The following is a 144,179-nucleotide window of genomic DNA, read 5'->3' as shown; positions in this document are numbered from 1 at the left end:
AGTGGCAACCGTACAATGCATCGTAGCGCAACCATAAAGAACAGTAGTGACGTTTAATTTTGCCGAAAAATTGTTTGAGATGTAGGAAAGAAGAGGAATAGGAGTAAAATCAAATATGTATCGTTTACAACAAACTATTAGAATAATCGTTTTGATATTAATGTCATGTATAAAATCAGCATTTAAAGTCTTTTCGATGATTATCGTTGACACTAAAATTATTTTATTATGGATTAATGCTTTAACGTTAATTTAATGAATTACTTCGATATTAATGAATTAATCCGGGACACCAAGATTAAACAATTTTACAACTGAAACTGAAAGAAAAAAACTTAATTGATTATCGGTCATCGGTGAAATTATTATGCTATAAATTACATTGACAGATTTTTATAAATAGTAAACTACAATGGTATAACGAGGTTTTAAATATAGTCGTGACAAAACCAGAAGATCTACGAACATCTACCGAGTCCCACTTATTATATTTCGGGCAACAATTCGGACCACATGAAAGCTTATATCCCTACCTCTGCTATATTTCATCCTCTTGTCTAAACTTCCTACAAACTATGAAAATAGTTTTAAAAGTGTTACGCTTGAAATTGGTCATTACCAAAAAAGCCCAAGAGCGTTGCCATTTGGGGTATAAATTTTAGTTTGTAAGCAGCGTATACCAACCGTCATCATCCGTCACCTCGGTCAGCTTATTCTACCTGTTCGCTAGCTTCCACGATCGTATTAGCTGGATTTCGCACTTTGACCGCTCGTCGGGCTGGCTCGGCTCCGACCACGATAGAGATATATATCAAGTGTGCAGCACGCGGTCAAGGCTCGCAGCTACCCCCGGTGAGGTCTTCATCGGCTACCGCGACATTGAGGAATATTCCCCTCTGCACCTATCCCGTGGTCTTCTTGAGGAATAACCTCATCGTACGGCGAGTCGGAGCCGATGCTAATCACTGGAGCGCGCGGTACTGCTCGCCACGGCAACCAAAGTTACATTATCCGCGTGAAAAATAAAAGGAGCCCTGGCTACTCTCGCCGCTTCATTAGCATACGCTCTCTCTGCAGGCCTTTTCGTACGTATGGTACGCTCGTCATTAGCCCGAGACGCGATTAATAATTGCCCAGGACGGTTAACAGTCGATGCTTATTTCTTTATCGTGCGTGTACGCGTCTCTCTTCGCCCATCTCTTGCTCGGTTATACGCGCGAGCGATCGCGACTGTGTTGTCCGTTAGAACCGCGAATAATCGCCGGTAATTAGACCGTGGAATCGAGGCATCTTTATCACCCACGACCGTCAGAGGGATTATCCCGGTCGTTTAACGTCCCGCTTCTCTTTTTGTTGCGGCTACATTTTCATTACGGCTGACATTATATTTCACTCGCTCGAACGGGCCGCGTAATTCCAATTGAGATGGATCGAGATACAGCGCGATGTAAGCGCGATTTTCCAACGTGATTGATGCGATTAAACGTTTCTCGGAAAGACAAGTTACTGGAATCGAGTTGTTAGAAACAGCCTGATACAATGTGGGGAGACTCGAGGGAGGGAAGATGGAATTGTCGATGCGAACGACGAAGGATAATTAATAAATTCGCGCTTTTCATCCGTTTGACTGAAAACCATGCGAACGTGGTATTACGTCAGACAGTTTATCGGCGATCAAGGCAAACGAATCGCGAGGACTATCGACTACTACGCGTCGTGATCTGTCGAGCTCGCGCGTATTCGATCATCGCGGAAACCATATTATTATTAAGCTTCTCGATAGGATACACCGTGTCGACGAGGTAGCGCTTTTGAAAAGGTGTCAGGTTTCTCAATTATCTGTTGCGTAACTCTTAATTACGATGCTGCTCGACGTCCGATAATTCGTTACAATGTATGCTCTCGTGGCCAAGATGCAATCCTACCACTTGGATACACGTGAACACACTCGTATATCGATTCGACGAATTTCGTACGAGCCTCCGTGTACCATCCTTGAAGCGTTACAAGGCCATCGATGCCTAGGTGCCATTATTCAAGCGGCCGTGATTCGCAAAATAAACTATAGCCGGATATGGTTGACTCGTTTAATGGAAGAAGAAGGAGAAGGAAAAGAAAGAAAAGAAGGGATAAAAAAAAGAGATGACGTATGGATTCGTCGTCGAACGGACGACCATCGAATCTTTTTGATATTCCTGAAAAGCGAAACGCGCGTGTTGCGAAACCGTACACAGTTGTATACGTAGTTGATGCGATTAGTTCGAAGCGAGGATACATAAATTATCCGGATTAACAGGCAATTTATTAAAATTCACGCGCATATTTTATATGTATCATCCGTGATCCTCATAATGACTGCCAGAGGGAACAGGTATGTCGTGATATAATATCGTGGTCCGCGAGAAGATCCATTTGCTTAAACCGTTAGCAAGATAGGCGCGGCAAGCGCCTTTATAAGCACGCCTCATCTCGCCTTTCTCTCCTATGGGAAATGGCGTTTTAATTATTACCCGACGCATTAACCCTCGCTAACCCATCGCTACGCACCTGCATACAAGCGCGCGCCATGTTGCGTAGGTGTGCGCGATTTCGCTATAAAGATACATCTCTCGTGCAAGAATTCGTCAATTTTTTCGCCGATTCTATCGAGTTTTCGTCTTTCTGGCACAGATATAGAGGATCTCCTCTTTCTTTCTAAGGTATGTTCCCATATACACATATTTTTCATATGTATCTTTTTCAAATGTATGGCGTAACAATCAGACTGTATACGGACAAGAGGGTTTTAAAGGAGTAACGCTTTATGAAATTTTTAGTTTCTGATCTATGCTTACCATGAGACGTTAACAAATTGAGAATTTTTCAATGAAGGTTAACGAATTTCTTTTGTTACTAAGTAAGGAAGAAATTTTTATAGGAAATTCAAAAGTAGAAAAATATATAAATGTAACGAGAAGGTACTCTGATAGCTGTAAACGGTATTTATATATCTAACATAACACGATGAAAATTTCACATTTTCAAAGAAAGCAAAACGCGTCGAACTTTAGAAACGTTTCCAAACTCTTGCCACGCGTCGTAAGACGAACGAGCCAACTCCGAAGTAAAACGCTTTGCAAGCAACTGTCCGGTTTCCTGTCGGCAATTACACGATCATTGAATCCACTAACCGTCGACTATGTTAAGCAGGTCGCCAATAAACGCCCACGCTTGCACGCGCCAACGATCGACGACGCCTTCCAAATCATCGTTCTATTCCCGAGCTTGCCATGTAGCGATCTCGTATAGTATAATCATTTAAAGCAGTACGAGAAAACAAGTAGCGAATTTAGATTTGCCTCGGTATCATTTATTAGGGGATTCCCATTTGCAAATTGGACAATCGTTCTTGGTTCGAGATATCCCACGGCTTTGGCTAGGTAGCTAGAAGGCGCGGTTGAAATGGCAGCGGTTGAATGGAGAGCTCCGGACATGCGCTCGTTCGTCCCGAAAGAAGTCGCGGAGAACACGGTGGTCCGCGCCGATGCGAATGCAAATGAGCCAGGTCGGTCCATATAGCGGGCGCGCATAGTCGGTCACATTAATCAGCCAGGGCCTCACCGACCAAATCACTCGCTTTTTAACCCTCCCTCTGGCCTATCCTGTAGCTTATATACGTCCACTTGGTTCCACGGATCGGAGTGTCGCAAATATTATCGCGAACCCAAGATTCTGTACGACCGGTTCTCCGGCTGTCCCTTCTCCTCGAGATAATGGCAACGAGGCTTAAAACGAACCACACCGACTCGCCACGCCGCTATGCGGTTGTTCGGCTGTCCACCGAAATACTTTGTCTTCCGTCCCCGGCCAGTTTTGTAACTATTTGTTTCGCCTTTCGTTCTCGAATTCTTCCTTCCAGCCTACCGAGATTCCACCGTGAAGAGGATACTCGAGCAAGATGCTCGAGGAATAAAGGCACGAGCCTTCTTCAGGCTCTCTCTTTCCTCGATTTCCAAACGTATAACGGATGCACCGTAGTCGTTCTCGATCGTCTACCGTGTGATTTTCGACGATGTATCGGCGATCTTCCGCTCGTGTGTAGTTTCTGAATTTCGGCGAGTCTCGCGTGCACCAATTACACAGCTAAATTATCGGCCGAATTGGAGGAGCCTGGTTAAAGAGGATTTCCAGGATTTCTGCTGGTATCGGGCCAGTTTGCCGCTCCACGATCGTTCCACGGCGCTTAAACCGTGCACACGTACACGTACACGTATACACGCATACACGGACGAATTGCCACGAGCAGGTTGTACTTACAGAACCGTATTCGGCGCCACTTAAGCGCCGACAAACTTATCCGTAACTACTTCACCGGATCGGCTCCCTCTTGAACTTCTCTTCTGGTGGATACAGGCCGAACGCGGAGCAACGTATCGAGAGCAAACGGCTCTTCCGGAAGTCTTATATGGTAGGCGAAGTTAAGTACGGAGTTGGAACGGAGTTGGGAATAACTCGGAGGGAATGGGCCTACGAATGAGTATCGAGCAGCCCGGAGTCGCCACGGTGGAAATCAGGGGAAAGGAAAATGATGCTTTAACAAAGCTATAACGTAGGTAAAGAAAGGGTTATAGACTCGCAAGTGGCCACTTAAGCCAAGGTAAATGAAAGCTTCCCCACCTAACGGTCCGTTCGAGCTTCCGATTGTTAAATCGAAAAATCCAAGCCGATGATTCGTATCCTAACTATCTGTATACTGGGTGTTCCCTTTCGCTAGGAACGTATCGAACGGATAGGAGAAATTGAACTTTAATCGATGGAAATTGGAGACAGTTTAATTCTTGTTAAGAAAAGATTGTAAATGCAAGTGCCTATTACGTTTCTAAATTATTTTTAACTTTCCCTACGTTATTTTCTACGATGCTACTCGTACAAGTTACTCGTAGAGGAACGAGGATTACATCCTGAAGATGTACACACCGACGCAATCCCGTTCCCGAGAGTCCTTAGCTCGCGAGGAGTATTTCCCATTCGAGACAAGGTATCGCACGTATTTCTTCACACAGTGTCCCTTTCCTAAAGAATCCGTAGCATCGTCCCATTATTCCCATTCGCTTTACCGCGAAACAAAGCGCACCTTTCCCCCTTAATAGTCGCAGATCTGATTGCGAGTACCACGAGCTCGTTTCTCTGCGAGTGTTTGCTGCAAACGATTATTCCAAAAAAGTCCCTTCCGATTACGCGCACTTAATAGGCTCGGACTTGCACGGTAATTGCCAGGTTAACTGATTTTTAATGACGGGTCTGTCGATTGCTACCGCGACCACGCGCGCTTCTTGTTCTTCTTTATGCCTCGCCTCTTTCTCCTTCTTCCTCGTCCCCCTCCTGTTTCTTTTTTTCTCCATCTTCTCTTCTCCCCCTTTCGTTTTAACGTGATCCTCCCTTACGAACTCTACGATATTCCTCCTCTCGTTCGGACCTCCTCTCATTCTGTATTCCCTTCCGACGTTTCAGTTTTTTCGACTACATTTGGTCGAAACGATCGTTACCATGCCCGCAACCAGTCGCGTATCGTTTATTAAAGCGCGTTATGAGTTTTTAATACCACCACCGTCAGAAAAATCAAGACCGACCGTGTTATTATTATACCTATTTCACGTTCCTCGACTTATTTCGATACTCCTCGATCGTTTCAGTTTCTCTTATAGGAAGTGAGCATCGAATGGTCATCGTAAACATGGTCGATTGCTTTTCCTTTCTCAATCGTATCGTGTGCTTCGCTTGGCTTAACCCTAACACCGATCAACGTTAATCGTTCCATCGTAATACGAGTCGCTCAGAAGCCGTGCTGATCAATTTTATAAATTAACATCGACAGAAAAATTACAATTATCTATGCCGTCTTCTAGCGATAAATAACTTTACGAAGATAAGATCTCTTCTTTCGGACGTCGAATACCATCGTATACGCGAATAATCTGAAATTAATAAGTTTATAAGAAACGGAGTCGATCGACTTTGTTATACCCGTATGTTGTATCATAATCTAAAAACAAATGCATGCCATTTTTCCGAAGTAAATCTCGCAGTTAATAAATTTAATCGATATTAGCATTTTTTTCTGTCAAGACGTTTCAACACGTCATTTGCCGTAACGGATGATTAGCTACGAGCGTTAACTCGTTAGGTATCTAGGATATAGTATATGCATTTGCCATTTCTCAAACTTTTAACGCGAGACCCCGCGATTTACAATCCGACGAGGCTGTTCGCGATCGTGGAGAAAGAGCCGGATCTATAAACGCGCGTTGCCGGCGACTCGAGAGACCCCGAGTGGCCCCCGCAGGACTAAACTATCGGCAAAATATCGCTCTTCTATATCTTTAACAAGTTCCCTGCCCGTAATCACCGTTCCGGCATTGCTTCTACGTCAATAAATACAGAGTGCCGAACGACACGACGCCGGTTACGTAATCGTTATTGCAACGTCGATGTCCGTGACTGGTCTTTAAATTATTAAAACATCCTCCACCAACATCGTGTAGACGACATAGCATAACATTTATCACCGCGCCGCTGTTATTCAGTGGTGCTAATGTATTAACGTTTATTTCCAATTCAAGGATTCGAGAGTACGTAAAGACCGCGGCAGGGAATAGTTCGGCTCTAATAACTTTCGTTAATGTATTTCGAATTTTTGGAATCAAGGCTTCCGGGGCTTCGAAGGAATTTGGCTAAACCAGCTACTAAATCACCGTGATAATTCTTCAAATAATTCGAAACGCGCAAAGAAATCGGAATGGAACTAGTCGACGAAATCGATACGCTAGTGGTATCGTCGGTTGTAAATACAGAGATTCAGGGACAACATTCGCAATTTCGTATAAAACGCAATTGCATCTTTTCAAAATTTTCAAGTTTTAACGTTAAGATAATCGATCGATACTCACCTTGTAAAATTATATAATTTCATCGATTTCCTCTACTTTTTTTATTTTATGCAGTTAATAACATTCGGCGAGTAGGCGACTCAACTAACTATCCTAACTAACCATCGAACGATGCTTCCTCCGAGCGAAAACCAAACGATATCAAAGTTGTATAATGCAATTATTATTACGTAGCATCCTCTGGACTTTTTTAATCGCCGTGGGCGTTCTTGGTAGGAAGTCGAGTAGATCCGTGACTTTTCAGACCGTGAGTTCATACAATACCTTCGGCCGTGACGGTCACCTAGTTCTGCTGTTTTTTACGTTCATACAGAACGCGAAATCATCGTACAAGTTAGTTATTAGAGGACGAGTCTTACGTTGCTGCTCGATGATTGCGGTCTACATTCATTACGTTCGTTCGTTTATGTCGTTCATTGTTTCGAGGATACGTAACACGGAGGGCAATTAGTAGGCGAGGATAATAGTAATCGGCAGCTGGAATTCTTTATTAAGGTAATTTGTACGGCGTTAGATGAGTATCGGATAATAGTTTATTGTTTAACGTGCTTCTTACGAGTTGAGTTACGTTCATTAACCGAGTAAACTCATTTATTTTGGATAAGAGTAGATAAGCTGCACGACTAATAGTAGTTTATGTTGGATTTTGAGGTTCGCTTTCGAACGCATGTTGCTCAAAATATAACGTACAGCAGTGCACACGTTTGAAAGAAAAAGAAGTCGGCCATTGTTCTGCAACGAATAAACGTAAAACTGTGCGATTAATTAATTCCAATCGAATTTACAACCGCGATTCTAACAATTATACCACGTTAGGTTCGTGTTCCAACAATTTAAACGAAAACAGAGAATTTTCTGTTACTTATCAAATTTCGTTTTCTATTTGGTCGTTCACCTATCGCTCTCTGCACGTGTTATAACTTGTTATTAACCTTCGTCCTTTCACATCGATCCATAGTGGGTGGATGCATAGACATATGTACATCGCAGTCTATAATAAATTTAGAATAGCCTTGAATTACTTTTATCAACCGCGTGTATCGTAAGGAAAATCAAACTACGATGTTTGGAACATCGTATTTTATCGAAGTTCTTGCTAAAAATTAGCGAGCATTCCGTGATTTATGAAGAAGAGTGTACAAATGTACGTAGAATCGTATGCAAGTTACCCAGTTTGCCGCAATCCGCTTCAGACAATGGACATCGACGACAACGTTACTAACCTCCTAGTTTATTACTCCACGCAAGACACCAGACTTTTACATCATCTTGAGAAACTCATTGATCTATCCAGCATCGAAATAAATACTTGCACGCGAAGCATCGTAAAAGCGACGACAACCGCTATCAGGGAACAAATTAAATTGCGAAATGTTCGATTCAGCGTGGTAGGAGAACAGACGGTTTCCGCGAGAAATAAATGATAGCCACGTCGCCATTTCTCATCGACACGCAAATCGTTCTACATATTCGCAACGTGCTCGAGGCGTGGATACGACAATGGTGCCGGAAATGATTCTTAATCTTTTTTCTCCCGTGCATCGTCATCCGCGGCGCGATCTTTTTGCGCGCGAGATTAAGAATCCTGGCTTTGAGCGAGCGGTGGATCGGTCGAACGGGGAAAAGGATGGGCTACGATGTAACGGAAATCACGCCTAATACGTTGACACCCATGCAAGTTATTACCTTAATGTAGCTCGTTGGCTGGGGTCCGTCCTGCCCCAATGGCCCATTCAGACGAACGCGAAGAAACCCGAAATCCGGTCGCCGGAATGAGCCATTGTGTTGCCACAAAATGCAGTGTCCTCACAAAGGAGTCGCTCGCTGCTACCGTGCGAATGTTGCGACATAACAATCGTTGCAACGATGCAAGCATGATGATGCAAAGCAGAACACCGAAAACAGTGAACACACGAGAGGACTCCCGATGAATTTCCATTCATACACCTTGTCTTAGATATGAAGGACAAAAATATGAAGGATTTGCTTGAACTGTATAGAAGAAAAAGGGTTCGCAAGAAGGTTCATGTTCGCTAATTGGAAAGTAGGTACACGCACGCTGCTTCTCGTGAGATTAGTCTGGTAGGGTTTGTCGCGTTTATGGCTACAAAGTGGAGAAGCTAAACTGGTTCTAGTCGCACGATAGCATTCCTTTTCTTCTTGCCACGCAAGGAATATGTAAGGCGAGTTACTCGTAAAAAGATTTTCAAGTTTCGACACTGTTGGCTACACCAGGGAAACAAGCACGATATATCAAAGCAACGGGGGTGTAACGAACAACGCACCGCGTCGCCAATAAAAACTTGCAAACGTGCACGAATCTTATTAATAAGCGCGTGATAACCGGCGGCGGTTAAAACTCGCGACGTTTACGAGAATATTCCCCGTGGCCCGTCTTCGTTAATGCATCAAAGTAGTGGGTCGTGGCCGAGGTAAGATCGGCACGAACGAAAGAGCAGCACGCGTTATTAACGTCAGTACACGGTCTGGCGAATAAAACGAATTTCGTACAGCGCGTACAGTACGTCAGAGGCTGCCGGTATGCAAATGGCGGACGGAAGAAGGCATAAAGCGGCCGAACGATAAAATAAATCGTTGGAGGCGCACGCGATTCGGTGCGCCACGCTATGCTGCGTGCCGCGGCGCTCGATATACATTTAAACGACATAGTAGTCGCACGATGGAACTTTATGGACGCTATTAAGCGGCACTGAGGCAACGGCCGGAGATGAGGGCCGATAAAGACGTTGTCAGGCAGCAACCCTCCCTTTTTCGGGACCTCGACGAAGCTTAAGCTCTGTTGGATGTATTCTCTCATCCTCGACTCTCCGTGGCTGACTCGACGCGGACGTTAGTCAGGATTAGAAGGGTTCCCTGGCTCCTTGGCCTGGTCTCGAAATTCGTTAACGCGAGGATGCGTTCAGAGTCTTGGTTGGACGAAGCGAGACGGAGGCTGAAGGAAAGGTAGCGAGATGAGATAGAGAGAGGGAAGGACAGATGGATCTTCGTTGGTGAAAAGGATACGATGCATTCCAGGAGATCGAAAGGAAGGCACGAGGAGAAATATTTAGGGCTCGTCGGTATAATCACGCCGTTCGAAGGTATATTTTATTGCCAGCTCAGCGCCGGTACCGTACAGTCACCATCGTGTGTGCCGCTTTCCGACAGGTGCGACTATGTATTCGGCCAGAACCCGCAAGGACGGGTAAAACGTGCGCGAGCTTTCGTTCCTTTCTTTCAGACTTTTTCAGTTTTTGCGTGTAATACGTAGGTACGATATAAATATATATGTTTTTCGGTGCTCGATGAGAGAGAACAGGCCTGTCGAAGATGCTACGTTTATGGAGAGTCCGTGACATCCCCGCTCGATGAAAAGAATATTACCAGACGTGCGTGTATCGCGCTGCGGCATCGGGCGTATAATTAAGACGGTCGGTCAACCAAAGATTAACGACGATGAAAGTATCCCTTTCAGGGACCCGGAAACATCGACAAAGCGAAACGAAGGCGATTTTCATTCGCTTCTGACTTGGCCGGCATGATATCCCTTTTAAAGACGTTGGTAATGATTATATCGATGTCTCGCGCGTTCACGTTCGGCTTACTTATTATTATTTCGAGTCTTACGGCTCGTTTTCCATTCGCTTGGCTACTTTTTTAAATATGCAGGCGCTGCCATCTTTGCATCGTGTTTAAATCTTTGTTTCTTCCATGATCAGAAAACAGACTCACGGTATCGCTACGATTCGCCGCTTTAAGTCGGCCCACCTTATTCGAAACGGACTACGCGTACGCGCCGTAACGATACTATTCGACTACGCAAGCTGTACACGACGAGAAAATTCATTAGCTGGTCGTATTTACGCACTCGTGTAAATCCTACTGTCTCTCGGATAGCGCACGGATATAATAGCGCACGGTAATCGGTATAAAATGGAAAAACAAACGAATCCATGGATCAAACGTGGTCGACTGGCGAACACACGGGATAACGGGCAATGAGGACAAGTGGCGAGGAATCTTGGCGCTGCTAGATGACCGGTTAAAGGTCTAGATCCTTGCGCGTAGACGCGAGAAAGGAACAGCAAGAGGAGAAACTAGTTTTCGTCCCCGTCTTTGTCCCTTTCGTTTCACGGCCACCCTCCTCGCTCATGTTTCGCGGCGCGCTCGCTTTCGACCGCAAAACTGGTCCCGGAGCTTTCTTGCCCGCTAATCGACTTAGGTAGGCAAGCATATCCCGTGAGTAATATCATCGCATTAACCCTGGCTCCGTCGGTTGCACGCATAAATAGAATCGTCTTTGGCCTGCGTGCGCGATCTCGCGAGGTCCCAAGAGGGTTAATATAAATGCGTGTGCGAGAGGTCAAGTCGCCCCCCTACCCCTTTACGCTAGATTGATACTTTACGCGATCTAGCCGCGGGAACATGTACGGTGGTCTGCGAAAATGGGCACGAAGATCGTTAGATGTGCGCGCGTGAGCGCGTTTACTCCGCGCCGGTGAGTAATTGATTTTAAAGTGCGCGACACTTTATGCTCGATTCACGAATTACACGCTATTCTCACTGTTCTGCCTCCTTGTGCACGCGATCGCCCCAGCAATGGAAGAGAATTATTGGTTGGATTAGGGGGGGACAGAACGTCGGTGGGTACTGGATGATGTTCTGTAGGAGTTGGAATTTGCGTGGATGACAAAACATCGAGAATCGAACGAATTCTATATATTTTATTTGATGAATCTTGCGCAGATTTTGGTTCCACTTGACAAGAATATGTATCGTATGTATTTAGTTCTAAAAGCAAATGACCGAGGAGCAAGTAGCAGAGTTGTGCAAATAGTTTTAATCATAAGAGAAAGTTCTATCGTTTGCCATTTTTATTACCGAATACGTATAAATGCATATAATTTCGCTAGCCGTCTTATAAATTTAACGTTTCTAACGTCTTATAATCCGACAGTTCGAAAAAAGCGCAAACGTCTCGTCTCATCATCTCCAATTCCATCGTGCTCGTTTTATGGTCCCCGGGGTCGCGGTTATTATTTAAGAGCGCCATTAAGAAGTTCAAGCTGGTCGCGACCGACTCGACCGTCCGCTTTCGAATAATTCCGCACGGGGCACGTCTCAATTAGGAATAGCACGCGGATCGATCCAACTTCCATCAGAGAGACCACCGCGACGACGTCGTTAGGAAATGTCTCCAAATTGGTCCAATTAGAGTTCCCGTTCGTGGCGTAACGAGCTCGAGTCGCGGTCAGATTGTGGGCAATTAGCCGTTCGATTCGTCCGGAGAGACGGCTTCGAGACACGGGAAAGGTGGAAAGAATGTTTGCCGGACGTTGAATGTTCCTTGGAACGTACCGAAATCATCTGGTTAATCAACGTTGCCGTAACCGGAGAAAGTATGGCAAAAAGAGTTCACAGCTACGATGCAACGAGACAGGAAACAACGAGACAGATTAGAGCGCAAGGCAAGGTTATTCGAGTCGGTATCTGTGTTTAAAAACAGACTATTTCGCTTTATCGCGGATTCTGTTCTATGGACAGCTTCGTTATTGGGATTATTTTGCGGACGATTCCGACACTTGGAAAATTATAGGAAGTAATTTTGCGAAAATTCGTAGTTCAATTTGTGACTACGTCTCCATCGCTGATTGTTTCGTGTTGTTGCAAAATAGTAAACGAGCTAGTTTGTGGATCACGCTAACAATAAAATGCTCGACAAATTACGGTAAATTCGAGCATTACGAGGCTTGGGCGACTTAAACAACCCTACGTTACTATATCCGGATTAGAAAGGCGATGGGATTTGCGAGGGAAATGGCAAAACTATTAGTCGATTTGGGATTCGGGTTGCGTTCGTTAAGTTGGCCGATTCGATCGTTTGTATCATCGTAGACCCGGTTTGCACCCATTTACTTGTATCGCGTGTTTCCTTGAGCCGGCCTTTTACGTAATCCTCCCACGCGGCGAACTGGCGCGGCACGGCGAGTGGAAAACGAGTTTCGAGCGGGGAATTAGCCCGACGGAGATGTGCCCGTTGCTCGTGTGTATCGCCTCATGTGTATCAGTCCGATGATTCATAGATTTCGAGGCGTGCTAAGGCTTTCCTGCCTGCCGTCCCACATATCCGCATCCACCACGTGCGGATGTAAAATTGCGCGCGGAGGAAAGAGTGTGGCAATCGTCTCGCGCGCGCCTTCGCGAGGATTACCGTGTGCGCCAGCCTTTGCAATAAACCGATTTTCCTACGAAATACGGGTATTCACGTTCTATTCGACAGGTTAATGCCAAAGTTCCTGGAACTCGAGCTCTTACGACGTCCTATGATGTATTTAATTGACCGTATACGTGGCCATTATTGATTTCGTTTCTATCGATTTCAAACTATCGATTTCAAAGAGGATAAGACCTACTTGCCACGACATTGCTACATACTCTCGTTGCATTAATTTATCGAAGATCGGTTCTAGAAGGATTCTGTAACTCACAAACTCTGAGAAACCATTCCGACCTAAAAGCGTATTCCAATGTAAACAGACCAGGTATGCAGCACCTTTTTCTCTTTTCACATCGTTCTAGAACTTGTAAATCCCCACACCGAGCGGAAACCTTTTATCTTCAGGGCACCAATAATTTCTAACGAGAAAGAAAGAAAGAAAAAAGGAAAAAAAGACAAGGAAATAAAAAGAAATACACGTCCGTTTTGAAAGAGGTAACTATTGTTCGATTAAAAAAAGACTTCAATGGAAGCGTCAATTAGTGATTCATCGCTATATCCCGATCCTGCGCTCTCAAGGAGCGAGATATCGATCTGCCCGACGATCGTCAAGATCGCCAAGCATTGGCCCGGTTTTCAAATCCACGGTACTATTACGTACCTAGCTACGTGCAACGGCGAAGACGACGTCGAAGCCGACCCCGAACGCGGAGGATCCTGAGACAATGGGCGGCCGATTGCGCAAGATCTCCTTCCGCTGTCGGGGCACCAGTGTGTTCTCCGTGCACGAGCCACAGTGTCGCAATTCTGGCAAAGGCAGGATGTCGACGAGGCTGCCTGGTGCACGGTTCTGTGCCCATGCCGATCCTGATTCCGTTTGGACATCCTTTTGGTCTCCTCCGCTCCCCCACCCGTCGTGAATTGCGTCGTTCTCCGTAAACTTCTATTCAAATCCTTGGCGACGCAGGTCCGTACAACTCTAGGTAATTAATCAGCAAGCTGCACGATCAGAAGTGAATTTCGTAACTGGGTTTCTGGGTTGTTCCCTTGGAAGAATTCTCCCCACCGATTGTTTTTTAATCGATGTTAGGATTCTTGTTGAATGTTAACGTTGCGATATATATTAAGTATGATGCAATGAAAAGTTACGGTACTAGACGTGGAAAAGTAAACTCCTCGTTGATCCTGTTTCTTCGATCTTTGTGTCATATTGTTGCTTTTATGTCGGCAATCGATGACCAGTTTAACGTTTCAAGATACACTTTGACGTGAAATTGAAGAAATTATGTACAAACTATCGAACAAGGGGGTTTTAGGCGAAAGAATCTTTTCGTAAATCTCAGCTAGACACCGTGTCATTGTTATACGCGTATTATCGTCCGTCGACGACAATCGTCGTCTTTCGAGAAATTGTCATATCCGTATTTAAATTTTCCACAAATGCATAAACATTCGCAGTCCCATAACAAATCATTTGCTAAACGCGTTACCACAGAAGTCGTGTACGGGCGCAATTCAGTCGTGACCGCGACACGTGTAAATCCCGACGAAGACGGTGTCCAAGTAAAATCGTAAATCCATTGGAATCAGAAGAAACGGCTGGCGTTGAATATTCGATGAGAGGGATGTTACGAGGCTCGCGTATATGTTTTTCGTCCTAGATACGGTTATAGTCACGGCATTGTGCGCGCGTTCCTCTTACTTACCTGGACCAACAATCGCGCGTCTCCGTCGCCCGGTTACCGGAAGCAAGACGGCAGAGACGTCAAGGGAGGGACATAAAGAGGCTGCGTTTCCGGCGACGGAATCGACAAGGACGAGTCGGGACCTCGCGCCAGATGCATCCTTCGCTGCACAAGCTAGCGGTTTCTTTTACGTGCTGCGACCGGCCGCTGGAAAACGGAACTTCGCGGCACGATGAACACGAGAGTACACTCGTGCGACCTGTCGTGACGATGCGCCGCTAACAATACGGATAATGCGGATTTTCGTAACGCAGCAGGAAAACGGGGTCGCGAAAGATAGATTGACTGACGAATACCTGCGGATTTCTTCCTTCCATAAGCGTGCAACCGTTCAACAACGGAAATACTCGTAAAAAAGACCGACCGATAAAGTATTGCGACGTGTCTTTGCCTACTGCAGCCTGATAACACGTCGATCGTGTACCGAATGTTAAAACTATTATTCCCCCCGTACAAAAGTCTTCTTATAGTCTTCTTATGGGAACGATCGAATATCGCGCAAAAACACAGTGACTCGCTAATAAACGCGAGTCTTAAAATTATTCATCCGAAACTCTGGAGCTCGTTAAAAACGTCACAAACGACGAAACAGTCGTAAATGCGAGCGACGTTCCCTCTTTCCTTCTGTCAGCTAAGGCGAGCGAAAGTTTTCTTTCCACCTATCGTTCGGAGGTGGTGTTTTTGACAAACCTGCTACGACTCGTGCACTCGTTCGGAGATCACGTTTTTCGTATTCATGTATGCGGCCACGCCCCGGTAGTAGTACAGCACCGGGTCTGCTTCTTGCCCCAGCGTCTGGTCTACTTCATTAGCGCGGACCAACCGAGCATATACGCTTACCAGGACTTTACATACCACATGAGCTAGACCGAACCACCTCCACATCGGCTGCGTGGCTTCGTTGAAACAATATTTCGTTCGTTGAAAGATCTACCTGGACCAAAGGTAATGAGTTAGCATTGGATTAGTAAAATGAATCGAATTATTCACCTACGTCTGACTTTTCGGGGTTCTGTCTCAGCGATTTTATCTCAAGGTGCAACTCCGATTGTCTTTTGTTTGAGATTATTACACGCGAATTGGTCGTATCTTCCGATGTTTTGACGTTGTTTCGTCATTTGTTAATACCGTGATTTGTAAGATTAATTAGAATGCGTTAGATTTGCCTATGGTGTGCTCAGATTCGGAGTTAGAACTGTCAAAGCGATTAATTCGTACGAGTGATCTGAAACTTGTAAAATTTCGTTATTACTATTAGATCAATTGCGTAAACGACAGAGAGAAACGCGATCAATTCTGTCACACTACGTGCACACTGTCGAATATCGGTATTAAAACAATACCTGATATAAGTCGAATGTTTCTTACTGCTTTTACATTTAAATTTTCTAATCTAGTTTTTCGATAAATGTGACAGAACGATTCGCGCGAGTTTCTGAAAATTATAATCACCACAACGGGACACATTTTCCACGGATATCAAACGGTCGAGTCGGTCAAAGCTCCAGCTTGGGGCGATGATTATTCAATTGAAAGGTGCATTATCCGTCAGTAAATTTTCTAAAACGGTTTCTCTTTCTCTGAAACGGTGGAGCATAAAATCCGCGGGAGCGTTTGAGACACCGCGTCGCGAAACGATACGTAAATCAAAGTACGAAAGGTTTACGAGAGGTCGCAGCCAGGCAACGCCGGTTTTACTCTTGTTAGCTGGCAAATCAGAGGCATCGGGACCTAGGGTCGACCGGCATAACCGCGTTTCACCGCAATTAAACCGCGGAGCACCTGCCGCGTGTTCCGTTTGCGTAAATGTAACAAAAAGATCTGTTCATTTGAAACGCGGTAATCGCGAGTTCTCCACGATCCTACGAGACTTTCCAAGGAATCCTGACGCGGTAGAACGTCGATTATCTCTGTAGCTTATTCGTTGGAACTTTATCGCGCAAGAAAGAGATCCAGGCATCTTGCATGTAGGCCAGTTAACGTACTTTTACGTTTACTACTTGTCATTTTATAAAATATGCGCTTTCTACCGCTATCAGATGGACTGGAGGGACAGCAAATTTCACTTTCCTTTATTTTTCGTACAAATTTTTGCAAAGAATCGTTATTATTGTTCCCTGAGTTACATATACTTCTATACTAAGCGACTTAGTTGCCAACCCAATAAATAAACACAGAACAGTAATTTCACAAGATCTCGTCGTGATCGAGGGAAAGTTTCATAAAATTGTTATCGTATCGGTGGTCCTTTCCATAATAAAAAGAGGTGTCTTCTCTTTTCGCTCAGAAGCCCGCAGGAATTCCGCTTCCAAATTGTTCGATTAACTTTTTTAAGCGTTCCATGACACGTCGTAATTCCCCGAGCGGACGGGCGATGTTATAAGTTGGTATGTTTCGCACGTGCCGGCCGTGATCGAGGATGAAGGGACGAGAAGAGGACTCGGTCCGGCGAATTATTCGTTTGCTCTTGAACGAGGACGAAGGGAGAAGGGAGAAGGGAGAAGGGAGAAGAAAGGAAGGAAGGAAGGAAGGGGGAGTTTCGAGATAGGGACACGGGATGCCGAGCATGCCGTCGTGTCGACCCGGAGATTAATGGTGCTTTAATAACGTTAATTGAAGCCCTTAGAAGAATCGATACGGCGCCGATCGGACCGGTATCGTTTCGAGATACCGATCGATCTTATGATAAATAGTCAGCGGCACTGCGGGCGACCGCTCCGACGCCTTCGCCCTCGAATGAGCACCGATCGGGAACCTTTTGCCCTTCCATTTCAACTCTTTCTTTTATTCCGCTGCCCCGGAGTGAGCTCTCGCTCTCCTATCCCTCTTTTCATACTAAGTATCATAAGCGTTCGCCTATAAAAAGGCAGGTCGCGCGAAGAGTACTCTCTTTGTATCCCCTTGTTTCCAATCTATACCCTTTCTTCCTATCCTCTTTATCGTGAATCAACCATTCATCGGAGGTGTTTGTTCCTCGTACAACATATTTTGAAATTGGTTGTACATGCTACTCAGGAACAAGCGAACTTACAGTAATGTTGAGGTTATTCGGTATATAAAGAAAGAAAAACACGTGGATAAAGTGTAAGATACAAAATATATATTTGATTTAATAGTGAAATACAGAAATACAATTTGAGCTGGTCCAGATCCGCACGCTAGCAGTGTTACTTTATAACTGAAAACCCCGAAGCCAACGTCGCCTGTCTACTATTTATGGTCTGCCTCCCTGCTATTCTTTTGTCTATATGCTGTCGATGGCTTCAGCGCTTGAGAAAGCTAAAAAGACCAGATGTGGAGTTTTCCTAGAAGTGGTGACCACTTCAACAAGTAAAAATTGTAAAACTACGGTTTTTTTTCTCAAGTCTCCATATCGAATGCACGTACTTTTGATTCGCAGATTTTTCTATCTGAACATTTGAAAAGGAATAAGAGTATTCTGAATATCTTTCGCAAAAGTGCAATACGTAGAATAGAATTATATTGGTTAACGCGAAAGTCACTTCCAAGAATTTTGTCACTAATAAGAAAGCGTTTCCATTGAGATTGTTCTTATCGGTTGACGATTATTTTTCATTCCACGAAGAATTAAATTTTCGCTAGAATCACGAGAAGCACGGAAATCGAAAAAAATACGCGGTATTCCGTAAGTGTCCGTATTTCGCGTGAGAATCGAAGACAACGACGAACGAAAAGGAAGGCTCGTGTCGGTTCGGCGCTCGACATTTGCGTGACAGACCGAAAAGTGGATTGCATAAATCATCGCGCTCGGTCGGGAGAGGAAAGTGGAGATTCGCCGTGACGGTGCGGGGCGATCGTCTCTAGCAGGATGGGTGCATTTAGCCGAGATACGAAACACCACGGCAGCCACAGTCACGGAACGAAACGAACGCGCGTAATCCTTTCTATCTTGATAAACGGGCCGCGGCTCGCGAGGAGGCAGCGCGATTCGGATTGGCAAAGTGTCAGCTCGCGACCATGACCTGCCAGCAATAAAGAAGTCAACAATAGACAATGGCGATCCCATGCTCCACATACGCAAAGCACGGTAGGCACGCGCTTGCACAGTCGGCGTAGCACGCAAAAGGCGAGGGAGCGAAGGTGATTACTCTGCGTGCTCGCCTGTGCGTGAGCAGTGCGTGTGCACGCGCGTGTGCTCTACGCTCGATTCTCTTAGGCTAGTTCCACACGGAGATACGCTATTGTTTAAGAGTATCAACGCACCTGTCTATTTTTAGCAAGACGTACGTTGATCGTAAAATCACGGATAAATCAGATTGCAAAGATTTATTCTTCACGACCATCGTTGTTTCTTGCGACGATACTTTAAGAGATATTTTAAACTATGCGATAATAACATTGACGTTCGTAATTATCATATCTCAGCGAATTATCGTGTTACTCGACAATCTCTTTATCATCGGTATGTACGTGGTAGTACATGCGGTGAATATGCAGCAATTTAAATTCGCAGCCTGGTGATTTTATCAGGCATTGTACATTTTTTACATAAGCACGAGAAAACAACGAAATATTTAATTCGCGCAACAGCATACAGTACGTCTGTCCGTTAGTTTCTCGCTTGTACAGTCCCCTTCTCGATTCTTTGACCAACGTAAGAAACGAATGACCAGAACCCTACCAAGTGGAGATATTTTATTCGTAAACACGTATCCCCGTGTGAAACTAGCTTTATCCGCTCTCGTCACTGGCGTCGTACCTCTGCACTCTCTTGACTAAAACCATTGTCGCTAATTGTCGTGGCGTAATCGTGCATTGTCCGCGGATTAATCGTCATGTGAAACGTCAGAGCGCGCGTTGCCATTGTTGCTCGACAGGCAGAACAGAGAGACGCCGTGCCACGGGGAGAGAACCATGGACTGGCAAGTTGGTTTTCGTTGCAAGTGTTACACGGCCTTTTACAATTCGGTGTGCGAAAGTAACACGGCTCGATAAACGGAATAGAGATGGTGGGTAGGTGGTAGGTAGGTAGATAGATGGACGTACGGATAGATAGGTGTTTCACGTAGGTAGACGCTCCTCCCTGTGTCGTATCGTCGCGGTATCCCAGTCACACGTGGTTATGTGTTGTGTGTCGGACTTCGTGATCCGAGCTTGAAATCAATTGTCAATGGGGCGGTAACCCGGGGCGAGAAAACTATTCGATCCGAGTTTCCATCGGCATCGATTGCCTTTTGTTCCGAGAATTGCGCTCTACGGGCGAGCTTCGTGCTCGAGATCGTTGTCGGCGTGAAAATTACAGCACGCGGCTGTTGCTGACGGATTGACAGTAGGCGCGCGATAACTGGTGCCGTGCTCTTTTTTGTCGCCGACGGGCAGCTACGCTCGTTACGTCTGTATCCTGGCTTAAGATAGAGTCAACTAGAGAGATCTTTTGTAATCGGTTGAATGCGTAATTAATCGCGCAACTTTCTACCCTTTGTTGCGCACGGTAAATCACTTTTGATAGTACTGTCGATGATACCCTTACGACGTTTTAAACGTCGATTTAAACGTGTTTCGTTATAACGATCAATTTTTTGTAGTCGTCTCTTTCATTCAACTCTGTTTCGTCAACGTTAACCAATATCGCGAAGCTTAGAAAACGCGTAATTTAGTGTGGACTGAAAAGGAAGCAGGAGCAACGGTGATCGGGTTTTCGGAGGGTCGTGAAAGGCACAGGCGGATATATCGGGCTGCCTCGTGCCACCCACGCGAGGGCTTTTCACGCCTCTGACACGACTAGTTCCTTTGCCGAGGCACCAAAAGCCGTCGTCGATGTTGGCCCTTTGGATATCTCGGCCGTGACAGATAACACAATGGCTCTAATACGGCGCACTGTGAAAAGGGTAAAGAGGTACCCACGACCACGGCGCCGATGAATGGTGGCCCCAAGAGAGAGGGGCTGCACCTATCTTATCGGATCTCCGAGTTGCACCGCATCGAGCAACTCTTTGACAGTGGTGCCCATTGTTCCATGTGGTTTCTTCGATCGTTCGCTTTCAGCCCGTGATCCGGACTTTTGCTCCGATCGCCTTCTGATCTTACCGTTTACCCTCGATCTCGTTGTCCGTTGCATTTAACGATGCTTTCTAGATTCTTCTACCCGTCTGTGAATCTTTTTTGCCATTTGCGAGAATTTTTTACAGTTTGGACAGCGAAACGTTACTCCGTTCTATTCGTATTCGAACAAGAAAAACGAGTAAATTATACGAATTATACGGAAGCCAAACCAATTAACTCCATCAAGATTGGCAGTTTGATTTTTAACGAATTAGTTTGCAAAGGGACAAATCGAGTCGACAGAATTCTTTTTTATTTTCCTAAGACGAATAATAAATTTATAAAATGTATATAAAAAAATATGTTGTAAAGAAAGTACCTTCAGCGAAAATATCGAGTGAAATGTTTTACTTCGAACGACGATTGAGATACGTAGAAAGGCCGTAAAAAATTTTTTTCAGAATCATGCGAAAACTCTGTAAATCTTATCGTAAATCAGCACCGTAACCTCCATAAAAAGCTATTCAAACTAAAGTGATGAATTTCGTTCGGGCTGGTTGAAACGAACCGCCGCACTTGACAGAAGAGGATCGTTGTTCCTGGCGTTGACTCAAGAAGAATGGACGTTCGATACACACACCCACGTCCCGATCTTTTTTTCCGGTGTTTCACCAGGAGGGGGTTTGTTCCCTGTGAAGGGCTCTTTCTTCGTCAATGGAGAAGAACTACACGGTTATACGTGTGCCACGACCGATACACGTGCATATTGAATACACATCGCGGCACCGCAGTGGATTAGAGATCTCCGGCCTCATTGTGCCTGTCTCGTTAATGGCTGCTCGATCGTTTCCATAAATACTCGGGTGGTCGTGGCAATTTTCTCGCGGCCAGCTAGTATCTCCGCTCGATATCGAACGGCGAGCGTAACGCCTTCGATTACAACTATAATAGAACGCCTCCTCGGCCGTGCATCATCGACGTTGAATGACTTAATAAAAGAATTTCGATTACGCCAGTCGAGATTCCAGCGGGCGTCGCGGGCGAACAAAGGGTCGGCCGACCTCCCACCCGAGGCTGCCCGACTCTCCGCTTTGCTGGCCGCTCTTGTCCGGAACTCTCTCCGGCTGAGGTGCGAGGAAAAGGCCTTTCCTGGCCAGCTAATGGCACGGATTTATGTGGGTTAGGGCGTCGACTCTCCCGTATGCAAGAAAATCTCACTTGCTTCAGCACGAGCACCGTGACTCATACGCGTCTGCCCACCTAATCCGGTGCTCGCTTGGCTCGGTTACTCGCGTCAAGGGAAAGGGGGCTGACAGAGGAGGAAGAAGCACAATGAAACGGGCGAGAACGACAAGTTGGACGCGAAACACAATGCGGGCGTGGGTCCTGGCAACGCGGCCAACGAGGCGAATCTCGTCGCAATTTTTTCCTTCTTTTCCCCTTCGTTCCATCCTGCTTTCTCCTCGGATTCTTTTCCCTGTCTGTCTTTGGTCCCGCGGCGTCTCCTACACTTTTCCTTTCGTTTTGCGCGTTGTGTCATTCCGACTCGTGTTTTCGCTGCGTCTTTGTCATGCCGATGTCGTAGATCGCGTCCGAGGATGTCGTCAAGTCCTTGCGCGAGGCATTCGTCTCTTTTTACCATTCTGTTCGTTTCTCTTCCTTCGTTTTATCCTTCTATCTTGCCAAAAGTCTTTTTTGCTCTGTCCGCCATTTGTTTCATAGGATCCCCTACGCTTTTCCTTTCTTTTCAAATATCGTGTATGTTCAACGCGCGTTTTCGTTGCATTTTCGCCGTATTGGTATCGCGGATCGAGTCTGAGGATGTTGACGAGCTCTTGCGCAAGGGTTTTGACCTAGCTAAGCGAGCGCGCGGAGACGCGCTTCGCGCCCTCGTTACGTCGCGTGCGGAAATCCCGCGCGGACCTTGAAACCATTTTCCAACCATCGAGATCGACCTGCCACCGCTCTCTCGCTGCTCGCCAGAGCGAAAACCAGCGCCATTCTTCAAAAAGGAGCACGGCCTTTTAGACGCGACCTCGGGCACGCTTTTCGACCACGCCATCATTTTCTATGTCTGTATTTTATACAAGTACCACAGAAATGTTTCGAAGAGGATCGATCGATTAGTTAGGCGTTTAAATAGTCTCGTGCCTTTTTACGACTTTTTACGGGTTTTGACTTTGAAGCGAATAATCGAGGTTAGCTTTGTTCGTAACAAATTTATCACGGCGATCATCTTTCCAGATATCGTGCTTAGTTCTTACTGGGTAATTGGAGCGTGGATTTTTACAAGGTCTGGGTTTAGGTAGCAATAGAATAACGGTGGACTAATTTTTTATGAGTAACGATAAAGTTGTTTCTCAAATAAAAACGTGAGTAATCTGAATTTTTACAAAGGAAGGCACAATGCGTACATCGTAACCTTCTCGACCGTAAAACGAGAAACGATATTACGCAAACGACGTTGGTTTTTTGAACGATTTTACCTTTTACAAAAGTAGAAGCACGTTTCAACTCGAACGACTTAACAAAGTTGATACGGTAAGACCTGGTTTATTTTTATAAGCGATCCGAGTATAATCCGAAAATTTGTATGATTGTACGGTAAAACAGACGTAACTCGTTGACAGTAGCAGCACGGATGAAGACGAAGGGAAGAGAAAATTAGTCAGGAAGCCGCGATAGCGTGTGATTTAACGGTATGCATCTGGTTCGATCGTTCCGCCCGTATTTATCGATATCGGCGTCGCGTTAATCGTCCTTATCGAATCGGGGCCGATGTGCAGCTTTACACATGGCCGCTGTTATACGCCGATCGTCGTGTTACAGCCGTGTAGAGCGAAGAATGCAGGTATACACAACTTGAGCACCGTCGAGGCCCGGTGATTTACGATTAGGTAGTCCAGAAATCGACAGTACATTGCCAATAAGAAGAAAATAAATGTTTGCAACAAGGCCTGGCGGGCACGATCTACGACTAAGTAAGCTGATACGCTCCCGTGAGCGAGTTCGATCCGGCAGGTTCTCGAAACACGACGTGACCTTCGTGGCTAAGATGTATCGAAGGGGTAACAGAAACTTATCCGATCGAGAGTGACGAGAAATTTTACCGCGGAGGCCTTATAACGTTGCTGGAATCAAATGCCAGCGCCGAATCCGCCATGTAAATTTACCGTGTCCGTCGATTAACGATAACATTAAGTCAAACATCGTAGAGCACGATGTACACGGACACGAGAGAAAGACAGGCCTGGCACGAAAAAAGAAGAAACCCCGAGCGTAGCAACGAGAAGACGTTCGAATACCTACTCGAACGTGACTGGGGGAATGGAACAAAAAATCTCGTTTCTTCCTTCCCTTTCCTTTTTCTTCTAATCCTTTTACTCTATTTCCCGGTTGTTTATGCCGATCGCAATAAAAGTGAAACTTCAAAGCGATCCCTTCGCAGGGTAAACACGAAACCCTAGGTTTCTATCTAATTCTTTTTTCTACTCATCGGGACATTCTGATTTTATGGCCCGATGGCGACCACCTGTTTCGGCATAAATGCTCCACGTTTATACGCAAGGGAAAGATGATCATCGTCCACTGTTCGAATGGTGTGCTTAGGATACATTTTCAGACGATCACAGGTGCCGACAGAGAAGGAATTGCTCCTTTTAGTCGTGTTAAACGCGTTCATCGGGTCGAGGTATTGATCCATCCGACGCTATCGGTATCAGCATCCTCGCAATTCGCTTTGAATGACTGACGTACGCGCTACGACGCTAATCGTGGTTTATTGGTCGTCATTTATAATTATCGCGTACCCTTTGGTAATTCGCTCAAATTTTACTGCTGGCAAACAACGATTCGAAACTACGCTTTCTCCGTGTTCGATTTTACGGATATGGACGTCGAACATACGATAGACATACGCTGCGAATGGGAAACAGTGTATTCCACGTGAGCCTTCGTAAGAAATTACGAAGGCAACACCTTCGAACAATGGCCGCCAGGCTTGCACCCACACGTTATTCGACATGACATCGTTGCCGTCACCCATAACTGTCTCCAGAGCTTCGTCATAAACTGTAACGAGCTACCGTGCACGCCGGCTATTTATGACCGCGTAAAACCAAAATTTTACGCTGTTCCCGCGTGTTACGCCTCTCGATCGTATGATCTTGTTAAAGAAGAGTCGATCCTTTTAGATGAAACGACCTTGCTCGACTCTGCGCTATATTTCTTCGCACATCCTCCTAACGCGTGTCCGTGTATCTGAATTTTGAATAAATTATAAGGCACTTCATTTCGAACTTTAAGGTGGACTATAGCAGCACGACGTTGAAATTTATATAAACCGAAACGAGAAAGTTTCTCAAGGTATATGGAATATGGAAACATTGTCAGAACATTATTAAATTATTCGTATGCGATACGAATTGATCGTAAAGCGTCTGGTCCGAATATATTGACGTAAATATTTAAAAAGATATAGTAAGCGACTGACGTTTCCATTCGGCAAGATTCTGTCTTTAGTATTATCAATTTAGTTGCGTACATTATCCAATTTTAATAAACTAAAATAGAATCAAGACACAGCTTTCGATATCGCGTCATTTACTTCACTCAAAAGGAAAGTTACTCGGCCTTGTAATCTTCGATAACCTCCGAAATAGATATCCTTTGGATCTCGTTGATCGTGCATCGTCTAGATCCAGACGATAAACTGAAAGATAGAACGTATCTGATATAATTTGTAATTCATAATTCGTTCATAAAACTCCTATACCAGATATAAAATAGAAATATTCTAGCTTGGATGCTATGAAAACAAAAAGACGTTGAAATTACAACAATTAAAGTCCAATTTATTCCTAAAATTGTGCCATTTTACAATCTCCGTTAACGCGCAAAGCCTCGAGGCTAATGTCCGTCATTTGCTTTGTGAATCTTTAAACTTCTATTCCGTCTGGATTCCGACAGCGACTCGCAAGCGTCGTCACGTAGGTTAAATCGGTTATCATACGGTAGTACTCGCGGTGGAATTTCGCGAGTGTGTGTATGCGTGTGTGTGTGCTCTGCTCGTGTGGGTTGTTTCGTGCGTGCGTCGATCGTGCATCAGCAGATGACACTTGCCGCCCTGGTCACGCACAAACTATATTCGTCTCACCGTCCACACAGGGGCATACGGAGTAAAGAGCGACCAGCGGTCGGCACGATGCGATGGTGTAACAGGGACGATCGTGTGCGATACACGCACACCGAATCCGCTCCGGCGAGGGTGAAGACACTTCAGGGTCAGACATCTGCGCATCGATATGAGGACCTCGTATACCGCTCGCACCGGCTCATACTTATGTTACGCTTAACTGGCAGCCACGGCTTCGCTACCGCTTCTTGGCACTCGGTTATGTCCGTGAGATTTTTTCCAATACACGGCTGCTCGTATTAATTGCTGGCAGGAAATGTTCAGAGGCTTCTATCTAGCCGACGCGACGTTCTCCTACGAGTCTCTGAGAAATCAAAACTCGTCAACTCCGGTTTTTATCGGTTTCGTGATCTCATCGCAAATACACGATTAATATGCGAGCTTCGAGAAACGAATGATTTACTTTGACGCGTCTATTCGTCGCGCAAGGATGACCCGGACAAGCTAGATTTAAACGACAGTGTTCGCTTCTTTCTCTTTTTCTTTTTTCCAATTTGTGAAACTGATTTATCGTTTTATTAATTTCGTTCTCAGTATGAAGAACTGAATTCGATCTACGAACATACAATTTGCCTTTATCGAGTCCGAATACCGAATGCAACGGGCGTGACTCGATACTGTAAACCAAGGGCTTGAGAAAACAGTGTCATAAGAGGTATTGCAAAATACCGCGTTCCAAATACCTATCTTAGTAATTTATTACACCTACCTAAAAATGTTCTCTTCGATTATCCTGCAGAGAACGCAGCTTATTAACAACGAAACACCATGCGCAAGTAACAAACTCCGCTATTTCATTATCCCTAACGAATATACAGAAATCCACTAAGGCATCCACCGTTCAATTCGATTTCACAACCGCGCTGTGTCACGGAACCGGTATTAGAAAACGGTAGAAAAGTATCGGTCACGAAAAAGTGTCCGATTTTTTTCGACCAAGCCGGAGTCACGGGAGCAACGCGACCGCGGGAGGAAATTGTGGAGGCAGACGCATTGTCATGTGCGAGTACTGCGCCGGGTATGCGAGCGCGATATGCAGGCTCGCATCGCGCGTCTAGAAACCCATAGTTAAGAGTTAGAAGCCCACACGGTAGCGAACATTGTTATTCAAATCAGGCATTGTCTCTCGGCCGGCAGATGCTAATTTTTCGGACCCCGCTTATTACACGCTCGACCGTTTCCAATGCGTTCGGATGTAGAGCGCTCTGCGAGCTTTACGAACCGTAAGCAACGTTCCATCGTGTTCGATACCGAGCTGATTTCACGATACACGCGACAACTTTGCCTTCTACGCCTTCGTTCTCGAGGTTCTTGTCGTTTTGTTTAATAACAGACTGCGAGAGCCTCTGCTCTCTATATACATTCGATAATTATTATGTCCGGCTCTTGATTGAAAACAAAGAAGCCGCACGTTATGAAGTTACAAGAAAACTTTCTCCTGCGCATGGATGTTACTGGCTCGCGGTTCGTTACACCGCTTGGTGAACTTGAAATCGATATTCGGTCCGCGTACGCCGCAATGGCGTTGTTTATCGTCGTTTCGCACGATCGCGTGCCGAATTTCTGAACGATCCTCGGGGCGAAATGATTCGACGATGATTCGTAAGGTTCACGAGGTTTCGTATTATACGATAGGATATTTCGCAGTTGTTCCATTTAATGGGTGAGTAGGAGTGAACCGAGCGCGTTCGAAAAGATGTTCTTCTGCAACGCATACTTTTACACGTAAATAGATAGTCTATTTAATCGAAAGTTCAATTATTACGCTACGTGTACTTCCATTTTCGTCGTCCATTAACGTAGTTGAGGTTAGTTATTTGAGTTCAACCGCGATATTACTATCCGTACTTTGTTCATACCAAATTTCGACTACGGTTTAAAAACTTCTCCAACGAAAAGATGAATCTCTTAAACGAGAAACTTTTCTACTGTAGGTAACCGATCAAAGCTACTGTCTTGCCGAATACGAGAAAATAGCACGCCTATCTCTCAATTAAGCTCTTGTTTCTCGAATTCTGCCAAACACCTTTGAGCTCTCAACTACCCCCAAAACTAGCAGGCAAATATCCCGACCGTGCTATCGATCGAATGCATGGTCGATCGTTCGGATTCGATCGGCAATCGAACGGTGGCGCCGATCGTGCTGGTACGTACGTGTCAAGCGTAACGCGCTTCGGCGCTGCGGGATATTTTCGAAGGCGAGCGATAGAGACATAAAGAAGGGACGTGCGACATCCTGCCCCGCGGGCGGGCATTGGCGAGGTATAAATCATCCGCGCGAGGGATTGCATTTCAATGCTTCGGGCTGGATAAGTACCGAGCGCGTAGAACGCTCGGCTCGACTCGCTCCGAGACCGCCGATAGTCGACTGACCGGACTAAGCTTTTATGCATCGTGCGCAACGACACTGCCACCGGCGTGTCGGAGGTGCGCATCCCTCGTTACAGATGCAGGGAACGCGTATCCGGCAAGCCTCCGTACCAGGACGACGACGAGGAGGGCCAGCTCTCGGAAACTCCAACCAACAGACCCCACCTATTCTCCTTTCTCTTTCTTTCCCTTTCTTTCCTTCTTCTTTCCTCGCCTCTCTTCACCCTCCCACAAGCACGTTTGTTCGGTTGACTCACCCGCCGATTCGCAGCCGAAGGGAATCGGCAAGCACGAAGCAGAGCGGCGCTCCGTTCGACGCGCACCTCGCTTTGCATCCAGACGATCGTTTCCTAGGCGCACCTGTCTACAGCTTGACCCACGTCTAGCTGTACTCGGCTTCGCCGATTTTCCCGATTCGTTCAACGGTAAAAAAGTGAACTGATCGGTCGATCGTGATACGATCGAGATAAGAGGCGCACCTGTTCCCTTTGTAATTTAGTATATCTGATTTTTTGGTCGAAGCGAACCTTCCTTTTGGGAAGGAAGATGCGTTTAAGCGGCGGAGACGCGCCAGCTACGATGGGGTGTGACGAATCAAGCTAGAGCATTAATATGCTAGAGCGTGTTTGTTTGTTCTGTGAGATTTTCATTGATCGTAGGTAGTAGAAATAAGAGTTGATCGAACTTGAAGCTTTAGAGATACCGTTATTTTTACGTAAATATTGAAGGAAGGTTTTCGATCGACATAGTGTACCAATAAAATAATTCAGACTATTAACGATTCTAGTTTCTGCATCACTGTTTCAATACGCAACGTTCAATTTCATCAACTTAAGGATTCGAAATATTTATTCCGACTCTTCGGTATTGGATTAAATTGTTGTATTTAATTATTTTCCACATACATTTACGGGAATTTATATTTTCAATAAGTGCATAAACGTCCGCAAGCTAATCACGAGAGATAAATTCGAAGATTATTCGAATTAATCGAAGCAGATGATAACGATCGAAAAATGAGGTATGTTTCGTGGCAGCGTCTGTCGAGCACGGCGGATGACGGCGCAAGGTGCGATTAAGTACCTGGTTCGTTGCCGTGATCCGCGCGCGTGGAACGGCCGATAAACGAGCGGCGTGGTTCGCGGCCAATGGCATAAATCTCGGTTCGCGCGGCACGTATGTGCGTGTGGTACGAGCCACGCACTGGGCGTGTCGCACGCAACGCCTGGCACGTGGATAGCTGGATACGCATCGACGACTCCTCTCGTGCTCGCATGAATCGTATGCGCTCGAGCGGCAATGTGCAACGCGCCGTTGCACGCGTTTACACGTATTTCGATGCCAGCGTTGCTTTCCATGAATCTGAAAAAAGGAAAATATAAAAAGACACATTCGAGAGACGTTGCAGTTAGTTTCAGGCAAATCGATGAACAACTGCTCTAGCTTTTTTTAATTGCCAGCATCAGGACAATTTTCCACGATCGAATCGGTATTATTAACGAAATTTTACAAGGCACAAATGACGAGTTAGTGGAAGTTTATGAATTACGATGGTATTAGCATAATAACAAAATCAATAAAATTTACCTGATATATCATTAGCACGATCCGATCCCTTCCATCGATCTTTATAATCTGGAATTTGTACCTGTTTGACGTTATTGACGTCATTAGTTTGTAATCTATCGTGGAAGAGGGACCTAGCGTAAAATTGCGTATCAAGAAGAAGCGTATCTGTATGTTGGAAGCTTTAAGACTATCTTAAGACTACGAATTTGTGATTCTTAAATTATACGATAAATTTCAATCTTAATTGAGCTTTAGAAATACGAATGGAAAGTTTATTCTAACGAAGCCGTGTTTAATCGCGCGTTTATATAAAAGACAAAGGCTTCGGCGAACAAAATATTTGACGTACATTTCCAACTGACTTGTGCTATTTTCATACATCGGTCGACAGATTCATTTATTATTCCGATAATTCTGTTCTCTCGAGTAAGAACACGCATTGTCTCTCTGTTAGAACACAGGTAGACGAACAAAGTAGGTTTTCTTTTTACTTGCTCGCGTGTACTGCTAAAATATATTCATGTATTATTCAGTGTATAGCCGCAGAACTGTTTCCAACTTTCAACACTTAACGCGAAACACAGCCGTTTCCCTCGTTTCCTACTCCAAAATGCTCTGTTCAACGGTCTTAAAATATGCTCATTGTGACACACGCTCGTCGCCGATTTTAGAGTTTCGCGGGCATAATGATCGAGAATTTCCTCCCGACAGTGTTCCTTTTCCGTTGGTTAATGGCGACGCCGGTTATCTTCATTGTCATGCGAGAACGGACGTGTTCCGCGTTAGCAGGTCTCATTGCACGCCAGAGATAATACATCGTAGGCACCTGTTTAAGAGTCGAGCGCATAGAAGCGTGTACGAAGGGTGCGTAATGCAGCTCTCCGTGCCACGGGACGTGACCAGACGCAGAGCGTCCTGTGTCGATGAAGAAGAGGCACTGGACTCGGATGAGTCAGTCTCTTAGAATGTACGGTGGCGTCGTGGCCGAACGTCGCACGGGAATACGAAACGACTCTACATGAAAAAAAGAGGGATGTGGCAAAAGAAACGTATAAGAACGCCGCTGCTCCATGCTTTTGATACAGGTTGCCCGCTTTTCCGCTCGATCCGTGCTAAAATTGCGCGTCTTATACGTTGGTTTGCTCGGAAGGTTCGAAAATTTCAACGGATTTTTTATCGAATTGACGTTTTAACAAGGGTTTTACTTTTCTTTTCAGGATCCAAATCCTCCAATCAGCGATCGCGCGTCTCCGAGTGTTGTAAGTATTTCATTTTTCATCCTTGATAACATTTCATCGAAATAAGAACAGGTGGAATTATGCTATGCAAAAATTAGTTAATATTCTCGAATCAGCTCGTACAAGCGCACGAAAGAATGAAAACTTTCACTGCGATCGGTTATCATCGTGATCGTTTCGCATGCGATTTTCCGGAAACATAATGCGGTCAACGATCGGCGAGCCGAGTCGTCATTACGATGAGACAATACCGGGCAAGCGAACCGTGATCACTCGTCGCTAAATTATTAGATGACCTACCTCTACCGCTGAACGTTTCTAGATTCCACTCGTCGTACACCATTTTATACGTGCCTAATCGAATCGATTTATCCGCCAGGCGTTAAAAATCCCAAGATACGAGGTAAGAGTTGATTAAACGTGCCCGGAAGAACGACCTGGCCTAACCTAATGCTAGTATGTTTGCCCTGGCGAGGCAATCTGCTTTGTAAAGAGGAGAGTTCCCGTAATTCGCGTCAGCTGCTTCTCGCCAGACCTCTCGCGAACCTCGCCGAGCGTGGGCCGATCTTTCTCTTTCTCTTTCGCGGTATAGGCATACGCGAAATATAAAAGTGAATTAGGATTACATCGGTTTCTCTCTATCCAGCTCGTGGTTCGTTTAATTCATTTAATTCACACGTGCCCAATAACGTGGGTTCAGGTGTCGAAGCCAACACGATCTTGATATCGCGATTCGTGCTCGTACCAATCGTTTTGGAACATTTACGGGTACACGTAAGACATTAGGTCGATCGACGCGTTCATTTCGTACTGTACATGAGCAGAGATTTTCCGTTATACAAGATTAGGTAGATAAGAAGGTATTCGTGTTGGTTGATGTACATTATAACTCAAATGTATCGAGATACTTGCTAATTTCTGACGAAATGTAATTTCATTGTAAAGTTATGGATAGGTCAAACTACGATGATTTTATTCTTCGTAATCGTCGTAATAAGCCATTAACGATTAAATTGATTTTTAAAGGCCAATGCCGAATGATAAAATTGATGTTTCTAGTCGTCAAACGCTAAGGAACGATTTTATTACTTGACAAGTATACGATATAATAAATAGCGACGGTACAGTATATAACGCGGTAAACAGCAAAGTTTGAATACCTAATTTCCATTTATAGTCTACCGATTCTATATGGCAGGACTTGTTTCGAAGAAGATTACCAGAGGATATGTGAGAATATACAGAGAAACAATTTCAGCAAAATAAATTAGGTGTCTGGAGAGGAATTTAAAGTTTCACCACCTCTTCTCGCGATATCCGTAGGAGGATCTGCCATTAACCAGGCAAAGACAGGCTGCAGACGGTTAATTAGGTCGAATGTGTAAATTTTTTCGGCTAGACGAAATTGGCTTCGAACCACGATCGACCGGTGTCGTAATACCTAAATGAATCCGCGCGAAAACGTATCGGCGTCGTAATAAATCCTGGCGTATCGATTATTTCAACGTGGGTATCACCGCTCCTATTATAGAGCGTCTATCTCACGTTTCGTAACATCGTTCGTGTGGAATGTGCTAATTAGTTCGAACGACGACCTCGCGCTCATGCGTCACTCTCGTGCAGAGATTTAATTGCACGACCATAGATACGGGGTTAAAAAAGATACAGCAGAACTCGCGTACATAGAATACAAAAGAAAAAGAAAGGAAGAAGAAAAGATACGTTATTCGTTAATTAACGAATGTATCGATCTTCGTTAGACCGGCCGAGCTGATAGCTCGATCTCGAACGTGTCGACCCTGGCACCTCAGCACGCACGAGGCTCGAGACGGCGGATTCGCATTTCGTAATCGACGTCTTGAACTTTTACGCGAAGACACACGATCGCCGGTCGCAGAAATGAAAATAAGGCAATAATACGTTCGTGATCGTCGTGCTGCACTTTCTCGCACCGTTCTGACTACGGATTCCTCCCCTCTTTCCTCTCTTTCGATCCTCTCTTTCGTTCTATTATCCATTCCTTTCGCTGGACGCTTCTTTTCCTTCTTTTTTTCCCCTCTTTCGTACTTTTTCTTTTTTCATCGACCTGATGTTGCAACGAAGACGTCAGAGGTTTCTCACCTGGCCAACGAAAGTTGATTAATCCCCGTCAACGGTGTGTTCGATTCATCGAATTTAACTCGGAGGGAATCGAGCGTGCCAGGCCTTTCCTAGGACGCACACTGCCACCGACGGTCGTCGAGCGAGGAACATAGGTGGCACTCAATTAAAGTCGTTCTCAAGCGGCTTTCGTGGCGATTGGATTAACAGGTGGATTGGGTTTCTAAATGGCTTCCTCCCACGGTTTGTTCGTGCCCTCTAAACGCGCGTTACTTCGTCCTTTCTTTTCATCCTCTTCTTTATCCTATTTCAAATTTGTATCCGCTTCTTTTCTCTCTTCGTTAGTGTCGCGCATCGAACGTACGTATAACGAGATATATGGATCGTCTCGCATACACAGGAGAGCGTGCAATTAACTGACCATGGAAATTCGACGTGGCTATCGCGGTGAAAATGAAATGTAAATACGGATGTGTCGCATTACGCTACCGGTCCGTGTATAATTGCCCACGATCCGAGTTTGAAGTCAATGAAATTCGCTATCACGCGGCGACTCGATGACGCGCATGTATATTCAGGACCGTTTATGCAAAGTAACGCCAATAAATATGCAACGATGTAAATGTCAGATATTTGTACCGCGTTTATGGCCGTGCCACGACGCTAGTTACATACGTGCCGCACGTTCGTTATATTTCCGATTTAAAGAAACGATTATTTTACGGCATACATATGTATCGGATTCAGGTTATCGACATCGATCTTTTTTTTCCCGATCTTTCCGACCTGTCGAGGTTATTAAAACGTCGTTAAAACCTTCGTTCGTATTTGCTTTTTCCTCGTCCATGTTACTAGGTACGTATCAGAAATGACTATTTCTGTTGTTTTTTATCGTCAGTTCTTCTATCAAGAATGAGTAGTTTGTTAAAAATTGTATAGATTATTTCTATTAGATACTTAAATAATTTTTTAAATAATTGTTCCAAAACTTAAACATGCATGCACGTAATAAAAAATACAAAGCGAATGGAAAATCGAATTTTCTTATAAAGTTAAAGTCGTATAAATTAATTACGCAGCGTGAAGTTCACGGAAAAAAGAAACAGATTTCTCGGCGAAGCGTCAGAGAACAACCTTTTTTTATTTCAACTCGTCCCAATTCTCTAAATGCTGCTCGTCAAAGAGATCCGTGTTCTCGCAGACAGGCATCTACGCCACCGTGCACGTAATGGAAATTCAAATTTATTCCCACTGCCATTTGCGCGGGACGGTTCATTAGCACGGTTCGCAGCGAACAGCGTGTCTTTAACTACCTGAACCGGCCAAGCGGCGGCGATAATTTAATTATTACGTTAGATTTGCTAATTCGTCTTGAGAGGGTGGCACCGGTTCGCGGGACCGCTTTTTCTTGGGGGTGGTTTAAGTAATGAGCAGCAAGCTCCTCCTTTCGCCGATAGAATTCACTCTCCCAGTCTTCCAACGACTTGCCAGCATTCCTCCTGTTGCCTCTTTCATCGTACTTTCTTCGTTTCACCTCATCGATGCTTCTCTCTCTCTCTCTTTCTCTCTCGTTTCTCTCCTTTTACGCGAGGGATTAACAATCTCCGATCAGAAGAAATTGATTGCCGCTTCTTCTCACCTGACACGCCCACATATATGTTTTTCTTCGTTTGCGCCGCGTTCCTCGATCTCCAAATCGGAACCATCAAATTAGCGAATCGTAAAGTTAAAATGGTATCGTCGTAATCGTCACTCAATGAATTCGAACGAGACACGTGTAAATAAACTATGTATTACTATAATATATCAGAGACGGTATCCGTTCAATTTAGGGATATTTACAGTAGTTGATTTATTTCGAGCGTTCTATCAATTTAATCGATCTACCCTTATCCCTATATCTCTATCGCCATACGAGAATAAGCGATTTTGTCCGATTTTTATAGGACGGTAATTTTAAAATTCACTATATCGTTCGATCGATTCCACGACCCAAATTATTTGATTCGTAGCCAAATTTGTGATCGTCGCTTAGCTTTCTCCATAATTTTAAAAATATCGCTTGCCGTAATAATAAAATATCGTGTATCTTAGCCGTTATACCTTCCCACAACAGTGGCACATTTCTTCAACCATATGTTTGGACCTTACATATTTTTTCCATTTTTAGCTATCTCGTATTGAAATATTCCTTTCCAACTGTAACACGATATAAAAGTAAAAAAATCAACATCACTAAAAATCGGAACTTATCATCCTTTCCTATGATCCTCGTAATTGTTCAATTTATAGATATTTAACGTACCATTTGTCACGTTCTATCGATCGAATTAAGCTACCCTGAATACGTTATTCGTTGGTTTCTCGAGCGATTACGTGCACGATTTTCCCCTCTGTCGAACGGTGAAATTGATCAAGTACTCGTATGTACGTTACACAGACGCATGTACGTACACAGGTGTACGTAGGCGCGAACAAAGCTGAAACGCGATGATCGGAAGGTATCGGCACAGGTATATCGTAACAGCCCGATATAAACCGTGGCGCGATTTCGAGCGTTCCGCGCGGAATATATATATCGTTATTTCATAATGGCCGCGGGTGGTGCGCTCGTCGCATATCATCAGGGCGAATTACGAAAGGAATTGGCCGACCTCGTGTGCCGCGGGAAGCAAACGTTCCGAAGCGATTGGTAACGACCTGGTTACCATTAGATTGGACGGCAGCCATGAGCCGCGAGGCGAAACGGAGGCCATTCTTGGCAAAAATTAATTATAACATAGACGGGCTGATTAATGACCGGATAAACATCGGCTTTCGGATCTCGGTTTCATGAATTATTCAGCCTGCATCCGACTTTGATAGTCCGTATGAGACGTTTAGAAACAGTAATTCGATGGCTTGTTACCCTAATTAGATAGACTTCTGATTGATAAGGGGTGAGATATTTTATCGATTGATTTTTATAGTTTCGGGAGATGTCGATTTATTGCAACGAGGTGTGAGAATCAAACGAGTGCCGTTTCGATTTTTAGAAATTATACGTTTTCTAGAGAACAGCTATACGAGTAATTTAGAGTAATTTAGAAAACAAAAGATAATGTATTTGATAAAGTTGCAAAGATTTACCAATGTCGTTACTATTATCTCTGGCTAGCGCTTTCCCAACTACGGACATCACTTTTCCCGCGACACAATTTACAATACCGAATCAAAGCAAATTGCCGTGCGTACCGGTCGGCCAGTTCGCATGCGTACAGCTTACAAATGCTCGACGATGGCTCCCAATTACGTAAAGTTATGACATCTGTGACACAATCCTATACATGCGTGTATGGAACGCCCTCCTTCCGTGACGGTCGTCGACGTCCACTGACGCACCTCGATCGAAGCTCTGTTTAACTCTTTTTCCTTTTTAAAATTCCATTTTAACGCTTGCACACATTCCTTCCATTCTTTTTATTTTTCTTTCTTTCAACCTCCGCCAATTTCGAGATTTTCTTCATTTTCCTCTTTCTCCTTTTTTTTCATCTTCTTACTTTCCTCTATTCTTCGAGATTGTACCATCTTTGAGATTTTTATTTGTTGCAATGAAATTATTTTGTAAAAGCTTATTAGAACTTTATTTGGTTGTTTATTTTGTATTTATTATACATATACATATTCGCCTATTCGGCTTAGGGCGCACTTCCTGCTTTGCAACTTTGTTTCACGAATCTCATTTGTTTTTTACTTTTTTACATTTAACGTTCTTCCACCAAAGTAATGCGCTGCTTCACTAACTCATTGCAACGCTAGTCGCAAATTTCGTTGCAAAATTTCATTCGTTGCAGAATCTCAATTATCGATATTTTTTCTCTGTTCTTTTTCTGGCATTTTTCGCAACTTCCCGAGTTTTCCAGGGCACAGCTAATTGCCACTGGCGACATTCGCTTTTTCTATTCGCGAATGCATCCGCGACCGCGTTACATCGTCACCATTCGCACACTTATTTGCGTGTCATCTCGTTCGGCGTATCCTCGGTCAGACGTATTGTTCTATTGTGTCCTCCTCCGTTTCGAATCTTTCGCTTGTCTCTGGAGAATTTTTTCGACATTCCTTAATTACAGTCATGGAGTTTTATTTCATGTAAATCGACACAAAGAAAGACGCGTAAGTGGTTATTAAAATAGATACCGCTTAATATACATTCGTGTCTGAGGAAATATCGTTGAAATAATTTTACTACACAAATCTCCTTTAACCAATAGGTTAATAATTAAATATAATTATGGTCCTTTACTTAACTTTATTCCATTCTTTATGCGTGAAAATGTGAAAAAATCGTTATTAATATGTGTAATTTTTCGTTTCAATCGTATATCAAAAGTTTTTCTAAAACGTTAAAGGTAGGAATCGAAAGGAACATCCGTAGGAATTAAAACGAGCTTGAGACGCAAAGAACTTGCGCGGCAGGATTAAGACGAGACATTTTTTAATTATGTATACCGAATTGTATGAAATAATCAAACTATCGAGATTACGCACATCTACAGGGATATTCAACAGTGTCGGTGCTTCTTCTTACGGTGCAATTTCAGCAAATGAAAATTACATTAGAAATTGATTCTACGAAAGGAAATTTATAAGAAAGTATTAGACGTCTTTTTCGCTTGCCCGTAATAAGTTGAGTCTTCTCCTTTCAATTGAATTTCACGTGATGATCTCTAATGCTTAGAAGGCGTCTCGATGCTACAAAGTCGATTAGAAAATCTAAGAAAAGCCGAACAAACTTTGTTCCGCTCTGCTGCGTCGGAAAGATCGCGCGATGCCGCTCTGACAGGCGTTAAAATCACTGGAGAGCGTGACGTTCGAATGCACCAGATGCGCATCGCGTGCACTGGGCGTTCATGATTGCAAATTGCGGGAAACATTCGAAAGCATCCGGGGCTGTCGCAGGCCGATGTTCCCTGATTTTTCTTGCACGATGTCGAACCACTCACGCGGAAACTGCTGTTCTTACTTAATCGCCAATTAGCTGTAAGTGTAACTCTGAGGTATTTGCGGTCTTTCGGTGTTTCGATCGACCTAGACTGCCGTAACATGATCGCTTACAAAGTTGATTAAAAGTGACTGACGTGTTTGGTCAGCTGACCTAGGAATTAGATTATTTCTACATTTAGGTATAAAATTTATTGGTTGTAGGTGTATACGTACAGAGTCTCGTTAAAACATTTGAATACATACAACGATCTTTTTTATAAATACGTTACGCGTTATGTACGTTAGATATGTTTGCAAAAGTGAAATTATACGTAAAATACGTACATACCCTGTAGCACTGTAAAAGACTTTCGATAGTCAATTATTCGATATATGAATAAGCTTCGTTATTTGGTTGGGCCTTTCTTATTAATTATATATTTAAAAGGCGATTACTAAATATACGTTTGCTGTAAATGTTTGTAATTTCTATATACAATCTCAGATTGGCTTGCAGTTTTACCAATGCGTATAACTAAGTCGTGTCTCGTTACGGCATTAATGAAGTTTAAAAAAAGTTTCGTATAATACATATAAATCTTGAGGAAATATTCGTGTGTTAAGCGTTCAAATACTTTCCATCTTTTTGCACTTTCCATTTTTCTTATAGCCTTAGTCAAACGTGGATATAATCGGATTATTTAATACATTTGCAAATATCGTATGATATAGATTTTGTTACATGGAATTCTATCAGGAAACATTGTCGCGTCGTTTAACTTTTCTCTCAAGATCTGCTGCTCTAATTTCACATCAATCTTAAACTCGAGAATTAAACGTAGAACGCTCTCGCTAGTCTCCTCCAATTATGCGAATGGTATTCCTAATTTCCGTGTTCAAATTTCGCACGTTTCCCCTGCCACATCATCTCACCGTAGCCCCGTTTTCGAGTTATTAATCGCCACGCTGAGAGAAATCAACGTTACAGCGGCACAATCTCGCAACGGATCCCGCAACCGACGTAATTGGATTCGAGCTTAATACATTTATAATGCAAAGTTATTAACCTAACTAACGTATGATCGCCGCAATTACGTGGTTGTGGGTTTTGCCGGCTTAACGAGCGATCTTGAGAAACCGTGTGCTGCCCTGACGAAAGCAGTCTAGTGGACCGGTCGACGACGCCGACCGAAAGAGGGATCGTCCGTTTCTTCCTTCGATCGTATCATCTTTACGCTATTTTCCGCTCGTTCGACAACCTATTTCTCTATCTCCATTCGTGGAATGTCAGCTACTCGTTTCGTAAAACGCCCGCACAAGTCCTACCATTCGAATTATCAGAGAATATGCAGGATCGTTAGATAGTCAAATGCAATGGATGTCGAAGTTTAACTCGAACCGATATATCAGTACGTATATTTGAATATACACCGGCTTACGAAAGTATTTCGGCACTTAGCATAGATATCGTATGTATTACATAAAACATTTTGATTAAGAAAACTTGGAAAGATTTGCAGAGTCGACGTGATAAAACGGTACACGTTTCGTCATTGAACGTGGTACACGTTACATTGTACTGTTGGTTAGGTTTCTAGAAAATCGTTAAAACGTAACAGCATCGTGCAAAATGTCAAGCAAGATTCGTACCCCGATAAAACATTATATGTATATCTCCGATCATTTTGCCAATCATTTCAAGTTACCAATATCGTTCGTCGACTTCGAGGCTCGAGGCTCGGTTCCCTACGAATAATAAAAACACATAAAATCGTAATTCCAACGTGTTCGTTCGTTCGATCCGTTCGAACAATGAGACATGTTAAATGGCGGAGATAAAAGAGAACCGATCGGTGAGAGGTAGACAAAGAATATGATTTCGTTTTCATATTCCGGGGGCGGGCGTGGCGACGAGCATGGCAATGAGCCTGGCCAGCCTTACGACCGGAAGCGAGGGAGGCACACGCGCATCCGGTGATGCGAGACGTCTACGCAAGATACGATCCTCTCCGCCTTCTTTCGCCGCGTGCGATCAAAGATTTCCCCTCAGATTCGAGCGGTTCGATCCGAACGATGACTCGCCGCGACGGTCTTACTCGTCGAGGGAATACAACGCGGTAAAAAGCGAAGGTAGAGCTCGTTTATCTTGTTTCATGGTCTCGAGCAAGCGTGAAAGTCATTTGCAGGTTCATCTTCCTTCGATGGTTGTTTCGTTGGTCGCCGTGTGCGAACGTTTCGTAATCGTGAATACGGTGTTCTCGTAGCTATATGCGACGTGAATTCCGTCGCTCTTTGTGGAATTCGTGGCTCATACGAAATTAAGATGCTTCAGAGCTGATATACGAGCCTCTCGAAAACCAAATCCATTTTTTCTAGTTTTTCGCTTCCGTTATCTGGATACACGATTATTCAATTTTTGTAGAAAGAAATGATTTATCGACGCTAGTTTATTCGCTGCTGGAAGCTGACACGAACAATTGTAAATTTCAATGTAAATTTCACGAGATAGTAGTTGTAACATCATAATTCCCACCAACCTTTTTATCCGTGATGGATACCGAGCGATTCGTGCTACTCTTGGGATATCCAAAAATGGATCAAATCCGTTCTATTTCCTAATTGCAAACACGCGATAGTACGACCACTGTGGTGGGGTTAAAGATGCTTGATCGGTAGCGAAATTCATCTCTATTAAAATACACTGCATATTAAAATTCGCTTGAATTATGTTCTTCTTGTTACAAGTTTCCTTCCAACTTGTAAGCTTTCCTTAAATCGCTTAAAGTGATTATAGGTATGTTAAAATATTCTTACTCAAAATTCTTACTCAAGCAAGAAACTCGGAAATTCCTTATACTTTCCTCGCAAAATTGCAACAAAGTTTACCATCGATTAGGCAAGGCTATTCCCTGGGAACGAAGAGACACGGTTGCAAGAATACCTTGCTAAACTTTTCTAATCAAAGTTCAAGCAACGGATGCACGTATCAAACGGGTTGCAACACGCGTCCTACAGTCGTTTCCCGACGGTGCAATTGTTATATTGTAGCAATAAGAATTGCATCGTTGTATCGCGGCACGCGATCGAAGTGGTCCCCTATTGGTGAGCCTAATTGCAAGAACCACGGTATTTTCTCCGTCGCTTACATAACGAAATCGACTCTGCCGCTGCATCCGGATCTCTTTCCACGTCGAACCGATGTGAATCACCCCCTCACGCGAGATCGATCCGTGCTTCACTCTCTTCTCGATCGGATCTTTGTTTAATTTCGAATTTGCACAAAATTTTTAGAAATTGCAGGAAGTTCGTAGCTTTTTTTTCTCCTTACATTTTCATGCGAGTATCTTGATCAATTTCCAACTACAAGATTTTCTTCTTCGCTCGTTCGACGTCGCAATAATTTCTAACGATCTAACCTAATCTGCTCGATTTTTCAAACAACGATATTTCTGTCTCTCCAAGGTTTATCAAGAATCGATTCGATACAAATATACGCGTCCAGTAAAACCTGTCCTTCTCCAAATTTTATTCACGCGAGAATTACCGCTCGAAAGGTCCGAAAAGCTAGTTCGAAAAGTCTGCCCTGTGAGCCCATCGGCATTAACAGTCGGTTCGTGGTGTCTGGAAAGGACCGCAGCTACCGTGTACGCATAAGATGTAAATGATGCCACGTACGAGCTACCAAGACGATTTGCACCGCGAGGTTCGGCATTAGGGGATGCGATAACGCAGTGACACTCTTTGAGACCCGCAACGATTTATCTGGGGGTTGTCGCGCGTCCATGCGACCGGGCATCGTGCATCACTCGCCGCTGAGGGACGCGTTGCAAGCGGATGCGCGACGGGGAGCACGGTTTCGAGTGATAGATCTCCTGGCCGAGGTGAAATATACCTACTTGGTGTAGCGTGTGCTTGGCACGCAGCGGATTATTCGCGAATCCTGGGAAGCATCCGTCACACGGGACCTGGAGTGAATTTCCTGACGACGACCTTTCGGGGAAACCGCAGAAATTTGTCGTAATTTCGTTCAGAGACGTTGCTTTATTTTTTAAACGTCTAATAGTGTAACTGTTTAGAACGGATATCTTTTAGTTTGATCGAAACTTAGGATACGCAGAACGTGCGAGGAATTTCGTAGTATTCAAAGGAGAAGTAACTTCGTCGAAGAGAATTTACTTCTGGCGTAATTCGTGGTACAGCTTGACGAATATTTTTAATTTGATTAAGATTTGAGAATTTGTGAGACAAGTTAAATTTGTTGGCAACAAGTTATTTCGAAATCGCCGAAGAATCATACACGTGTGATGGAATCGTTATTCCAATTCTTTGAACAAAGTGTATAAACTTTAACGTAGACGAAATGGTATATATCGTAGCAACGCGTGAAATTTCTCGATTCTCAGGAGCAACGGGAGTCGGTAGCACTGGCCGTTAAACCTTAACGATACGATAAAAGATGAAAGGTTTTTGACACAATAGAATACATAATAAACACGAGAAAGAAGTCAGCATTGGTGCGTCCTATTTGGCGAAAACACTCGAGACACAATCGGTTCCCTTCCAAAACTTCGTCCAACATGCTAATTGTTCGAAACAGCAACAGCTCACAAAACCTTACACAAATTCGCGGCAAAGAAAAGATGGTTTTGCCGGGGTCCGTCTCGACGAGAAGCGAAGGGGACTGTCGGCAATATATTTTCAACGCGGCCCGGAGAGTGAATATTTAAATTCGAGTATCGTTATGCGCTTCGTGGCGCCAGCCTCTCTAAACGGTGCTGGTGTTGTCTCGACGAGCGAGCAGTCTCTCACTCCGGAGAAAAAACAAAGGGTTCCCCGTGGCCACTCCACCTGTCACGGAGTCGAAAACGCAAGACCAGTGGCAGTGTCGCGTAACGATTCCTCGCCTCCGGTCTGCGCGTTCCTCTTTCCCTTTTTTCTCTCTTTTTCACCTCTTTCTCATTTTTCTTCTCTTTCTCGTTTCTTTGTTTTTTTTTTCGTCTCCTTTCGTTTTCTCGTCGCCGGTTGCCCACGTTCGACCGTTTTCTCGGCGCATTCAGCGGAAATATTAAAATGCCCCGACGAGTCGTGCGCACGACAATAAGTTCTGTCGGCGCTCCGGACGTGCCCTGGATACCGGGCGTTCGCTCTTAAACTACCATCCGCGTATACCGTTTCCCTCTTCGTTCGTTCCTCGCGCCTCCAGAGGGGGCCATCTCGCTCGACCATAATTCGTCGGGGTGTCCCCGGGGATTGAAATGCACGCGGTGCACATCCTGTCCGGGAAAATTCAAATGAGCCTTGGTATGCTCGAACTCTGTCCGCCCGCAACCGCTACGAAACCCTCCGAGAGAGATTTGGAAATCCGCTCGACCGCTTCTGACGGATGGATTGCGAGACACGCTCCGGGACCACGAAAAGAGATCCGAGTGATAAATATCCGTGCACGATGAGCAAGCAGGTTTTTTCGTGAGGAGGAACGTGGGACAGTTGGCTTGTGGAAACGTAGCGAAAGTCAGATTGCAGGAGTGGGGAGGGTTCGTTATTGATATTCCAGGGTGGAGTTTCGAAATGGTGTGGGAAACGGAAGTCCATCAGGCAGAGGATTCGATGGTTAACCTCTCTGTATTCGCCACGGAAATATTTCCCGATATAATTTTGTTCGTACCTTATTAACGACGTTACCGATTACATAGATAGTTCACGTGGCTATTTTTAATATCTAAAATGTGGCATGTTGGCTCGCGTAAAATACGAATTAATAATTCGCGATGTCTTAAGCAATCGATCGAAACACGAGACGATTGAAATATTTCGTGCTTCGACGAATAAATATGCAATTTTGTTCACGAGGATTTATTGATTTATGATCGTTGCAACGTTTACATCTTTAAATAACGAAATGTTTGAAAGAATCGAAAATGAACGAGTGTTTAAATACACTCGCGTGTCAGCTTCAGTGTCATGTTCGGTGCGTGCGCGCTCGTTGGCGCCTTTTGAGCGCACAACACCGAACCGATCCACCTGTGAAGCAAACTATGATTTTATCAGCTCTTTCGGTTCAAGTGGTCCGATAACTTCGATGTCTACGACGGAACAGCGAACGTTCGGACTTTGTTATCTTCTTTACCGTCGATTGACAAAGATCATTTGCGAATTCCCCCCTTAATCCGCATTGGCCTTGGTCAAACGACAGTTCTTCGATGGATTCTTAGTGCATCGGAAATCGGTGCATCAGGCTAACCATTTGATTCCGACGTCGCTCGTTAAGTAAAGCAACGAATCCAGAATGTTCGACGAAGTTAGCGGATCAATGGATTCCGTCGACTTGGAACCCTGACGAAGAAATAAGATTTTAGAGTTTGTTTCTTTATTTCGAACATTTCTAATTGAGGAGTTGAGATGGCAAACGTCGTGTACCCGAGAAGCTTGGAATCTCGATAGCGATATATTTCAGTTAATTTTGAAAGCTAAAGATTTTAAATATTTTTGACACAATTTTTACATCGTTTAGCACTGAACGTTATTTCAAATTTGCAAGGTTTATCGATTCGGAGAGAGAACAAACGGAAAGAAATACGCGATGTGTAGCCTTTTTGGTATATCGTACTTTCGTGTTTTAACCAGAAAAATTAAAATAAATTATTACAGCCCTTATCCTTTTTTCCTTTTACCTCATTTACCACTCCAATCCCTCAATTTTCTTCATTTTTAATAAAGGAAAGTTAAATACGACATCAGACTTACCGGTATGCTCGTCCGAATATCGTTAACGATTCGCCGAGCCCGTTCAGCGAAGTTCTGCACGCAATGAACCAACGAATTTGCTTCTTCGAGGTTTACCGGTTTCTTCTGATTAACTTCCACGTAGTTAAGTTCTTTCTTCGGGTTGGTTACTGTCTTCAAATTCGCTTCGTTCGGTTTCCTGGTTCGGTGCACTGTCGTCGGAGTTTGAAACGACACGCCTTTCGTTAATGCTTGGTCGGTTCTATACATGCGGCGAAATCTTATTAAAAAGTATATTTTTAATAAAAAATATTCGTTCGTTTAATATTTCCTTGTAATCCATACCTATTATTTTGCACATGTTGTCGTACGCAAACTGCCGCTAAGAGACAAAGTGCGTACATGGGATTCTTGATGTAGTGAAGAGGCATAATAGAGATCGCCTTACTATTTTCGACTTCGCTGGTAGAATCTACCGCGACCAAAGAATTTTGATAATTTACTTAGAATTTCGCGAAAGGCTTCGCGTGACCGGAATGTTGCCGTGCTGTTGGTTTGTTTGAAAAACGATTGCCACTCGCCTACCGATCGTTTTCTTTTTTAAGCTATTACGATTGCCGCTCGAAAACGGTTCACCGCCTACTTGTTCTAGTTTTACCTTTCAAACAAAATAAATCTTTGACAAGATTTTCTCGTTATTTTCATACAGAATTGCGTCTAATCTAGAACAGCGTTCGCGAAGCGTGCGAAAAATGCTTGACGTTTCGAAAGAGCCATGGACGATATTAAAACGATCGTTCGCGGAGGATTCGCGCTAATGACAAGCTGGAACAAACGGCACGTAACGAGGATTAGCGCGATTTTTAACGAGTTTCGAGATTACCGTGGCTTCGACCGTGGGGCGCAATTACGCATGACTACGTAAACGTTCGATTACTTGGTTTCGCGTTGGCTCGACGCGGCCTTTTCGCGCCTTTCACTTTCCCGCGCTTCAAACAGAAGTCGCAAGTTTAACTGCTTTTTTTGCTCGTCATCAGGATGAGCGACATTAACCTTAATTCCGATAATAATACGTGTAGACGTTTTAATTGTCACATCTGCTGAAGCGTGAACAGGGAAGTGTATAAGGCAGTTTCAGAGCTATATAAAATGAAACTAGAACTAGATACACAGTCAGCCACAAAAATAGCTGTATTCTTTGTAAGAAGCCATTTTTGTCAATGTAGAAGCTACAGGGTTTCACTCCGAAGCGACATTATGTGTATATCGCAGTCGTTGCACGATACAAAAGAGCAACGTAACGCAATATAGTTCAACAAAATACTATTAAAAAACCGACCCAGTTTTCCACGCGTTACGTCGTACTATGTGTATTCTTGTTTTTCTTTGTTTTACAATTTTTTCATCCGCTTTAGACAAAACGCGTTAACGATCTCAAATTTTCGATTGATATGCACTGTGCTCTTTCGTACCCTAATGTCAAGCACCTCCAGCGCTTGGATCTTAGTCGATTTAGAAATCGATCGACCAAGCTGAAACCGTGCGATCGTCGAAAATTCTCGGACACGTAAAATGTAGCAAAGAATACGAGTACGGCGATATGCGTGGAAGAGAAGGTATTTATCTAACTCCGTGCTCCATTTAAAGTTTAAGGGAACGCTCTCTCTCGAGATTCACGGAGCGCTCGTATTATCCGCGGAAATTGGTTCTAGCGAACGCGAGGTCAGGAAAGACCTCGCCGACGCGAGGATCGCGTGCAGGACCGACCACTCATCCACACTCGAGTATTAAACATAAGTGCCACTTACCTATGCCTGATCCTCACGAGCTACGGTCATCTTCGTCCCCTCACCCCTAGCTCTAAAGTTTCGCCGTTTCTGATCCCTTGGCCTGCCCTTGTTGTTGCCGGCACTGGCAACGTTTCTCGCGATCCATCCCGTCTCACCTCGTGGCGATTCCCGTGAAAAACGGAGTCGTGGCGCAACCCGCCGTCGGCTGATTCACCTTCCGTACCCCGCAGAATATACACGCACGCGGAACGGTATCTTGGCTAACCCCTAGACCTTTGCTCCTCTCACGGTCTCTGGCGTTTTTCCTTCGAAGGTGGTCGAATATTTTGGGTCACGTGAAGTTATTCGGATCTTTCTGATTTTTCACTCGTTACAGCTATTACTGCAGTCGAATTACACGTTACACGTGGTCCGTAGAAATTGGAAATCGTATACTCATGTAGTGTGTGATATAATGACCAACTCTTCGTTTCTATTTAAATGCGTTATATTGTAAGAATTTACGATCAATGGTGTTTCGTTTATATATAGAAATACTGCAAATATTGGAAATTTGTACGCAGATATAATTTAGAAAATCGATCGACTCTGTACTAAAAATTTCTTAGCGCAACCATGACCGAGGCGTGAATTTCTCACGTGCCCTTTCACTTTTATCGATTCCGTCGTTTCACCCCTGAAACATACTTGTGCGTTATACTAAATACCACGTATATCGATTCATTTTACCACGTCGCTCTATCCCGTCTCCGTAAATTAATAAGTTATTAGGCCAGCTATCTCTCGAGCGTTATCCCGAAGCGATCTTTCTCTGGAATCTCGCGCGAGTTTCCATTCCATCGTCCTCGCCTCCGTCGTGGAACAAGCAGCAGCTTCTGGCGTGCACGAGCTCGGCCGCGAGAGAGCCGCTCGTCGTTCCGAAAGCGTCGGCCTGGTCTCGGGCGAGCTGGTGGCGCGAGATCGTGAGAAGTACTCCAGATCAGCGAGCAGGATCTACCAGGTACATATCGCGAGGCTGTTAGAGTCAGATCGCTAACAAAGTGAGGATCAAATAATAACACGTTAGGATCGCGGAGCCCGAAGATAGATGGCGCTCGGTGTGAGTGAATAATTTGATAATGGCGGCGGCGGGAGCGACGCCGACGTAGCGCTTCGTAGTTTTCGCCCCCGCCGCCTCCTTCTAGGATCGTGGACGAGAAGAAGAGCCGGTCGAAGAGGGAAGATGATCTGCGATCGTTGCTCGAGATCTAGCACTCGTTGCCTCTCTCCCTTTTCCTTTCTCGTTACACCGTATTCTCTTTTTCCTTCTCGTTGCTTCAACACCGTCTTATTTTCTGCCTGCGTCTCGCTCTATCGTTTCGCCCCCTCGTATTCCCCCATCCTTCGTCCACTCGACTGTTACTCTCGATCTTGAAAGATCATGCCGCGAGATCACGGGGCTATTCGTGATATACCCGAGCCGCGGACGGGTTATGCGCGTACCACGAGATCGCCTCTTGCTCGCCCCGTGTAAAGGGATATTCCGGTGTTTTCGAAATTTTTGCAGACGGCCTTAATGGCGGATGATTGTGTGCCAAAGGTAACCCCAGGTGAAAATGAGCCATCCGACCGCGCTGAATCCTCGTCGTGGTTTGGTCGAACAGGCCTAACCCTTGTAGCAAGCGAGATCCGAAGGATCGAACGGTAACCGTCGATCGTACCCGTGTTTTCGTTCTCCCTCGCCGGCCTCCCTCGCTCTCCCCTTTAGAGACGGTGCGATCACGACGCGCGTGCAATTTTGTAGCACTTTAGAGCGCAATAACCGTCTCTAAGGCGGCACCGAACGCGCTCGAGATACGCCTTGCAATCACGAAATCGAATTTCGAAGTTCGCCAGGGACGATATTTCTGCGAAGCTCCTGCATTCCCACGCTGGAGCTTCGCTAATCGTGGTTATTCTCCGTTCGATCGTTATTAATTCTTCGGTTCTCGAGTAAGAATATTAGGCAGCATCGGGCGAGAAACGATCGAGATACGAGAAGCTTCTTGTCGTTTATCCGCATATGTATTGCATAATAAAGTACTTTATCACTAGCAACCACACGAACGTTGGTTCGAGTCAGAAAACTTTTTCTTTCAACTCTTTATGATCTCTTTATGTTTTTACTCGTTGTCACATCGTAAGTATACCTCATTTACTATAATGTATTTCCATAAATATTTAGATCAATAATTTCTATTATATTCTATTATATAAGCAAGCCTCTACAATTTCCTGTATCGTCTCATTCTTCACCGTGCAATTTCGACAAAAGCGTCGATTCGTATTTCCGATATCTAAAATCAAACACCAGCGAACAAGCTAGCAGAAAGGTAGAGCATGTCGTGAATCTACGAGATCGTGAAAAACGATGGCGCAATTATTCGAAATCGTAGCGATTCCCGCGGCGCGCATCGTGCGCATCGCCCGATTTTCCGCAGCGGAGCGCGTAATTTAAGCCGGTCGCGCGTACCGGCCATGCGAAGCGGCGCACAATTACTCGTATTTATACCGGCCAGCCGGCTCTAATTGCCTTGTGTAATTCTCATAATCGTAAATACACGCGTCAAAAGGTGTTGAAACCGCAGCACGCCTCGGGGAGGCCGGCGCGATAAATAAATCACGGGGCAAACGCGAGATACGTAATCTAATTCCGCGATACGGGTAGCGAGAGGCTCGAGCCGACCCACGAGCCTTCTCGTTTTAACGCAGACGAACAGTTTTACGCAGGATGACGTTGAACCTAACGTTTCAGGGATCAAGGTAATCCCTACCGGACTTTTGCTTCGAAATGGCGTCACACCGACGACGGTTGCCTCTGTTTTCGCCTCGTCTCACGATCCGAACGCCTGATTTCGCGTTAACGTGCTCGCGGCCGAGATTATTTCGCGAAGTCACGTTGACTCTCGATGCTCGTTCCACGATAATGAGTCTTTTCGTCTCGCTTCCTCCTGTTTCCACACGCTTCTTCCTCCTTGCGCGCGACTGGTGAATCATAGATGCCACGGCGAAACGCGTGGACGTTCGATCTCCGTCGTTGGTGCGGATTTTTCGCCGAGCGTCTGTGGGAAACTATTCAAAATAGCCGACGCTCGATCGAGAGCATCTCGTGTTCGCGTTCGTATTCGTGTGCTCATTGTTGTTGCACAGGGGTGGGAGGTCGCGATTTTGTAAGATCGCACACCTCCGTAAATTCTCCGAAGATGACTTTCGTGAAGGAGAGAGAGGACGATGGGACCGAACGAATGGGATTTCTCAACCGCGGTCATGCGAGAGGCGTTCCGTCTCGGAGAACGATTTGTTCTCTTGCTTCCGGCACTACTCGCGACTGTCGCTAATAAGGAACAAGTTGCAACTGCCGTGGATATAGCAAGGATACGGAGTGCGGCTCGATTCGATGTTCTCGTTTCGTTCTACAGGAATAATCGTTGGAATATGTTTAAGGGAACGTTACGTATGCGAGAAAATAATATCCAGTCTGTGAAATTAACGTTTTAGTCTTGTTTATTATCGGACATTCGAATATTGAACTTTACATTAGCTTTAGAAGCATGAGAGAATACGAGCGTGGTAGTTTCCTTTACGCAACAAATTTTCCTACCTGACGAAGGTTGCCGTTATTGGTAATATCGTATTCACATACACGTATGCCTGTAATATGCAAAGATACGGGAAATTCGCAAAACGCCTTTTTGCTACGATACGTGCTTAGAAGTGAAACGAATCACTTAGGTTCCGTTTCTTGAATTTCATCTGTAAAAATATCCGTGAAAATAACGAAAAGATATTTTCACGGCACAATTACGACACTGCGACAGGTTCACCGAAATTCCGCTAGGTCGAACATTGTCATTCAAGATCGCGGGCAAAGGACAGTCGCGCGAGTCGTCCGGCTAATTTCCATTAACCAAGTTTCACCGAGCGGGAATCGCGTTCCATTCTAATCGATACACGACGCGAGGGGCCCCGGGCAAAAGGCACGCTTAATTCTAAAACGTTTCTAACGATCTCTCTGCTTGATATTCCTGCGACGAGCGCGAAATGGTGGCTCGGAGTGGCGAGTGTCCGGTCGCTTGTCGAATTTGATCACGTAGCGTTTTAACGCTTTACATTGAACGCAGCGCGTGCTCTGTGTAGAACGTCGACGCGGTTACGAGCCGATACACGCCGATTTCTGTGTGCAAAGAGCACTATCGTGCGCGCGCGCGCGCGCGTAAGCGAGCGATCGCACAAACGCTCGTGCGTACGCATAGAGACGAGACACGAGTGTCGAGTTGTAAAACAAAGTAGTTTCCAGGGGACGCGGACGTTCCAGCTCTCGTTGGAATTTATAGAAGACACACGTCGAGGACGATCCGTGAACGCAACCTTTCGGCGCCGCTGTCCGATTCGCTTCGGGGAGTGTTTATTGACGCGTTTGATAGTCAGGTGAATCATACTTGATCGAGTTCGGGCCCGATGGAATATCGTATTCCGTGGTCGCGCGTCTGTGTTGCGTATTGTTCCTCTGATTCATTGGCGATAAAAGTTTCGTGGTGGTGGGTCTCGTTTCTGGGAGAAGGAAATTAACAAAAGGAGATAAATCAGGCGCGACGTTAACCGATAGTATTGTTTTGTACCATTTCGTTGGAGAATCTTGGAGAAAGTACGGGAAAACTTCATTTATAGAAACGATGTATTGCTTACCATACGATCGAACGAATTCTCGCACAGTTTCGCGCTATAATCGATTAATTGATAATATCAGCGAATTAAGCGAGTGACAAGTTGCAAGTTGTAATAGCACATTTTTTTAATTTTACGTAGAAACGATCGGTCTTGTACATCTCGCTTATTCTATTGTCGAATTTGATGCTATTTATACGAGAGAATTAATTAACGACAATAGCAAGAAATTTTACAAGAGTCGCTACCACGGGTGATACTTTTTACGAACATAAAACAAGATAACATCGTTGAAAATTTACAGTTGTTAGGGAAGAAAATATTGAACGAAATATTACGATGTATGGAAAAAGGCAGACGAACGCTACCGTCGAATACGCGTAAGTATCAACCGTGGCCGAAGCCTACGAGTATCGCTTGTAAATTAGAAGTTACACTGGTTAGACCCAGAATCTGTGTTGCACAACGTCGGCAGAAGCGACGAGCTCTAACGAGCGACTGTTGTCAAACGTTGTCGTGCCGGTGGTTGTCTCTGGCCGTACGAACGATATGCAAATCGGCCGCGACCTGCGCACCTAGAAAGCGTATAATTACCGCGCCGCGGTATTTTAACGATATGTTAATTGCGCAATCGGTGTCTCGTTGTAATTAAATTAGTAACTGCCGCGCCGCAGCGCGCTCTGGCGCACGCACGTTGCCTCTTCATGCACCTAGCATCGTCGAGAAGGTATCTTATACTATACTCGCTGGAATACGTGAAATCGTCGAATCGAACTTTCGTCTTTTGTTCGTGCATCGAGCGAACGTACGGGAGGCATCGACTAATGCGCACGACGAGTGTACTCACGATATGTCGAACGCTGTCGGACCTGCGCCCGTGAAAATCAATTGATATGTGTCACGGTGCTCCGAAAGCTTCCTTGAAAACGCACCGGATGCACGATGGGGTGTTGCTCGGCCGACAGGCATTGTCTCGGGTCTCCCTCTTTCATCCGACCGACATGTCGAATGCTGGATGCATATCAATTTATGCCCCATCTCAGAATTCAACTCTCCGCGTCGAGGAGCCTCTTTCTCTCTTCCTTTCTCCCTTCCTTTCTCTCCTCTCTTTTCGTACTCCCGGCGCCTGGCCGACGTCCGGCGAGGCATTTCCTTTCGATATCACGTATGTTCTTACGATTCCCGGTGTACCGGCCTCGCGTCGCAAGTAAATCGGTTCTGCGGATTCCTCGAATGGAAATATTGCTGGATCGGTGGCGATGAGAGCTTACCTGACGTTAGAAGGAAGGGTCGCACCGCGTTTAAGGAATTCACGGTGGCGTGGATCATAATCGAAAGATTAGAGTCGCAATTAGATCGAGGATTTTTTACATTTTGCAACGAACTGCTGCAAGCTGTCATTTTTCCATTACAATTGCGCGATACAAATAGACGGAGGTTGTTAATTGCTATTAATACCGTAACTAATTTTTGACTACAAAAAATATTCTATCACTTCAACGTACATGTCCAGATTCGATCGAAACTTTACCTTTAACGTGATTATGGTAAACGAATGGCGTAACAACGCTAATGAAATCTCAAAATATTTCGCGTAATACATACTCGCGGGAAGAGTCTGAAAGTGCTCCGATACTTCCGCGAGCCTACGCACGCGTATCAAAATATCATCGCTCGCATCTTTCTTTGTCTATCTTCACCGAAGATTCTGCTCCACCGATCTCCCCCTTGGAATTAAATCGTCCCTCGGCAGCAAAATACAAGGTTTCACTCGCGCGAAAGGAGACGTTGGAGCCGCGTGACGCGCCGCCAGTCGCGCAATTAGGCGGAATGATTGATTAACGAATCGCTCGGCGAATAATGATAGAGCAAGCGCGAAGTGGCTCGCAGACGGCCTGGATATCGTCGAGATTTCGTGCGAGGGGCGAAGGGATGGACACATCGCCGCCGTGGATTCATCACGCCGCCCCTGGCAGGTCCATCAGTATGCGTGGGAGTTGGCGTTTCGAGGACCAGGAAGTGGGTGTTGCTGCACTCCATAATTCACCGGGTGTGTGCTCGTGGCCTGCCTCCGTGCTAGCTGGAGCTCGCGCGCTCCACCGATCCTGCTTGGTCCACGATCATCGAGGCGGACGTGTATCCGGACGTGGCGCGGATGAAGACGTTGCCGTGAACGTTTCCAAGGGGCGCAACGCGAAGTAGAAAGGTACAAATGCGGCCGCGTTTCTAACAAATCGTCGCTGAGCACGCGCCTTTAAAGGACTGTACACAGGAAGGTTCTTCTTAAATAGGAGACGATCACGTTGTGGACTTTTGATGATTTAGTGCCACTTATTCCACCAGTAGTTTAACGATACTAGAGTCGATACGGTTTATGACGACAGGTGCTGATGCTCTATTTTACCGTTTCAACCGTTTATTATCGCGAATTTGATGTTCGTCGTAAATTTGTTTTTATATCGTCCGAGGACTGTCTGGGAAGAGGATAATTGACTTCTATTTATTAGGCTTCCTACTGTCGTGTCACTTGTATTACAAAGGACAAGGTTGAAAAGTGGTTACCCAAGGAGTTCAACCACGTCATCTTCTTTTCTTCGTTTACAACCCTATTATACGTTTCGAACCTTAAGAAATACGCAAGGTTCTTCTCACTTGAACTTGGTTGGACATCCTTTGAAAATGTTAAATGTTCTTTTTGTTTATTAAAACGAGGGTAACATTGAAACATAGGAATCGGCAGGGTCAAGAATCCTACTGGTACTCTCACAAGCACAAGGCTGCTCGAGCTCTTCGAATTCAATTCGATCCATCGCGTTCGATATTCTTGATTTAAGTTACGTTCGGAGAGCATTTGGAAAAAAGTATTTCGCGAGATAAGGACTCGTCAGAGAGGCGAAACAGCCTCGCGAGAAAAGAGAGGAAGCGAAGCTCGGGACAGAGCGAGAGGAGCCGCGATCCGAACCGGCGGCTATCTACGATCGTACCGGCAACCAATTACGTTTGTTGAACCGGAAAACGTCGGGTCGTATTCCACGGTGGAGCAGCCGGGGCCTCAAATTATAAATCAGACGATAACCCCTCGGCTGTATCTTCTTCCGTCTCCGTTTCTCTGTACGCGCGTTACATCGAGACAAACGCAAGATGAAAAGAGAGAAACGTGGTCCGTGGTGAATCGTGAGGGCTTTTAAGCTCGTACATCACCGTGTGGGTTACGCCTCTCGTATTTGCTTAGTCGTGCGATCGGCCAGGCGCGGATAAGCGCGGAGATGAAACAATTAATAATCCCAACGAAACGCCAGCACCGTGGGCCAGATGTTTCCTTCGCCAGCTTCTTCGTTTTCTTTCTCTTCTTCTTCTTTTTCTTCTTCCGCTTAGTCTTCTTTCCTCTCTTTCTTCTATGTAAACACACGTTCGTAATCTCTCGCTCTTCCGGCGCGCTTGTCCCGGTTTCCATCACTTCAACTCGGGACTTTTGTTGAACAAAGGTGTAACCACACGGTCGAATATGAAAACGCGGATTCGAAAGCGCGATCGCGACTACGCGAACGATCGTGACGACGGTGGATGAGAGAAATTTTGCGCTGCATTCTGATCCGGACTTTCACTGTACCGTATAATTCTACGCGTTACACGTCCACGGATTGTTGGAAATTTTAGGACGTAGACACACTGTCGGACGCTAATAAGATACTTTGTCGGACCGCGAGATCGGCGCACTTCGAGCGATATTGAAGTTGGAAATTGTGAAATTCACTTGTACCGTATAGCGCGAATAACGCTCTTCTCTTCGTTCGATATCAGACAATTATTACAAAAATATCTCGCTGCTATTCAGATATTCGATGTTAAATGTCTCTTCATATATCTCTATTTGTATTGAAATTAATCTTCCGGTATATTATTTGTTGAAATTTTGGGACACTTTTGAACATTTTTTCGTTGAAAATTTATAAAAGGAAATTACTATTGAATCTTCAGAATGAATCTCGAATCGATAATAAAAGTAGATTCCGATGATCCAATATAGATATCGTCGGACAAACTCGAAATTTCGACGATTTCGTCTAACGTTTCATCGAAACTATTTTAATTTCCTTCTACAAACTACTTTCGATTCTAATTCAAATCTCGTCGTTTCAATAACAAAGGAATTACGTATTCAAATATATACGTATATCTGTAGATATAAATAAAAATTACACGATCTTTTCGGATTTCGCATCTAACAGCGCAATTTATTTAACCTAACTATCCGTTTACTATTACGAACACGCGTATGCTCGTTGATATTATTCCAAAGCACGCGAGCGGATTTATGGCTGGAAATGGTTGCATCCAGAAGGATCGGGCCGTTTTGAGAATCAAGCGTCAGGATCGTTCTCGCGAGGACGTAATAGCAGCTCGTTCGGGACACCAGGAATTGCAAGGTTGCGCGAAGAAACACGCGATATCCCGGCCTGAAAAATGACGATACCGCGGGCTATATCTCAGCGTCTGCACAGGATATCTTAATTATCGGGCAAAAATTAATTACCGTAACGCCCACCGCGTCCGTGCAATGGAACGAAGGCGGCGGGGACTCCCGTAGGGCATTCGTGGGAGTAGAGCACACGGAGCTTGCCTGCGTTTCTAAATCGTGAGGCGCCAACAAATTTCCAACTCTTTCCAATCGTTTAAGTTCTTACCTTTTATTTGAAATTTATCCTTTCTTCGTCGATAAATCGAGCGTATTGAGATCGATAGGCATTTTCGTGGATCTGATAAAAATTTCGTACCTGCAGGAAATCAGCAAGAGTTGCAAGTTAATCGTACAAATATTAATGAAATGTTTTTAGCTTGATGGATTATATCGATAAGTGAAGGGAAATTGATCTTATAAATATTAAATATCTAGCATTTATATAATACAATTTCACAATTTTCATTTCGTCTTACAACTTACATTTACATATTCTACGTTATCTCTCATAAATAACACTTAAGCGCTGGTATATACAAGAACGATTTATACGAACCAGATCTCAATTTAAAGAACGATTTCGAAAGTTGCTTCAGCCAACATATTTAACTCCGATTATCAGGAATCTCAAACGAACTTCATTCTATCCCATTAACCCAAACCTTTCGAACCTCCCGGCACCGAGTTCCGTGATATCTTCTTCTAATTACGGCGACGCGACGTGCTTTCCAATGCCCACAGCGACGTAGCTATCGAAGATCGCGCGGAAAGTTTGTAAAAGCGGCACGTATATGAATAGCCGATTAAATTCCATCGGTGTCCTTTAACGGCGTACATGTATCCTCTTCTCTTCCCCAGTTAATCGAAGATCCGTTTCTAGATCCTGCGAACAACGTTTCGCGTTCGTACTTCTATGAATTTTCCCTATCGTTCGTTCCATCGTATATCGGTGAAACACGGCGCAACTATATTTACAACCTGATCTCACAAACCTCTAAATGTAGATATTTTTCTGTAATTTTTTTCCATTTGGTACGTCCAGTCGTTTCTCAGGATTCGTCGTAATATATTTCACATAAAGCCGTGCTTCTATATCGTCCAATTTCAGCGAGAATTTGTCACGTAGAAATACAAAGTATAAATACGATCGAAATGGATCGGAATGCATTTACGTCTAGATACAGTGCTCCTGACACGGATGCAACGTTGATTTGAACATCGTTTGCAGGAAAATAGCAGCATGCTCCTTCGTTGCACTTGCATAAATGACACAACGTCCGTTGCATTGACAGCCGTGCGACCGAGCTGTTATAAACCGACCAGCGGTTTCATGGAAGCGTATCAACGACGAACCGGCACGAAGCGGCGCGGGAGAGTAACACGAGTAATTTCAACGATGGAAACGGGGCCCGGCACGGTCCGTCGACGGATGGTGGTGGTGTGGGAGTCCAGGCTGTTTGGGTTCAAAGGTTCGCGATTATAACATTCCGGGCATGCCGTTTCGTGTGCATCAATTCGGTACGCCAGTTCCCTCTTTGCGGAGTTCACAGCCGCGAGAGGATCTCCTCTTCGACTCCCTCTTGTCTTTGCTTCCCTCCCGCTTCGTCCCTCGTCGACGGTTTCGCTCGACGTACGAAGCTCGAAAGAACGGCGTGCCTGGGCTCGTTGGAGAAGGAGAAGCAGGGCGATCCTTTCCAGGAAGGATCAGCTATCCGGGAATCGGTAAACGCTTCATTTTCCCCGCTCTCTTTTCGCCGGCCGTTCGTTACTCTTCTCGCGGCTACTTTATCCCACGTATGCACGCGCTCCTTGGGGTCAGCTTCCGTTTCTTCGTGAACCACCCGAGCGAAGGTTGTGAGAGGAAATCGTTCGCGAAAGAGAATTCTCGTTCGAAGAGCGGCTTGTCAGGACAAGAACCGAGGTAACTGTATTTTTCACGGTAAACATCGCGAACGAAGTATAGACTCTTTAGATGTGAGAAATTCGCGTCTTGTTTCGATTTGCGAGCTGTTGTATCCGACGCGATTAAGAATTCTTGCTTCGAGAAATAAACGAATAATCGAGTTGTTCGTTTATTTTTCGAAGAACAGCTTAGTTCGTTCTCGAACTCTCGCCGGTACGAGTTTCGTCGGTGTAGGGAATTGAAAGAATTTTGCTGGTGTAATTACGAGGTCATAAAAAAGATCAGATGTATTTAAATATGGGAAGTTTAGTTCAGATTTGGATTTGGAAGATACGTATGTTTGATGTGATTATAAATTCTCGTTCGAAGAGCACGTAATTGGCCAGGTCTTGTGTTTTTGATTGATGACGAGATAATAACTAGATTGCGGATTTGTTTAAGTATGCAAGGTAAAATTGATGTGATTATAAATCTCAGAAAGAGAAGAAACGAGCAACTGGAGTAAAGATACAAGGAAAATGAGTTTTTGGTTGATGACGAGGGAAATATAGGAGAAAGGAAATTGATAGGATTTTGATGAAGAAAAATATACGAGCAACTTTTTAGAGGAAAGGAAAGGTACAGAAAGGGAGAGAGGTTATGTCAGCGTGCTATTAGGCAAGAACGTGTTTAGTCATAGGAAGGTTTAATTGGTGAAAGGGTTACTAGAGTTGCCAGAGGTTACCGCAGCTGATTTCAACCATTGCTTGCAATCATTCTGTTTGAACCGAATGATATATGCTGTGTCTTATAAATTAAATCAATTTCCATAGATATCTTCTCGTTTTCGTTTATCCTTCGTCGTTAGCTTTACTTTTCGAATTACAAAAATTCCATCTCGTAGGTCTACCGACCTAATCCTTTAACCCGTTAACTGGGTTATTACTCAATCCGAAACTTCTTATTGGATTGGAATTGAAATCGAAAGTTAGTAAAGACGGTTCGATTTAGGAATGGGAACGTTTAAAAAATATTATCGCACATTTCACGAAAGGTATTTTCTTATGCTGCGCATCCTTTGGCACTCCCCCGACTTAAGAATCTACGCGTCTGAATCCTTAGTTTCGAATGAAATTCAGTGCTGACCTGACAAGACCATTTTCCGTGACCAATGAACGCGCGCGAGAATCATTCGGTTCGCAAGCCGCCCTCGATTTTTCCGTGTCCGTCGACGGATAACGTGACCGACGTGGGTCGAGATTACAATAAGATGACGTCAGCCGAACGTGTAGTGGAGAAATAGGAACGCTGTAAACTAGATCACCGCGGGATTTATAGCTGGCGTTGCTTTTTAACCAACGGCTTTATCGCTCCATTGTCCCGTCGCGTTTTGTCGGTCGAGTAATTTAAGCGTTTGGACACGAGGTCACCGCTCGCGGTCAGCGTCGCTCTCCGTTGCCGATTGAAATTCACATCGTCGTAAAACGTGAAAAGGAAAAATGAAAGGAAGAAAAGAGTAACCATACGAGATTATTCTAAATCATACCGTTAGGATTCTACGTACGCTCGCTGGACTACGGATCAGCTGGCGAATAAAAAGAATATTAGCGTGTTTACAACCGTTCCTCTAGGTTTTTCATTTGCCAGCGTGCCATGCGTAACAGATAATGCTCCCTTTCCATCTGTCTCGAAAAAGAATTTCGTTATTAACTCTCGTAACGTGGGATTATATAGAAATCTCGCTAGAAATCGTATTAGAAACGCTTAATATCGTGAATATCGTCGGAGTAGTTTCTAATCCAAAAGACGAAACGCGTCTCATCGAAGCGTATAACGATTCAGAACGATCCTCGAGTTGAATTCCTCGAAGGACCCGTGTTCCCGCGATACTTCTCGGTGAGTTCGAAGCGGCGCGATCCAATGATGGGCGCATAAATAACGCGGGAAATGGACGACAGCGACAAAGCTAGCGCTGATTTCGCTAGTAAAGGCAACGGCGCGCGAGCGGCGACCGACCAAACGGCCTACCGAGATGGATTTATGCCAGCGTCATTAGGGATTAATTATACGCCTTGTCAGGCAGCTGATGCCCGTTCTAGCGGGTCAGAGATGGCCCCGCACGCGAGAGTTGCTTCCATCTCGCGCGTTGAGACGCGTCGCGGAACGAAGAAGAGAAGAGAACGATCGTGGATCGCAAAAGGGAACGCGAAGACGAGCGACCACGCTCCGAGAGAAGCAACCTTCCCTCGGTGTTGGTGGTGCGAGTGCCAGCGACTCGTATGATTTACACCTCGGTTGAATATCGCGAGCGAGTACACGAGCGTATTCCGCGCCATCGAATAAGCCACACGGTTTATGTTAACGTTCGACGAATCGTCCGACGAACGATGCCCGGCTTGTTCCCTAACGAACACCCGGTGAATTTCATTGGGCACCGGGCAAGATAAACGGCTGTTATTCGCCAGCATGATATGATATACGATGGAATCGAACTGGCTACCGCGGAATCGCGAATTTCAATCGTGCGTGAATAAGAAATGCAAGGTTATTCTGTGCAGACCGTCCCGTTGTACAGCGTTCTTTCTAAGCGGAATTCCGTTTAAGGCGGAGAAATAATATCGACCGTGGCTTCTTTACGCTAGATAGAATAATCAAATTATAGCGAGATTATTACCATCGTTGATGAAACACGGTCTATCGTTCTTTATGAATTTAGATCCGGCCGAATCTGTCGTTTCTTAAACCCCGTAATGTCTGAAATAGCTCTGTCTTACTTGCCGCGTAATGTCCGTGTACTAATTAAATTTCTATTAACCGATCATCTGCTTAAGATAAAAATAAAGGTTAATAACGAAAAATTGATTCGCAAGACGAATCGGATTTTAACATCGTCCCTTTGAAAAACACGAAAAACGTGAATCGTTATATTCTTCTCTTATGGTCTTTGTACAACAGTTATGACGACTGAAAGAATCCTATGTGCACCTCTTTGATATGCCTTTCTTCCCGGAACAACGATAACGGATTCCCATAGGTTCCGTCAGGTGAATGAAAGTAGCGTTTAACCGGGTTGAAGATCGTTTGTGCGTACATTTCGTGTGGCCATCAGATTCAAGGAAGTTCAGCCGTCCGTTTTAGGAGGACAACCGTCGGTTAGGCAATTCGCGAAAGAAAAAGGAAACGTTGAAAGACGAGGACCCGAGGGAGACGCACGTCGACCCGCGGCTGAAACGCACCCATAAGCACCGAGCGCTCTAGACTCACGTACTTCCTTAATGCCGAATACGCCATCCGTTTTCTTGCCATATAAGTTTCTATCAAAAGGACGGATCGTAATCCAGAAATCTCGTCGTGCGACCCCATGGGAATACTGGCTCGGTGAAACTCACGCACCTAACCGCCCCGTTACGCTTGAGAACGAACGAAATCGCGGCTCTGACTCATCGTTTCGTGTCAGCGAAATGAATTTTTATGTTATCCTGCTGTTCTACTACTCGATCGTACTGGTAATCCTACGTGATCGAAGCTCGTTTATCGTGGTTTTCCTTGATTTCGTTACCGGCCAACATGAGGATCTTGTTGCTCGTTGCTGCCCCGTATAAGATTCCTCTCCGTGCGATATTTTCGTCCGATTACGTTTAGTATATTGCGTTTAGTAATAGAGCGAATCCGTTGTTATCGTAGCGTTACATAACGTCGTACAAGTAGAATTTCACGATAAGAAGACTCAAAAAATCTTTCGTTCGTCTTCAGCTGCGTGTTCGAAGACAAGTCACTCCCAAAGTACAAACACTTCGGCGAATGTTTCCCTGGTTCGGTGCAAACACCGCGTGAAATTTCAATTTGATCGCGTTCGGCGCGTCTAGCGTCTGTGGAAATGGTTCGTGCGACTAGCGGGCGATGAAAGATTTTGACGAATGCTCGTCCGCTGGAGCCTCGCGTTCGCCTCAAGTTTCTCCTCGTAGCGTCGGAGCGTGCTATACATTCGTCGGTAGGCCGGTCAGATCGTAAGTAGTAAATCGTTTTCTTGCCCCACTGTTTATGCAGGGTGATTGATGAAGTTGCATTAATATTTCCGTAACAGCGGCCTTTACTCATGGCGTGTACTCGTGCGAGCACTCGCGCGCTCGTGGAGCATCCATACGTTAGCGGCGCGCAATAAAATATGTCTCAGCCGAGTAGATTTACGATACGAGTAGTCAGGGATATTTCTTCCAGCCATTGTGTCGATATCTTCGATCCTATTTGGTAATCCGTGACACGCTTTCGACGCGCGAACATGCGGCCATATTGCATCGGTACCTCGTACCGTACGAATTTTTCCATAGAAACGATAATTAGTAGCCGGTCACCGTGCAGACGTTTCAATAAATCAGTCCACCACCGGGTTCAGCCCCCTCGCGAGGCAAGTGGGTCGTTCTTCTCCCCCTACCGTTACGAAGAAATTCTGCTCTGCATGCACGCACGCAGCGATAGGGCCTGCGGAGTCAGCGAAGAACCATCGGAGCAACCTGTAATTACGCGTATTGCGGATCGTTCTGTTTCTCCCTTTCTCTACCTCGCCGTCTGCTTTACTTTACATCCGGTATCGGGTCCGTGGAACATTCGCCGAAACGCTCGTTGAACTCGTTCCTATACGATCGTCGTATTTTCGACCTGCTACCTCTTCCACCTCCTCCGGGAGAAAGAGGATCCCATTACACACACGGAGGCTATTGATGTCGTTGATCTTCCTTTCTACCAACGATACGCTCGAACGAAGATATATAAGTATACATTTAGCGAATCGAAAGCTAAGGGGAATCCCTATCTGGGGTATCCCAATGTTGCGGAACCTCCGACTGTCTACATTCTCACTAATCGTGATCGTAATCGCGGTCGTGGTCGTGGACGAAGCGAGCAAATCGAAAATCGGTTACGATCGCGGCGGTCATTTAAATAGCAAGTCATCGCGATAATTCTCCGGCGCGAAGATTTATACACGGTGTTACAATTGTGAAGCGGTAGAGCGCTGTCTCTCGCGTGGTGCGGTCGCTTTCACTCGGGAAAGAAAACCCGGCACCGAATCCACCTTACCGGGGCCGGGGTGACAGAGATCTACGACGAGTAATACACGGTGAAAGCGGAGGAGGCAGATGCGACCAGGTGCGGCTCGCTTAAGATAGAGGTCGAGCTGGATTTCGGAATCACCCGTTGGACAGGTAGACGAGCGCACGGCAGGTGTAGCCTGCAGGCGAGGAATCGCGAAGCGGGCTCGAGCGTTGCGTGGGCGCGTTTCTCAGGGTGGCTGCGATGCGTCACACGCGAATCGCACGCCAGAAAACAGGCACTCGTGCGACCTGCACGACGACCAAGAGATCGGATGAGGAAAACGAGCGAAAGATGAAGCGTTAAAACGAGACGAGAGTAAGGATAAAGCGGAACGAACGAACAGACAAAGGAAGAACATGATATCGCTCTCTTCTTCTCCTTGCTTCTTCTTTCTACTTTCGTTGCTGTTTCCTTCGTTATTGGAAGAAAGTGCGGAGAGAGAGAGAGAGAGAGAGAGAGAGTGAGAGGGAGAGGGTACCAAGAGCTGAGAGGACCTGTAGGCGAACTATGCCGGGTATCCAGGCTGAAGGTTGGGCAGAGAACTAACCAGCTAGACTAACCAGCCGAGTAAACCAGCCCAGGATATATCCTGAGAACAATCGGACCTACCGACTGACTGGCGTGGGCGAATCACCGACGAAATATGCATTCCTAGCAAGCACCGGTGCTAAAGGGTTATTACATCTACGTGGTTCGGTGGTGGTCCAACCAAGATCTGATTTTTCGGCCGCGCGTGCTTCGGCATTTGGGTGGGTCACACTTGGATGGAATTTTTTGATTATTGCGAGCTACTTAGGATGCCGTTTACCTTGGCTTAGCTGGAATTCAAAATTTGGCAGACGTTGCATCCTATAAACACACGGTGGAATAGAATCGATTTTGTAGGTTCAATGAATACGTTTGTCGGTTGATAACGATTCGATGATTGATAATGATACTTCCTGTATTTCTTAGGTGACACATCGTGATTGTTTTAATAGATACGTATGGAATCATTTCGTAAATGTTTTGTAAGTAGGCAATTTTTCAAATTTGCCAATTCAAATTCGTTAAACGATGAAACCCGATAACTCATTACAAATTGAGATTAAATCGATATACTGAAATCTTCGGACTTGAAGTTCATCGAGGCGGAAGCTTGGTTGATCGCGCGCGTAGCGGCGTTGTCCGCAGGCGATCACGTTATTGAGGAGCGAAGCGGCGCGGATGATAATTATATTTTTCCCCGATGCCTACGACTACTTTCGTGCTTCATCTCGCTACTCTAAACGACCGAACCTTTTTTTTCTCTTCTTTCTTTCTACGACGCGACCGTGGTCAGAACAATCTTGTTTCTAGCCGCGGGAAAGATTAGAACTCGGTTGCAATAAATGAGACGCGGTCGTGTCGCTTCCTTCAGACAATTCGCAGCCTCCATTACGCGCGATCGCAGCTACAGCTGCAGCAACAGTGTTCGGTGATCCAGAGAAGGAACGTCGTCGGCTAATAGGAAGAACGACGACGACGACGAGGTCGATGACGACGACGACGATGACGACGACGACGACGACAAGAAGAAGGAAAAAGAGATAGGAAGATGAGAATGTCATTGGGGAATAATAGGCCAGGTTTGCGGTTGCTGGCAGCTTTGCGGATACACCGGACGTGGGTATCGTCGACGCTCTCCAGAGCTCGTTGAATTGTCGTCATGAGAAACACGGAGATTGCCGAAACCCGCAGTTTAAATTAGAAGCGTACAAACTACAAATTGAGACTGAAAATTGCATCGTGGTATAGTTACGTATCTTGGTGCAGCCGTCTCGTTTCAGATTCGTTCGGTGGATAACTCGTTCCACCGTCCGAAAGCACTACTCTATTTTCTGTACCTTTCGTTTGTCGTTATGTAAAGAGAAATGGAACAGATTCATCGAATTTTTGATTCAAATGAAAGTCGAAGAAAAACTATTTGAGATGAATTGATTTGGTTTAGATTCACACAGTCGTCTGATGTGAAAAATGGAATTTCATTGAACTTGTTGCTCGTGACTAGATCTGAAAAGTATAATTTAATTACGATAAACAGCCCATCGATCGGTGCTAACCTGTTTGCATTTAATTCCTCGTAATATAGCCACAACCTTTATGCTCGACAAATTCTCTCCTCTCATTTTAGTTCGACAAATACCATGAAACTTTTCTTAGCTCGTTACTACGTTCATACGGAATAATCATATTGGAGAATCGCACGAAATTACCTACTTCCGACACGCATCGTACGTCTCGTGCGTTTTTGTCGCGCGTGTTGGGACCTTCTTGCGTTATCGGTAAAACCGTACCGATTAACGGTGAACGCATAGAAACCAGGAAGTCGTTTGGCGAATTCTACGGTGCTCGGCGCGCCAGAACGCTGTTTTACGGTTTTCTCAGTCGTCCAATCCCATCGAAATGCCGACGTATTTCGAACCGGATCGTAATTAACCGCCCATTACTTAGCGTCCGGAGACGGTGAAACCTTTTTGTTTCTACGAATCGCCACGCCGCGGTCCCCTTCTTTCTTCTACGGAGCAAACCGCGACGAATCCCCTCGACGAAACTTTCTAACTGCGAGGCCAGCCGTGGATTACCGAAACCGGTCATTTTCGGCATCGTGCCCCGCGGATTTATCGAGATTGTCCGTCCGTCACCTAATGAAACACCGTTAAACAGTCTTAACGATCCACTGTCACGCGCAATTTCACCGTACGAAGTCCATTGATTCCAGAGGTAGCGATTCATGGAGATTGGGAAAAAAAGGAAAGGGGAAGAGAACTCGTCTTTCGGAAAGTACTGCCTAGATACCAGCAGCTGCCATTTATTTATTAGTCCAGATTAGATCGTTAATAGCAATCAAATTTTAGTTTACCAATTTGGTTTTTTCGTATCGACGATTACATTTCATCGTAACGAGCTAACTGTACTAATCGAGTTGATGGCGCTATCGTAGGAGATTTATCACAATAGCTACTGTTACTTGAAATCGATTAATTACCGGGTCACCGAGGTCTCTAGGTTGTTGCTGACGTTCGCAGACACTGGAGAGTTACAGAGGATACCGAGATAATGACATTGAATCCGAAGGTCGCTCGAAAGTCATAAAGAGGTTATCGAGGTTATGTCATTAGCCCTCAAGGTCACTCCAAACTCGCAGAAGACGACTGAGATTATGTCGTTGACGTTTAAGGCTAATCTAATGTTACAAAGAAGTCGCAAAGGTTATCCGATTAACTGTTAAGATCAATACGAACCAATTTTTTCTCTCAATTTTCCGATAAAGTTTTTCTTAAAACGTTGCAGACTTTTTGCTTACCGAAACAAGAATGAAAACGAGATGCACAAGTTCAGCAGAACAGTGGCAGAGTTGACGGTTTTATAAACAAATAAATTGTAATTATAATAACGGTTAATCCTATCGAAGTATCGAGGTAACAGGTGCAAGTGGTCGTGCTCTCTCTCTTTTTAATTCGAACAACGGTTGTCCGAAGAAGACAACGACGTAACACGCGACGATTAGAACGAGCCGCGAACAGCAGCGTCGAGACGATTAACTTCGTAACGAGCCGACTGGCCGTCCACGGGAAACAAAACGATTCGAGTCACGAGGCACGCTACTATGATGCAGGTCGTTTCGCGGTTCATAATGGCTGCGTGGTACTCTCGCAAACTTCCGAGACGCGACATTGCCTCTTGGTTGGACGTGCACACTGCGAAACGTTATTACCCTACCGACAGAGGACAGGTGGCCTGTCGCTCGTGCAACACTCGCGTCGCGGCTAATTAGTAGACTGATTGCATGCTCGTGTGATTAGCCCGAGGTGTCTTTCTACCTCCCGTGCCCTGGAATTGTTGCCGGGCAATCGAGCAGAGCGGACAGCGCTGGGTGACGATTCTTGTCACGGTCTGCCGATTGGATCGTTTATTCATCGTAATTGCTGGTTTTCTTTTGTTTCTTGCGCGTAGCTATGTGATTTTATTTATTAAATAATAACTTTCAGATATTTCCTTCAAATGGATTTATACAGATGTAGAATTTTATGCGATATTTATTTATTACATCAATTTTATAAGAAAGAACGAATGCTTTTCTACAGGGAAGCAAATTCGCCAGCATTAGATTATTCGTAAAGTGAACTTGCGAGGATCTGGTATAGATCGAAGCTTGTAGATCATATAGAAAGATCACGCGTATATAGTCTATGGGAATTCTCTTGCACGTATCAAAATACATTTGCTCTGCATCGAATACCAAATACATTTCAAAATATCGGAAATGGATAATCGAATATACGACGTATCAACGATTAAAGCTTCAAATTCTTTTTTAAGAACGACCGTATCGACCGATCCTCGTTGAATTCAAATTCTTTCATCGCGTTACGATCGTCTGTTGAACGCGTGAATGAAACCGATCTGGGAAGGGCTCTAATTTTCCTGCGTAAATCGCCGATAATGCATGACGTCATCGTACATCAGACACGCCGTGCTGATTGGGTGCGAGAATTGGAGCCCGCCAATTACCCGGTGACCCGGGCGCGATTTATGGGGTCAGTCGTAACTCATACCGGTCCCTCGTACTCCCTGTACCAGTGGTGGCCCCCTATATTCCATAACTCGACACCCTGTAACCCTCGACGTGACTATAGTTGGATACGTACACGTATAACGGATGCGCAACGTCAAAACGAGACGGACGATTTATTGCGGATTAAGAGTCTCGCGTCTACACGAGCGGAAACAGGGGAAATCGTGAGTTGCGTGAACCTGTTGACGCGACTATATGAAATCCGTTTTCTGTAAAACCGATCTGATCGAAAACCACACGGAAATATATAACGATTTGAAAATTCTGGTCGGTAGAAGTTAAAAAGTATTTACGTAATAAGCGATCGTATGTATGTTAACTTGGATGATATCAAAGTATCATCGTTTACAACGATCAAAGATTCTTTCTTACCTCGCAAATATCGTCATCTTTGCCTTTTCACACGGACCGACTCAGACAACTAAAGCCAGACAACGATCCATCTCGATTCCACGGATTTCGCGGAAATCATCAGCGACTGTGTTTCGCGAGGGTAGACCGGGACCGACTAGAAAGTGCGAGTCGTGCCAGAGCAACAATAGCGCTGCCATGGCAAAGACAGAGCGACAAGAAACTGTCTCTGCCGAGGAAATAATGCCTTCGAATCGTGTCCGGGTCTGGAGTCGCTCTTACGTTCTCGAGTTTATGATCTCTGCGACGAGGCCGTGTCTGCCGAGTGTCTCCGGCTCTTTCTTTCATACAGACAACTCGGACACGTTCGCGACAAAGCGTTTCCACGACACCTTCCACCGTTATCTCTCTCGTCGCGAATGAAGTATGAATTTTCAGAAGTATTGAACGATGACTGGACGCGGTTGCAACGGTGTCGCGGCTTATCGAGTAGCGGAAAAGAGAAAAGTGTTTGAAAAGGTTGGGAGAGGCTGGCTGAACGGCCGCTATTGTATGCCGGCTGTTTCATATTTAACGTTTATTATTATCTTTGGTAACGACTCGCGCTTCATGTACAACGTACGGCCACAGAGAAAGCGAGGAACAAATAATTTCGCACCCAGAGCCAATTTCGTTCCCAGTCAGACTTCTTCTTCGTCTACAGGCGAATGCATTAGCCTGAAAGAAGTATGAGCCGGGTGCTCGAGTTCGAGATCACGAATGCTCGCTGCTTTGAAGTTTCTTCGGTCGCGTTACGTTACTTGGAAGTGGAATGTTTTAACGCTATCGAATAGTATCGTTCGACGCTTCAGAAGTCGTAACGATCAACTCGATTAATTGGAAAATAAAAAAAAGCGATAGCGTGACAAATATGATTTTTTCTTAATTTACAAACTTGAAATTTGCAACTCTTTGTGCTTATGTAATAAATAGACGTACGAAGATAAAACATTTGTTCTCGAAGAACATCGGCCATTATATTTTTGGATACCAGTTGAATATTAATAATACGAGCGACAAAATCGTGAAATTAGGAAAGAGTAGAATCGATCGATTTAATTTTCCACTTATCTAATGTACGATGCAACTTGATTCGCCTACCATTTGTTAAATTTTTAATTGTCACTTTTCCTTCTACAACGATGTTAAGTGCATCTATATGTATTCGAGCATTAGACACGTTTTCATTTTTCCAGCGCGAATTGTTGCGGAGAATGCTGGCAAAGGATGTAATAGCTGTTTGGTTCTCGAGAAATACTTTTTCTTTGGTTTCACTCTGTGAAAGTGGCTTCAATAGGTTTATTGGCGTCGGCACTGCCAGATCGGTTGTCCTGATGAACAGTCAAACGAAGACGTTATCCTACTTCTAGGAACTGTCAGTCCAAGAAACTCTAAGCTTCCGATGGAAAGCCTTGATTTACGGCATTTATGATTTTTTTCCATCGTGCGGCTAGATGTTTTAATAGGAACAGTTAAAAATAACAAATAGCGCTACTCCTGTCTATTATATTTATTATAATGCACAGGAAATTTCATATTTCCAGGCTAAATAGTCGTAGTCATGCGTTTTCACTTTTGTAAATCGAACCATCGCATTTATTCTTCAAAGCGTACTTCGTTATTGTATTTATCGCATCACCTAACACGTCAACTTGCTTCCAATAACGGTCCAACCTGCAATTGAATACTTTCGCTTATTGTTAGACTAATTACATATCTCTTCGCTCCTTTCTAATAATACTTTCGAAATACTTTTTTTCTTTCCTATTGAAACTCAATCTGAATCGAAGACAAATTCAAGCGTCGATCGTGCGAACCTACAAAATCGTGATGTCTGTAGTCCCTGGTTACGGAAGCAAGACCAGGTTATTCCACGTACGAAGCTAAGCAAAACACGTGGAATAAAATTGTATCGTTCGAGATTTCGCTTCGCAAACAATTTTTGGAGTTCGCGTAGATCGGTACACGCGTGCTAGACAAATTTCCAAACTCCAAAATGACGATTCTCGCCTTACTTTGCGCCATAGAATCGTCATGCGTAACACGAACCTAGAACGACGTTGTATAACGATACAATTCGATGACCAGGACACGGAAGACATTTCTAGAGAAACGTGTCGTTCCCCGTTCGATGCCTCGCCTCTGGCATCGCACGAACGAACGCGTAGTCGACCGAATGCGTGTACTCGCGTAAGATGGGCTTGCAGGGTGAAGCTCGGCCGTCGTCGGATCTCAACGCAGGAGTGTCTTGCGCGAGGGAGCATTTTTGCCGCTGGTACGAGTTTACAGGTTGCGCGAAGCGCTGTGCGCGATCGACCAGGCCGCTCGGGCTCGGTGACCGAGGATTCCCCCCGTGTCCCCTCGGACCTGAACGGGCCAGCACGCCCTCCCACTGGCCCCTGGCCCGTGCTGCATCGCGTTGCAGCGCATGGCGTCCTCGTGTGGGCGAAGGGTCATGGGTCGCAGACACACCGCAGTGGCTCTCAGTTGGCCCGGATGCCTCGAGCGCAGGTTCAACCAGGCAACACCGTGCTCTTCTCTCCTCGAATCGTCTTACAGAACGACGAACACGATGTACCGACGATGCATCTGGTATTATATCAAAGTAGGACACGTTCCAAGTAGATTCAGAGAGAAATTGTCTCTTGCGATGGTATTGAATTACGGATGATTAATAATATTGAATTACAGAAAGGATCGTTACGAAGATCCGAGCGCGCAAGAGAGGTCGAGGATCGGACGCGGTACGACGCGAAAAAGGTAACTTACTTGTCAAGAGGATCCAGTTTTGAGAACCCGAACAAGTGTACAGAGAAGCTGAGAAACGCACATGGTCAAAATCGCGCGCGATCCATCGACGAAGCTCGTATGGACAATTTGTATAAGTATACGTAGTACAATGACGTCGCATAAAGCGTACACGCGGGAACGTAGCTCGCGGGTGGAAATCGTACGACACGTCGGGGTCACGGGGAAACCGATACGGTTCGAGGATGGCCTCGGGTGATGCTCTCGCGGAGAATTTCCCCTCTTCTCCCATTCGAAGGATAACGCGAGAAATTGGTTACTTCATTTATGCGAATCTTCGTAATTAACAGCAGTCTCTCTTCTTATCAAACTACAGTTCTATCAGTGTAATCTGACTCAACAATGTTTCGATACTTTAAACTTCGATCTTGAACTTTGCATAAAATAACAAAGTTTCTTGTATATTATACAGACGTTATTAGTTTTTAGCAAATTTTTCATTTGTCATTTTTGTCACGCCACTGCTACCGAGTCAGATAGTCAGTTTTCAAACGCGTGGCACCGTTAGATGTTCTTATCTTCGGCAACTCGCACGGAATCGTCAAGCGTGCTAGTAAGGAACGCAACGAAGAGAGATCACCGGAAGAGAGAATTTTAGAATTCCTCCGAGCACCGATACGGGTTCGTGGTCGAAAACTTATGGCACGAGAGAGGTTGCCGGGCTCCTGTCCTCTCTCGTGCGAAAGGTCACGCTCGGAGGAACTGACCTCTCTCTCTCTCTTTTCTCTACCACCTTACCGGTATCTCACAGCTAAGCTATCCCCTCGCGTAGCTCTTCCTCCCTGCTCTATCCATCCTCCTTGCTTATGGTGGTGGCGATGGTGCTACCCCAACAATTTCGAGCAACGAAGAGTCGACAGATAAAATCTCGGGGCGGACCTCGAGCAAATTGAAAAATTATGCCGACGCGTACGCGACGCGTTTTTGGCGAAGATGCGAGACAATAGGATCGTGAGATAAAAAGGTGAGGACCGTTCAAAAGGGTAACGCCATCGCGGTAGGCGCAGCGCGTACGTACGGGCCGCGAGCCGTATATATCTGCGCCGATCTACGGAAAGGTATATACCCCCGAGGCTCTTGACGGCCTCCGCTGCTCATGCATAAATGCGTCAACGTTGTTTCACTCGGTATCTCCGATCTCTGCGAGTTCCACCAGCCTGTCCGCGTGTATTCCTGCCCGACCACGCTTCTATATCGTTCAGATTTCCGATCAGTGGCGGCCTATCCGTCGACCGTTTCCCAATCTCTCTCTGCCTGAGCTATTAAATCGAAGTCGAGGCGGGTTACTTTCTACGATGATAAATCGCGGGTACTCGCGATCGGTCACCGGTCCGCGCAACCACGGTTCGCGGGTGAAAGGGGCTCGAAAGTACAAATGAAACTTTAATAAGCGAGATTGTACGTCCGCGGCTTTGTTCGCCGTCTAATTGACCGTAAATCTCTCTCGTGCAGCTTGCACGGTAAACAAATAGACGTTTAAATCCGCACGACTGGAACGTTAAATCGGCGTTACTGCTGCTTCCATTTGTCCGACGAGGTCCATTAAACTTCCATTCGAATCTGTTCGCTAGGACGAAATACGAGCGACGCGAGGAACCAGATCACCGCAGGGTTAGATTCTTAAGCTGTTCCCATAACGGTTTACTTCGTCCTGATTTTCTCGGATTCCCTTTGAAGAGCCTAAGTAGCCACGGCCGGTGATCTATTCGTTACCGTTTAGAGGCGCTAGGTGCTCGTAAAGTCTCATCAGAGATCGAATCTAGGCAGCCTGCCAAGTGGAAGAAGTGGTACTGGATGCTCCGCGGGTTAATTCGCGAGTGATGAGCCGCGGTCCTCTGTATCTTTCCTTCCACTCTCTTCTGCACTCCTTTCTCTTTTGCACCAGAGCGAGCCTGTGTTTCTCGTTCGTCCATACGGCGACCACACTCGCCTGTTGCTCGCGAGGCTCGCGAACGTCCGCGGGTTCCCACGGACGGGACCGGGAGGAGTTCTTTCGAGTTTGAAAACACGGCAATCAGTGTAACTGCTTCTGCAGCAGCGCTATGCGTACATACATATGTATATCTTCTGCATCCCGTGCCAAGAACATGCGCGTTCGTCCTTCTTTTCTACGGAGCTCACCGACCACGATGTCGTTTGCCCATGTTGCTAACCAGCGTTTTTGTCGGTAGACGCTGATTGCGCGTTTCGACGTCCCTTGCGACGTCCCGCCCCTCCACGACTACGAGAAATCCACTTGCTAGAACGTTGATCATGTTGCGAAGTCTTTGAATTCGTTTGGAGTGCATCGAAGAAGGAATTGATTTGTGCCGAAGGATTTGTAACGGAATAGTAATAGATTGCTCGGGGAGAAATCGAGTTTACGTGGATTAAATCGATTTTAGCTGGATCGATGCTAGAAATCACAAAAGCGTTAGAAGCAAGTTAATGTTAAACTTTGTCGAAATCTTCCAGTTACTTTTGTTTTCATCGTACTAGTTTAATATACAAATATTTTGATATTAAAAATCGATACGGAACTGACGATGATTATTCCTGCGACGACAGTCGCCTACGCTAGTCTCGATACTCTGAACGCTTCTTACGAATTCGATCGAAACTTTCCAGAGAACACGATGAGATTCCCCCGTTCATCCCTAATTATCGAATCTCCTCAGCCATCGTTACTTCCTTCCGTCACCAGTCATTCCCAATAACGCAACCCTTTCATTTCCATCCTCGAACGCACTCTCTTCCAGGAAACTTATACACGCAAAGAATCAAAGTAGCCCTACAGTCTACGCATGATGCGCGCGATTAAAAGTCGGAAAACGATCGTTCCACGCGTCTCCCTCCTGTGTACAGGATGTGAAAATGTTAGAAGGTGGCGGAAGTCTTCCCTATCGCGGAGCACGTCCGAATGAATCATTCTCCAGCGATCGAGGTGTATATCGGCCTGGTCTCCCATGACGAGCCGGGTGACTAAGTCACCGCCTTGTGACGCGGAGGCCAATATACCGTGTATCGGCTTGGCGTAGTATCTCGATGGCGCAACTCAGCCTTTATTCTCGGCTGCGTTACACGCGACTCAATCTCCGCCGATGTAAAATCAGACGAGCGGCAGAAACACGCACACAGGTGATGTCGTGCCGATACGAAGGTGTATGCGGTGTCCGAACGTGCACCACGGTGGCTCGTACAGTCTCGTCCGCGCGTGGGTGGAGACCTTCCAGTCGGATAGCCAGGAAATACGCGGTGGTAGGCCGTAATCGAATCGCCGGATAATTAGTCGATAGCCGCTGGTGTCACTCGTATATCTAGCAGCGAATTGGTATGTGCCAATGTTGGTAACGTGCACTATGGACACGTAAATAAGCAAGGGCCTCGCGGATCTGAACGCGCCACGGAACGATCGATATCGACGGCGATCGTATCGAGGCAGCGCGCGGGCGGCCAGTAAATGCCGATAAGGCGAGAACTAGCTCGTATGTTTCCGCTTCGCGGCTCGACCCAAAGCGATCCACCACCTTCTCGAGCGTGTTACACTCGTGGTCACCGTGGTTGCTTCGGAGATCGATCGACCGATGGATGCGAATCGTGGGAATTTGGAGACTTAGGTTTACAGAAATGCGCCTGTTTACAGAAATTTGCGCTTTCATCGATAGAAACGAAATTACTTGATTAAATAAATGAAATCTGAACATGGATTTTTGCTGTATTTATTAAACGTTACAACGAGTATACATTCTTCGCATTCTGGTACTTTTTAATTTTCTGCATATACGCGAATGTTTAAAGTCCAGCGATGATTTTTGAGAATTGGGTAATTTATGGAAAAACAAATTTTTATTTCACGCATTGAAACGAACGCGATAAAATTTCAGTGCTTGTAGTAAAAGAAAGTCGTCTAATAGCAAGCGAAGCACGATGACATCTTTCGATGGATTCGATTGGAAATACATGGGAACGAGAAAGGTGTAAAAGCGACCGGACGTTGCTAGCCTCGTCGGAGGCTCCTACTTTATAGACATCGAAGAGACAATGGGTCGTCGATAGAAAATGAAATTACGCTCTCGCGGGACAGCTCATCGAGAGCTGGGCTCCGGCGTCGATCGGAGCGGTGGCGAAATAGCTGATGCACACGCGCGACGACATAATGCGAGGCCGGGCAGCGAGGCGACACACGTAGGTAAACGATCGTTTGTCCTCCCACCTCTCGATTGTCGTCTCGAAGCGTTGCATCCTTGCGGCTGCGAAACACCGCCGCGACCCTCCTCGATGGAGATGAAGAAGGTGGAGGTGGAGGTGGGTGCCCTCGGCTCTCCGTTGAGTAATTGGAACACGATCTCTGTCATCCCCCGCTGACCCTAAATGGTCAGCGGAAACGAGCTCACCCCGCCAGGTAGGAAGCCACCGTGACGCGTTGCCCAATCGCCATTGTTAGATTATGCGGATTCAGACGCAGATGGACCATCGGGGTCTAGTAGCTGGCTCGAGCGTGTCTGTGTCTACGTCGGACGATAGGTCGGTTTGCGCTTTATTGTCCTCCCACGATGATTTATGCTGATACCATCTGGACATCGCGCGTAGATGAGACTCAACGTAGGGTGGGAGTCGGTATTTTTCCCTATTTCTGGCACTGCCTCGGTGTGGAGAATTTTGGGTGTTTCAGTAGGATCGTTGAAGGTAATTGGTCGTCGCTATCGAGTAATTTTGATACTAATTTTATCTTCTTCGCGATCGAATTAAAAATTTCGTACTAATTAAAATTCGATGCTCGAACATCGTTAGTTTTCTCTCCGATCGTGTTCCTCAACAGGTAGCTGTCTATCGCTCGCAGCGGTCGATATTTCGTCGATGGCCAAAGAGGTCGCGGTCGTTTTCGAGATTGTGGCGTCGCAGGAACCAACCTAACCGCGGGACGAGCGTGTTACGAGGTAATAAAAGGGAAAGCCGCGCGAATTGGCCTCCAATTAAAGAGACCGATTTACACGTCGAAAAATATTGGCCGTAAAACGTCGTTACGCGTTACGTCGCGTTGCGTCAACGTTTAATGACGATCCCTCGTCTGCTGGTCTCGTACTCCTCGACAAACGGAAGACGAGGCTGAAATAAAAATCTCGATAATGAAAAAGAGACGTATTCACGATAAATTAAACAAGCGAGAAAAGATCGTCGAACAAAACGACGGCGTTTTTATGTAAGCGATATATTTTTTCCTCCTCGTTCGTTTTCTCTGTTCGCCGTGTCGTAAAACATTCGCGTAACACGAGCGGAATGCGAAGTTTCTTTCGAAGAATTATTTCGAATTTCGCAAGATGGCCCGCGTCTGTTGCTTTTTCGTGGAACGCGTTGTGTCTGGTCTCGTCTCGGGGGATCGAGCATAACGGCGAGAGTCGCCCACGCCGTTTCCAGCCATGATCAAGGAACAATGTATAACAGTTTCTTCATGGTTGTCTCGTCAAATCAAGTATTAGTCATCTGCCAGGAACGAGATTCAGTGAATGTATGTACGTTCGCCGCGCGCCTCCTCGAACCGCGGCCCCTGGTTTCCGGTTTCCATTCCCTTTCCTGTGAATCTCACCGTCGAGAGAGCCGTGGCTGTTGCAAGATGATCGCAACACCGGAGCGATTCAATCGCGGGCGTGTATATTAGATTTTCTCATTGATTCTGCTCGAGGTGCAAATGTCTTCGATCGATAAATTGCGGGGTGTCCAAGATGATACGTTGGGAAGGGTGTTACCGAGATGTTTCTACGTATTACTAATTATCGTTTTAAAGCGCTTAAGTAGAATAAACAGGGAAACGATAGGAATTTTTGTAGAACTCGATGTAAAGGTGTATGTAGTACTTGGTTCGTGTTGTTCGATGTAATTTGTTACAAGTGCGCGTAATAATTACGTGGAAATATTAAATGACGGCTGTTTTCAACATCGTAGGCGTCGGCACACACGAATTATCCTCGGTTCGTTCTACTCCCATGCTCGTCAGATTCGAATTCTTCGAACCTTTCGTGTGAGAATATCTTCGAGTGGTTATTCGTAGAAAGTTAGTTACCGATCCGCAAAGTGTGCAATTGATTTGAGACACCGAGAGATTTCTGTTGTGTGCTTACGTTCTCTCTCGAATGTCGTACCGAGAGCTGTATCAACTATTTCGCTCGATGATATTGATCGAATCAAGTTCGACTCCGTCGAATGCACAATTTCAATTTCCACACACGTCTCGCAACGCAACACACGCTTCACCATAAAACAACTACCTTTGTATAACTTTATAAGCCCTCGTCCCTCTTCACCTCCAATAAATCAGCCAAAATTCTCGACTGCTCGGGACAATCGAACGATTCGTAGCTATCTTGCAACCCGATTCAAAACTCACCGATACCCTCGATCACACACGTACGCGAACACACAGCTACACACCTGACATAGTATCCGCGAGGGTGAAACTTCCAAACGAGTCTGACTTGTCGACGCATACATCAAGCGAATCTTATCGGGCGGATCGTCTGGTTGTTACGCGCGAGTCGGACATTTTTCACCTTTGACCGGAGAAAACGAGGCGAGAGAGCGGTGGCCCACCCGCGGTTGACTCCTTCGGACGACGAACGCCTTCGACTCTCGCTCGATCCCTTCTGCGCGAGCGGAGAGGGTGCTCGGTCTCGAACGAAGGGTATCGATCGCGAGCTATCGTTCGCGGGCTGACAGTGTGCGGCCAAGAGATATATATCTCAGGCGGCGGGAGTGGCGCGGGGTTCACGCGGGGGTAACTCAATTTGTAGTTACAAACGAGCATAATATGATAATGCTGGCCGCGCTCGCCCGGTTCGACGATATTCCTGCCCCGTCCCCCGCTTTGTTAGCAAGCCTCTACGCTCGGATACGCTTCCCTCCAGCTGCGCGCTGTCATTTGTTCACGTCTGTCAATACGTCACTGATCGGTACACCGGAGTGCCTCGTTGGGCACCGGGATGCCCCGTCAAGGCCAATCTTGTGGCACGAATTTTCAAGCGCGAGCGTGAAATTCGGTGGGGGATCGTTTCTGGGCTTACGAGGTCGCCACGAATGCTTCCTACGGCCGGCGATCCACAGGTGGATACTAAATTGAGTTTGCCTGATCAGATACTGTCGTAAGTTACTTTTTCGAATTGTTTGTTTCAATCGAAGATCGAAGTTATTACGATGAAAATGTTGATCTATGTTGCTCCTGGTTAGTCGGAATAACGATAACTTTTTGTTAGAGTGCGGCAAAAATTGGTATTGTTTCGATCGCAAGTAGACATCGATCGTGATACTCTATCGTAATTCTAATTTACTCGTTTAAAGCACATCCCGATGATTGATGTTATCTACGAAAGTTTGTACAAATACGATCACGATTCATTTGTCGTGTTCCTGTAATGGTCCTATAACTAATCTTGCCTGTGAAACACTTTCAACATCGAGATTGAATTTACCATCTACACCGTCACTGACAATTCCCGTATATTTCCAATTGCTGATAAACAGGTACACACGATACAATGTCAAATCTATTCACACACGATACTTGAACAAACAACCGAAAGAGACGGCCAATCTACGCAGATATATGCTGCGTAAAGAACGATCTATGAAATCAGCATATATCCACGGTTAATCAATCGAAAGCAAACATTCGCTGTACGGAGACGGATCGTCGGAGATGATCGCAAAATAGCGCTAATAGCGCGTGTAATGCGCGAGACTGCCGCGAGCCGCGGGAAAAAGGGGGCTTGCTTTTACGTATAAATCACGCGGGGCGCGTGTATCCGCGCGCGATTGTATCGGACCCCGCCGCGATTCGAAAGTACTTACAACGCCTGTCAAATTGGTTAAACGGTTAATAATACGCGGCGTGGTACTACTTTTCCGCTTGTTTGTTGCCTCTCTGGCTTTCTTCGCGATTTCGCCGGAGCCGTGGTCCGCCGCCGGCCACTACGCCATCGTGCGTATGATTTAAGGCGCATCGTAAATAGATAATAATAAATCGGCATCGTGGCGTCCATTTACTTCGGGACCAATTTGTTAGAATCGTTCGGCCTGGCGACCCGAATATATACACTAGGACGCCATCCGGCTATTTTTCATCCGGCCAGGCCCCTGATTTATTTTGGCACGAACGAAACGGCGCGCTGCGCCCTGGGCAAATTATGCGAATCCACTCCGGCGATGCGCTTGTAATCCCGCGGGATCTCGTAGGTGCCCGGCCCTTCATAACGAGAGACGACGTTACTTGTGCTTGTCTTTGACGCGAGAGATCATGACGATTGAAGATCGCGCGTAAAGAACACGAACATTGCGGGGTAAGGATACGATAAGACACGTTTCTTTTATCTTCACGGAGAAGCAGTTTCAACATTAAGAATTTGTTACGTTCTTGGTTCTACATTATTGGTACTAGAATCGATAGAGGTGACAAAATGACCGTTTTTTAGGTCCGTAAGAATTCATTTTTGGCAATTCGAATGATTTTCTTGTGAAATATATGGATAAGTTTTGAGCTTGAAAGATTTCTGATATTTCAGAAATATGTAGACGAATCGTTGTTGAAGGAATTTCAAACGTTTGACTTACTGAATGATTATGTGACGTAATAGAGACATTGCTAAGTATTCTAGAATTTTCTTTCACTATTTGTGAGTTTATATCGTTTTTCTAAAATTTAACGAGCTGTTCGTAATGCGTTAAAGCGAACGTCATTAAAAATCACGCGAAAGGATACTGAAAGCAACTCTGATTTCGCTCTCTATAGAATCGGAAAGTGAACAGGTGGCCGGCTCGATGTTTGCTTTTTTAATGCCTCGATAATATTCCTTTATCATCGGTTAAACCTCTCTGACACGTGTGTCAATCCCATCCGCCTTGTTAAGTGTTTCGTAAGCTGTGGTGTAATTTGAGTTCTTAAGCAAAATGCTAAATATCAGCTGTCAACTGGTTTTCGTATCTTCGATCTTCGCCTATCCACAGCAGTTTATTAAAATTAATATACGGTTTTAACTCATTATTTAATTCCTTGGTCATTTAAGATATCTTCTTTTACCAGAAAAAAACAAGAACGAAAAAAGAAAGAAAAATATATACTAAAGATAAAATCATTTAATACATTAACTTCTGTGCATGAATGCCACCGAAAATTTATAACCTTACCTAATATCAACGATTTTTTCCTGCTCGAACCACAACCTCTCATTTCCTCTTAAGATAATTAATGATTCCCATCGAGTGTCCAGTTGGAAGCATTCTTCGACGCCAATTAACGCGTCCAGCTGTCAATTTCACGAGGGCGTCGTTCTTAGAAAGCGTATGCTATATACCGCACAAAGAAGAAAACTGTTTACAATTCCAACTTCTACTCAATCATCAAGCATTCTTTGTGAAAACAAAGATTCGACTTTTGCCATTCAGTTCGTTTCTCGAAACGCTTCCTGGGGCCTTCTTCTTGCTTTCTGGTTGGAAATCGATGATCCGCGGCTGTCAAGTTATTAGCACCTCCGTGGCCGCTCGTTATCATTATCGGCTGACATCGGTGGAAAGATTTTAATTCGAGATTTCACCGCTTGGCCACTCGAGGCCGCCGTACAAGGAAGCAATCACGGTGAAACGTTAAAATTGACACGGGTCGCGAAACCCCGACGATAGCTGCACCGAGAATAGAGACGCACCGGCGCGACTTGCCACGCAGCATCCTTCTTCATTACAATCGGAGGATCGAGCACCGTCTTTTCGATCCTCGTCGATCGTTTGACACGACTTCGCCAGAGTCGTACCTCTCCGCGCGAGAGACCGAGCCAAGATTAATCCTTTTAGAAAACTGCCAATCGAGATAATGGAACGTCTCACGCGTCGACTTTCAGATTCGCCGGCAGCGCGTTATGTGTAACGACGGTGAAATTTTCATTCGTCTATTCTATTCTATGCCGTCTATACGTTTGTAATATACAGGGTGTTGCCTGAAATTGGGTCAAATTATTATGAAAATTGTATTAGATGAACTTAAATCGAAATAGGCGAAAATTTCATTGAGTTAATTTAAATTGCATCAGTTTTGCTTTTTCGTATTAAGCGATTTAATTTTTTAACATTTTTTGGCTCGATGGTTGCCACAACCTTTAAAAAACATTGCGCTTCCTATCTCTACGAAACAGAAATTTCGTACTGATTCCATTGGTCGTAGAAAATACGCTTCAAATTTATCATAGATTTATACGGTATATTTTCGGAATGCTCCTCAATCGTTTCATATGGTGTGTCGCGTGATACACGGGGAAATGTTTCAAAAACTTCAAAGTCACATTTTTTCTCAAATTGACCCATATATCGTTTTACTATTGTAGTTTCTTATTCTCTTAAAGAAAAGTAAAGAGTTAAAAAATACATACTTTCAGTTAGAGAAGTAAAGCCGATATATTCGGCAGGTCATTATCAGAAACTATTTGATCTAGCCATTCAATTTTAACTTTCAAATATAATTTCCTTCTTTTTTCTACCATAGAACTATAACTTTTGTCCAGTTGCATGGAACACCGTGTATATCGTTACATAGGTATTTTCCGTTTGTTCCTCCGTGTTTGTTGTTAGCGAAGGAAACGCAAGGCGACGTTCGTAACAGGCAGACAGCATCGCGCTTTGGATGCTTTAGAGTTTACGGCGATTGACGCGAGGTTCGACTACTTCGTTACACATCGTTAAGTCGAGCTCCTGGCTTCCAGGCGCTTTCACGAGAGCGCCGCGCCGTTTAACCAGCAGCCTCGATACGTGAAATCTTATCGTCGTAAACAAATCATCTGTCGATGAGGGTCTCGCTCCTGTTGCCGGTATATTGGTGTTCGCCGTTCAACTCAATTATCCGCGAGACGTCGATTTCGGATTGCGAATAAATGGTGTTGGATACCGCCGTTGTGATTGACTTGAAAGCGTTGCGTAGATGAAAGTAGTATGTCAAAGTGGTTCCAGAATTTATTAATTTTCTTCCATCAGCTCGTAGATTATGTTAGTTAGAAAACGTTAGGGTCAAAGCGCAACAGTCTGAGAGTTTAAAGGTGGACAATTTTCTTCCTAGACTAATATTCTTATCGTTAGAAGAATCAAAGACGATATTTTACTCGCGATTTAAGGATTAACGAATCAATTACAAGTTCTAACGTATCCGTTCAGCGAACATCACGGATACAACAACGAATAAAATAGCCTGTATACTTTGATTTACTTTTCCAATCTTCCAGCGCTACGCCAGCCATTTGTAACGCACCTTGCGGTCGCTCTCCCGTCTTGGTACACAGGAAGACCTTTAACAAGAGAAAAGACAGGGGAACGGTGTGTATCTTTGTAACAGTTACGAGCGGTGTACGCGTTATAATCTGAAACGCGGGGCCGCGATGTAGCCGCGACTCTCTCTAATAAAGTTGTCGCGAGTGGGTTTCACATTGTGCTGTCGGTGGGGGCATTAAAAGGAAGAAGCACGGTACCCGTCTGTACGACAGTATCCAAACCCTGGGCTTACATGGTGGAAACGCATTTATAGGATCGTCTTGCTTTATGGCGTCTCATTTCGTCGCTGATGACCGTCCACGTTGCTTGACGAGTCTCGTACGGCCCGCAGATTCTCATCCCTCTGCACCGACGATAAGAAAAGGGTACAAGATTCTGGATGAGAGTTTCTCTTCAAGCGCTTGGTTTACCGAAGCAAATTGCTGGGTGTAATTGACACCTTGATCGGTCGAGGTTCAGGCGAAGATGTTTGAAATTTATCGTAGATTGGTGTAATTGTGGTTTCAGCATGTTGCGATATAATTTGGAGAGCTGCTGATTGTAAGTAATAACGTTTCGAGCAGAATATTTTTTCGCTTTTCGTTCTTTAGAATTCTAATTATTCGGAATACTTATCGGATCAAATATCATAATTATTAGAAAAGTAAAATATTTGAGCGATCGAAGTACAGTTTTTCGCTACCTTATTTCGTCGGATTGCGAGATCGACCACTGCTAAATAAACATCTTCAATTTCAATAACGTCGATTATAAATGCACGGATCACGAATCTTGAACGCTATGAAACTCGCATTCTATAAATGAAAACCGTACAATGCCTCTGAAGAACTGCAAACGATCTGCGAAAAGATACGGAGAAGGATGGACGGAATTGTATTGAGACGTGATCGGTCGGGGGTTAATACGAGCCTCAAAGGAGGCTCTTAATTGGTTCCTCTAATCGAGGAGGTTGCAACAACAGTACCAGAAGTCGATATTTTCTTTGGCGTTTCATCGAGAGCGAAACGAGAAGCGGTGCTCTCTGTAAGTATCGTTATAACGAGTTCACGATCGCTCAGCCGGATCGTTAGAAACAATCGGTAGGTCTATCGATCATGTTACGACCAGCAGTTCGTCTATCAATCATTTTACAGACCAAGAAGTCGTTGAACGGATCGTTTCGATAGGAGAAACAGCTTCGGGCTGCGCCGACAACCTTCGCGAATTGTCGTGGCTCTTGCAACGTTAATGGCGAATTATTTGTCACCTTTCCTTTTTTTCTTAATTTATCACCGACCCGCCAAGTTCCCCAAGTTCGACTCGTTCTCCGATCGACGTGCGTATCCGAGGTCGACGTGGGTTAAGGAGAAATTTTTAGTGGAATTATTTACGATCGAACTCTTACGAGTGCTTCTTCTTCCTTAATTAGACATCGACTCGTAGAAGACGGCGAGACGTTAGAAAGTGTACGACAGTCACAATAAACGTCTGATTGCTTCACGACCTGTAAAATCCTCCGGGATGGCGGATCCCCGAGAAATTAGCGTCGTTAACGAAAATAGAATCTATAATAATTTCAAGCGGAGGGAAAATTAGGTTATTGGTAGATTTTGTTTGCGTTTTCGGGTTAAGAGGTTCTTCTTCGTGAAAGATCGAAAGGGAAAGCGAAAACTTGTCTTCGAGCAATTTGACTCTCAATTTTTTGCTTCGTATTTATCGTAAAAAGTTTCCTTTGTCATCCGTCTTTAAGCCTCGGCCAACCTAGACATCTTTGAATTTTTATATTTCAATCTCACTCTCGTTTTAGAAAATACTTTTCACTTAAGAAGACGTATCTTGCTCAAATCGTGATCCTTTTTACATTTAAAATTTAAAATAATCTTAAAAATCGAAAGATCCGAGTAAACTGCGCATTTTCCCATTTGTACCGATATTCTGATGGTTGAAAGAAGCTCGGTGACGCGCAGAACGAGTCCTATTATCAGTGGGGGCGTAAAATGACGGCCGATCGAGGAGGCAAATCGCCACCTTCGTCGAGCGATAATTCATTGTGGGTCCGGTCGCGGATTCTCGTCTCATTTTCGCCACACGGGGTCCTCGATCACGCCTAACGGCACCGCATCGGCGTAAATACGTTACGTAATTAATTTCGCGCAAACCACGCGGCACGGCCGGTGCGGTATTAATATTTATAGCGGTGCATTAACCCCGAGGATATGTTTTATGCGCCGCCGCGCGGCACGGCGTATCGTTCCGTGGCGAACGAGCCTCGCCGTCTACCGGCAAAAATCGCTCGACGCCGTTGCGAACGAGAAGAAAGGCTCACGATACACTTGGGCCAAAAGAGGAAGGAGAAAGAGGACGCGATTACAGGGGTCGAACACCGGGTGAAAATATCGATAGGGGGTCAGCGCGAGGTTAGTTAGCGCACTTTCTATTTCCCTGTTCTTTCACGGGCTCTCTGCTTCTCCTCTTTCGTCGTTTGACTCATCTCTCCTATGCTAAACGTTTCTCTCGATGCTCGTCCAGCGTAGGCGTGGATACTGTGTGAAACCTCGTGGCGAGTCCACAGTCCACACGGTGGACCACTGACTGCGCACAATTAGGCCTGGGCGCAGAACGAATTCATCTTCGTTGGATGCGCGAGACTCCGGCCAGTTCGGCACGATCGATTATCAATCATTCTACCGCGGTCCACGATCTTCGAGATGCGCGCACGCTCGCAGCAAAAAAGTAGAACCTGGTGTTAGGGGCCCGGATCAGGCGAGTGGTATGTACAACGGGCGCGAGAGAGGCCGCAGGGTGTATCCACCCCCGCAGCAGAGTGTTCGTCGGCTTTCGACGTTTCCTGATGGACGTTTCCAGTGCCCCGCGGCAACGCACGCCGCGATTGGGATAAAGTGGCTGTCGGGATTTATAATGATGGGCCCCGCGCGCTCGCTGAATTTTATCGAGTGCCCCGGAAACTCGATACACCGCACCGTGATTTATCGAGGCGTCCACTTTCGTGCGGTATACCGAGCCGTTTGGGACCTTTCACAGTTACCATTTGGCGATGTTACATCGACAAGATGGATTACGCGATGGTGTTTTAATTTGAATCTTGAAATTTACCGGCTTTTATCAGGATGGTCGAACGTATTGGATTTCGTATAAAATCCTCTGTGCGTGGCAAATCTCAGTTAATCGGACATTAACTAAAATTCGTCTAATGGAAATATACCGAAGGGGAATACGAATAAAAATTCTAGCGTTTAACTCTTGCTCGATATAATTGGCAATTAGGCAACGAAACGGACGAAGATTCAAACGAATTTATTTTTCGATTGAGAAAACAGCAGAGTAACGGTTCGGCGTTAACATTTATGACGGGCTTTCCACTCGCTGATATTTTCCAACGTGGCATGGAAAACATGGAAGACGATTACGCGTAACGTCGCACGCGCATTGACTTGATTAATGGCGTCTTTCCAAGTATACAGAAAAATCTGACTATATAAATGTAAATTAGATAAATAGTGAGCGGTCGCAATCCTACAGGTTGGAGGAGTAATCCTTGAGAAATCGTGCTTCTTCGTAGCTTCGTGGTGCGAAACTCGTTGCATCTCGAGAGGAAAAATAGAGGGGAGGAAATAGAATACATGTAACGAACTACCATTGTACGGAGGATTAACGTCACACGATCGTGGAATAGAGACAAGTTGATTACCGTTCGTAAATTCAATATCGTTAGTTTTATGCTAAATGAATAAATCTCGTATATCTACTTATTCCCAACTGAGAACTAAGTTTACACTGTCCAATCTGTAACTGATCGAGCCACTGGATAATAGATAGCTAATATCCAAATGCTAATCTCTATATTTAGAAATATCGAATGTATCGGAACTAGTTAGGTTGCCTATTTCTTAAAAATTTCTCGTATTTAAGAATACTTATATTTAACAGCGTCGCTCTCCTCGCTTATTTTCCACATCTCTATCCTTCTTTCTTTGAAATCCGTTGTTCCAAACTTCGTATCTTTCGCGTCATTTAACAGTCAGCGTGCCATTTCTGGTGTTTTGTGCAAGGCGCCGTGCCGTCTTTAGCGTTTTTGTGTTAGATTGCGCGTACCTTGTGCAGCCTACCGTTAATTTCGTGCACGATCGCTTCGACACACTACGCGTCAGTTCGTCGTTGACATTAGCGCCGTAACGATCACCCTGCTCTTTAAATGGTAAAAAATTCTCGCTACGCGTAGTCGTGGGAAACTTCTTCCGTTGATCGATATTTAAGTTTGATCATAGATCAATAGACGGCTTTTTATGCGCTATATCACGATCACCACCTGAATTCTTCCTCAGGAGCCTGAACAGGATCGTTCCCGACGATCGGGTTTTCTACAAACTAAAAAATTACACTTCACGCTTTCCTATTCCAACCAAATAGCAAAACAAAGTATTTAAAAAGCTATTTATATTTTAACAAATTCTATCGAAATATCCAACATCCATTCTGGGTGATAGATTCGAGGAGAACTGCAGGGTTAAAAATATTTGTATGTGAAACTACATACTACTGCAACTTCTAAAATCTATTTAAAGCCACGGTATAGTTATCCAGCATGCAACGATTCTAAGATAGAACTGCTACAAAAATCGTACCATCATATCCAACCGAGATAATAACCCATAAATAATCTTCCTTCTCTAAAACGTAGCTCGTGTAACAAAAAAACAGATGGAAGAGACAAACGTCCATCTATTTCTGTGGACGACGCGTGAATTAATCCTGGCGAAATGATCCCCGTATCGGTAGCTTTGTGCCCGGTTGTAATCACCTGCTGGCCAAGTTAGAATGCATTTACGTAAGTAAACGACACGCGGATTGGCCGCGTGCCCGCGAGCTACGAGCGAACGAGAGAAAGAGAGAAAATCGGGGATAGGATAACACGGTGGAGAAGAGCGTCGTGCCGATGTCATTGTACCGGTTGATTTATAGCCAGTTTGCTCCGCGTACCGTCGCCGTTGGAAAATCGTTTGCGTTGCGCAAAATTTAATAAAGCAATCCACGCATCGACATCGCATCGGTTCCCCGTAATCTTTCCTCGTCGGACGTGGATCCGTGGGGATCGATGAAAGCTACGGGTCTCTCTGATAATTGCGAGTCTGATAATTGCGTAACAACGACGGATTCAACGTTTCGTCTCCGATGTGATCGTCTTAGGAAAAAGTAGCGTGTTCGCTGGAACGAATGGAAGATTCTCTTATGTCTGGTGTAGGTATGTAACATTGGGGAACGGCATCGATGTTGCGTCGCTGTTCTCTGATAAACACGTTGCCGATGTTTCTAGCGTGGCGCGGCGTGGCGATCGATAAATGCGAGAGAGGGCGGTGGTGGAACGTATACACAGTCTCATTGAAGTGGAATGCACGTGTAACGAGATTCGAACTCAGGTGAGTTTGTCAATGCTGTCGAAATGTTTTAGGTAGGTAATTTTCTGTTTCTTCCTTTTTAAGCTATTTTCTATCTTCTGTTTCTATACTTTAATCGTTTAAAATCGAGAAAGAGCAGCGGTAGAATATATATATTTTTGTGGAATTTGAATCCATATGTTAGAATAATTCAAACATCGATACACGTCGGATGAAAAGCTGATTATATTATATTCAATTTTGTACTGTTTGATTTATTAAATTTACTGTTAAGATGAAATCGTTATTTGATTTAAGAGAAATTAGAAGATCGTTGAATATGCACTGTTCATAAGCAGCAACAATAAAGCGGTAGATTTAGGTTCTCCTTGTATCATTTAATTTCTTCAACCTGTTCCTTGTATTACTTCTGGGAATCGGTACGAACATTCTCATGTAGACTAGGTTAACTAGTACATTTAGGTGAACTAGGTAATTCGAGTATATATGATGCATCCGGTGCACCGGTTGCATTCAGTTCACTATAACATCTTTGGTGCATAACATAGATTATATACATTAGTTGCACCAGGTACATCAAGTGCATTAAATGCATTAGCAAGAGAATCAAACGTCTAGGTTGCATCAAGTGACCCAATTGGATCAGTTACATTATGTCTGCATCTGATATTCAAATGGATCAGATTACGTTTTAACTTAACCGATTCATATTCAACACCTAAATTCTCTTCAAGAACGATTCATAATATTTTGATAAAATTTTTCGGATAAAGTTTCAGAGATTAAGAAGTCAAGAATTTATTTTCACTGGTACATGTTACGAACATCTTCGTTCAAATAGATAATCGTCGAAATCAACATCGAAAGTTCGAAGAATTTTCCTAAAAATTCCTTGTATCCTTATCTCGTTCGTATAAAGGACTCTTTCGCACATCTACAAATCCATTCGACCTTTCCGAGTTCACCAATACCTCGACAACGTCCATTAGGTCACCTGTCGGCGATAAATGTAGGTAAATCGGTAGGACGAAAGGTACGACTGGCCGGTAGTCGCGTAATGGGTCCGCGCGAAACATCGATAGAGTCGTTGTTGTCGCCGACGCCGCTCAACAAACAGTGATAATAGTCAGGATTAATAAATCCTCTTTTCTACGGCCATCAATCGCCGCGCGGCTCGCCACGGATTGTTAACACGTTCCTACCTCAACATCCACGATAGAAATATCACTCTCCCAGGCGAGATACGGTAGGTGCGAGTTTCGTCTTTTTCTTCTTCTTCTTCTTCTTCTTCTTCTTCTCCTTCTTCTTCTTCTTCTTCTTCTTCTTCCTGCACCTCCTCCTCGTCTTCTTCGATAATCCGCGTTTAGACGCGATAGTGGTAGTCGTCCGCGGCTCCTAGCAGTCCTAACACGCGGACGTTCCTCGCTTGACAAATGATCGTCGGCCATTCGATTCGTACGCTTTCTATGCTCGAAGCCCCGTGGCCGCGTCGTACGGTGTGTTCAACTGTGACGCAATCGGTGAAACGAAACGAAACACGACAATGACGCCTCCACCTTCGCCGACACCCGTTTCACACCTTACACTGCAGTCTCACTACCTTATCTCGTGTACGTATACTGCGGGGGTGAGAGTAGAAGCGTGGCAAACCATCGACTATATTACGTATCATTCGAACAGACCGAGTAACACGAATAACCAACCGCGCAGTCAGCGATGAAATATTCTCGTGGGGTGGGGTAGCCGGCTACGGTGAAATTACGGCTAAGGTGGAGTTGTTTGAGTCAGGATATCCGAATCGATTGATCGATTGATCTTGCAATTTGTCGAATTTGGTTATCAACTGTTTTGTTAAGTTACATCATCTACATCGATGAAAATATACCGCTTATAGTATGAAGTATATCGTATATTACGTTGACAGTGTGGCGGCCATAATTTTCTCTTAAGGTATAATTTCTACACATCGAAGGGAAAGACGTGTGTGCAATGTTGGATTAATTCTCGGCTATAATTATCCTTATAAATTCATTCATCGTGTGCGTATTACTTTATTTCTGGGAATTATTTGATTTATTTTATATCTCCTCGCTGTCTCAAATAACCCTACCTTACCATATCGTGGGGAACGTTTTTCTAGACATTCGCCTACCTCTGAAATACACGATATCCCGACACGAAAATACAGCAGAGTAGCTCGTTTGATTATACGATCAGGGACGAACGACGAATAGGGTTCCATTAAAAAGTTGTCAGAAGCTCTTCTGCATCCCGGTGTAATTCGACATTGCCGCCGGTGATGTCACTGATTGTTGACGTTTTTCTTGTCAAAATCACAGCTTCTGTACGCGCGTAATTTCACGAAACGAAGCGATATAATAATGTTCGGCGAAAACGCCTGCCGGGACGATTTGCATACAGGCTGGTCGTTATCCAGGGACCAAGGGCCAAGAACGCGGGGGCGGAGTCTCCAATTTTGCGCGAACGGCTCATCCGGTCCAGTCGGAGGAGGGCCTTCGGGCCTCGTAATCGCGGTGGCAAAAAAGTTATTACGTTTTTTGTCGGTCGTTCAAGATTAAAAACGGCCGGTAGCGTTGTAATTGCGAGCGACGGTGGCGCCGCTCCCGGTGGCTGCTACCGGACATCGGTACGGAGGGCGAGGTTCTTTCTTTTCCCCCGTGCTCTCCCAGGCAAACGGAATATCATTCCGCGAGGACGACTCCGAGCGGATCCCCCGGGCACGACCGCGCAAATTACAGGCCATGCCGAGAGCTAGCTTCTGTGGAGGGAGCCGATGGATACGCGCCGAGAACGTGCCGCGGAAGTTGCATTCGCGTCGTCGGATGTCGCGGAGAATCCTGGATTTCTATCTCGTTGGTAAATTTGGTAAATATCTAATCGATAACAGGAATATTCTCTGGCGTGGTAAATTTTAAATTTAGATAGATAGGTATATCGGATTCTAAAGTTATCTCGAGTTTTCACGAAGCTACAAGCGTAATCTTGCCCGATTATGTAAATAACATTTAGTTGCTGAACGAACGTGTCACGAAGAACTCCGTCGAAAGCTGTTACGTCGCTTGATTTGTATCTTTGGTTGGTCGAGTCTATCGAAAATAAGTCCTAAACAGTTTCTTAAGGCCAGAACAATATCTACGCTTCGTCAAGTATAATCGTTTAATGCCTCGGATACCGCTATTGCGTACAAGCGTTCTATTCAAAGAAAGGAGTTAATTTTAACCTGTACCATTTCCATACTATTTTTACACCAGCCGCACAGAATACCTTTGCACTCTTTGCTATTGATAGGGTTAATCAGGAAGCAGGATCAACATCGCGGCACGCGAGAACAGCGCGACGCTTCTCTTGGCCCGTATCGGCTGCGATCGTCATTCCAGTCAACCAGCGGGCGGGCAATGTAAGTCGCGTTTATTTCAGGATTATCATCGTTCGATCGACGATCCCTCCATCGTAATTCCGCGCGCATGATCTCGCCGCGATTGTCCGCGCGACCCGCTGGCTCTGGGACAACAGGCGAAAGGGGAAAGAGAAAGACGGCAGTAACAGCTGTTGAAAAGACAAGAACAGGGATGAAGAAGGAACACAGAGGGTGGGAGGTCGTGGCGCGGCGGCTGAAAAGAAACGGCAAATTTTCACCGGGGCTCGTTGTTGCCCCGCTCTTTTACGTAATATGATTTTCAATTGCACACGCCCATCACGTATCACGCCGCCTTTCTATTCATATAATCTTGGACGAGAGGAGCGTGTGCAGGAGCGGGGCAAGGCGCGTTCGATTATCGAAGCTGCAGCGAGAGAGGAGGCGCGAGGCTACGAACGCTCGCGCGGCCATAATACCAACATAGACCGGCTTCTTAGTAGGTATGCATTATAATGCATCTACAATGCACAAGCGGCGCGGTGCACATCAAAGCCAACTACGTGAGCGACTACGTAGCCGTGTACGGGCAATAGCTAGGGAGAGCCAATGCTGCCGATACCAGAATACCGCCTAATGGCCGACCGATCCATCCGCCTCCGATGCTATTCTTCCCCGCGCGCTCCGCTTTTCCGTGACTTCCTTTCTTCCCGATACTCGCTGAATTCCACGCTACGAGCAAGGTTCGCGGGTAAAGTTGTCGACGCTGTTAGATCGTCTCGAAGCTGGCTTCCGAGTGTTTGGCCCTCCGGTGATCGATCAAAGGTTGCGTGGTCGATGATCCGTGGCGTATGCAAAGACTGGATAGAAACGAAGACGCACCTCCGCGAAGCTGCGAGACCGCTTCTTAACGTTAAACGAAAGTTAAGAAAAGTTGCGATTGGTGGAGCGATGTAAGTTATGTTCGAACGCGTCGATAGTCGAGAGTATTCGTAATTGGTTTTGTTGGGTAAGGAGAGACGGGATTAAGTGGATGAATTGTCAGAACAGAGCGTCTTGACGATAGAATCGCTTCTAGGATCAAGTTTAAATAAGATGTATGGCTCGAAATGGTTACATCGAGGCTTGTTTTCGCTTGGCCAGTTGTCTTAAAGGGATCGGCAAAATGTAATAGCAAAATTTTCGTTTCTAGAAAAACGAGAAAAGACAAACACGATATGTATAGCTGTATAGTGATATTAAGAAAGAATAGAGTCGATCGTATAAAAAGTTACTCGCGGGATCCTATTTTCTTCAAGAACGAACCATTACCCTGGAAAATTTCATAAGAATTCCCTTTCAATCTCTTCGCAGCAAATCGAGTCATCGACAGGTCGCATATCTCGAATGACAGACTCTGTAGGGATCGCTGTTGTCCCTGGACGGAGGTGCGTCCGCTCGAGGCTGAGTAAGAAAAGATCAAAGCCCGACGGGCCTGTTACGCGGCGGGATCGCCCACAGACGGAAGAGCCGCGGCGTCGAAGCGAGACGAACTCTCGATAACGCTCGCAGTCGCGAGACGGAGACGAGAACAAAGGGGATCTCGATCCGCGCGCCCAGTGACCCAATACCATGCGTACCGATCGACGCTGGGAAATGCTCGACAGAAACGATCCCGCGGAATTCGCAGACGAGCACGCCGACGTGCGCCACGATCCACGCCGGGCGAATCTCCATCGTGGCGCAGTCGATTCAATCAGAGAAGTGGCGCCATGCGGCAAGGAAGGGGGATGATGCTCGAGCAAAGATACAAAAGAGGAAGAGGTACGAAAAGAGAAAGAGATAGCTACGTCCATGTAAAGGAGAGAGAGACAGGGTTTCAGACGCGTTGGCGTTTGGCTTCATAATACGGTAGCGGCGTATCGAAGCGATAGATGCAAGGGAAACTCGGATGAAACTTTGTAGTCTTGAAGAATGGCCAACAATAGCGGATAGGTACTTTTTTTCGCTCTAAAAGCTATCACCGTTGCGAATGAGAGACAAATTTTGCTAATAAAAATTGTACGTACGATGTAATAAAAATTGTAATAAAAAAAACGGCTATATGAAAATATAAACATAGGTCAAAAGTGGAGAGATAGTTAAACGCCAGACAATGTTAATCTAACAGAGTACCGTGACTTTTTTCAAGTTTGATAATCGTTTAAAAACACTGTGAGACGTACGGGAGCAACAATCACGAACAAAAAATGAATAAAAAGAAAGGGTAGAAGAGGTTGGAGAAGGGAACTGAAACAAACGAATGAAATAACAATCCGTTCCAGCGGATGGATCGTTCCAGGCGGCGTGTGCTAACTAATGGCATTCAAAATTAGTCGTACCAGCGGCGAAATTATTGGAATCCGATTTACAAAAGGGCGGTGGATGGCGATGGACGCGTTGCGGACCAAAGTTCCTCGGCGAACGCACGGCCCACGGTAGCCAGGGCCGTTCCTCGCGACCGCAATTGCAGAGCCCTCCCGGCTTCGATATTAGTTTTCGACGTCTCACGTCTCTAACCTCTCGTCTTTCTCGAGATCCTCCTCCCTAGGCCGATCCATCGTCGCGAAAACGTTTAACTGGTTATTACGGTTACAGAGCGTGCGCGTATCCTTGCGATAATCTATATTCGGTCTTGTTTTTCCGTCTCGTGAGAGGTTAGTCTCGATGTTTCATCCATTTGTAGAGTGGTATGGGTTAGGTTGGTTTTCGCGTTCTCCGTTTTGCTTTCGTTTGTTCGAAGCAAGTTACAGAGTCCCCTCCGGTCGATTTCGCGGTAATAACGTCGAATGTAATCTTCTAGGGGCAGTCGGAATCCGGAGCCCAGCAATCAGTCTACTGCGCCTTTTCTATTCATTTATTTGTTCTGTTGCAGAACGGTGGCTGAGTGGGAGGCACGAGAGGGACGATGAGATTGATATTGAAACTAGGAGAGGCTCATCGACCGGTGAGTAGCAATTTGTGTTAATTCGTATTTGTGTTTTTTAATATCTAATTTCAACGTCCCTCAATTTTTTTATCGAAACGTGTAAAGACCAAATTGCGATAACTAATTGCGTTTTCCGAAAATTTCTTAATTTTAATATCGTCTAGTATTGAGTTCCAGTGTTTTATTTTTGGTATACTTTAATTTCGTCTCTCAGTTTAAAAATATTCTACTTTATTCCATATTCTGAATTTTATCCGATACCGATAAAGATTATCGATAGTTCGTATTATACGAAACATAGAATATGGTCTAAATATACCTAACCTCACCCATATCTAACCCAAATTACTGCCTTCTGTCACCTTTGACCCAACGATACAAACCACTCAACGATAAAAATAATTATCTCCGTTGGTGAAAATCTCCACTAATCAATGAGAATCCGATGTTACGACAGGATTTACCAACTCCCATTTATCAAACTCTTCATTAACTTACTTCTTATCGGTTCGAGTGACGGATTCAAAAGAAGCCAGCATAAACCAATGATTGACTCGTAACCCACTTGATCGTACACAGTCGATACATCACAGGTTTCCTCGGACGGTTAATTAGAAATCAAAACTACTCACGTGGTTAATGATTCTTCCGCGTCGCGCTAAATTCGTTTCAGGCCTCCCTCTTTCGCCCTTGGAGAACATTTCCACGCGATCTATGCCCTTTCGCCCTCGCTCTAAACGAGTCCTCCCCTCTGGCTCTTCCCACTCTTGTTGCTCCATTCAGGCATTTCGGTTTGGTCGACACCTCGCCGCGTTCTAAATGCCAGTGATGAGATCATTTATCATCGTACGAAAATGCGAGGCTCCCCGCTGCCGGAGCTGGCATCACGCTTCCGCGCTTCGCTCGCCTCGTTCCCACGCGCGAGACGACTATACCGAAGATCAGAACACGCGGTCCATCCGACACGGATCTCCTTCCTCCTCTAACGTGTCCCGCTTTTACTTAGAATACCAGGTAGGGATTTTCGTGAGTGACACGGGTTTCTACGTGGAAAGCTTATTACGTGGAATGTAGGCTGGTATTTTCTTCTGCTTGTAAGTATCATAGAACATTTACTGCTCTCACGAAGAACGTAATAATTGTTTTAGATTATTAGGAAGGATGTTAGGCTTGCAATTTCGGATTTAAAATAAAACTATACGATGAAAGTTGACGAAAATGTTCGCGGAAACTGTAGCAGAAGATAATAAATTAACAATAACGAAATTTGTAAGTTGGATGGATTCGAATCTGAGTCCGATTTATAGAATCATTTTGAAAAGTAGCGACATAAATACCGAGATTGCCTCGTCAGTTCGTATTAGGTTAATTATCGCGCCGAAATCCATTACTCAAAATCTATCAACGCCAAGCACTTGCCAATGTCATCCGCGTTTCGTTTCGCAAACCGGAGACCAGAATCTTTCTCCCGAGGAAGAGTCACACTATTAGGTATCATCCACAAGAAAGAATCGCCGTTATTATAGCGAACTTTCATTTGACTTTCATTATACGAAAGTTCATCGTCGGCGTAGCTCGCATGCCGGACTAGCGCGCACACCTTACGTAAACGCACACGCGGCTGTTTGACCCGGACCATTTTCAAGCTATTAAGGCTCCGAGAGAGCACACGGTCGTTCGAACGTTCCGATTGTCTGGCTCGCTGCTGATTCTAATTAGTCACACCCGCGCGCAGGTGTATCGGCGAACTGTGTCGGACGGGTTGCCTACCTCGAGGCTGGCCGATTCGTTCGAGGAGAAAGCGCGAGCGATGCGTTCGCCGCGATTTCGCGGACAAAACGAATTCTAATGGCGTGAACGCGACCCGCGTTCTTCCACACTCTTCGACATTCGCCGCGTGTTTATTCGTACGCGTGGAACGTACAAGAGCTTTGACGTTTATAGCCGCGAGCAGACGAGGCGTTTTAATCTGATTCGACGTGGAACGTGGTCAAGTCGAAGTTGTCGGTTTGAAGTCAAATAACGGAAGAGGTACGAAACGATTTGATAATGAGCGAATTGCTAAAACAGCAAAAAAGGAAGAAATAGAGGCCGCGAAGCGTGTCTCCATAGCCACGAGGCTTCTGACATTTATCGCTGTTAGAAAGGGAACCGTTTTAATTTCATCGGACGTGGAACAAGGATCTCGATGATCAGATACGGTAATGGTGGATATCCAATCAACCAGTGACAAGGATTCTACGTGGACTATGTTTAATAAGCTGTGGCTCGTTTACGAGGATATATGATGCGTTGACGCGTTTATTGCTGAAATGTAAGATGAAAATCTAGTGTGTTGGCTGTCTCTGGTTGTGTATAGAGATGTGGGTGATTTGAGTTATTGAGCAACTTTAGTGGTTTGGCAATTAGTCGTGCTCAAACGTACTGGTACTATAATATTACAGTCAGCTCTTACTTAATTAAAAAAATAATTGTAGTTAGTTTGTAATGTTTGACAGAAATAATTAGAATGATCAATTACATAGCAGAAATATATTTTACTGAAAAATGTCAAAGACTTATTACTTGTCGTACAGACGTGATTATCGTAATGAAAAGAATCTTTGTTTAAATTTATCGCGTTTATGAATGAATTAAAGACTGGTTTCAATGGAAAATCTCTTCTCGATAATTTTCCACCCTTGTATTTTCTATAAAAAAGTGACCACCCTGGAAAACCTCTCAAGAATTCTCTTTCAATTTCTCCGAAGCAAATAAAAGAAGAAATCTCGGTAGGATTCTACTGCAAACTATGCGACGCAAAGAAAAATTCCCATTAAACGATTAAAACAGCGTTCCACGTTCTTTGCACAAAATTTCATGAAAAATGCGAAACAACGAGTCGCATGTCACGTGTCAGAGCGTTCCCCGGCCTACGCGAGCTTTCACGAAGAAACCTCCGGGACGGTGCAGCCTCGAATTTGTTTGAACGAATCCGAGCAGGAGCTGGAACGAGCGCTACAAGTAGCGGGGCCCCGTGTGTCTCGCCCACGTGCGCCTGTTGAGAACGTCGGGGCTCGTCGAGCGCGCCGCTGAATTTGCATAATGCGGAATCGAATTAATGGATTTAGGGCTGACGTCGATAAATATATCGGCTCGAATTCGTGCTGCTCGCAGCCGTTCAGTCCCCTTTGATTAGGATGAATGTAGTCATTGTTCCGTGGATCATTCCGGCCCCGACGTTGTCAACGTATTTCGAAGAAAAAGAAACAAAGAAAAGAACAAAAAAGAAAAAAAGAGATAAATGATAAAATTGGCTGTGTATTACGAGTAAAGAAATAAATATAAACGCATCGAGGATATCGACGAGATCAATCGCTATTAATGTCGATTGATCGCCAGCATCATTGGGGCCACGTTTTGGATAATTTTAAGGAATCGTTAGAAACCTGGATAGCATCGATATCAAAATTCGGTGTTGTTAGGTTTCTTCATCCTGAAGTGAAACGCATCAAAGCGGAACGTCAATTACGCGTGAGAGATCAACCAAGGTGACGATAAAAAACCACAGAGGTGGCACTAGGAAAGATCATTACCTCGAACATCTTCTGACATTAGAAACCTCGCGGAGCTCTAAAATGTTGTAATAAACGTAGGAAAGGTGTTAGATACACCCATCATGTCTACCGTTATTTCGCTATATTCTTGCACTCGCGATGACCCCGGCGTTGGTTTCTCATCGTTAAAACAATAAGTAGCAAAAAATCGCCTAACATGGACGCCGATAGCCAAATCCGGCGCTATTAAAGACGTCCACTAATGCGTCCCGGACTATAAAGATCCAAATACAGGTGGTAAATCAGCTGAGGCAATAAATAGCAGGGAAGAAGAGTGGGGAAAAGAAAAATGAGGAAAGGTCGCGATAGGAGAATATCTCTGTGCGCTTCCATCCGCGTGTCTCGAAGCGCAAAGGCCTCCATTACTTGTGTCCACAATGTCGAGATATTAACCTGCTTCGGCTGAATGCCCACGGTTCGCCGGTGTCTACCTCGGTCCGGTGAGCTCCGGTTCGCCGAACAACCGGCAACGAGGAAGAGGAGGGAGCAGAAAGGTATACGAGAAACGACCACACTTTGCTTCACCTTGCGCACGGCGTCGTCGTGCGCAGTCCACGGAGCCGTGCCACTTGTCCTGGAATTTCTCAGGGACAAGTAGCGTCCGACTCGAGTCACTCGCCTTCCGCGTTCGATGGATACGTTCAAGTTCTCCGCACTTCGGTTCGAAGGCGATGGTACGTTGATTCTCGTAATGATCTTTTTTACGATAATCGAGCATGGTGATGGTCGAGCAATTCGTACGTATGTTGAGAGATTAATTTGAAAAATCGCGTTAATGAGAATCGACGATTGAGTTCTATAAGACGATTACGATTCTTGCTGGATTCGATTAGGTAGAACATGATTCGAATCTGATTCTTTACGTTCTTCGAGAATCGTACATGGAGAGTAGCGTTAATGAGAATCGTTTCATACGACGATTAAGTTTGGAGGTTTCGTATAAATGTTTATTTAATTTTTGGTATTCCTCGTACTTTCGTGTCTAGTAACTATCCTTTCCTATTACTTAAATTATTCAAAATACACGTGCCTCTACATCCAAGACGGAGAACCATATATTCCAACAAACCAGAACCATCCTCCAGTACCAGTTCTTAGTACATACCTAATGAACCATTCCTCGAACCACACTTCCACAAAATCTGCACTGTCCACGGTACTTCTTCTGTATCACGATTCTCATAAACAAATGTCGTGGCAGCGAGTCGCCTTCCGTATTGCAGGGACGAATTCTCGAATTCTGCAAACGTACTCCAGATGGGGGAATAAATAAGAGCGGTCGTGGAGTCGCGGCAATTCGAGCAATTCCAGCCACGTGCACGGCTCGAAGGAAGAGACGACGCACGAGTGTTCGGTCCCTTCTGAGAGCTTCGGCCAACGGATACACTCGCCTACCCAAAGGGAAACGCGAGTTCGAACTCGATGCGTGAACTCCGCGTACCACGTGGGATGCGGAAAAATGCCGGCCAGTTTATTGGAATTCACTTTGTGTTACCGCACACGGTTAGTCCGATAATGATCGTTCCGCGGTCGACTTGTGCCTACGGTCCCCTTTGAAGTCGCTGATTTTCCTGCTTTCCTTTTCCACCTAGTCTGCATACTGTGTAATGAATTGTAATACAATGTGGATTATCGGTATGTGGATCGCCGCGAGGACTGATCGATAGATCTGTTATCAGGGAAAGGCGAGAACGAAACGTACAGACGGTGTGGATTTTCCTTGCTTCTTTCCACGTTACTTTATGTACTTGTAATTGATATCGTTCTGCTTCGTTCAGCAGTAAGTAGGTGATATAGATATCTCTGGAATTACGGAACTGTGTCGTTTGAAAGATGCGAAGAATAATTTATTGCGAGTATGAGACGCGTAGGTTGATATCAAACGACGCTTTAGTCGCGGAGGAATGTTATCTAGGTATTCATTTTTGGAACAAATAATTTAGTGGGACGATGAAATCTAGAAATCGGTTTTCTTCTTGTTTCCACGAATACCGAGTCTTTTAAAGTCTCGAGAAAAACCTTGGTACAAAATTAAAATGACAGATTATGCCGAATAATACTAAAATGACTTCGATTATGAAGTAGGTACGCAACAGAGTTTCAAGCATAGAATCATATTTTAACTGCCAGTTGTCGTTCTATATTCCTCACATCCAGCTGGAACATTCCATCCTAGAATCATAAATTCTAAAAGTCAGAGTCTCTCTGGTATCTACCAATCTCACTTGCACGAAAGCCCACTCAAAATATGTACCCATCTAAGAACCGGCATGTATCATAACCAAAGACCTCGTATACCTCATCGCATACACCGTACAATAACTTGTAAGCTATCAGATACGGAGGATTGCGTCATTCGAACAGATGATCATCCAATTACCTTAATCAGTACATAAACTGTTAGCATAGAAAACGTTCGCCAGAAGATTCATCTCCGCTCTGTCTCACGACCCCGACTTTCTAACGGACGAGAGAATTAACGCGAGCATGGTGGAACACACGGTTCGATCTTGCATTTTCTGCTAGGTTATCGATTTCTCGAGCTTGAAACGATACATGGTGGCAGGGTACGCGGGTGCACATAATACGACAATGAGTGTACACTCGGCCCACGCGCGCGCGCGACCGAGCCGCGACCGAGCTTTCGTAACGCTGCCGATAATAAGGATAATAACTCGATTTTATTGCCCACCTTTGCCCTTCTCTTACTCTCTTTTCTTTATAGAAAGACATTTTCTAGCGTGGTTGGACGCGCCTCTCCTCGCCGCGATCGCACAATGCCTGCCGTGCTCTCTTGTCGTTCCACTTATCCCATAATACACCGTGGCATCGGTAAACGCATCCCTGTGCAGCGGTTTAATATCGGTCATCGAGGTCTTGGGAATTGGAGTAACGAAATTGGATTCGTCGCGAGTTGGTGACGATCGGTTTTTATGTTTCCTTTTTCTTTTTTTCTTTTTTTTTCAGACGAAACAAGTTTCTGTTTAATATTTTAATCCGTATAATTTAGTTTCACTTCCTGGCTGAGATTTTTGAGAAATCTTCTAGTCTACTCTGTTTCTTCAATGTTTATTTTTGTTCGTTATTTGAGAATTTTTACGAATGGAATAATCTGAGATTATTTTTATCAACTTCTTTTCATTTTATTTGATATTTAATATGCTAAATTATTTGAGATTTCGTTGTGTAATAAAAACAAGTTTAGTACTTGTGGCACATCGGTAGAACGAATTCAGTGGAAGTCTCTTTAGCAAGCCTGAGAAACGTAATGGTCTTGTTCAAAGTTGTAAACGAACATTGTGTAAATTCAACAACTGTTTCATTGATCACCACCTACGCCTCGTAATTTCTTTTTCACTTGAAAGCTGGTTCACCTTATAATATACCGACATGGTAACTTCGTTTCTTACAAGTCGGTATTGAAATCTTTTATGTTCGGAAACTACACCTTCTGATATTGTATTCAGCAACTTACATAACATGTTAAGCTTACTGTTTACCATATGTCGTATAAATCTTATCTTCGCTAATTTATACAATCCCAATAATTCGATTTCATTAAAAACATGAAAAATAATTACATCTTACGCTGTTTTTAAAATCTCTTTTTTGCTAATTTATTCGATGTCAATCGTAAAATTCCCATCTCAAAAATAAAAAAAATAATTACGTTTATACAATTAGATTCCTTATCTGTGCTCGTAAAAATACAAATTAACGTAAATATCCGCAGATTAATAAGTTTTTAACAGAACTTTTTACGCCGATAAAACTACCGGCAGTCCGTTATACGTCGCTGTGATTTTTAGCTAGTCATTTTAAACGCATGCATGCGATTAAATACAATTTCATAGTGGAAGTCGCGCGAATTCGTATTTTGCTATCGTCGACAGTACGAGGAATGCTCGAGCACGCGTTGAAAGCAACGAGGTGAAACCTGGATGCACCGAAAAGGGTCAAATAAGAGGCGCGCGTCACACGCCAGCATTTACGATGACCCAACAATGCATTCTGTTACGGGCAAAGAGAGGCGTAAATATGCTGGCTGCATAAACCACCAACGGCGAGGCAACGGCACGCTCGGCCATGCAAACTCGACCTCGATTTTCCAGCGCCACGACAAACTTGCATCATCGTAAAACATTTCCCGGCGTGACACTTTATAGCGCACTCAATTCGCGTTAAGCTTCGCGAGATTTCCTCGAGGTACTTGAGCACCTCCCACTTAGACGCTATCGATAGAGTTGCTGCATACGATTGTTTGGACATTTCGCGTTAGAAACTGCAAATAATACTTTCGATCCTTGATCCCGTTTTTTATGCAACGATGTAGGTTTTATTTACTAGCTTTCGCAATGACCGGTTTTTAAACAGATTATGCAACTTCTTATCTTTATTTCGGAAGATTTCGACGTCTGTTTCGTGGTCGGATCGGATTAATAAATTCACGAAGCGAATTAATGTTAATTTTGCATTGTTTGTAATTGGATTTGCGAGATAATTATTCTACGTGGTTAATGATGCTCTTTTTGGAAGTGAAAGGACGAGGCTCTTAATTTTCAATCGGTATCATGAATCTCTATTAATCTTAAGTCTTAATTGATACCGTCGATCTTGGATATTAATATCAGAGGCTGCAATGGTTCAGGTTATATATATTTTTACTTTTTCTAATAAGTAGATGCATTATATCGTCGTGTTTCAAGGATACGTGCTATTTACAAAAAGTATACTCAACACGGATAATAACACGTCGCCACGAGCACATATTACTGGAATCTGTTTAATCTAATCCCGTAATACGATCACGATTCGTGATACATATTAGCAGTAATAATTCATGATTTTACGGCGCACTCGCGAAGTTAGTATTATGGTAAACCCTGAGGCGCACTATTCACGTAGTTAGCGCCGCGCACCTTTATATATTTATATATCCTCTAAACACTCGAGATAAGTGGAAATCTTGATCCAAAACCAACACGAATTCACCAAATCCTATCATTAGATTGTTCGAAAAGTTCGTAAAGGAATTTGAGAAAAATTTTATTGTATTTTATCGGATCATCGCGTTGCTCTTTTCCATGACCATTCGCAGCTTGTTTTCAATAACGAATTACTTCAAGTACGAGTGGTCTTTACCCGTCTCAGTATAGTAAATTTGTTATCATCGGACAAGTTTTATAAAAATGAAAATAAATGGCGAGACTATTCAATGTCCGTACGAAAGCTATCCAAATCTACGTATGACGTACTAGTTGTTAAAAATGCTACAAACTTTTCAAACATTCCAATTTTTACCCTTACAAGCATCAAACGTGTTATGTAATTATCAAAAATTCTATGAACGTTCCAAACAACCGAATATGTACTTTTAGAAGCGCCGTGTACCAAACTAGTCGATAAACCAAATGCCAGAGAACCAGGACAATCAGAATCCCAGGCTAGCGCAATTCCCACTGCATCGAATTCTGTAGGTGTGAATTGAGCGCGTTTCTCGAGGCAAGTGCTCGCTGACGAGGTGGACAGAACGGTGAAAAAGAAAGACGCGGGCTCGTGCAACCGTGAAACGCGATACACTGTCGATAGCTGGCCAGATATCGATCTCTTACATTGTGAGGCGAAAGAACGATCCCACTATCGAAGCGTGAAACGCGTCTGGGCCGCGTGCAGCGTGGGTGTTCACTTCCTCGGTGGCGAGGCGGCGCGAGCCGATGAAACGTTCCAACGGATATTCGCTCCAGTGAACATGGAAAAACGCTAATTCGGTGACCAGCTACTCGATTATTTATCTATCGACGTTCGTTAGTCGCCTCGTTCCTGTTCGTAATTGATTCCATCGGATTCACGCGAACGATCATGCATCGCCTCTGGTGCTGTTCACATCCTTTTTTCTTTCAATTTACCGCGGTCTATTTGCAACAACGATTCATATCGTTGCATCGATGCTTTCAGGAAATTGACTGCCTTATTGATTTATTGCATTCTTATCGACAGATTATTATCGATAAACTGCACATTTTTATACGTTTACGGGAAATATAAAAGTGTAAAAATTGACAAAACGGTAGAAAACAATTCCTAGTTATCTCCATCTTAATTCCATATCTTCCGTGTTTTACTAAACCAAAAGAGACCACCGGGCGTCGTTAAATTTCCGTGAAACGTCCATTCGTTCCAGTGATCGATGCCAGTGGCGTTTGATCGCGGATGTTAGCCAAGAATTGCAGGAATCGAGGTAGAGCGCGAGATTACATCGCGACAAATCGTGGTGGACGGCTGTCAGATTGCGTCACGCTAGGTGTACACCTAGTCCAGGTCCGGTAAGTCGATTAAAAGCAGATTTGTTGAGGTTCCACGCGTGCTCTGCCTGTTTCGGGCGAAAACGATTAAAGTTTGCCGCGGTTCTCTTAGCCAGAAGACACGCTCGGCTCCGCACATTTATTTTCTTCGCCTGGAAACGTTTCCCGCGAGATATTTCTACCAGCTTTCACCGTTGACTAACATTGTTTGTAATTGGTGAAATTACTCGAGCGACAGCTACGAGTTCCAGTTACGGTTGCTCAACTATCCTCGTCGATCACCCCCGGGTACTCACCCCGTTCTCTGATTTTTCTTTCGCAGGCTGACGAATCGACGCCATCATTTTTGTTTCGTCTGTGATGCAACGTGGTTATGTTAGAAAGGAATCCCTCTTTTCCGATACATGCTTAACCCCTTGTCCGACGATTTATCTGAAAGCAAACGCATGGTTATTCGGGTTTTGTAAAAATGATGTAAAAACAACGATAGATAAATTTAATATAAATATGATTTAATTTTTGTTACATTTTACGTTAGAAAAGCTGTACGCAAAATTACAAATCCAAAATGTAGATGTAAGATATCGTCTCGAAAATCGAATATTAACAAGCCATAAATTGAATTAATAGTCTCCGTAGAACAGCCTGTACTTTCCACTATTTTACTATTTCACAGCTGAATGACAAACATAATTATATCTAATTCTGGATAATAAATTAGCGTAATTTGAGGTTAATGAAAGCAGTGAAACGTACGATACTCACAAATCAGGAAAAATAGGCTTAATAAGTATAATTCTACCAGCTAATCTTTACAAAATCTTAAAAACGCCTATGAGGTACACACGCCAAACAAGCTCATACATCTTTCAATCCTCTCGGACCGATAACATCGTACCGCTGAAATCGCTACAATTCATCTATAACATTGTACCTCGGGCAACGAACGAGTTTGCACCAGCTTTCAGATAGCTAAGAAACCAGAACCTAGCGCCAATTATCACGTAACGCGAGCACCGTAATATGCAGACACGCGGGACGTCTTATAGATAGGCACCGAGGGGATCAAGATCACCGGTTTCCGTACGGTGCAATTAGAAAGAAATTGATTTGGTTTGCAACGGCCTTGGTCGTTTCTCAAGGTAGTCACCCCGATATTTCGAGGAGATTGCAGGTAGCAGTGGCCGGAGGCAGCACGCTGGCGCCCGGCCGGCGTTTCCTGGCCTGTCATTACCATACGCACTCATCCGTTGCACGCACAGGAGATCGTGCGTGAGCACGTGCACGCGTGGGAGTCGGCCCGACGTCCCAGTGTCTCGCACGTTCTCGCGGGAAACGCGCTACCACGTGTTACGGCAAAATAAGAATCCATTTTTTTCGTCTTTTTGTATCAACGAACCTTCGTGCGGTTTCAATTTCGTATGGCTTATAGGTAATTGCGCCGGATTTTTCTCTTGAACGTGATCTTCGTGAATCTAAATAGCTACAGTGTTTTTAGTTATTTTTGTGTACTTTTTGGATCGATATTTTTATGTCAAACGCATAAACGAATGATGTTTTCAATCCATGACCAGTACAGTTATTTTTTGTATCGTAGGCATTGCAGACATACCACTCTACATTTCTACTACCTTTACAAATCTAATACAACTTGTACCACGATATTCAAGCCATCTCGTTATTCGTTTTATTTAGCGAAGAAAATGTTCTTCCTCCACGAACCAACAGATACTCTCCGCATTGTTTTGTCTAACGACATGCTGTGTCTCGATCGGCAAACAGTAGTCAATGATAAATTTCGTCGAGAAAATCTCACGATCTCCGCTACGGAGACACCGTTAACCCGTTACGCAACCTCGAGTTCGCATTGTACGCAGCCGGTTCGTTCCGCGAGTTTCCACTCGACGAAATAACACCAATAACCATTTGTACGTCTCCATTAGCGACTGGTGTCCATCGATGAAAACTCGCGCCGTCGTGGAATGCCGTGAACGCGCGAAACCGACAGCCGGCAATTTACGAAGCATTTTTGAAGCTGCGCGGACAATGGCAGCCGCGTCTCTTTATTGCCGGTAACGCGATGAGTATGCATTGGTTGCGGTCTCCGCTGCTGTAAGCGGTGGAATCGAAACGCGCGCGTCGCGTCGCCGCGTGTGAAACTCGTCGCGATAATTTCTAGATTTATTTTCGTCGAAGAAGAAGCGAAGAAGTTGGTCTCCGGTACCCGTGGCGAATAAGTGTACTGGACACGGTCGTCGGGAAGCAATGCCATCCGCGGCCTTTCACCGCGTAAACGTAAGCAGCATTCAGCACCTGAACGCAGGTGCATCGACTCAGGGTGTAGGAAGAGGCTACGGTATATCGCGATGGTCACCGTGCTTTCCAAGTATGTATTTGTTAATGCCCCTCGAAAGACATATCGAATTTTTATAAATGGCCGTTGTATTGTTATAAATCTACCTGCTAAAAAATATATATAAATTAACGTTTACCTACAACTACTACATAAACAGAAGCAAACGAAAGAAACTCGCAAATTCCCTTTTTTTTTTTTTTTTTTTTTTTGTTTGAAATCTCCGACAGAGTGAGAAATCCGTGAAAGCGCGTAGCCATAAATTTTTGTGGTCAAACGCACAGTGACATCGCTTAAGATTAGAAGATGAATAGAATATGCATGCATAATGCTTTCTCACTCTATTATTAGCGATCCTGACGAGTTATATACTGCTCGGTTGATCGCTTTATGATTTGCCGCTATGTCGAGCCTCTCGCTCATTCTCCGTAATCTTTCTTGTCCCGTTCCAGAACAAAGTTAAGCCGAATAGTACGATATGATACACGATCCGTCTCGTAATAAGCACCTGTCCGGTTCCGAACTTGTTGCTTATTTCGCAAAACTGTATTGATAATTTATAAGAAGAATATTCGTGTAAAAAATTTCCTTAAACTCAGAAATCGACATAGTAACCTCTATACATATAGACAAAATCCTCGATATACGTTTCCGTTGGCGGACTTATCGCATTAGTTCTGCTGACGAATCCCCGACACTTCGAGCAGCGGAACGATGGTATCTCGGGCACGATTTCAACGAGCATGGCCCATTAAGCGGGACAGCCGGTGTCTAACGGAAGCGTGTCAATCAGCCGAGGCCGTGCAGCGTGTGTACGCGATCTATCGCGTCCCGACACGTTTCGCGATCGTGCGAATCGTCGCGCGAGCGGACGACACGCGAGGCTTTCCACCGATCGAACATCGAATGCCGGAAGGCCGTGCGGCAGCCTCATCATCGGCACTTGAGAAATAGACACATTACGGCGTGTAACTCGGACCGGGCCGGCTGTCATTAGCCGCGTCGAATCGCGCGCAAGGGCGAGATCGTGTCTCATGCGATATCGTCATCTCGTAGGATGTCAATAAATGGAAGCGCAGTCCGTGGAGCAACGTGCACGCGTACCTATATCTTCGAAGATGGTCGAGTCGAACCTTTCTTTAATGATTGAACTCTGGCGAAGTTCGTGTTTAATGAGTTTTCAACAGCAATGTTTTCCGTCGATGACTCAACTCTTGCTTGTCAGATAAAATGGTTGAGGGGTATTTTTATTCGATGGGATTTGAGGAAAAGCGTAAGATTGTAACATTGAAGTGGAAGAAAGGTTCTTCGATTGTGTACGTTTTTAGCATTGCTGATGTAGATGAGGTTTCTAGGGTCGTTTTTAAATAATCAGTGGATAAGTTTGAATTCGAAGGAAAAGTATAGACTAGAAAGGGAAGCGAATCGCCGGAGAAGCATAGAATTTCTAAAACGTGCGAATGAGAATATGTTCATATACGTATGTAGAATATTTGAAATTGAATTTTATTAGCGGTGAAAGGGATGGATTGTACGAGTAAAGTGAACGAATACAACATAACCCTCGCGATCCTTCATACTTTACCTCCATCTTCTCCTCTGTGTTCCATATAATACAACATCGATACACTTCGAAACAGATTATCCACTCTACAAATTTCCTTGGTAGAATCAATCAAACCGCATCAATCGATCAGAAGTAAAGCCAATCTCCACTTGCAACGGTCGATTCGGCGTAGTTTCTCGATCGTCGTCCACGGCGGTCGACTCATGGGAGGCCGAGGAGCGGACGAAGAAGAGCCGCAGATCTATTTGCCAGAAATGGCAACGGGTACGGTAATGTGGAACGTCTACGGAGGCCTTTACGTCGAGGCTGACCTTTACGCGTCCCGCTGGAGAGAGGGATGGACCCGCATATCGGCGCGACTGTGCTCGACTCGCGCGATTATCGCGCGTTGAATCGCGCGCCCAATCCACCGACGATCCGTTCAATTTCTCGCCTCATTCCGCCAAATTTCCAATGCACGCGCTTCCATCTCCGTGATTTATTCGTAGCCACGTCTTCCTTGAATTCTGCATGTTAGCAGTTGCAAACCATAGTTAATCATCGCGGACTATCAAATGAAAATAATCAATTTTTCATAGTAAGTTTATGAATTTGGGAATTTCAGTAATTCTAAATTCTAAAATTGTACAGAGTATTTCTACGGCAGTACTTAATAACCTGTGATTTGTCCTTTGTTAATTTACTAATATTATTAGTTAGTACATTATACAAAAGTATAGTCCTAATAATCTTTATTTTTTCGAGTGTTTTCTTTATAAACTTTGTTTTCGATTCTATCGATGTTTTGTGAAAGTACTTATTTTATTTCTCCTTGGGTAAGTTCAGATTATAAAACATGTTAAAGTTGATGTTAAAAAAAAAAAGAAAAAACTTACATTATACATGTATATAGCATATTTGATTAAGAATTGTTTAAGGATTGTCACGCGTTGATTTCATTTTGGAAAGTTATCATTTTCTTATTTATTATGGCGTTGAATCACCGAAGGTAATATTTTGTTCGTCGCATCCTCGCTTCTCTGATCCTTTCTCGCGGTTGCTTATGCAACCCTACGTATCATTGCGAGCTGCATAGGTGAGCGACGATCCCGTTGATAGCCGGTCGTGTTCTTACCTTGATTCGCTCTCTGGAAACCTGTTAACGCTTAATAAGTAATGGACTTATTTGCCGATCGCTGCGATACCGTGCCTTATATAATTGGCTTCTCTGCTTTTATTCTTCCGTTGTTTATCCTGTTCGCATTATACCCTTTGCTACGGATATGCTAATTATCGTCCATCGTCTGTAGCAACTATATCCAAACAATACTAAGGAACGGCACGCGTACCCATCAACTAAATTAAAAAATTATAAAATCTTAATATTTATATAATATTAACATTTAGATAAATTAGTCCAAAATAAATTGTAGATTTCCGAAAAGAATCTTTATTAATTAAATAGGAACAGATATCATTTATATAAACAACAAATTAAGTATAATTCGTGTTATTTTAAGACTCCTCCACGTCTTTGAGAGCAGGTTGTTGCATATTTCTTTGACGCACGAAGCCAAGGAATTTGTAACATTTCAAATAACGTTTCCGCGCCATAAGGAAAAATATAATTTTTATTTCGGAAACGATGGAATTTTTGCGATTCTTTACTTTCTTTTTATATAACCTACATATAATATAATCCATTAGGAATGTAATGGTTTCAGTGTGAAAATTATTTACAGGATACACGATCGATGTCAAACCTATCAAAAATATTCGGAACTGAAAATTTTAATTAAAATTCGAAGACCTCCGTTCATTCTCTCATTCTCTACATTTTTTTCCTCCCTCTCCGTGTCATCGACGATCCTCGCATCGAGGAGATAGATTCTATCGAGTGACATTTAGCGTTCGACACGGGCCGATATCATCTCCTCGCGGATACTCGACGCACATAAGTCGATTCGACTCGATTTACGTGCGCGCTGTTCGCGCGATATATCTCGGTACACGATCTCCCCGTGGCGTTAATTATTTCCGTTCGCATTATACCGCATGTTAATTAACTGTAACGTCGTGCACGCCCCGAAAAATAATTTCAGGTTTCGTCCTGTGCCGCGCCGATGGGCGTGCATCAGAAAATCGCTCGCGCGAGCACGTGGTAATTAATTCGATGCGCCGCGTCGGATCGCGTTATCATTATTACGCGCGTGATCGCCTGCGATATCGATCCTCTCGATCCTCTCTCTGGCCGCAGAAAGAAAAATCGTCCAACGGTGCTTTGTCCATTTCACCTTCGTTAATATCATGCTGCAACATTGTAGGAAATCGTTGGTCGATTAGCGTACCGTCGCTGTCGCGAAAATATACCGATCGAACGTTAATCACGGAAGTGGACGTTCGTTAAATCGAGAAAGCAAGGATTGCTTCATTATTATGCTTCCATCGGGCCAGACTGTTATATCGTCTTTATATGGCCCCTTGATCGTAAGTTACGGGTGGTCGAAAGATGTTCCCGATCGCTTTTCATCTTCCTTTTTCGTCGATCGAAAGTGGTACACTGTCGCATGTCCGATATGTGTTTTAAATTCTCTGTCGGTACGCCATGTCATAAATAATATCGATGGAAATTTTTTGAGAATATTTTGGGTAGATAACAGTCACGTGTCGTGCAGATTAATTAAAATTATTACGGGTTAAAGAGCTGAGAAAAGATTAATGAATATTACCCTTATACATCAAAGACGTTCTTTTAATTGGCAGCCTGAGAATTATTATAACGGTGTAAGTCAACATTTTAGCGACTTTGAGAGTTTAATTTCATAATTGGTAAAACACTATAGTATCGTTGTATGTTCAACTATATTTCTAACTATATTTGTACGTCCATAACGCGAACATAAACTGGTGGTATAATTTTTTATATTAATTATTGAAACCATCGACTATATTGCATAACTCACAGGAAATTATTACCAATGTTACGTCGCCTGGAGCAGCAGGAGGAGGAGGATCGAGCGAGTGACCTAACGATATTCGCATACGATACCGTGTATGTATCTCGAGCACCTGGAACACGAGAGTCATCGTCGTTTAGGTGCACGCCCAGCTTCGACCGGTATAGCGAAACGAAACAATTGTTCTTACAGCCGCGGGACAAACGAACGACTCCAGTTGGTTCTATCCTTCGTCTCTATTTGCGATCTCTAGTGTACGAGTTGGTCGACATTTAGGGAAGGAGGAGCAGAAGAATGTCAGTTCGATAAAGGGATAGTAAAGAAGGACACGCGGGTCGATCTTGTGCAATGGTTCTTTCGCCAGACTTTCGAAAATCATCCGCAAGAATGACTGTCAGTCGTCTAGAATGAGATAGTTTCTACCGATGTTATCAGGATTTGATGGATGATTAATGAAGCTAACTCTGCTATTTTTTCTATTTTCGCAATGGATGCTATCGATTGATCTACTTGGATTTATAACAGTAGGAATGTGATAGCTATTTGCAGCATTTTTTCTTTCGTTGCGAGATCGAGCATTCTATTCATCAAACTGTGAAATATATGTTGCTTATAGGTTCTCCTATTCCGATATATTATGTTCGCATAAAAGAGAAATAGAATAGATTTCAATAGGGAGATTTTTTACGATGAGGAAGAATCATCGAAAAGACGTACACGCATAGAGTACACGTAGCTGATGTCAATGTTCGGAAAAATGATTGGATCGGTTAGAGAAAGATTCTCTATAATTGGACAATTTGTACGTTTAAATGTGCAAAAACGTACGAAACATATTTCGAAGACACGCTGCATTTTTGTTTCAGTTCAATTTTCTATTCGCATTCACAGAAATCTGAATCTGCACAAATATGCTTATTCCGACTACAGTTTCATCTCTGACGCCAGCAATTCTAACTTCAGAAAACCACGAATAGACGTAATACAAACAATTAGTTATTATACTAGATAATAGTCTTCCGCTGAAAACAATTACACGAACAAGAAGGACTCGAATGGAAAGCAAGGATAGCGTATAGCTGGAACGATGCGGGTTAGTTCGAAGCGATCGAGGGGATACATCGTCGAAAGTGAAAAGGCGATTACGAGGAAAGAAGGAAGGAGACGGAGAAAGAGAAAAGGGAGAGAAAACGAGGATATGCCACGCGTTTCGCGTGTTGGTGGTGGCGACGGTCGTTACACTTGAAATTGCTCTCTTGCTTCTCCGGCGGCGTGTAGAAAAATCGCATCGCGATCGGTTCTCGGGACGCGATCGGGCGCGGGCAACCCAGGCAAATGTCAGGTCGTGACTTTCATGCGGTCTACCACCTGCCATGGGATCGGTAAGTGCGTCGTTATTAATGGCGTCCCGATCCAATCGCATCCGGAATAGGCGTAGGTCTTCGAAGACGATGTTCTTCGATTTTTCACTTTCTACCGCCGTTTTATCAGCGATATTCATCTCTTATGACGATCGTATATCAAAGATCAAATCTATCTTCAGTATCTATACGTAACTGTTTCTATTTGGATTAGACGTGAGATTAATTTCTGTTCGATCGAATTACGCCTAGAGTCTTGGCAAATAAGATCCTCTTTTTACTATCATTTTGGAGTAGTAGAGGATGGATGGAGCCTTCGATAAGTAACGAAATTGTTGCCTTAAAAATCAATATTTTCTTTATCGAGATACGTGCTTTAAAATATTAATTAAATCAGCTACGTTTCTCGATGGAATCATTTATTTCATTCAAATTACCTCGTTACCAGTATACGTATAATCGTACAAAATCTAATTACAAATTATATCCCTCGTAAAATAATTTCTATAAATATCTTAGCTTATTTAATAATCATCTTAGCATATACTAACGAGAAGCCTATCGTCGATTCTATGTAATTACACAAAACCTAATTACAGTCTGCGTCGTTTACAAAATAATTTTAAAAAATTCCTTCGCTATTTTATTAACCAGAAAAGTTAACCCAAACTCCGTATAATCGTACGTATAGCACGTCGTAAAACCAATATCTTCCAAAACAGCATTTCTCTCTTTCGAAAGAATCATTCGCCGATATAACACGTACCACCAAAAAGATACTTTACGGCTTTCCTCCCACGCAGTTGACCTGTCGCGTAACAGCGTTCCCAGCTCTCGTTTCATCGCGTTCCACGCAGAATCGGAGGGCAATAATAAGGGCCAGGAGATTTTTACGGCCAGTCGAGTCGTTGGATGATCCAGCAGCGCCTTGCTTCTTTTCGGGAGACCCACTCTCGGTCCTGTTTGGTCCCCCTTCTTTTCGGGTTGCGTCACTTTTATAACGGGCCAAAAAAGGGCAGTCCGTTTTCTCCTCGAATCGAGAACAACGCGGAAACCTCGGCCGGAGGCGAGATTCGTCGCGGGCTACGAGCGGACCTGCGAGCACGCCTCGCATGTGATATATTGATGACACGAGTGTGGGTGTAGCGGAGAACCGACCTCGAGGGAGATTAAAACGGCCTCGGCGAGGGGGCCGCGCAAAAATCCACGGCCTCGCGCTGCCTCGATCTCCGAGCTGTCTCTCGGAACGCTTCGCGAGTGCGCCTCGCTTCCGACACGTGACAGACCCGATCAACTCTCCGAGTAATCTTGCTTTTTGTACCGCGTTGAAGCGCGCTGGCGAAGAACCGATGCGATTTACGATTCCCTCGTGTTATTCTCGTGGAGTCTTCGCGTCGAAGCTCATAGAGCTTTTCTACCTGATTTTGTTTCAGAGGGGTCTCTATCTTAGACGACGAAAAATATCCATCTCGTGCTTTTTGTTAGTTCGAATTTTTCTAGTCTTGAGAATATTCTCGTCAAATTTTCTATGAAAATTGTATCGTTATGGTTAGATTATAGATGTTTGCGCGGTTATAGAAAATTCGAATACCTTGTTACAATATTTATGGAATATTTAGGAAAGGAAGATTGGTGACTTTAAATCTCGGTTAAGAGGTGAAAAGCAAATTTAATTGGAAGAACAGTGGGTTGTTATTTTTATTACAAGCGTAGGACTCGAGAATCCTCGATCAAGGAAAGTATTATCGTTTATTATACTGTAGGGCTTTCGAAAGTACATAAGATTATCAGGTATATCCGCGTTCTTTTGAAAAATCGTCGTGCATCCTATTAGCGTTGCAACTACTTTCATCGGAGAGGTCCGATGATGCACCGTCGTGTTAAGCTCGTGATTTATTCGAAGCACCTGTATTCATTTCACAGATCATTGATCGCCAAGTACGGTTTTTAGTCGGCCAACTGGCTACTCATCTTTCTTCGCAATGCCTTTCCCGGATAGAACTCTGATAATAACCTGGAACGTTTTCTCGAGTGATTCGACGGTTAACTCATAAGTTATTTCGAGCGCAGATATCAATATAAATTTATCCAGATCGTTCTATATATCGTATATTGTTTTCTAGTATCTCCTACAGCTAAATTATCGAGTGGCGTCTTGCCACACAGATCTGAATTTTCACAGCAATTTATCTAAATCGAGGACTATTATCCGATAGAACTTACCTAATAGAAAAGTATTTAATAGTATGTATCTAATAGAAAATTCATCTGATCTAAATCTAATTCACTCGATACCCAACTTTACACAGAACTTTTCAACTATTTAAACGGAACATCGAAAAGGAATCTTTATTGTTACATCCTATATCTATACCACGAAACGAATATTTAGTGGAAACGCGACATAAGGTGTAGCCAATTCTAACGAAGAATACAAATGAAACCTTTATAAAACAAATAATTCGACTATTTCGGTAGAAACCACACTTGATATCAATATCAGATACTAATTCTTGATTTTAAAATTTTTGTTTTTTAACACACTAACCAAGTACGAACGTTCGTCGTCTGTTTGTATGGGAAACATTGTGTCCATTAACATAAAAAGAACCATGGATTTTCTCCAGAAATCTGCTCAATTCGCTCATAAATACATACATGTTCGTGTCACATATTGTCACCAAGAAGAACACATAGAAAATTTCAAACTGGCCCTGCGAATTCCTGGTAAATCGCTTATCTGCGTCAGCGGAGGTCGGTCGTGGTACCTGGGACACGCGGAAGAAGACGGAAATCGTGCGATCAGCGGAATACGTGCGCGGTACGAGAGAATCTCCTCTTCGCTAGAGCTTCGGGGTTCACTCGGTTGGTTCCTTGTTCTTTTTCAAACAGGCCTGAGCAGTTGCGATTCCGCGATTTACGATTCGTCGGGCCGCCGTCGCGGATTCCCGAGGACAGGCAGCGCGACGCTTTATCGACCGCTCCACCGTAACCTTTCCATAACTATCGCGTCTGTTGCCGTAGATCAACGGTAACGCCGCGGCGACCAATTTACCGAGCGACCTCTCAGTTCGACCTCTTCCACCAGCCTGTCCTCCTCTCCACGGATAATACACGTACCTTGTACGTACAATATGTGTACAATACGTGCACAGCGCGCACGTGTATATATCGCGGCGACTTACCCTCCTCGAGGATATTGTCGAACTCTAACTATGTAAGACTTTTTCAAGCTATGTGGAGGTGCGATTTTAGTGGTTCGAGGTTCTGCGCTATGACAAGGCTGGATGAATTCCAGTTATGTAATATTAAATTGAAAGATTGGCGACTCCGATGGTGTAAATAGAGTAGGATAGTTTTCTTCGCGAACAACTTAGTTTAGAATAGTAAATAAATAATGTATTCAATCGTTAACTTTTATTTTATTTTACTTTGACCACATCGACGATTATGAATCTTCTCTGTCGCTACTTATAGTATACAATACAACTCTGATTGGAAATTGACAAATTTGCTTGGAAATTGTCACCTAAAATCCTTGAGACGTCGATCCGCGTGAACTATGTATCACCTTACGTTCCATACGTACATTAAAGATGGCGAAGCAGCAGCCTCGGTCTTGTATGTTAATTGCTTGAAACCGACGAAACCGCGATCAGCATAATGAAACGGACCATCAGCGAGCCGCGGCCGGGCCTCGGCAGGCCGTCACGATTTCACATTATAATGGCCGGGTTCGTCGTGCGAGCAGCGCGCACCGGTGGCCCGGCCGCGCGCCCCTCGACGGACGGATAGGCGAGTGCATTAGATCGGGTACACGTCGTCGCGGCATGTCGTGGCCTTTTTTTGTCTTCTGGCCGCACGAGAAAATCTCTACCGTAGCCGGGGCCCCCGATCGAGACGTATGTACACATCGAGCTTTACGATTGCCCTCATACATTAATGTAAACGCTGGCGGCTACCGACGAGCCTAGAAGCGAGCCTGGACGGAACGAAGTAGTGGAACGACGAGAGGAGAGGGATCTTACGAAGGAAGAGAGAAGAGGAAAAAGGGGGACAGACATCGATTCGATTCGCGACCCTTCATGATCCTTCGGACGTCAACAACGAGGAGGACATCGGCTGTAAAGGGGAAGCAACCGGTAGAAAAAGAGAGAAACGCGTTCCAACCGCAAGAAAGCATCCCGATACTCGTGGATCGTGCGGTGAAACCGGGTGCGTTTCGTTTGGTAAAATCGATCGGTCGCGTCGCGCGCGACCGATCCGTCGATCGATCGACGAACGAGGACCAAGTAGCGAAAGAGAGAAAGACGCATCGAGTAACTGTTGTGTGTCGGTGAACTTCTCTCTTGCTTCTCTCGGAAGCAATCGCGGTAACGACGATATCGCGAACGCGACAACGGAGAGCCGTGCCTTTGAGAGAGTTTCCGAGTGTCGCGTTTTGCCGGAGCTTTCCCCCGCTGATCGAGATAGCTGCACCGGCCGGAAGGAGATCTTGCCTTATGCGAATCGTTCGGACGTGTGCACGCGTACTCATGCCCCTATGCATGTATACAGGGTGTCACGAAATAGATCGCGGATATTTATCCACTGGATCGACTCTGACGTCGGAACAATGAAATAACGTTTGAGGATTATTTTTCGAGTTATAAACAATTTTATTTTACGTTAAGAATATAGCGATATCGATGAATCAGCTGACGAACTTTTCTCTCTATGTCACACTTTATATTTCCTATTATAATACGATCCTCTCTGAAAACAAATTGATCAACTCCATTTCTTATTAATCTCTGAATTTCGTTTCTATAACAAATATTTTGCCATTTCTACGTGCATACGTATATTTTCAGCTCTGTTCCAAACTCGACCAATCTAATCGCGATTCCGGTGTTTTGTCGTAGCTTTAACGAAATTTCAAAATGTTTCGTGTAACGCACGTAATATATTCGTAAAAGGTGTGTACAAGTGTTGGAATAGTTTCGTGAGCTTGTGTACGTAGACAGTGCGCCGGTAGGGGGAAAGAAAAAGAAAGGGAGAGCGAGATGGATGTATGTACACACGTATGAGCAGGTACGTGCAAGTACAGAACGCCTGAGTTCGCGAGGAGACGCAGCCCTCGCGACCGGCCCATAAATCAGGCTCCGCTTCTTGCGCGCCGATCGTTTGCCATCGCCGTCGGGTCAGAGGGGACCTTGTCGACGATTCTGCTCAGCCGTAGTCTTTCTGTTCGCGAACCTGAACGGTTTCGAAGCTCCGGGACGCGGAATACTTTTTTTTTTCTTCGTTCTCTCTCACTGACTCGATACTCTTACCTGCTTGTTCGTTCGTCGGAGAGATCGTTTCTCTTTGTCGGTTGTGCTCCTGCTGCCTCCCATCGTATCGGAGACATCGCGATGAACCGTGCGACTGGAAAGAACACGATTAACGCGGGAGAAACGGCGCATTAATTAGAGGAAGTGGTTCAAGAGAGAAAATGATAGCTCTTGCGGCATCCTAATGCGAATCGGTTGGATCGACCAAATATCCGGACACGGAGACCGGCTACGTGCGATCCTTCGACTGATTTATGCATGCGGGCTGTCGCACGATTCGGTTTGGCTGATCGTTTGATGGGCGCGCGAGGAAATTATCGAACGAATCTAACCGTGTTGTTCTCGTCGTGTCTTTTTCGCGTTTGTATCTCTTCGAATATCTTCTTTTTTGGAACTTTATTCGCAACAGGTATGGAATACGCGAGACAAACTTTTGAAAACGGGACATTTAATCCATTACATGGCCGTATTACGCCGTCTTTGTTCGTTGATAACAGGCTCGTCAATTAACAATAAATACCATCGCCAAACGTTCATATTTTGACATTTTACTAATATTTTAAACGATTTACGTTGTATCGTGGTCCAGTTTAAATTCATACGAAAAAAGTTCAAGCTCCTCGGCTGATATTATCGTATACGTAAAATTTCTGCCACGAAGTTATGTGGTTATTGAAAAATTAGAAAGCACGTACAATATAATGATGATCACAAAAAATATGTGAACTTTAAACAAACGCGAAAGACTCGAAATTTTTCAACGATTTGCAACATATCGAAGGGGACTGCAGGTTGAGAACCCCGATGTCATCTTCTCGCGGTAGAGCCGCGAAGAGGTCGCTTTCGAGAGTGGGGCTCTATGATCCCGTGCGCATAGCACAACCGGTTGTCTCTTCTTTTTTTCAATCCGCACTCTCACCCCGTATGCGTGCACAGTGCACGTACATGCGTGTGCACGATAACGGGCGAACACGCGGCATTGCCTCGGTCGATTCACACGCACAATGACTGGGATACTCGTAATTGCCGGTAATATTCATCATTTAATGGTCTCCCCGAGGTCAACGCATCTGGAGACCTTTTAGCTTGGAAGAAGCCTTGCCCGGATTTTCGAGCAACAAGAGCCAACAACCCTGCGGCCGTGAGATTATTTTCGCGGAAAGGCTTGGCATTTGCCGGGCTTTCCACTAGAAATCTCAGTATTCGATGATTTTTAACTACGCGAATACCGTTTTACGTCTCTTCAGTATCCTTTAATGCGTTGCATTTGCGAGACGTTTCATCTGATGTTGCCAGCATGGAACAGACGTATCTTAATATTATTTTCGATATTCGTTGCTGGCTTTCCATTGGAAGCTTGATTACCTATGTGAATTTTATGGTAGGTACGAAAATATTATATGTTCTCTACCGATAATGATAATTGAAGGTAGTTTGAGCTAACAAGAAGATCGAGGTTTAAGAAATCGATAATTGTAATGAATTTGGACAGGGATAAGGAGTTACTTCAATTGCTAATAGATTATAATAGTTAGTTCTAACAGACTTCAAAGTGTCATACGAAGAGACACGTATCAAAGAAGTAAACTTCGAAATAAATTTCCTCCAAAGATAATCTCTAAAATATATTTATCTTTTCTCCAAATATAATCTGCACGATATATCTAATTTATTTTTAAATACCGTCGCCAATATATACTTAAGTCTTTTCTCTGAATATAACGTTTAAAGAATACCAATTTTTCTATGAAGAAAATACCGTCGAATCATAACCAACTGTTCTTTCAAAGTAATCTTTAAAATGTAATTGACTTCTCTCTATAATATACCTGACTTTCTTCTAAAACATAAACCAAGAAATTCTTCTTCGATTAAACATAAAACCATCGAAGCAGCGTTGACTCTGTAAAAAAAGCAGCCCTTTGCTAATTAACTTCACTCTAAGCAGAAAATGGCTTGCAATAACCTTTCAATCATCGATCAGCGGAATAAAAAGAAAATCTACCATCAAAAGTACCTAGCCAAAGCGACCGTAGATCATCGGGTTTAATATCGATGGTGCCGCTACGTTTATAGTCGATTAATTATCTCTATCTTGGTGAAGTTAACGCGACGTCGATCTACCGATCGCCAGTGATCAAGGACACCTGACGACTCGTCCGTCCCTCGATCCTCCTGTTTACCGGTAGTCCCAGTGTTGAGAAACTGACCCCCGACCCGGGGCCTGTTTCGTGTAAGTCGAGAACTGGTAAAGCGACGTAGTAGGCTCGGCTACGACAGGTCGTAAGACTACAAGCGTGTCTAATAGGTCGCGATAACGCGGCTCGATGATATCCTTCGGACTGTATCGCCTCCGGTGTGGTCCACGTTAGGCGTGCGATTAAATGTCCGCGTTCGAGAGCTCTAGCTCTTGGCTCCGATTATAAGCTGGAGTTCGCGGTATGGGTCGTAGTATAGTTGTGGGATTTTCTTTCGGTGAATATAGATAGTGAAACGATAGTTATCGAATTCGTTTTTACGATGAAAAAGAATCAATAAGAAATACATTTCTTGAAGTACGTACAAGAGAACCGAAGTAGAAATTTAGTATTTTGATGAGAAATAAGTTTCAGAGAAGGAGCGTTAGATATTAGAATTTGACATGGAAAACTAAATCGTGGAAGTTGAATTTTTAATTTAACGATCATTCCGAGTTTTGAATTTGATAATGATTTTTGCAACGGATGGAGAATTCAGAAGATCGAAGAAAGAACAAAAAATGATCTGAATCTGACGAAGAATTACACGTATACGTAACGAGTATAGAGTTCTTTGAGCACTGATTAATTCTTGTTCTTGTACGTATAATGAGATCTGGAACTTGTTATTATTTTTATACTGGATATACTAGATAGATGAATGAAATTGCGTTAGAATTTTAACGATTGCAAATTGATTCTTATTCACTTATTGATCCTGGCAATCTATATCGTTCGAGTTTTTTTTAATTTACTCAAGAACGCAAGGTTAAGAAAAAAATGTATGTACAGATCATTTATCGATGAATAATACGCTCGTATTTATGGTACTCCGAATGGAACCTAAACTGAAATCCTTCGATTTCAATCACCAAATGTGTACACTTTGAGGCAAACAAGAGGCCACCAAGGCTGCGAAAAGCAGCACACTGAAAGTACTTAATTATAACAATCCGAGGCCTAATATCGGACAACAAAACTGACTCACTTAATTTACGAGCACCTTATCGTAATTACATCGGAGTATTATGCAGTGAGCCACTTAAAAATCGAAAATTACGCCCATGTCGAAAATTTACGAGGATGTAAAAATCAGCTGACGTATTAATCGATCGCGTTACGCTTACCAAATTAATGTAGGCCACTTAACACACCTTCCTCAAACTTATTTATACCCTTCCTTCAACCATTTTTATCCACCCCATTCTTAAACCTCTGTCGTCAGACACATTTTGCTCCTATAGCTATTTACATTTGATCTTCGAAGTTGTCTATAAACCAGCTTCTAAGCTATATCAAATAAAACGTGTCAACTTTCCTTTGAAACAATAGCTCTTTTTTATTTCCCTAAGCTAACTCCCTAAACCGACCTTCCTAAATCTCTTTTAAATTTCCTAAAGTCTAAGAAACGTGTAGAGATTTTTACCAAATTTTGGTCATACGATGCGTCCTCAAAGTACGTAATTGAATTACCAGATAAGCAAAAGACAGTCATAAGCGGCGATAAATACTCTTGTGGAACTTGATTAATAAAATATTCACTCAAAACGATAAAGTTGATTTCTTTCCTCTTAAGAAACGACAACGACGGAATCTTTCGATCGACTTAATAAAAAATTTTCCACCAATTATCCTGCCAAATAATTGTACATCACGATGACGAGGAATGGAGGGGAAGTGGAAACGCGGTTTACGAGGCGATGCTTGATAACACCAACAACATTTTTTCTCGCTGCGATACCGAGAGTAAGTCGAAGTGGACGTCGCGATGACGTCGTGACGCTCGTGGTCCCCTTTTTAACGACGCAACACTCGCACGGCCCGTTACGGGGCGAACGCTTCTGAAAATTCATTTCTCGCTTGGCGATAATTTACCGGACGCCATTATCATAAAATGTGGAAGGCCCTCGGGACGCGAGGTTTTAAGTTATGAAAGCGACCGACGCCGGCGGGCAGCATTAAAACGCGCGGTTTAATCGTCCGGCAGCGGCCGATCAATTGCCAAGATTATTTGGAATCGTATCGAGGACGCCGTTGACCCGCGTCAAGATGTTTTTTAACGCGTGGGTCGGTGATCCACGGTGGACTCTTCGATTTCCTTTCGATCGCTAGGTTTCGGACCACTGTGTGTTAATGGTTTCCACTGGTTTATGTAAATTCAGCTTCCATTTGAATATCTCTCGTTCGTGTAACTTTGTAAATCAGTTTTGTCTTTTCATCGAACATGTGGATAATCTGTTTCTTGTTAAATATCGGGATACGCGGACCTGCTTTGAAAAATTGTCATTTTGTGACAATTTACGTTTCCATAAATAGCTTTCATAAATTTCTATAGTTTCTTCAAAAACATCGAACTACCTTCATTGAGACAATTTTGCTATTCCTTCCCGTCCTCGCAATACAATAAGGAGTTAACAGAAGTAAACTTTAGTCAAGTGCGCAGACTCGATCAATTATATCTTCGTACATTTTTCATCGTTTAAAACAATTCAATAAGGAAACAACGTTCAATTCATTCTTGCAACAACTACGAGATTATTACCCAACGCAACCACGAGTCACTCTCGATTCACCTGGTACGCTTTTCCAGGGCGACCAGAGCAAAACCCATTCCCCTCGAACCAGTTTTCGCGTATGACGTACGTACCTTGACACGAGGCGAGCCGCGCAGGAATTCCACGCTGAGTGAAAAAGATAAAAAAAAGTCGCTTTTCCTATAATTGGCACGCGTGCACGCCGGGTCGAGCGCGCGCCGAAGGCGTGGCGTGCGAAAGTGCCACGTGGCGTAACACCGGCACAATGATAATTGCGGCCGCGTGGAAATGAAACCTCGCGTGACACTCTCGATCTTCCTTCCGAGGGACGGTCGCTCGCCCAGCTGTACACGCGCCGTGGTTACTCGTTTTTCGACCTCTGCCCGCTAGTGAAAGCGTTACCGCGAACCATCGTCGCACGATTCCATCCGAAAGCCAACCGGTACCCACGAGATAATTCACTGATCAAACGAAATTCTTAAACTTTTTCGACTATACTTTGAGCGTATTGGTATGCAACTTTTCCCGCAGATATTGAGCAAAATTGAAGCATCGGTGATAATTAAACTGCGAATCTTTATATGTCGATGAGACACTTAAAGGTGCAAAGATACACAGAATGCACGCGATATGTAAAAATGTATAAAATGCACAAAGTACCTTTTATAATATCGCAAAGTGGATGAAACCTAACTTTTAATTTTCTATCTACGTCGTATCTTTCCAATTATATTTATAAAGACAGGAACTTGCATAAATCGCAGTCTAGTGGTAATTGTAAAAATTACGTTCTTTACAAAGTTTAAGAAAATTATTCCCAAGTAATTGTCGATATAAATTGCCAAATGGATACCATTATATCTTATACAACATACATACATACGTCACAATCAATCATTTCCTATGCTCGACGTATTGCAAACTCGAATAACGAAGAAAGAAACATCTCACATACTAATCGTCAAATACTAAAATACAATCTAAGTATGAAAAAAGAAAAAGATATTAGCAATCGAAAACATGATTAATCTCGGTATAATGAACATTAACATCCTCCTAACGCCTCTTCTTCAACGAGAGTACGATTCAAACATACTGTCCGAGAGAACCACAAATCTCTGCAGAGTAAAAGTATTAACCCTGAATCCCAAAAAGCATGCTCGCAGTTCACCTTGTAAAACCGTATTCTTATTGTCACGGTGGCGAAATAAATCGGCGAAGGAGTCTGGGACAGCGACGTGGTGGCAGCGTGTAACAGCGTCAAAGGGATCGCGGTCGCAGGGTGAACGAGAACGCGAGAATCTTCGTCGGGGTTGTGATGGTCGATGCGGCGCGACACGGTCCGCGCTCTTCCACGGCCCTCGTACAATCGTGAATCCAAACGAACGGCTTTTGAAATCGGATCCGCCAGATATTTCTCGACCCAGGGCCCGGGCTATGGCCCGTGCAAGGGGGAAAAGGGCAGAAAGCCCCATCGTCTCAGTTACAATTTGTGTTCGCACTTAAAAGAAACATTACCTAGTGGGATCGGGTCGAGGATAGCGCGGACGCCTCGTGTGTGGTCCTGCATAACGCCCTCGACCGTATCTCGAATCGTTCGTTACCGATTCGATTGGAGCCGTTCCAAGCACCAAAGGGACCAAGTGCCACTTAAAAGTAGACTTCCTCCTTAATTTTCGCTCGGTTGGTAGTCCCAGAGCGGTACCACGTCCAGCTCGCCATGTCTGCTGAGAATCGTGAAACTTTATTTCTGCATGGTTTGTGTCTTTTTAATGACTCATTTTTGAAGTAACGAAGTAGATGTGTGATTTGTTTGGTCAACTTTCGGTGATCGAGTTTAAGCTGTTTCTAATTGTGGTTTAAATACAGGTATACCGGCACTATGGTATCCTTTCTTCCTGTTTGTTTTCGAATATTCCAAATCGAAAAAGAAATTCATAACCACAGTGTCGCAAACATAAAATGCATAATAACCGAACTGCCACTAGCTTCGCGTTCTCACAACCATCAAAGAGTCACAGATCGATGCACCGGTTGCATTAATAATTCGTGCAATTTGCGTATGCGCGGCAGCATACGACTTACGTGATATTTCAACCCACTCGTGGCCCGTAAGTCTCGCTTAAATCAAACGAACTCGGTCACCTCCATGACGTCATCCTGGAGATTCATTTCAATTCCAGCTAACGTTTCAATTCCACTTCTTCGCTCATTTCCATCCTCGCCGCTCGAGATCCGATCGTCTTCGACTTACGTAACTCGATTATGTCCCTCTCCCCCCCCTCTCTCTCTTTCTCAAGACGATACGGCCCATACGAAATTAACAAAGTTATAAATCCTCCACTCTTGGCCAGTGTCCAAGATAACTAATGACACCTTCCAAATCCACCTCTCTCTATTTGAATAATTTTGTAAGCGATCTCGTCGATACGACCAGTTCGCCATTCCTTCCAGGAAATCGAGAACGAATAATCTTTTCTGATTCCAAGTTTCGCGCGACTTCGAAAATTCTTCAGCTTCCGATCGAGCATTCCACGATTCCCAATGGAGTTCGATGCGTCACTGCCGATCTGGAGATTCCTCCGTGGCCCGAAAATGCGATTGGAAGCCTCTTTACGCGATCGTTTACGCCTTCTACGGGATTATTTACAGTCGCGTGATATCGATCGAGATATAAAAAAGAAGGGTGGCGATGTACTCGGAGAATTTTGTATTTCGAACGCTGTCTGTTGGCGAGTCTACGCTCGGATCGCGATTTTATTCGAATCGTTTTCGTGCTCGCGAGCCTAAGGATCGTAAAACTCGCACGATCCGCGCGCGACAGGACCTTAAAGTTTCGTGTCGCTCGTTATGCGATCGAGCGGACAGGGTTTCCGGGGATAAGAGGCCGAATTGATGGCGAAATAACGGCGCGAAATCGCGAGCGAATTCTCACGGGCCTGATTACGGTAAACGGTAATGGCCGACATCGTATCGGTAACTGCAGGCAATTTTGGCAACGGTTTTGTATAGTCTTCCGTCGACTTCGTGGAGGTCCTGCTTTACTGAGAAATATTATCACGATGATGGCAGATTATCTGTAAACGTTATTTGAAGCAACGAGAAATATTTTTGCGAAACTTACAGAAAAATATTACTTACGATAAAATCCCTAATTTGAAAAGATTGCCGGCAAAGTTAGGAATTCATTAAAAAGTCTTTTAGATAAATACGACTGATATGCACATTTTGCTATGTAAAAAATATTCAAAGTGTTTGTGAAACAAATCTGTATTTAAATTCTGGTTCTCGTGCATACGTTATATGGGTACACCCGCAAACACTAAGAAAGTAGAAAGCGTAAAAGATTCCGTAAACAAAAATAACCGAGACTCTCGCTTGGAATCAAAACGTTATGAGTAATAATGCTAATAACGTTCTTGACGGTACACGCAGCGCATCGTGCTATTCTCTCTCTTCTAGCGAACCAAAACCGACCTTCTTTTCTTCGTGCCGTTCCACCTCGTTGCTACGAACGAAACGAGAAAACCGAGCAAAGAATCAGAAGAAAAACGAGAAGAGACGAATCAGTGTGCGGTATGTTGGAAGACGTCCATTGGACGTAAGAGAGGCGAAAGAGGGACGATCCGCGTTGGTTTCGAAATCAAATTATTTATTCCCGACACGGTGCGATATTGGGACGGTCGATCGTAAAACTCGAGGTTCGCCTGATGGATCCCAGTGTCCTCGGGCCGGTGGAGGCCATGGACTGCTTCGGATAAGGCCGAAATTGATGGCGGAATAACGGCGCTAAATCGCGACCGAATCGCGTATAATTAGGTTGCGTTACGTCGTACGAGCCACACACGAGAAGAAAGTTTTACACAGAAACAGAAGTTTACACACAGAATCGAGTATACACAGAAGCGAATTTGGCAGATGGGTGAAACTGTCCTCGCCCTGGTCGAAGCAAACTCGGAGATTAATAGCGAAATTATACCATTAAGTAGATTTTACACGTATCCCGGCTGAATGAAAAAGGTCCACCTCGGTTCATTTGCATGCCACGTGGGAATTCGTCCGTTGGATTATCGGCCGATTTATATGCCGCCATTAAAAAAATCTCGATCCACCGGCTCGCCTGGTTCCTGTTTCTACACGATCGGGAACCACCAAAAAATGACGGTCTGCCCAATTTACCAAACATTCGCGAACTGTACAAAAATAAAATCAGACAAAATTGTCGTTCCTTAACCATGACGATTATATGTATAAACGGATTATTGACACACTCAGGTTGTGATGGCGTTGGCAGATTAGAGCGTCGCGGTTTCTTAAGAACGAGTTAAGCAGTTCTTTCTTAATGGCGTTTATTTTAACTTGTATTTTGACGTCGGTCGAGTTCAATAAAATGGACGGTTTATACCGATTACATGCCTTTATAAGTATCTTTCTATTTGATATCTTTCTGTTGCGTCACTTTAATGGAATCGTTTCCATGTACAATTTAAGTACAAATCCAAATTATGTATTCCGGCAAGTAGAAACGAACAGTTCCACTTTTGAATAGCTCATCTGAGATGTCCTGTGTTGTATGTAAAAAATTACATGTAGGAATTTCAACCAGCTTCGCCAAATATTTGCGACCATTCTATACAAAAAATTTCTTTCCATTTTTCGATAATTCGACCACCTCTATTAAAAGAAACAAGCAACATCCAAAATCTTCGGAAATGAGATGTACCAGGAATTAATGTTCCATCTTTTCCATACAAGCACAAGCTCTTGTCTTAAAATCGTTAGTTAGCATACATTTCTGTGAAACTCTATCATCCATCCGTGCTCGCTATTTATATTTATTTATATTCATTATTACTTCGTTTAATAGCGCTTACACGATAAACCAAATTACCCCAAATAAAACATCAGAACTGCCTTTAAAGCTCTTTCCAGCCATGCAAGAACGCGATCATCCTTAAACTTCTCATCGTCCGCATCAGGTTGAGCGTATCCTTCCTGTGTCCTTTCATTAAGAAGGCATCGAGCGACGCGGCGTACTCGGAACAGGCGGTAGATCGAGCGGCTCGGCGTATTTGCGCCAGGCTGGCTCGAATACGCGTCCAATTACCGACGGGACCGGCGTGTAATACGAGCTTTAATGTCGGGAGGTAGCGGCTTATTAGCTGACCAAAGGTAGAAAAGGATCGACGAAGAGGAAAAGAGAGACTAAGCTGTTTGGTCGCGAGTTCGCGCGACACGAAAGAACCGCGGTTCTGCCGCGACAAACGGCCACGCGGGATCAAGCGGTGGCGAGAGCAGAGGCTTTAGGGAAAAAAGGGAAGACGGTACGTAGTGAACGCAAGCCAGTCGAGGATCGACAGATCTATGGGACCGCTACTAGTTTTTCTCGACGGCGGTCTCGATCTGACGCGATCTTGCACCGACACTGGCTTCGCCGGCCGATCTCGCGCCAAACGCGACTGCCGCGGCCGCCAACCATGCTAAGCCTCGTACATACCTATACAACCTGACCACGAGTTTGTTTATCGCGTAATAAATTGCGCGAGCGCACGTGCGCGCCATCCTTCTGCCGCGCCGTGGCAACGTGTCGCCCGCCGAGTGATCAATCGCTGAGAGAACATCGTTGGCAGAGGTTTTATTGAGTGTGGATCAGTGAGGCAATTTTTCGGGGATGAGATTTCGTAAGATACAGATCAGGGAGAACTGCAGGTTTCGATAAGAATGTTTATTTGTGGTTGTTGGTGGATGTGTGAGACGCGGATCGGTGAGGTTTGGTGGGATCGAGTTTAGTTTGACTCTGTTCTTTCGGCTAAAATGGAAGAAAAAAATTCGATTGCTCGATTCGATTCTATGTTAAACATAAAAGTCGTGCGATTCTTTTCCCTATAATGGGAGGAAGAAAAGTTAAGAATCGCAGGGTTAAATGCCACCTAACCGATTTATAGAGATTTTAACTACCAGACAACTATCTGTAATTTACCTGTACTTACTCTTTGATTCACGATCTGATATTGTAGGACAAGAGGTTAAGATTCAAGTATCTTTACAATTATCAAGATTTTGTAAGGAATTAATTTACTTAAATTCCTGGGCAATTAAAAAGAAAGTCAAAACACCAAAGGCGTAAAATTTGCAAAAGCGTAAGAGATAATTTAATTATCAAACGTAGCAGTGGAAGGTTCGCTAATCGAATTCAAGGCCATAAATAACAATTCGCCGAAGTCTACCGCATAAAGATATTTCAACGATCGTCTGACGTTTATCTCTCTCTCTCTCTCTCTCTTTCTCTCTCAATTCGCGCACTATCAATCTTCCGCGTCCCTTTTGAAGCGTGGCATCGGTGCTAAATTTACGATTAGCCGAATAGCTGATTTCCTGGCCATTATTCCGTGATACATTTCACCGGCTCCGTCCCAGCGGCATATGGGGAGCGGCGATCGGCTAAATATTACATCGAGCCAGATTCGTATCGTTTGGCCGTGAGCCACGACTTACGAGTTCTTCTTTCGGCCGACGATCCGAATCGATTCATATAAAGCAGCCCGTAAGCCGTACGTATATGCAAGTGTGAGTACGTACGCCCTCACCGACGCGAGCATTTGCCAGCACTCTCGTTGATTTATCGATCTCGCTGCTTGCCTCCCTCCTTTCGACGGGCTGAGATGTGGACGATCGATACGCGTTTCGCGAGCTCGTATCGATTTTTCGAAACGCGATACAGCTACGGTTTAACGTACACTGGCTCACGAAAGTATCTGACTGTTGGTGATTTCTGTATTATAATTTTTCGTTGGTTCTTTATCAATTATTATGTCGGTATTTGGCGTTTAATATTATTCTAAGTTGTTCCAATTAATTGTTCAAATCAAAATTGTTCTCTTTATATGGCCATAAACGCATTAAGAAAAACGAATGTATTTAAACATTTAGCATAGAAGAACTCCGTGCCCGTACGTCAGTGTCGTATAAAACATTTTGAAATTTCACCAACACTGTTAAGGGGATACGATTGTCGCGATTATATCGATCGAAGAACAATCTGTATAGAAATTACGAGATATTAAACTAGAAGATTAAGAAATAACCTTACATATTTTAGTGAAAATAAATGCAGGTGAAAAAATTACACAATTTATATAATAAAGCGTGAAGGTTTTAGTGTTAAACGTAGTACGTATTATTTTCGGCTATTAATTAAGCCTTCCAGAAAATCGCTGAAATGTAAGAGCATGGTACGCATTTGGGTTACAGTTATGGTTAACTCGAATAAGACAGGAGATTTCACGAAACAATGATAGCTGCGGCCACGGATGAAATTAGAGAACGGATTAAGTGAACAGCATGACGAATCTCATTCAAGAGGGTAAATTACAGTGATCATGCGAGCAAGAGTGATATGTTTCGAGAAACAACGTTCTCAGCCTGCTGATTTATACGTAGATTAAGAGAGCTCTTATTTAGAAGATCAAAGTAAGGGAAAGGAACATAATTTACTACCCCATAAATAAACTACCTCTCCAAAACTATTACATATGTGTACCTCGTCGAGCTATCTTCATACTCGCGATGGAAGTTGCCATTAGAAACGATCTAACAGAAACATCATCTATTTGAAGAAACTCCATTTCGCTTAGCACGCTCCAATTTATCCGATCTTCTCCGACGTTTCCACATCTCTGATCCAACCCTTCCTAACCACCAAACAGAAATTGTGGTGAAACGTCTTGAAACAGTAGCTATATACTTGTAGTTTCATAAATCGCAACTATTTTCTACTATATAGTAGAATTACACACTTAACAATTAAATTTGAACCATCGTTTGATTTATGTCGTTTTCCCCTATCAGTTTCACGAAATTCCCTTTCTCTTTCGCTACAATCTTATATTTAAATGTACATAGCGTTAGAAAGTATATGAAATCTGGCACTATTCTTGTCCGCATTATTTTTCTCAGAAAAATAAAAAATAGCTATCTTTCCCCGAAGGAGTTAATATACTTGTACGAACCAAGAGCAAAAGCATATGTATTTCAAGCAAAGCACACGGACACTTGGTGCATAATATTAATTTCCTCTTTATATACATTTCACAACGATCGACCGATCAACCGAAACATCAGCCGATCGAAGCAAGCCGTCTTCGTTTATCGAACTCCTCGCAGAATATCCTCGTTCCCAAAACTCGTTCTACCTCACGTGCAGAAATCGCGGCCAAACGACTGGAAACGGTAGCCAGTTTCATAAATCGGCCCACATCCGGCATCTCGCGTGCACCTCGCCGCGATCACCCGGGTGAAATATTAGTCGCGCGACCGGCTCGTTGTCCGAGTTCGCCTCCGAAGCGCACTCGTAAATTTCACATAATTAATTGCGCGAACGTATTAGCGTGGCCGGCACGGCGTTCCGCGTTCTGGGAGAGTCGGTGATTAAGCTCGAAGAGACACCGGATCTAGTTGAGGATGATTCTCCTCTTTCGTAGACGCAGCCATCGCCGGTTTTCATCCACGGTGCACGCTGTGGATAGAGCGTGTCTTGCGCGAGTCGCGCAGCGTTATCTACGCGCGTTCAGATTTGCATCTGCCGGCTTGTTAGTGGAGCTTCGTCGAGCGATTTTCTCGGTGAACCGTGAAAAATCGATCTAATCTCCGTTGGGTGCCTTCCTCGCGAGGATCGCCATCTGCCACGTAAGTTACGACACGTTGCTCGCCCGGGACGTGGTGCATGCATGAGGGACGTAGAAAGGACGACCACCGCTCTTGCCACTCGTGTGTTCCTTGCCATGAGCCAGACCACGGTGCTACGGTGCATCGTAATGCATTGTGTTTACCCGACTCTCGTGCACAACCGACTACGTTCCATCTTTTTCTTTCGTTCAGACGATGGTGAGCTGGTCGGATCGCCGACTGCGCAATTACGTTTGCGGCAATGTACGATACTGTTAAAGGGGTTCCTTTTCGTACGATGGCCTGAGTTTTGACGACGTTTCTTGGAGACAGCGTGGCTGGTTAGGACTCACGAATATATTGCGATACTTACCATCGAAAACTTTTGCGTATGTATATGTCGTTGTTATATAATACGTTTGAAATTTCATTGACATCGCGATGAGACACGACTATCGTGATTACATCGGTATTTAAAATCGATTTGAAAATGTGTATAGAAGTTAGAAAACGCTTGTGTCAAATATATTCGTGGTTCATAAAGATCAATAACTGTCCTCGTACGTTTAAGACTACCGAACATTTACCACGTTCTTACGAATATATTACGTGTATTACACGAAACACTTTGAAATTTCATTACTACGATCTACGTCTATAAACTCGAAGAATTCTTCATTCGCTACACGATTTCTCTAGAAATTTCCCTATCGTTAAACCGATATAAGCCCGCAAGTACGGTACGATCTCACGTTTATCGTTTCGATGTCATTCCGGACGTGACGGGAGGAGGCGCTGATCTCGGCCAATAGCGGAGCCAGCCGCAATTAATTTGAGGCAATTTTATGCCATAGGATAGGCGTGCAGTTTATTATGAATTTTAAGCAGAAGCACCGGTCGCTCGCGCGCCGCGCCAGCCAGCATTACGATTGCAGCCGCGGAGATGAATCGTGTTCCCACAAGACACGTAGAGGGATTATATAACCTTTGATCTTCCTTACAACGGTTCATCCATTGTACAGGTTCTTTCTTCGAACCAGCGTCGCGGATCTAAATTATTGCCTAGAACTTACTTAAAGAGCGTAGATTATTATTTATCATCGTGATTTACGCAAATGACCGAACATTTCGAGCCACCAGATGTTTACGTTTAATAGTCGTCCTGTCCTGGTACGCGATCGCGTCGCTTGTCCACGCTCGTTGTTCGCGACGACGCGACGAGAGCGTTACGAACGACTCGTTATACGCGCGAAAGATCGATATCGGATTGCACGCCTACACCGATCGTTCGGCAACTTGTATTTTAATTCACTCGTCGCCAGTGTAAATCAGGCATTTTTCGAAATCGTGCCTCGTAAAGCATACGCCAAGAAAACGGTATACACTTTAGCGTTAAGACGAGCTCGAGCGATGCATCATCGTGCTCGATAGGTTCTCGAGAGAGAGGGCTTCTTCGTACCGTAATTTCCACCTGCGATATCTCGTTGATACCGTATCAGAACGTCTTGTTACCGGTCGCGAAATATTATGGTATCGAACAGACGAGGGACGAAATTATATCTGTTCACGCTGCTTGTTAACATGTCGATGATCGTTAGCCGGGAGCAACGAGAACTGTTACTACTGGAAACTGAGAAAACAGGTTTGATTATAATTGCAGAAACGTTGTCAACGATGGATGAACCGAAGTCTAGTTTAGAAGCGAGGTAGTAGCAGTTTATGGTTCTTTTAAATTGTTTGATGATTATTATTGGACGAGGTTTGACGAGTGTGGAATGCATTTGAAATCTCTGAAGACGTTATCGAGGTGCATCGTGACCTTCTTCCTATGATTCACTCTGGAGGTACAAACATAAAGTGCGCGATGATTTATTTGCATGCTTTTTATACATTTGCGTCGCCGTTTCTTGCGATCTGCTTGAAACACGAAGGCTTAGCAACTCGTGCATTCCTGTCTTGATCACGTTGTCTACGTATTCTCTGGTGTATCATAACGTTTGAAAATGTTGATCCTCGTTGCAAACTTCTATGTCGTATCATATTTGTCCAAAATCCCAAAATTCGGTACTTCAAGTGTCTTAGCGTAATCTCGATATATTCTCTTTCTTTTATCTTTACAAAGAATTTATACCTAAAACTTTTTTTCAACATTCTGTACGTATCACGAAAAATCAGGATTAGCTGTGTTATAATTAAAATTTCGATCCAATAAATGCAACGAGTTCCACCGTGTTGCGAAAAAACAAGATAAACATCCCCAAGAAGAGAAAGAAAAAATTTCGTATCTCTGACGAACGACACCTAAATCTAAGCTTTCGAAGACGTTAGGAGAACACGATCGTCTCATGATCGGTGACGCCGTTGTCGTCTACCTGCCACGGCGAGCAACGAGAGAACAACGTGCGAACAGGTCGCGCCGGCGTCTCGAAGATTACAAATGTGGCGTTGACCCTGGTCGTTTCAGGGTCACGTGAGCGCTCCAAATTATATGGAGCGAGTCAACGGATGGCCAGAGCACGCCGTGGACGTGATGGCCCGATCGTGGCTAGGTCATCAGCCGCTTACCGATATCGGTGTGCGCACACGAGCGGATCGAGCGTCGTCGCCTCGACTTTAAACCGCAATCTACACCAACACATAGCGGATATCGATGGTTGGTCGACGATAACCGCGCAAGATACGTCCGCCGATGATGACGATGATGAAAGGTGTCCACGACGCGTGCTTTCCACATCTAGATCACGGAACCTTTGCCCTCGATTAACCCGTACGTGGTCTTTCGAACACTCGCGAACGTTCCTCTGATTTATTCCAACTGCTGTCTTCCTGACATTTTCGTGTTCTGTACCGGTGATTCATCGTGCAATTTTATTGGATAATTGAAAGCAAACCGATCAACTTCGCTTTTTCTAAACGGGATTTTCATTTATAAAAATGTACAGGAATTGTCTGTATATCCTTACAACGAATATATACAGTCTGAATACACCTGCATCATCGATATTTCAAGAAAATTTGGGAATTTACAAGCGCATCTTCGACTCCTCGGTTTAATTATTAATTTCCTAACTTCATCGTATTCCACGCAATGTCTACGCTTTCTCACACAATATTCACACATCTAGATCACGGGTGCCACTGTAATTCCACGTTCACATCTACCGAGGATTCTTTCAGCTTACAAAACCATACGTACACTCGGTTACTTCTTGGACGGCTCGTAGCCGTGAAGTATCTCGCTAGCGAGGAATTCTCGATCTCCCGAAGAAATACATACGCTGCACTCTCGAGGAAAGAGAGAGACTTGTTGCTGACTAACAAAAGCGCGGCCCGAGAATTCCAAGCTGGATGGTAGTCCGCTCTATATATATATCAGCCGGACGGGGGACATATTTCGAACGGCGTCCTATTTATTTATTTTATTCGGGGGCGAAAGGGGGTTGGAGGTCGCGCGGGCCACGACACGACGCTTTCAGAGATTAAATTCTCGCTACGCGGCGCGAGCTCGGGGTTAAGTTATGCATTTCGCTCGGTTCTCTCCTCTCTCTTCTCTCCTCTTCTTCTCTTCTCGGTCGCCGCGCGCCTTATCTGCGGGGCATCTTCCCTTTTATGCGCTTAGATGGCCGACACGGGATGCCATGCCGAGGAGGCCGCCTCGTTCGCATCCGTAAATCACGGATTAAATAAAATAGCCTGCTCGCCGGAGTCAAATGAGATGTCAGCGCCGGGCCCACCGCCCTCGCCGGCTTCTCCACCAAATTGCTCTCGCTTTCAGCCCCTTCCACGGGCCTCGGTCAGTCGTGTATCTTTCCTCGTTTCGTTTCGTGGCTGCCTTAACCAAGCCGCGCGACGACAGATGCGGCCGCAGAAAACCTTTGCTGAGAAACCGGCGAGCTGACTTAACGAGATGAGTTAACGTATGACGGGCGTGTGCATATTGGATGCTCGAGTTGTTGATCGGAGAGAGATATTGATTATAAATGGGAGGTTTTGCTGAGGAATGAGGCTGCGGGTTGAGTTTCGCTTGCTTTCTGGAATTTGGACATTTGAAATTTGTATTGCTCGTGTGACGTCTTCAAATTGTTTTGCGTTTGATATCAAGCACCGATGTGGTCGATAAAAGGAAGGAAACCAATCCTAGACAGTTATAATCGTTCACAGTAATAATGTATTTTTGTGAAAAGTTTCTTCGAAACTTTTTGATTTTTAATTTCCTTGTATTAAAGTCAACATCGCACATATTTTAAAAACTCATTGCACAATTATTCGAACGATACACCTACTACGAGAAATTCTTAGAACTCCCTGTTACTGTTGACACATGGCATTCTTCATTGGAGCAATGTTTCGATCGTGTTATTGCTTATAAATTTCGTACATGTAACAGACTTGCGACCATATTAAAAAGATCTTCTGAATGAAAAATAAGACAAAAAGAGTTAAGAGAGCGATCTTTCCCAAATTTAGACAGTTTAGACAGCAGAAACGAGAATACAAAATACGATGAATCACCGAGAGAAGTTTCCTCGAGTCACAAATCAGCGAACAGATAAAAGGCGGCCTAGCTTGAAGCACAAAGTACGCCGATCGTAGCTGAAGGTGCAGGCTCGGTGTATTGAATATCGAGTCAGGCAAGCGTAACGGGGATACACAGCGTGGAAGGCAGCGTCGAAGCCGCGTAATGAGTACCGGTACTTGCGAGAGGTCGAGGCGGCCGCTCGTGATCGCGCCGTGCGAAAACAAGTGCCGATCGCTCCAATTACACCGGGTACCGATACCAAGCGAGTGGAAGGGTGCTCGCGGGTATCCGGAGGCGTCCGCGCAACACGCGGCCCCTCGACTGCCAACAAGAGCTACGCGCGCCATCGCTACACGCTATTCGTGAGCGTTGCGTCGATCGACTCGTCGAACCCTCGGGAACGCTCTTCAGATTGGAACATGGAAAACGCGGAATTAGCTTTCACACGTGTTTCGTAACTTTTAATTCGGCACGCGTGAATCGTAGCTTTTCTTTAGCTTTCTCTTCGTTATCGCACAAAAGGAGAATATCGAAAAGACAATTACATTTACAAACTAAAAGTAACGTAACAACGACAAAGTAAATCGGTTGAAATTAATATTTTATGATTCTATATTACGACTGAAATGATTCCATTAATTAATTTCATTGAGATTCCGTAAGTAGTTTTGGTATTACATAGTCAGACATCGATAGAATTTTCGTACAGCCTCAATGTTCCATTAACGATTAGTTCTTCCAAATAAAGTGACTGTGATGAACAGTTGCACAGACAATTAAAACGTTCATAATTGATGGACGACTCGGATATTCCGCTTAATCGTAAAGCGACGCAAAAAATTGAAACATCGATAAAAATGTACTTATCATATTTTTCTCCCGTGATCTTCGTATCTCTTAATTCTCTCGCGAACAACAGCCAATTTTAGTATCTAATCTGGATTTAAACGAATCAACATCCTCAAATCGACGATATAGTTCCATACAGACCAGATCATCTCGCTGATCCTTCTCTCAAAGCCTTTTGCGAGCGAATCTCTCGATGGATTCATTGAGCGTGCATGGCCAGCTTCTCTCGCGAATAGAGAGATCTAACGTTGATACCGGCGCATTTGGTATGCGACACGACCAAGGGGGGAAACGGCCAGGGAGGAAAAGCAGCGGATCCTCGCAGTACCGAAAGCCAAGGGAAAGAAGGAGCAGGACAAGGAGGAGAACGCCAGGAGTTACGAGGACGCGTTGTCGTAAAGATGAAGGCGCCTCCGCTCGTGGCTGCTCCCTTGGTCCGTGGACGGCGTAACCGTCCAATTGACTCCCGTATATACCTCGAAGGAGGCATGATTCAGCCTGGCCGACTACCACGTTTGCTACTGCCGGCGACTCGTGATGCTCGTGACCCGAGAGAACCTCCACGAGGATCCCCCTTTCGCGATCGACCGCCTCGCTGCCCTCGTATCTCGAGCATTAGGAGATCAGTCTATCTAAGATGTTGGTCCTCTGCTTCTTGTTCTCGTGGTTGAGAAGTCTGACGATGCCGGACAGTCGGATTGTGAGTGAAAAACATTTGTAGATTTATTGGACAAAAACTCTGAATTCCTAATATGTTATTTTTCTCATTTTTCGTATAAGTAAATTATTTATTTAGTTATATGCAATTTGAAGAATGAATTGTTCTTGTATGCTAGAGAGTATCGTTCTAACCCCTGATCTTGAAGTCTATTGTCGTCTCTTCGACATGAGCGACTGTCGAATATATTTCAAAGCGGTCTTTTATAAAATAAATTTCGGTACTGACCAAACTAGTCCTAATATCGATCGATAAATACTGATAGAACGTTATATAGGAAAATATCCATTGATCTATCTAAGGAATTCGTAGAAGATGTATTAATTTTTGTACATCGCTGTTGGATCTTCAGATAGATGGGAATAAATTGATACAAATATCGTCAGTCTTATATAACCAGAATCTTGTTCAGAATGTTGATATTTCATTATATATATATTAAGAATTTTGGTGATTCAGTGATAATTACAATTTCCAACTTTGATCTAGAGTATTAAAAAGTATTAATCGACATAAATAAAATATTTAGTGTAGGTACTGCAGTAAATAACTAAATATCTACAGTAATCTCTGTATAGTAAATATTTACCAAATTTCTAATCTAAACATTTTAAAAAATACCGTAAGCTTGCGTCACAATTTCAACTATATCTACTTACCCTGCCACGATCGTCGAACCACGAACACACGATGTCTGCCTTTAAGCAATAATCGTGAATTAAAAAGTGATATTCGTAATCGATTCGCGTTTACGATCAGCTTTAGTGGCAGCGGTAACGATGTATTACGGCGAAGTCAAGCGAATCGGTCGTTTCCTGTTCATCCGATACGAAAGAGCGCCAGTAATGACACGAAAAGTGGTCGTAGCTCGTTGATACCGAGAGCAGATCGGCTTTATTGCCGCGTATCTTTTTATTGCCGAACCTTGAGGAAGAAGAAGATCTACACACGCTCGTGACGTTGCTCGTGAAGATTGCCCCGGGCCCAAACAGAATTCACCTCGGTCGCGATCGCGTTTAATGGCCTAGGTCCTAATGGGCCCTCGAGTGCCTCTGAGAACTCCTGTTTTCGATGCTCGTAGTGTAGCGATTCAACAGAGAAAGCGTAGAATTTAACCGTATCTAATCGTACCAAACGAATTAGCTTCAACTACTGTGGACATTTTCGATTATTAAGATTCGTATTCGAAGAGACCTAATGCCTGTACCAGCAGAACCGATTCAAATTAAGTGGCACGATGTTATTTTCCTTGACGCGAGTGACGTCAGTGTTTCTTATTTTGACGAAAAGGTAAAAGGTAGGATCACGGAGGATTTCACCTTCTAGATTCATGGATGGCTCCTTTTAAGTCTTGATCAAATTTTATTTTATCGATATTACTGAATTCCACTATTCTAACTTGACACGTGGCCTTTTGTAAATATTACTACCAAAAATAAAAATATTCGCAGTCTAACTAACTAATTTTAAAAATTACATCGGAGCAGTTAAGAACGTAGAAAATATTAACACGTTAAAGTTTTTATCTGAAATAAGTAGATAGAATGGTATAGTTGCAGCGATGGATACACGGTTCAAAGCATTTTAAAAATAATCAGGCAAGAAGCACTCGAGTCGAGAAAAGACGCTCCGTGCGATGATCGAAACGAAAGCCGGAGAAAAGCGAGTGTCGCAATTTCGATTTCACTATCGAAAAAATTGTCATCGTTAAGAGGAGTTCGGCCATTAATTAAGAAAACGGGAGCCAGGCTAATTGTGGCTGTCCAAGAACGGGGGCGCTCACGCAGATGTGCGGCAAAAGATACGCACTTCTGTCGCGTGAAAACAAGCGGTTCACCTCGTCCAGAACGCTGTGTGCTCCTGTTTCCAGGTCATCCATGCGATTACACAACGTAGATCCGAAGGTACGTACGAATGCCTTCATACATATACAATGTACAGTGGTTCGCGAAGGTATTCGAACGTTTACCATAGAAAACTCTTACGTCTATATTGTACGCGTTATACGAAGCATTTTGAAATTTCATCGGAGCACGGCTGTCATGATCGTATTGATCAAATACGAAACCATAGTATGTTTCGTACGATGTTTCTGCAAGCGTTTCTACAATGGGTACTCTCACGAGCTGCAATATATGCACACGAGACAGACTTCATTCCACTTTGTCCTTGTCGTTCCTTTTCTTTTCCACGTTTCTTTCTTCTTTTTATTTCGTCTCATTTTCCCCGCCTGTCCGCGAAGCTATGTCGCCACAGACGCATAAACGCTTCGTTACGGTTCGTTCGAAGCGAAGGTAGTAATTAGAGCGGCCTGGAACGCTCGTTTTCTTTTTCACTCTGTCCTCTGGCATCTTCTTTCTTTCCCCTTCGGCCAAACATGCCAAACCTTTCTCCGGTTTGAACGACCTCGACGACCTCCATCGTCCTCTCCTCTCAGGTGCATCGCGATCCGAGATAATTAGGATGCTCGATCGAAGTTGACGCGCGACGATCGCGTAATCGATTCGAGGCGACGAGAAATAACGAAGCTCTCCCGTGTGCTGTACTTCGGAGGATTGGGAGAACGCGTTGGATCTGGCGAACGTGTCGATGGGAAAGCTAGGTTCGATGATGAGTTCTTTAAAGATGCGAAACGATGGTCTGTTGAGAGTATTGTGTGGAAAATTGCAATTAGATACAGATCGTCGATGGTAGAGGTTTTGTGAAATATATTCAGTTGTTAGGTTCTGCCTTATTCCTTAATGGTTGATAATTTCGTAATTGCGGCGGTGAATAGAAAAAAAAATTTACGATTGATTCTTGCGTATACGAATATTGGTATTCTTTTGTACTTTTATATCTTATAATCATTTATTCCGGAATACATGTATTATTTGCTGCTTTACCAAATATAATCCAATTTTATAAAATTATCGTGTTTAAACTTTCTTTCGTCCAGTTATAAATATTAAAATGTAAAATATAATCTGGAAACGGAATACGAGAAAAGTTTTTGCAAAGATTTACAATTATTCAGATAGCAGGAATAAATTAAATGGAATATAGAAATGTCGTGATTATTTTTGTAAAATCCCCGAGCCTGCCCCATGGTATGATATTTATGACAATAGATTACATAAATCCTTTATACTACTTTATTTCGTCATACATCGAAATATTCTAGTTAGTATTACTTCGGAAAACGATCAAATCGACGATTTTAAATAAAAAAAATTAGACTCTGAGTCTAACGGGATTTATATTTTAATGGAATTCGTGAGACACTTCGATTAATGTCTACTATAAAACTAAACGACACTCCAGTTTCCTCGGTCTTAAAATTGATATACAATCCATTCGATGAAGAAATATCGCGTATCAAAAATCTATTCCGATATATTATTCACAAAATTCTTTAAAAGTTTCCCTCTTTCGTGAACTTTAAAGGGGAATTTTGAACTTTATTATGGATACTATTACGAAAACGTGAATTCGTTCCAGACACGGAATTTCCAGTCGATAAAAGGTCGCGATTAAATCCGAGCAGATACGAAGGCGTGTATTACGTATTATGTCGCGAGTTGCAACAGCTTCGAACGTTGAGAAAGGGATTCCGAATTTTCGAGAGGATCCTTATTACGTTACGAAATGATGTTTCTTGGAACGACGGATATCTGTGTCGGTCGATCCATAATCCTCCAATATTTCTCAAGTTTCTCCTCTATTTGGAATCCTCTACCCAATACTGTTTTCGCGATCACCTATTACGAAACTTTCATTCATTTCATCAATATGAATAAATCGTACGTGGCACGAACTTATTTTTCTAAGTTACTGAAGGTATAAATTGACACGTTGCTCGAAAAAATGTACTTTTTCCTACAAGTTCATGAAAAGAAGACCAAATCGACAATCATAAATTCCGAAGCAAATATTAAAAAGCAAAAACCTTTTCCTACTTCTTTCAATTCATAGAATCGATCGATACGACTTCTAACCATTCGATTAAACAAAACATCCATCTTCGCATACTGCAACGAAAATTAAAGTCGATCGGCAGAAGCTTAAAAATCCGTATATCGCCAGAACGACAGAAAAGCTGGCGTATAAATCTACCATATCATCATCGTTTCCAGCGATCGGGTAATAGGTTCAACACGGGTGGATCAATATTCACGGGCGGTTTCTCCGAAATTTCACCTGGTGCATCCGTGTGGGGCAATTATCGATGTCGTGTCCCATCCGCGCTCGCTAATTACACAGTGAGATCGCGATGCCCAATTACACGATGTAATTGCACGACGCGGTCGCGATACCAAAGTCTCCGAGACGTTTTCGTGTATATTCCGGCGGAGAATCGGCCGTGGAAGGTCCCGTTCGACAGAGATTCCAGCCTAACGGGACGCGAGCGCCAGAGATAATCACCAGAGGAGCTGATAAGATCGATATTATTACGGGGGACGACGCAGGTGGACACACGATGGAAATACGCGGGCGAGGACACGCGTGAAAGCACGCGGTCGATGCTCGAACGAAATTACGAAAGAGGAGAACCGTGCGCGTCTTCGCTTGCTAGCCTCGTAAAATCATAACGTTAATCATTGTGGAAAGGCACGGAATGCTTTACGGGCTTAGAACGTCACCGGGGACCATAGTGATCCAGATTCCTGACAGGGCAACGCTGGAATGGTTTTTTCAGGCTTTCTCGGGCAACGTGACACGCGTCTCCGATCCCTTTGCCTCTTGCGTTATTCAGGTTACCGTAGAATTCGTTAATGGACGGCTGCTTGGATAAGCCGCGAGATCTAAGAGGGAGTAGATGGCTTGTATAGTTCAGAAATCGTGCAAGCATAATGCGACGGTAAATATCGGGACGTTTATTCGTTACATTTGTTGGAGAACTTTGTCCATTAATTTATTTAGTATTTTACGGTATAAGGTTAATGAGATGCAAATTAAATTAGAAATTTCTAATAAAATATCATCAAGAGATTGTAGATTTATGGCACAATTTCTAGGAAATAAAAATGGCTTACAGTGTTCACGGCGGATTTGAGCCTGCGAAAGCAAATCGATCGTATAGAGGATACTTCTTATCCGTAGGAACTTTTTTAGTTTAATAAGATTTAAATGTAACGTGTTGCTTCGCAACATTTCATATTAATCGATTATTCAAACGTCAAAATAAGGAAATTTACGATCCGAATAAATGTCACGGATATCAACTAAAAATCCACAAATGATCGTTCCTAACAAGTCGAACAATTTATACGACTATAAAAAGCGACACATAGGCGAATTAACATTTGTCAGAAATCGAACGACACATTTATTGTTCGGGCGAATTTTACAACTCCATCGAAATTCTGCATTCCTGAATAATTTGTACAATCCAAATTGCTGTTTTCTTTCTTTTTCGTCACGAACGAAAACGGTAAAAAAGAATGTTAATTACCGGCGCAACTTCTGTAAAAACACCGCGTTAAATTTCGTGTCGCGATAAATTTTGATCGGACTTTCCCTTGAAAATCCAGCTCAGTCTCATTCAATTTTCTCCTTTTAAATCGAGATTACTTATGAGAACGAAACGCCGATCCCAACAGTCGATAAGGGTAATTTATTATTTAAGGAGAGAAAGAGAGAAGTATCTACGGCTCGCGATCCCCGGAGCGATTTCGTTTTTTCGATTTCCAATTTCTCATAATCGCCCACTGACACGCTCGAATGAAGTCATACGCTTATCCGTCTTGTATCGAACGATCGATCGCTGCCACGGTTCTCACAGTCCGCCACGGGATCCCATTCGATCGAATATTTCATAGGAATGGATACCATTCTGGCTTCCGCGATGATGAAAGTACATAATACGTATGCGCGCGTGCACGCGGAAAATGTAGAACTCAGGACGGAATTGAATCGGTGAATCAAAAAACGATACAAGTCGAAAATAAGTAGATGCAGTTTTTCACGAACACATGTTCGACGAGTTCAATTTGGACAAATTTTTAATCTCTTAGTATGCACAAATTTTATATAGATATATCTGATAAGCAGATTGCGGATCTTTATGTAAATTTACATTTAATTTACATTAAATGATCGAAAGAAATGAAAGCTAAAAGAAGATTTGTTTCATTTATGAAGTACTGTAACGAGTGGGTACTATACTTTGGATATTTTACGTATTTGTACACTTTATGCGCATATAAATAAATGGAAATCTAATAAAAATTATTATTGGAATAAATTATTGGAAATCCTACTTTGCTTTAAGACATTTCATTTTTAATTATTTGAGAATGACGAAGTAGTATAGCAACGCTATTTACATTTTAGAAACATTCTGGTAAATATCCTGACCTTATTTAGGTATTTATATACCTCAGGTCTTATAGTAATATTATGATGAATGACTTTCACCTTCAGAAACTTATGCAGCACTTATACTGTCACGTCGATAAAGATAATAATTTGTTTATTACAAATATACAAGTTTTTAATTTCTACACTTTCGTGCCAAATTTATTCGCACTCGAATTTATTCGAATAATAAATTTCATAATTTATACATTTTTTTGTAAATTAAGGCTACTATTTTGGAGTCATAGTACTAATTTTCGGTATGAAGTTATGTGAATACGTAAATACATAACAAATAAATACGAGGCTGACCTTTTACTGAAAAGAACAAAATTTACTTCAAAGCGTAGTAATTTATAAATCTGGAAATATTCCTAAAAACCCACAATTCTGTTTATATGTTTTATGTCTCTTAAAGAATTTATTGAATAAAGATATTAATAAAATGCAAGATATGAATATTATTAAAATATAATTAAAAATTGGATATAAGAATATCAATTTTCATGAAACTTTTCTTACAAATGCGCGGAGAAAATATCTTGTTTCACCTCTCAATTACATTCATTTTTGTAATCAAATTAAACATATGCATATATACACGTTCCAAATCAGCCTGGCCGCAAAAACCTCCAACTTTCAGGATCACTATTTCATTTCCTACATCAGGAAGTCCCACGAGATACAGCGTACTCTAACTCTCCTCGTCATTACGGAAACCATAACCTGTATAGTACCGTCTCACGAATCAGCATTGAACATCAGAAACGTTACCATCTCGCTCCGAAAAGAAATTCCTTCCAACGGGATAATAAAGTCTCCGGTTTTGTGACCGGCTGGGAAAATTCACCGTGCAATAATTCCCGCTTTCAGGAGCAGAATAATCTCTTCTCTCTCTTTCTCTCTCTCTCTCTCTCTCCGGCTCCTCTCGATGTCAATTAAACCGTCCCGGGAGAAAACCGAGGGACCTGATTTCGCCCACCCACGCGTAGGACGCGTAGAAAGTTCCCCAGTTTCGTGCCCCCACCCCTCTAAAATATGGAACAGACGAGGTGGGAGGGAGGAGGAGTGAAAAATATCGCCGACGTTCCGTCTCGGGACGCAAATCAGCCCTCCGCTGTCGCAACGTCCGCCGTTGAATTCATATTTTTTAAT

General features: G+C 44.1%; 1 protein-coding gene and 1 long non-coding RNA gene across 3 annotated transcripts; one reads left to right on the top strand and one right to left on the bottom strand.

The window, feature by feature from the left end:
* Positions 1-31,083: 31,083 nt before the first annotated feature.
* Positions 31,084-93,756, top strand: LOC125385761. Its single transcript, XR_007225372.1, has 3 exons — positions 31,084-31,174; positions 31,242-31,283; positions 93,681-93,756. It is a non-coding gene; the product is annotated as an uncharacterized LOC125385761 (long non-coding RNA).
* LOC100651409 lies at positions 44,172-45,731 on the bottom strand. 2 transcript variants are annotated; one of them, XM_020864913.2, is made up of 3 exons: positions 45,393-45,731; positions 45,069-45,327; positions 44,172-44,657 (listed from the first exon to the last, which is right to left on the bottom strand). In XM_020864913.2, the coding sequence occupies exons 1-3, from the start codon at positions 45,476-45,478 to the stop codon at positions 44,556-44,558; spliced, it is 447 nt and encodes a 148-aa protein (XP_020720572.2). In that variant the 5' UTR covers positions 45,479-45,731; the 3' UTR covers positions 44,172-44,555. The 2 variants fall into 2 exon arrangements, with proteins under 2 accessions (XP_020720572.2, XP_003398153.2); XM_003398105.3 differs by having other exon boundaries at positions 45,069-45,309; positions 45,393-45,646.
* Positions 93,757-144,179: the final 50,423 nt, after the last annotated feature.

Source organism: Bombus terrestris, chromosome 10 (genome assembly GCF_910591885.1).
Source record: "Bombus terrestris chromosome 10, iyBomTerr1.2, whole genome shotgun sequence".
Taxonomy (NCBI): Eukaryota; Metazoa; Arthropoda; class Insecta; order Hymenoptera; family Apidae; genus Bombus; species Bombus terrestris.
This window is presented reverse-complemented; position numbering and strand designations above follow the sequence as displayed.

Coding starts and splice junctions, on each gene's coding strand:
- LOC100651409 (XM_020864913.2), bottom strand. CDS start 45,478: ATGCCTCTTCACTACATCAAGAATCCCATGTACGCACTTTGTCTCTTA. Junction 45,328..45,392: donor CAACATGTGCAAAATAATAG/GTATGGATTACA, acceptor CTTTTTAATAAG/ATTTCGCCGCATGTATAGAA. Junction 44,658..45,068: donor ATATTCGGACGAGCATACCG/GTAAGTCTGATG, acceptor TTTCTTCGTCAG/GGTTCCAAGTCGACGGAATC.